At 38.0% G+C, this 144,179-nt stretch overlaps 3 protein-coding genes, 4 long non-coding RNA genes and 4 pseudogenes across 13 annotated transcripts; 3 read left to right on the top strand and 8 right to left on the bottom strand.

The window, feature by feature from the left end:
• Window positions 1-35,148: 35,148 nt before the first annotated feature.
• Window positions 35,149-36,333, bottom strand: LOC148695107 (uncharacterized). Its single transcript, XR_015965652.1, has 2 exons — window positions 35,765-36,333; window positions 35,149-35,659 (listed from the first exon to the last, which is right to left on the bottom strand). It is a non-coding gene; the product is annotated as an uncharacterized LOC148695107 (long non-coding RNA).
• A 570-nt stretch (window positions 36,334-36,903) lies between these two features.
• On the top strand, window positions 36,904-39,069 carry LOC148695106 (uncharacterized). Its single transcript, XR_015965651.1, has 4 exons — window positions 36,904-37,218; window positions 37,341-37,423; window positions 37,964-38,030; window positions 38,852-39,069. It is a non-coding gene; the product is annotated as an uncharacterized LOC148695106 (long non-coding RNA).
• Window positions 39,070-44,095: 5,026 nt separating this feature from the next.
• LOC148695105 (uncharacterized) lies at window positions 44,096-46,266 on the top strand. The gene is made up of 3 exons (XR_015965178.1): window positions 44,096-44,415; window positions 44,538-45,227; window positions 46,049-46,266. It is a non-coding gene; the product is annotated as an uncharacterized LOC148695105 (long non-coding RNA).
• Window positions 46,267-47,441: 1,175 nt separating this feature from the next.
• LOC148695104 (uncharacterized) lies at window positions 47,442-48,866 on the top strand. The gene is made up of 3 exons (XR_015965791.1): window positions 47,442-47,649; window positions 47,751-47,824; window positions 48,682-48,866. It is a non-coding gene; the product is annotated as an uncharacterized LOC148695104 (long non-coding RNA).
• A 2,858-nt stretch (window positions 48,867-51,724) lies between these two features.
• On the bottom strand, window positions 51,725-54,652 carry LOC137717796 (uncharacterized). Its single transcript, XM_068457283.2, has 3 exons — window positions 54,180-54,652; window positions 52,345-52,403; window positions 51,725-52,262 (listed from the first exon to the last, which is right to left on the bottom strand). Exons 1-3 carry the CDS (start codon window positions 54,300-54,302, stop codon window positions 51,887-51,889), a joined length of 558 nt encoding a protein of 185 aa, XP_068313384.2. The 5' UTR covers window positions 54,303-54,652; the 3' UTR covers window positions 51,725-51,886.
• Window positions 54,653-60,654: 6,002 nt separating this feature from the next.
• LOC137717334 (topless-related protein 1) lies at window positions 60,655-67,756 on the bottom strand. Of its 4 annotated transcripts, none has more exons than XM_068456654.2 (25): window positions 67,479-67,756; window positions 66,886-66,994; window positions 66,605-66,784; window positions 66,365-66,478; window positions 66,116-66,274; window positions 65,704-65,881; window positions 65,486-65,603; window positions 65,285-65,355; window positions 65,067-65,211; window positions 64,827-64,936; window positions 64,664-64,733; window positions 64,508-64,581; window positions 64,335-64,430; window positions 64,163-64,258; window positions 63,922-64,049; window positions 63,595-63,829; window positions 63,338-63,502; window positions 62,970-63,116; window positions 62,637-62,747; window positions 62,344-62,523; window positions 62,076-62,204; window positions 61,883-61,978; window positions 61,488-61,676; window positions 61,185-61,348; window positions 60,655-61,062 (listed from the first exon to the last, which is right to left on the bottom strand). In XM_068456654.2, the coding sequence occupies exons 2-25, from the start codon at window positions 66,966-66,968 to the stop codon at window positions 60,840-60,842; spliced, it is 3,261 nt and encodes a 1,086-aa protein (XP_068312755.2). In that variant the 5' UTR covers window positions 66,969-66,994; window positions 67,479-67,756; the 3' UTR covers window positions 60,655-60,839. The 4 variants fall into 4 exon arrangements, with proteins under 4 accessions (XP_068312755.2, XP_068312754.2, XP_088554730.1 ...); XM_068456653.2 differs by having other exon boundaries at window positions 60,655-61,065; window positions 67,479-67,738; XM_088698604.1 differs by having other exon boundaries at window positions 66,953-66,994; window positions 67,479-67,736.
• Window positions 67,757-93,447: 25,691 nt separating this feature from the next.
• LOC137717902 (major strawberry allergen Fra a 1-3 pseudogene) lies at window positions 93,448-94,238 on the bottom strand (annotated as a pseudogene). Its single transcript, XR_015965704.1, has one exon. The product of XR_015965704.1 is annotated as a major strawberry allergen Fra a 1-3 pseudogene (transcript).
• A 3,163-nt stretch (window positions 94,239-97,401) lies between these two features.
• On the bottom strand, window positions 97,402-98,188 carry LOC137717770 (major strawberry allergen Fra a 1-3 pseudogene; annotated as a pseudogene). Its single transcript, XR_015965706.1, has one exon. The product of XR_015965706.1 is annotated as a major strawberry allergen Fra a 1-3 pseudogene (transcript).
• Window positions 98,189-114,438: 16,250 nt separating this feature from the next.
• On the bottom strand, window positions 114,439-115,203 carry LOC137718255 (major strawberry allergen Fra a 1-3 pseudogene; annotated as a pseudogene).
• Window positions 115,204-118,381: 3,178 nt separating this feature from the next.
• On the bottom strand, window positions 118,382-119,142 carry LOC137718242 (major strawberry allergen Fra a 1-3 pseudogene; annotated as a pseudogene).
• Window positions 119,143-138,240: 19,098 nt separating this feature from the next.
• Window positions 138,241-141,319, bottom strand: LOC137718252 (uncharacterized). Of its 2 annotated transcripts, none has more exons than XR_011065862.2 (8): window positions 141,128-141,307; window positions 140,812-140,896; window positions 140,619-140,687; window positions 140,325-140,437; window positions 139,968-140,079; window positions 139,725-139,868; window positions 138,918-139,210; window positions 138,241-138,509 (listed from the first exon to the last, which is right to left on the bottom strand). XR_011065862.2 is itself a non-coding variant. In XM_088698114.1 (8 exons), exons 1-8 carry the CDS (start codon window positions 141,177-141,179, stop codon window positions 138,384-138,386), a joined length of 876 nt encoding a protein of 291 aa, XP_088554240.1. In that variant the 5' UTR covers window positions 141,180-141,319; the 3' UTR covers window positions 138,241-138,383. The 2 variants fall into 2 exon arrangements, 1 of the variants encoding a protein (XP_088554240.1); XM_088698114.1 differs by having other exon boundaries at window positions 139,036-139,210; window positions 141,128-141,319.
• Between the last annotated feature and the right edge of the window lie 2,860 nt (window positions 141,320-144,179).

Here is a 144,179-nt window from a genome sequence, read left to right as displayed (position 1 = left end):
CAAGAGCAAAACAAAATTCTGGTTTTTGTCTCCAATCCAATGGCATCTAGATTCGTGAACTTTCTCTGCTTGGTTTTCGTTTGCAGTCTCATTGTAAGAGGTAAAGTTTTACCCTCTTTTTTTTATCCAATGTTACTATTCCTTGTAGTCTTGCTTAACGAATGATCTAGTTAATTTTTAGTTTATGCATCTTGCTTATTATTTTTTACTTTTTATATGAAATACTTGGTGGTAGTAACAATTTATATAATTTTCCCTGACATTCTTTTTTAAGTTTTTCTCTTCAACTCACTATATGTTATGAGTTCAAATCCCTCCTCCCCAGTTTAGAAGAATTAGTGCATAGTATTTTACTGTCAATATAGTAGTTTACCAACTTTACATATTCGATTCTTGCAGGAAATTGCCAACCCTGCACGTTCGACAATCTTGAAATTGCACAAGGAAAGATTAGCGATGACAAGTGGAAAGTAACAATTACTAATGACTGTCCATGTTCTCAACTGGATGTGAAGCTTAGTTGCGATGGATTTGTTCAGTCTGCAGTTGATCCTTCAATTTTGTTAAAATCTGGTGGCGAGTGTTTGGTCAATAAGGGTCAACCAATCTATGGAAATAAAAATTTCAATTTTGCCTATGCTTCGAAAACTGAGTTTCCCTTCAAGCCACTCTCTTCCCAAGTTGCTTGTTCTTGAACGAAAGATGTTTGGAGAAAGATTAATTTGGATTTAAATAAAAGAGCTGATCAGTTTTGTGGAATGTGTTTCAGAATCTGTCCATTTTTATGAATTTTTAATCTTTTCTTATTTTGCGTTATGTTATCAGATTGTCTCCTTATATTATCTTGATCAACCATTAATTGGTAAATCATTTTAAAAATAGGAATGATTTTGTCTAACCTTTATCATCATCAAATTGTGTGACGGATTCGATAAGTAAAATAGATAATGGTTTTATTTGAATTCATTAACCAGGTAAAATCAAAAGATTAATTTCACTGGTATAATTTTTTTGAACAAACGATTTTATCACACTAAGTTGGTGGGAGAATAAACTAAGCCTCACAATGAACTAGCAATAATGTGATTCAAATTCGACTTTGAAAACTCTCTTACGACGGTGATGTAAAACATCTTGGCAGGAAACTGTAAATAAGATCTCAAATTTTCAACAATAAAAGTAAAAAGAAGACCAACTACAATAATCGCAGTTAGGGATTACAAATTCAGCTAACAGCGATTAGTAATGTGGAGTAAAAAATAATCAAGAGGCGACACGTGGATTTTTGGGTTAAAAGAAAAAAATTGCCCTCGAGGCACACCAGGTTTCCTACGCGCGAGCAGCGGGCAAGCATCCCTCAACCAAGCCAAAAGTGCCCAAAATAAGTAACAAATTCAAAATTCTTTTGTCCATCTTCATTTTATATTCCCTACAAGGTATTTACTCCATAACCTTCAAAACATTCCATATAAATTGAGTTAATTGGCCAATTAATGGATTTATTACCTAATTAATCCATTAATTGCCAAATAACTCACCCATTACACCCCAAAAAACACCCAAAGGCCAGCCACTCTCTCTCCCAAAGAGGGCCGGCCATGCTCTATAAATTGGACCCCTCATTTATCGTGGGCACGTGAGGCTCTTGGTCTTGATCAAATGTGTTGATTGTTTTGTAGGTGCAATTTTATCAAAGAACAAAAAGGTGAAAATTTGCATCCACAAGTAACAATGTTTCAGATCATCTTAATCTCATCGAACCAACCTTTTAACAATACTTGCATACAATTTCATAAGCAATGTTGTTACGCTATGAAACAACAGAGGCACCTCCTCAATCCCACACCACGGGAAAATATTTATAAGACATCGCCATATCGAAAAATATTAATTTATATATGAGATTTGAGTATAATAAATTAGAAAACAGTATGAGAAAATATTTTATCTCTTATGTTACTCAACTATGTTGAGGTTTTAAGTTGCCTAAGCAACAAGAGGGAGAAGGGAATCTAACCCAGCTAGACCTTTTCCCCAATAATCTGATGAAAAAAATCATTAGTAACATCTTTCTCACCCCTATTAGCTTTAGTTGATTAGAGCAGCCTTTTCGGGTTCAAAAGCGAAAGACAACTCATATTTACTCTTCGTATATTTCTGACTTTACTTTCATGTTGCTTATATGTATGTTCCATGGCATTGCAGTTAACAGCCAACGTGGCGCTGAGCACAAGTACCTTTCAATTACAGTCTCCAGCTGGAAAATTTGTCCAAACTAAGAAACTGGACTGTAAAGATCCCTAATGACTGATTGTTCTTGTCTCGAAGAAACAGGGAATAGAACCTAGGAATCACTCAATTAAGGGCAACGGAGGTTGCTCGACATCGTTGATAGTGGATTCGCTCACACGATCAAGCCAAACGCTTGATTGGAGAAGGAGAAATCACTCACTTTAAATGCACAAGGCAAATAAACTATTTTTTCATTAATCAAGTCTACCAAATGCTTGTATTGCAACATAATTTTTTATGTTTTTAAATAAACGATATTATTTCACTAAGGGAGAGGGGGTGAGCTTAACTTCACAATGAGCTAGTAATAATGTGGTTTAAATTTACTTTTTAGCGAGAATCAAACCTATGGCATCATAATTTAAAGAAATTAAAGATAAGCAAAGCATAAATGTTAAAACTTCCAAAACGACTCTCATCATAATCTAAATTGACTTAACAAATTGCTATGTAATTCAATGTAAACAGCCATTATTATTCCAAATCCAATGCAGGTGAGCAATTTCCAAGTTGTATGTTGCTCCTGCATCATATTGTGCTCGGCTGGATACTAAAGCTAACTTGCGATAGATTTCAAAGTGCTGAAAACATTGATCCTCCAATCTTAAGCAAATCTGGTAGCGAGTGTTGATAACAGCAGCAGCAAATATGAAATGAACCAGTGAGAAACGAACACTTAGTAAAGGAATATGAACTCAATCTTTGATTACTCAATCAGTGCTTACAAATGAAGTACAACCAGACCTGTAATAGGAATCATGAGGTTAAGAGTTAACAGACTCAACTAACTCTACCAAACTCGAACAGACTTTTTAACAGCTTAACAAACTCTGCTGAGGTGTCACAGAGGTGGCATTCCTAACTGAGCATATGTGGCACTGCTGATGTGTACAATTGCACAAGGCCCCAGATTTGAAGGGACCCCAATTTTGCTATCTAATATTATGTAATAATATTCTATATTTAAAAAATTACATTCGTTAGCACTTAAAAATCTCAATGCACACTCCTTATAAGAGTTTTTTTTTTCTTTTTTTTCTTTTTTTTTCTTTTCTAAATATAAAAAGGTAATTTTAGGAAGACTAAATTTGTAAACTAAATAACATATCATTAATAGGAAATGAGCACGTTTATCAACGCTTAAATAATAATCCAACCATCAACTTACATGTCATTTAGTTTACAAAATCTTGTCTACAAATTTAGTTTCTCTAGCCTTACTCAATATAAAAATTTAGAGTACATTGATATATTTTGAGTGTCAATAATAACACCCAAAAAAAGGATAATTTTTTTTTTCAATTTTTATCATATAATAATGCTATATACATTCAAGTGAAACTTTAAAATTAGAGTTTTGAAGTTATTTTTTTTCATGTTTGATTGTTTAAGATTGAACTGTTTTTTATTATTTAGTGAAATTTATGTTTGTAGCTCTTTTTACTTATAATTAATGACATTTATAAACTTACAATTAGTAAGTACTAAAGTTTGTTTTGATTTAAGTGATTATTTTCTAACATCATTACATTGTCCTACCTTTTTTTTTTTTTTTTTTTTTTCTTTAAATTATGTACCTTAAGGAGGGCCCTTTTATAAATTTTGGACAGGGCCCCTAAAATCTCAAAGATGGCCCTGTTATATCCCATGTCCCCTCAATCTCAACTAGGATTCCCAAGTTTGGGGTTGTAACAATGCCTGATAAATGTTGGACTAATAAGTCATTTGGTTAAGACATGAAAGTTCTAAGATGGGTACTAGTTTAACCTAGAGGGGGTGAATAGGTTCCAACTTAAAAAATCCTATTCAATCTTCAATTTAATTTTCACATCCACAATACATATCAAGTTATCATACTCATATGCAGTTAAAACGATAAATAAAATGTGCACACAAGAAAATCTTCGGGCTCCCAAGACAGGACAAACACTAAGAGAAATGACACTAGTACAAAAAACACTTTGGGTGACGTAGGTCCTTTGTCGCGCAAAGTCAAAAAACGTCGCGTGACAAGCATCGCGCCAAGCCTATGAAAGAAGGGTTTGCGCGACGAAGAAGTTCCATGCGTCACGCAAAGTGTCTTTGCGTGACGTAGTGACGTGGGTCACGGAAAGTGGGTTTGTGTGACGTAGGTGTGCGTCACACAAAGAGTCTTTGCGTGACGTAGGTGTGCGTCATGCAAAGTGGGTTGGCGTGACGTATGTGTGTGTCACGCAAAGTGTCTTTGCGTGACGTAGTGACATGCGTCACGCAAAGTGGATTTGCGTGACCTATGAAACTTTTTCGTCGCGCAAACTTTTTATTTATTTATTTATTTTTAATTTTTTTGACAAAAATATTTTGGATTTAATTTTTAATAAATATTGTAATTCAATTCTAAACAATAAATAATAAACCAAGAAAAAATTTAATTATAAACCATATGAAAATGTGCATACAAGATGTCCAAACAAAAAAAGAAAAAACTACAACAAGTAGTCTTCTAGGTTTGATACATCAAACTACTGAGTATCGGGTAGGTGAGGTGGCTGGGAGGTTAAAGGTGGAGTAAGATCAGGTGATGGCAGCTGGATTTGGAGACCAGACACCGCTAAAGCCTGTACAATCATACTTATCTGGGCCTTCATCTGCTCGCCATGGGCCTTTATCTGCTTGTTCTCAGCCCTCATCTGCTCGTGCTCAGCCTTTATATGCTTGCTTTGGGCCCTCATCTGCTCACTATAGGCCTTTATTTGCTCGTCCTGGGCTGCAAGCTGACCTTTTAGGGTTGTCACTTCCTCCTTCAGGGCATTGACCTCTTTTGTGGTCGATTTGGAAGAGGAGGCACCCGTCTCACGAACCCGCGCCTTCCCCATACCCCGAACAACCTTGCCATGACGACGACCGTACTTTTGATCCAGGACCTCAGTCATTGTCAGGTCGAACGTAAACGTCCTTGAACACGTCGATCTCTGGGAACTTAGAACCCTCCTAAAAAAAAAAAAAACATTAGGAAAATTTTATTAATCAATAATAAAAAATAAATTGTATAAAATTTCAAAATTAATATACTTTTACCTGACGTCGTGTCTCAAGCTTATACGAAAAGGGCTTCGAACCAGAATGGTGGAGAAGTGTCTTAGACTCCCGACCTATCTTGCCAGCAACAGATTTCTTCTGTTAAACACACAATATACATGTTAGTGCGACTATTTGAAAGAAATTATTTTAAAAAGCTTAAAAAAATAACTAAAACATTAATGAATTATTATTAAAATATTATGTACATACCACAAATTTTGGGTCCGTAAAATGGTTGCAGAGCCATTCCCAATCCTCTGGCCAGTCCTCCAACTCAGATGGGTAACCCTCTAGGCAAGCAATCTTTGGATCATTAAATTTCTTAAAATGCGCATGAAGATCGCTATTCCAATTTTTGTACCGATTTGCGAAGGTCTCGTCTAAGTAGGTGATGACCTCAGGGGATATGTCCTTAAATTCAAATTGACCTACAAATAAAACAACAAAATAATAGTAGGAAATTTAATAATATTAAGATAATATACTTTGGTTTATAATATTTGTAAACATAATTAAAAAAATGATAAAAGGCTAAAAATTAATATACTAACCGACAACTTGTCTCGCACCAGTATCTTCGTCTCCTGAGGAATTTCTGCCCAAGTCTCCCACTGCATAGGACAACAATTCTGAATAACACAACCACAGCTAGTAGCGACGATGCTATGTTGCTGTGAGGTAGCCGCTCCACGATGTCGCGAGTCATACGCAATCTTGATCAAGGAGGTGGACAAACGTACATTCTGTGCCGTCTTCAACATTCGATTAGGCCCCCTGGTTTTTTTTTTTAGCTATCCAAAAAAACTTAAATGGTGAAAATCCTAAGCTTAAATTTCTATAGAAAATTTTGCAAAAACTCCCCTAATAGTATATCATTTCTCAAAACCTTAAAAAAGTAAAATAACAGTAATTCACAACCCGCAACAAATTTTCACAATCATAAAAATAATAGTTTTAAAATGAAAAAAAAAAATACAACGTAGTGAGAATTAAAAAAAAAAAAAAAAAAACTACCTGCTGCTCTCATGGTGAACATTTGCCCAGTATACTTATCATATGTACGAACACCGTTTTCCCATAAATCTTTTAGCTTATCTACCAACGGCTGCAAATAAACATCAATGGACTTTCCTGGATCTTCGGTAATTAATAGAGTCAACATCATGTATTCTTTTTTCATGCACTTCCAAGGCGGCAAATTATAAGGAAACACGACGACCGGCCAAGTGTTGTGGATTTGGTTTAGAACCCCAAACGGATTAAATCCGTCGGTGGCAAGTCCCAATCTGACGTTTTGCGGGTCAGCTGCAAAATCAGGGTACATTCGATCGAATTCTTTCCATGCTTCTCCATCTACAGGATGCCTCATAACATCGTCATTTACTCATCCTTCTTTATGCCATCTCATATCGGTTGCGATGTGCATCGACATGTACAATCGCTGCAACCTAGGCTTCAATGGAAGATAACGCATTACTTTTTGTGGAATCTTGGTCTTTCTATTTTGTGATGTCATTTTAAACCTTGTCTCATTGCATACAGGGCATTTATCCAACTGTATGTTCTCCTTATAGAACAATATACAATTATTTACACATGCATGAATTTTTTCATACCCCAATCCAAGACCCTTTAACACTTTTTAGGCACTTTTATGATCTTCAGGTAAACAATTGTCCTTTGGAAGCATCCTCTTGATAACTCCTAAAAAGTAATCAAAACACTTGTTTGACAAAAGAAACTTGATCTTGCCATGCATCAACTCCACAATTGTTGTGAGCATCGAAAAGTTTTCACACCCCGGATATAATTCTTGCTTGGCATTTTTCAATAGTTTTTCATAGTTTTTGAATGCCTCACTATCCATGGTTGGACGACCGTCATCTCCCCCTTCCTGATTGGTGTTGGTTGTAGCATATGGATAAACATCATTTAGAATATCCATAACTTGTTCATTAGGATCCACATTACATTCAACAGTCTCCACTCATGTCACGTATGAAGACGAAGCTTGGTCTAATCGTTCTCCATGATGATACCAAGTAGTATAGGTCTCCATCATCCTATTTCTTACTAAATGAAATCGAACATTTTCGAATGTTTCCCTCATTGAGTTGTTACACTTCCTACAGGGACATCGAATATGAGTTGAACCTCGGTTGTGTCTAGTTGCGAATTTAATGAAATCATCTATTCCATCCAAGTAATCGATAACACATCTATTATGATTTTGTATCCACTGTTTGTCCATTTTGCCTGCAATCCCAATAAAAGTACAACAACTTCAACTATTGTCTTGTCACCTTATTCCTCCGGTAAGGGCCTATCCCATTCAAAAATGCACAATTATGTACCGTAATTTACGATTCCAATGGATTAAATTTCGACGTGGGCAAATTTCGACAGCATCTCCTTACAATTTTTCAAGTGCACGCAGTAGATACATAATATCCACTGTGTACTCGAAGAACATCAGGAAATGTTACCAAAATTTCCACTATCGAAACCTAATCGTGAACCGCAAACTACAACACATAACTATGCATTCCCAAACTGTCCAAAAAATGGGACAATTCAAGAATTAATTGGACCACAGGCATGCTTTTGCATCCATGCACAAAATCCAACTAACTCTCAAACGGGAAACTAAGCTTTTCTTGAAAAAAAGTGTACGAAGTTAAGTAGTATTAACTTTGTACAACACAACACAATTTTGTAATTGATGTACAAAAATATGTGCATACAAATAAATTAAATCATAATAATTAGTGAAACTAAATGAAATAGATACAAAATATTAATACTTGTAAACTATAATGTTGATGGCCTTAGTTTTTATTTGTTTATACTAATTATATCATAGAATATACATATTCTAGTTAGTTACACTCGAGTAATTTTGGTGGTGAGATAAATGTACTGTTAGAATATGAACACAAGTGTAAGCTTATTTTGGCTAGATATTGGTTTTAAAAAATCTTATTGAAAGATGTTTTGGTTGTCTTCAAGTTTACAAAGGATTAAGACTAAAAATGAATCCTAAATTACTTACTTGTATTAAAATTGAAAGATGATATTGAGTTTCTACAAGGATTTAATAAGAGAATCATAGCCATTGTTTATCTACATAAGTATGGCATATGCTCACAAAAATCAACCCGCTCATTATTGAACTAAAACCTATTGTCTTAGCATTGAGAATTTAATAGTGATGATAAGATTAGCTTTGAAGATCATGGCTTTTGTAGGTTTTCTATATATTTCTTAGTTACCTGCAGCGCATGGGATTTACCCTCAATTCAACCGTATAGCACAAATTAGGGAAATTTCAAGGGGAAACCAACATTTCTTACAATTTCTTCTATGTAAATATATAAGTTAACCTCGATAAAGTATTCAAATGAAGCCCAAACAAGTCTTCAACAATATATCTACAGTCTCACTCCTTTTAATAGGTAAAATTAATAAATATTACTTCAAAATTCAATCTCACAAAACTCCACCATTACCAAAAAAGGGCATAGCAAGTAAGCAAAGGTACATATACAAAAATCCCATATGCAATATGAAAAAAATACCTTCAAATTCGTTCTTCAATGATAATTGTATACCAAAATCTTGTACAAAACAAATTTAGTAGTTTTAGTTTGAATTCTCAATTCAAAGTTACATATACAAAATCAAATCGCTTACCGGATACAAATAGATTAAGGAACGGAGAGAATTGGAGAACGTTTTGAAGAGAGATGGGGGAGGGAGGTAGCTGCTGCAACTAGTTTGCAGTTTCTACCACCCAAACTGATTAAGTGAAGTAAAAAAAAGTCATTGACTTTGCGTGACGCATGTGGCATCGCGCAAAACATCTTTGTGCGACGCAAGTGCACGTACGTCGTGCAAAGCTATTTTGCGCGACGCCACATGCGTCACGCAAAGCTGTTTTGCGCGACGTAAGTGCACATGCGTCGCGCAAAGCTGTTTTGCGCGACTCATGTAGCCCTGCGTCACGCAAAGTCAACAAAAAAAGCAATAAAACATTCTTGGATTAGTGCCAAAATCTTGCGAGACGCAAAAAATGTCGCACAAACGGCCTTTGCGCGACGCCAATCTTCGTCGCGCAAAGTGCAGTCGCGCAAAGGCCGTTTGTGCGACATTTTTTGTTTAGCGTCGCGCAAACATACTTTGCGCGACTAATTTAGCTGCGTCGCGCAAGTTTCCGTCGCGTAAACATGTTTTTGTACTAGTGTGAATACAAAAAGGACTTACAAAACTCATCTTGCTAGACACTCAACTAGAAGGTAGGTTTGTCTCCGTGCCTTTGCTACTCGATCTCTCTTTAGCCTTCGAGTGGAAGTAGCACGATACTAACGCGGCCACCAATCACCTTCTCCTTGAACTTTGTAGGATACTAATGCGATCATGCATAATGAATGTATGATGAAATGATTTTTGAAAAACAATCAATTACAAAAATCATAAGGCACATTTTCATAATCGATCTCTGTGCACTTGGGGCTGCCAACATATTTTTGATCTCCAATGATATTTCATGCAGCGATACAGAGTATAACAAATATCAATCCTTATAGCAGCAAAAACCAAAACCCAAAAGCATGTTCTAATACATGCAGCAGCAAAAATTATGATATGATGATGACTTGTAAAAAACCTAACGCATGCAGCAATACTCTATAAAAACATTGAAGAAAATATGATTTTCTTTTCTTCCTAATGCATGGCTGCCGACTAACATAATAAGGAGGCTGCAAATATCTCTTTTACCAGTGCATGTATATGACCGCAATTGAAAAGCAGAATTTGTATATTAAACGCATGCGGCAGCAGCAGCCAAAACCCTAATCTAATGCAACTATAAATAGGCTGCAGTAGGAGAAGTCAACATGACTAGTAAGCATAACTGCTTTGGCAACAAAGGGAAAACCATCGCGCAAAGGTAAATATGGTCGTCGGAAACATTGGGCGGCAAACACATTGTCACGCAAAGCTCGTGATGTCAGACATTGCATAACAGAGGAAAATGCTTCGTCGCGTAGAATGAATGTTGCACAACGGAATTGGTGGTCATTGTGTGAAACAAAGAGTGACGAAGCAGTGTTCGTTGCGCATGATACTTCGCGCGACAAAATCGCAGTAAGATTATAAAATTAATTAATTAATTATTTAGTTTTTCCTTTTAAATGTTGATAACATTGTTTTATGTATAAATTAATTTAATGAAATTAAAAACATAAAATGTAAAAAAGAATATATATGGAATTAAAAAATTATTAAAAATGTACATATAAGGGAAAAAATATTTTTAAATTTGAAAACAATTTAAAACAAAACTAAAATAGGTAGTCTTCCGCGTCACAATCGCCTGTTGGTGGTGTTGCTACTACGTTGGGGGGTTGGGAGGTCGTAGCTGTTGCCGCGGGGGGCTGGGAGGTTGTTCTTAAAGGTGGTTCAACGTTGGGCAACCAAATTCCAGAGATTTGAAGGGTGAGACGAATTTGGTTCATCAAACTACTTTCGACCACAAGCTGAAACTGTTGGACGGCTATCCGCTCCTTTAGGTCCACCACTTTAGATGTCAGTGATTGAACCTCTTCTGTTCTCTGCCTGGAGGATGAGGCAGAAGGGTCCTGAAGGCGTGCTTTCCCAAGCCCTCGGTGAACATTCCCATTCTTATGACCGAGGGTCTGATCGAGTATGTCTATCATGATCTGAAAATCGGCATCCCTAGGGGGAAACACCTCCTTGATCGGGGTCTCTAGGAGAAGCTGGTAAGCCACCTCCTCTATAACAGTCTGGCCCTTCTCCACCATGGTGGACTAGCAAAAAGAAACAAACAAATTAATTTTAATATAAATGTAATTAATATTAATACTAATTGAATATTAAAAAATTGAAATAACTTACATGAAGCTGCTCCGTCAGCTCGTCCCGAATGTACACCTCCTTGAACATGTCAATCTCATGAAACTTTGACCCCCCTGAAGAAAAAAAAATGTTAACATAGATTACCATTTGTGTAATAGTGAGTAAAAAGAATGAAAACTTAAAATAAATATACGGTTACCTTACGTCGCTCCTCCAACCTATAAGAGAAGCATCGTGAGCTGGAGCAGTGAAGAAGTTTCTTCTTCAATTGGTTGATCGAGTTTGCCTTCACTTTTTTCTGTTGAATTAAAAAACATATTAGTTTAGATATTTATAAAAAATTAATGAAAAAATGAAAATTTTATTTAAAAATAAAAAAAATGTTTGATTAATATATTATATTGAAATATATATTATACTTACGAGGTATTTCTCGTCTTGAAAATGGCCGCAGAGACTCCTATTCATCCCGGTGGTCCACCAACTCTATAAGGCACCCAACTGCTAGAGCGACCTCCGGACCGTCATATTTCTCATAATGCTTGTGGAGGTCACTCTTCCATTGAGTGAACCTACCGATGCAAAGGTTGTTGATGTACTGGTTTTGATTGCCATCGAGGCTCGTGAGCTCATAGTGATGCTGCAAAACTCAACAAAAAAATAGCAGTTACAATTTATAATATTTGTGTACTTTAATAAAAATTTAGTATTTGAAGTTGAAAATACTTACCGATAATTCATGAAAAACGGCTTCCTTGACTTCATGTGGGACAACTTTCCATGACTCCCACAGGAAGGGGGAATGATTCCTAATAACTGAGCTAATGTTGCTGGCCAACGCATTGTGCTGCTCCTTTGTTGCAGGCGCACGATGTCGAGGATCCCACGTAATGGTGACGTCTTCAGAAGTCTGCATGAGCCCTTGGTTTTTTTTTTTTTTTTGAACTACCAAATAAACAAAGTAAACATTATACGAATTCTATTTTCTATCGAAAATTCGGCAGAACCTCCCCTAATGCTATAACATTTCCTAAAACCTGCAGACAATATAACAACAAAACCAACACATCCACCCAACAATTCAAACAGTTTATACCAATTGGGGACGTTAAAACAAAATTTACAACTTGTTAATATCTTCACACTGCGAGTGTACAACAAGTTTTGGCTTCCAAGGCCAGGTGTGCCAGTAGTGGTTCTCCTAATATAGAGAGCATCTGTTTGTGGGATTACACGAACTCACAACAATATGCGCAAATCACTCAAAGCGAAGTTCTCAGTAAGTTTGTTCTAATTAATGGGAATGTGATAGTTTTGAAGCTTCAAGCATTCCTAAAGACTAATGTCAATGTTGCTTTGACCGTCATGAAACCAAAAGCAAGCTTATCAATCATGCCATTTACATAACGAAATGTCCAGCACAACACACCTTAACAATTGGGTCGAGTAATGCAGATATGACTGGACCAAAAGAAGGACCTAAGAGGTTATAGTAAGTTTCTCAAAAATTTACTCCTACCTCCCTATCAATCCAATGTCCCAACCAAAACCCTCTTCCCCAATTGTCCTGTACCCAAAACCCTTCTAGGGTTTTATAGAATTATGCATTTTCAACTTAGTCCTCCAAGTTTCCAGAGTATGACATGCCCTTCGATTTTCACAAGAACCAAAAAAACTTTCAAAATTTCGATTATACTATGAGAAAGATGCATTACCTGTTTAGGACCCTTCTCCCTGGACAGAGGAAGCCTTACTAGACTGCTCAGCCTCCTTAAAACTCCAAGGTTGTCGTTGAGTCCGCCGGGCACTTAGTACAAGATGCGTCACCGAAGAAGTCGATGACGCAGGAGCTGTAGACACCATTGGGCCAATAGGCATGACCGGAGGTACACCCATCGTGCCCATATTAAGTGGGGAGGTGGCAGCAACAGTACCTACTGGAGAAGGTATCTGACTAACCTTGAAGCAAAATGCTACACACACACACACAGAGATAACAAGCGCAAAACATATATTATATCCAATATCGTTTTCAATCATGTTTATCACTTTCTCAGGGAAAATGGACCTTACATGTTTTTCTCTTGTAGGTACCATTTCAAAGAAATCTTAAGACTTGCGACTTGCGACTTGCACCAAGGGTAGATGGGCAACTATGGGAATTACCAAAATGCATTAGAACATGTTATTACAAGGAAAAAGTAACACCCTGAGATAGAAGAACAAAAAAGTCTAAACATGCTATGAGGTTATATTAGCTTCTATGGCCTTCATAAAATTCTAACAAGACTATATTTTTGCAATGCTACTCACAGTGTACCAAATTTCCTTTGAAATAAAAAGGTGGAAGTCATTTTGGTGAAATTCTTAATGCAGTGCCACAAAACATGAAAAATATAAAAAACATAAAGATGATCAAGTTTTAGCAACTCCAACTAATTCCTAGCAAAACCCATCTCATACAAACAAGAAACAAGAACAATAACATCCTAAAAAATCACATTCAAATCCAAATGACAACAAAAATTTTAAATTTTTCCAAGAAACCACCAGAAAACTATATTTGAACCCAAATGTGCTCTCGCTCTGAAGCCAAGTCGAATCCCCCTCCCCCGAAGTTTAGATGGATATCCTATTGTTTGTCAAAAGAAGAAAAGAAGAATAAGCCATTGTTTTATACCAATTCCTTGCCAAGTTCAATGGCAGCATCCTGATAGCTGCTTTTTTTCCCTGGCTGCTCCCACAAAACACACAATTCCTCCTAAACCTGGATTGCTGCTTCATTTCACTCTAAATCTCCATTCTTTCTCTCTCAAACCACTCATCTTTTTCAAATGAAAAGATGGAAGTCATTTTGCTAGGAAATAATAGATTTGTTGATTGTTAAAGTGTTAAATAGATCAGTCCATTATTTGTTGTATACTTCCATGAAACTAGCTCCAGATTAATTTACCATTTCCTATTTTGTTAGGGAATTGTTATTAGCACTCCAAAATCTCATTTTACACTCCAAACTTTCTATATTAGGAAAGAAAAATACACTTGTGAGGAGTGTAGAATGAGATTTTTGGAGTATCAATAACACTTCCCTTTTGTTATTTAATTTGTAAATAGTGACTTCAGCAGTTTCCAATGAACTGCGTTTCGGCCTTAACTTTTGAACTTGCATCTCTAATCTCTATCAAAGTAGTAGAACAAGTGTTGCTTTAAGAGCTTTTGTGATAAGTTTTAGTTGTGATGTAAATTTCAGTGCCTAAACTTGCAACTTCTAAAGGAAGAATTCCAGCCCCAAAATTTGAATTTTATTAGGAACGTTGTTAACAAATGGATTAAATAAATTCAAATTTTGGAAAGATGAATAAACAATTTTATATTAAAAAAAAAAAAAAAAAAAGATGATATAAGGATGCGAAAGAACCTATACTAATTGAACAAATTGCATTTGTGATAAATTCATACCAATCGACATGGGGGGGTGTAAAAAAGGGGATCCTATCAACTTGTAATAACTCATGATCTTAGTCTTACTTAATTGTCAACAAAATTAGGTCCTCAACATAAGTAGTATGCATGTAGAAAATCTAGAAAGTAACAAAACAATACCAATCTATTGTTGGAAGTATACCCACAAAGCCACTCATTTGATGTAATAGTTTTAGGAATACTTATTGTGTTAAACTAATATATGTTTAATGAAGGCAAAGCTTATTGTGAATCACTATTTATTGTATTATGTGTTTAAGCAATGAGGGAATCCAATGAATGTATTTACTCTAAGAGACAAGTGATCTAAGTAAGTTAGCTTAACGAGACCTTTCTCTTATGTTCATTCCTAAAACGTTCCTAGCCATAGGATTGCCAATTGGGCATTGACAATCCACTAAGGTTAGTATGTGTTATGTTAACTAAAGCATGAGTATGACTAGTCTCAAGTAATTTAGTGTTGGACACTGAGACAAACACGTAGGTGCTAAAAAGGTAATCAAGTACATTGAAATACGATCAAAAGAGAGTTCGACCATATATGTCATGTAAGAATTTGTAAGTTGCAACATGCAAAGTAGTCCTTTGACCTGAGGCATCATAGATGTCTAATGTTTAGGTCATTGATCTTTGATCATGTCAAAGGCATTCCATCGAGAGTGTCCACGACATTGTTGGGGTCAAGCTATCTAGTCATATAGGCATATGAATGCACAACAAGGGATCTCTAACCTTCCATGGTGGAGGGAGAATACTCTTAGATATGATTTAGGTGTCTTTGGCCAAAGCATACGAATATGACTTAGGAAGTTTGTTCCAAATCATATTCAATTGAATCATATAGAGAAGTATCACATTGGATAGTAGACATGAATCAAACTATCACTCAAACAATGTGATTAAGAGTATTGTATTTGAGAAGGACCGTATTGCATTGTAATTGTAACTGGATAGCCAAGACATACTGCTAGGTGTCACTCATGGTTTGTGGAAGCTCTAAAGACTAGCAAACACTAATCTTCATCAAAGGGAGAATTGAAATGAAGTTTCAATTGATAATTGATCGTTAAGAGTAACAATCACCCACTGCCTCGCTAATTGGAACCTAATGGATCGTACATTGAGTAAGGATGAAAATGAAGAAATATAAATGGGATAGATAAGCAATTAAATGGTTTAATTGAGAACAGTCAAGATTAATTAATTAGTTAATTAATTATACAAAAGGTTCGTATTAGGCTTTCAAGTTAGTTTCGGGTCTCGGGGCCCAAAAGGGTTTTGGTCCACAAAGCCCATTATGTTTAAGTGGTATAACAACTAAAATAAAATGGGCAATTAGCCCAATAACTAAAGGAAACTGGCCATAGTGCAAGTTTGCCACTCTCATGTGAGGTGGTATAAAGGCATCTTTATAGCCATTCTCTCACTAGGATTTTCTTTTGAAGCAAAACAAAAAAACTCTTTCTCTCTTTGTCTTCCAAAAAGGCCGGACACACATAGAGGAAAATAGCTAGCAATCTTCCTTCCATTAAGTTAACCATTTCATCTTCACACCTCATCCTTGGTGTGGAGACTTAGAGACACCAAACTTTTGGTGTTCTTGGAGTTCATCTCCTCAAATCCTCAAGAAGCAAAGGAGAAGCAAAGAAGCAACCATCCAAGGAGCAAGGGAGGTGACTTGAAGGCCTTCCATGTCACATCCCGGCCTGGGAGGGACCAATTCTCGAGCCCGACTCCACCGTAGCACGATATTGTCCGCTTTAGGCCCCGACCACGCCCTCACGATTTTGTTTCTTAGAACTCACACGAGAACTTCCCAATGGATCACCTATCCTGGGAGTGCTCTCGTGCGTTACTCGCTTAACTTCGGAGTTCCCATGGAACCCGAAGCCAGTGAGCTCTCAAAAGGCCTCGTGCTAGGTAAGGATGGGAATATACATTTAAGGATCACTCCCCTGGGCGATGTGGGATGTCATAATCCACCTCCCTTAAGGGCCTGACGTCCTCGTCGGCACACATGCAACCAAGGTTAGGCTCTGATACCAAATTATCACATCCCGATCCGGAGTGGATCACTTCCCGGGCCCGTTCCACCACCATAGCACGATATTGTCCGCTTTGGGCTTACCATTCCCTCACGGTTTTGTTTTTGGGAACTCACGAGCAACTTCCTAGTGGGTTACCCATCATGGGATTGCTCTAGCCCCCTTCTCGCTTAACTTTGGAGTTCCTACGGAACCCGAAGCCAGTGACCTCCCAAAAGGCTTGGTGCTAGGTAGGGATGGGAATATATATATATATATATAAGGATCACTCCCCTAGGTGATGTGGGATGTCACAATCCACCCCCCTTAGGGGCCCGACATCCTCGTCTGCACACACGCGGCCAGGGTTAGGCTCTGATACCAAATTATCACATCCCGGCTTGGGACGGATCACTTCCCTGGCCCGTTCCACCACCGTAGCATGATATTGTCCGCTTTGGGCTTACCATTCCCACACGGTTTTGTTTTTGGGAACTCACGAGCAACTTCCCAGTGGGTCACCCATCATGGGATTGCTCTAGCCCCCTTCTCGCTTAACTTCGGAGTTCCTATGGAACCCGAAGCCAGTGAGCTCCCAAAAGGCCTCGTGCTAGGTAGGGATGGGAATATACATATAAGGATCACTCCCCTCGGCGATGTGGGATGTCACACTCCACTTGGGTGAATCCCTTGTGTAAACAAGGATGAGCTTCAAGGGTAATGAAACTCAAACTCTCTCTTCTCTTTAATTTGTTAAAGAGTCTTTTGGTTCACCATTCACTAGGCTTTGAAAGTCATGAGTTTTAGAATTGCTTTTGAATGCATGCCTACTTTAATGTGTTATTAGTTTGCTTATGTGTTCAAATGTTCTCACATGTTCTTAGCTAGGACAAAATTTATCCTTCATCTATCTGAACTGGAAATCAACCAGAGAGCAAAAGTAAACCAAAATATATCCAAGCAGAGAGCTACCATACTAGAACTAATAGAAATATATCCAAAGTAAACCAAAGTAAAAAAAAATATATCCATCTAGAAAACCAAAGTAAACATGGGTGCGCTAGATAGATACTGCTTCCATTTATTTAGACAATTAGAAGATGGTCTAAGATATGCAAATGGAAACAACAATATGAAATATAAAGAAAATGTCTTTAAGCAGTAAAAATACTTTGCAGTATAAGCAATTGAAAAAAAAAGAATGTGTTTGTGTATGTGTGTGTGAAGGTGGCTAGATATTAGAAGAAACTATAAGCAATCGAAAACCACCACCCAATATTCTCAATTCGAAAACCATAACCCAATATTCTCAATTCGAAAACCCTAACCCCAGATTCTCAATTCGAACCCTAAGGCACTAACCCAGGATTCCCAATTCGAACCCTAAATCCCTAAATGTTATAATTAAAACAATTCAACAGAAAAAATGAAAAATTGGACTAATAAATAATTGAATTAAGGGATACTGGGTACTAACCTAGTCTTGTTGCAGCAGCGGTGCAATGGTGTGGAGTCGGACTGCTTCAGCTAAGAGATGGAGAATAACAAAGAGGCAGAGAAACAAAGAGAGGGCGAGAGAGGGAGAGAAAAAGAGATTGAGATAGTGAGTGATGAGAGCTGGAGAGAATCAAGTGTCACATCCCGGCCCGGGGCGGATCACTTCCCAGGCCCGCTCCACCACCATAGCACGATATTGTCCGCTTTGGGCCCCGACCATGCCCTCACAGTTTTGGTTTTGGGAACTCACGAGCAACTTCCCAGTGGGTCACCCATCATGGGATTGCTCAAGCCCCCTTCTCACTTAACTTCGGAGTTCCTACGGAACCTGAAGTCAGTGAGCTCCCAAAAGGCCTCGTGCTAGGTAGGGATGGCAATATACATTTAAGGATCACTCCCCTGGGCGATGTGGGATGTTACAATCCACCCTCCTTAGGGGCCCGACGTCCTCGTCGGCACACACGCGACTAGGTTTAGGCTCTGATACCAAATTGTCACATCCCGGCCCGGGGCGGATCACTTCCTAGGCGTGCTCCACCACCATAGCACGATATTGTTCGCTTTGGGCCCCGACCACGACCTCACGGTTTTGTTTTTGGGAACTCACGAGCAACTTCCCAGTGGGTCACCCATCATGGGATTGCTCAAGCTCCCTTCTCGCTTAACTTCGGAGTTCCTACGGAACCCGAAGCCAGTGAGCTCCCAAAAGACCTCGTGCTAGATAGGGATGGGAATATACATTTAAGGATCACTCCCCTGGGTGATGTGGGATGTTACATCAAGAGAGAAAAGAGAGTGTGACAAAATCGAGAGACAGAATTAAGTTTGAACTTCGCATGCAGAGAATGAGAGAGAGATAGAGATAAGTTAAGTTGTCGAACTCCAAACGCGCCCAATTTTAGCAAAAAAAATCAAATTTTTACATGTTTGCGCACGACATTGTTCTAATTTTTGTCGTGCGACCAATGTTTAAATTTAAAAAGAAAAAAAAGAATTTTTAAATATTTGTGCAACAAACATTTCCAAAACGTCGTCGCGCATATTTTTACATTTAATTTATATTTTTATTAAATAAATAAATATTTCTTTTTCGTTAAAGGAAACTTTTGTTTGTATACAAAATAAATACCATTAAATAAATATCATTACATTTACATCACCAATTTTCATTAATCCTTGTCTTAACTAGAATAAATATCATAACTATCATTAGATTCAGACTTCTATTCCACCTCGTCTAAAGGCACGTCAACATCGTCGTTGGCTCGCTTGGGTGCATTGTATCGCGGTAGATCCCGGAGGTCAATCATAATGAAGTCAATTGGTATTTCGATTTCCAGACCTCCGACTACCTGATATTGTTCTTGTACAATAGTCATATCCTACAACATTTCTACACCAAGTTCCGTTGAATTCTCCAATTGTTAGTAAGCAATGTTACCATAATTGTCATCGTCAGCAAGATCTCGGTCTGGAATATCATATAGCCCTATGTGCTCAATCTTCTGAACTATTTTCCATCCCCTCTCGCTCTCAGGGTCATTTATATAGAAAATTTGTTTGGCCTTCATTGCCAAAATGTAGGGGCCATCAGTATACCAACATCTGTTAGTGTTGACTAATAACAAACCATCATCTCACTTAACACCTCCAACCCTACGTGGGTTTATATCAAACCAGCGACACTTAAACAGGATAACTTGGCAGTGGTCTTTGTAAAGCAATTGCACAACACTTGTCAGTTTTTATAGAAATCAATGTCTGCAATGTCGCCCACACCTGGGACATGTACCCCACTATTTTGTGAACACAAATTGTCATTGTGATCAGCTGCCAAAAACTTGATGCCATTTACATGAAAATCGGAGTACAATTCTGCGCTTAAGGGCCCAATAGCCAAGTTGTACAATTCTTCAGTGTAAGTGGGAGAATTCATGTCCTTCAATTTCTTTACCTAAATTAATGATAAAAAGTTGACATGTTATTTTACCATTTAAAATTATGCAAACAACCCAAAACATGAACAACTTACATTTTCACGAAACCAATGAGGAAACAATTTATGGTGCTTCTTGGCATATAAATGTGCAGGATATTCCCGCTTCATCAACTCTTCATGCTCATCTAGGTAGGTAATTGTCTCTTCACAATTGTTAAGTACAAACCAAGTGCTTCCTCAATGTCCATTTTACTAAACGGCTTCCCTGTAATTGGTTCGCCAAAGAGTCGTGCAATTTGGGCACGATTGATCCTTCTGGCTTTGCCCTGTTCCATACACTATTTTTTAATTCACCCAGTAGTCTGCATCAATAAACAAAACAACGTGTAAAATTAGTCAAAGCATACATACATCACGAACAAAAGGAATTATGGTGATTAAATACCTTTCTATCATATACATCCATCAATAGTTGACGGGTCCGGCTAGAAGTGCTTCATCTGGCAAGTGAACCATGCTTGTGAAGAAAGTTGGAAGAAATATTTGTTCAAATTTGCATAGCACTTCAATAATATCATCGTACAACTGTTTAACATCAGACTTACGCAAAGATCTTGCAGTTAATTGAGAAAAATATCTCGCCAACAATATAAATCAGTTTCACCACATCTTCGGGTCAGAGGTGTCGAATTCCCACTGGGAGAAGGCGTTGAAGTATCACATGACAATGATGACTCTTGAGGCTTAAAAATTTTCCTTCATCCACGTTGACACAACGGTCGATGTTTGAAGAATACCCATCTGGAAACTGTACAGAATCTGGTTTCACCGAAAACGACGCAATCTTTTTTCTGACTATGTCACTGTCCCTCGTCATCCATAAACCAGGCCTAATGCCCATTTTTTCCAGATCAATCCGAGCTTTTATTGTGTCTTTTGTTTTCCCCTCAATGTCTAGTATAGTTCTAACCAGTGTATCAAACACATTTTTCTCAACATGCATTACATCGATGTTGTGTCTTAATTTTAAGTTGGATTAGTATGGGAGCTCGAACAACCTCGTCTTTTGTATCCAGTTCGGATGTGTGTCTGGTTTTGTCCTATTTACAGATTTGCCCAATTAAGCAAAATCCAAACGATTCACCTAAGCCAAAATTTCATATCCGGACCATTCTCTGGGTCTTGGCCGAAGCTCTGTGTGGTTGAAAAAGGTTGTCTCGTTCTGACGCCACTCGTTGTTCCATGGCAACCATCTACGATGCCCTAGGTAACAAACTTTTCCTGTGTGCCAACCAGACGTTGTGTTCTCTTTGCAAACTCGACATGTGTAATAATCTTTAGTGCTCCATCCAGACATCATAGTGTACACATGAAAATCGTTTATAGTCCACATCTTTGCTGCTCTCAAAGTGAACACCTTCCCGGTAGATTTATTATACATGGGAATACCGTTTTCTCATAATTCTTTTAGTTCATCGACCAACAATTGTAAATAAACATCAATAGACGTGCCCAGATCTTCTGTTATCAACAATGTCATCATCATATATTCTTTTTTCATGCACTTCCAAGGCAGAAAATTATACGAAATTACAAAGATTGACCAAGTGCTGTGATTTTGGTTTAGAACCCCGAACGGATTAAACCTATCTGTTGCAAGTCCCAATCTAACGTTCCAGGGTTCACTTGCAAAATTGGGGTACATCTGATCAAACTTTTTCCAGGCCTCTCCATCTACAGGATGTCTTTTAACATCGTCAACCATTCATCTGTCCTTATGTCACCTCATGTCGCTTGCAGTGTGAGTTAACATATAACGTTCCGAGGCTCACTTGCAAAATTGGGGTACATCTGATCAAACTTTTTCCAGGCCTCTCCATCTGTAGGATGTCTTCTAGCATCGTCAACCATTCGTTTGTCCTTATGTCACCTCATGTCGCTTGCAGTGTGAGTTAACATATACATTCGCTGCAACTTGGGCTTTAATGGGAGATAGCGCATTATTATTTGTGGAATCTTCGTTGTTCTATTCTGAGAGATCATTTTAAACCGTAACTCATTACAAACAAGGCATTATACAACACTTTATTCTCTTTGTAGAATAAAATGCAATTATTTTTACATGCATGAATTTTTTCATATCCCAATCCAAGACCACTCAGCACATTCTTTGCACTTTTATCATATGTAGGTAGGTAATTTTCCTTTGGAAGCACCCTCTTGAAAACCCCCAAAAAGTAATCAAAACACTGGTTCAAAATTCAAAACTTTATTTTTCCATGAATCAACTCAACAATGACTGTAAGCACCGAAAATCCTTCACAACCGAGGTTTAATTCTTGCTTGGCACTTTTTAATAGTTTTTGATATTTTTCAAATCCTTCACTATCCATGGTGGGAGGGACGTCATCTTCTACTTCCTCATTTGTACGCAAACTAGCGTTTGGAACAGCATCATTGATAATGTCTATAATTTGTTCATTTGGGTCCACAATAGATTCAACTGTCTCTGTTGCTCAGGTACTATGTGAGGATGAAGCATGTTGTATTTGTTCTCCATGATGATTCCATTAGTATAAGTCTCCATCATATCATTTCTGACTAAATGGTATCGAACAGTTTCAAAATATTCAATCATTGAGTTGTTACACTTTCTAAAACGACACCGAATTTGAGTTGAACCCCGATTGTTTGCAATTGCAAAATCAATGAACTGATTTATTCCATCCAAATAATTATCAGCACATCTGTTAGGATTATGTATCCATTGTTTGTCCATATCACCTGCAAACATAAAAAATTTAAAAGGTTTATAACAACTTCAATTATGACATGCCACCTTATGCCTCCGGTATGAGTCCTATCTCATTCGAGAATGCATAGTTACGTGTTGTAATTTACAGTTCCAACACATTAGAGTTCGATCGTGGGAAAACTTTGGCAACATCTCCCTAGAGTTCTTCAAGTGCACGACGTAGATACAAAAAACTACGATGCACCCGAAGAATGAAAAGAGATGCTACCAAATTTTCCACGTTCAAACTCTAATGCGTGAACCACAAACTACAACATGTAACTGTGCATTATCAAACTGTCCAAAATTTTGGGACAATTCAAGAATTAATTGGACCACAGTCATGCTTTCACATCCATTCGCGAAATCCAACTAATTCTCAAATAAGAAACTAAGCTCATATGAACATTGAAAACCATTTTTTTGTGCATCCATACAAAAATGTTTGCATACAAATACATAAACTCACAACAAGTATACACTACATACAACACAATTTAAATGACCGGAAATTAAATAAGCTAGTTAAGAAAATATACCTCTGAGATTAACAGCAACTCAATATTCAATGCCACTAGAAATTCTAGCAGGAAGGTAGCTGCTGCAATTGTTTTGCAGCTTCTGCCTTCCTGCATTCTGGTTAAATTCAATAAAGTGAAAAGACTTTGTGTGATGAAAGCACCGTCATGCAAAACATGCAGTCTTTAATTTTTTTCAAACCACATAAATACTTAATAAATCAAAAACTTATTTCATTAAACCATTTGTGCATAATTAAGTAATATAAATATTTATTAAAATTCATTAATTTTAAGGAAAACTAATGAAAATGGCTTGAAAACTTTGAGTTTTAACGAAAATGACAAAATTAAGGGTAAAGTGAATAGTATCATGATTGACTTTTTAGTGTAAAAATGTGGTTTTCTGTTAAAGTGAACAGTACCCGAAGCTTTTCGTTAAATTTCCCTTAATTTGATTCAAATAAACATCAAGTACATGTCTAAGTAAAATGTTCAAAATAAAATACTTCTAATTCATATCTCATTATTAAATAAGCATTAAATTTAAAATAAAAAAAAACACTATTCTACTTATCTGCTGATAATTATGGTTCTCACTGTAGTTCTGCCACATATTGATTATCAAACTTCCACTCCTGAAAAAGAGACTTGAACATGTTGTCGATTGCCTTCATCAAATTTGGGTTACTTTTGTCAATGTCCCAATTAGGCTGTCATGCGAAAATTAATAAATTAAAATCTCACTATTATATTAAATTTAACAAACATAATTATTATTTAACTAATAACTTAACACGTACAGCTAACTCATCATTCATGTGCATCTTCAGCTCATCGGGGATGGCTCTCCAAGACTCCCAATCCGTATCACATTTGACACACACCAATGCTCCAATATCGAACCAAAAGCTAGCTCACTTTTCTGACTTCACCACCCCCATTAATTCGTCAGCAGTGATTCGGTAACAGCTCCCACCATAAGTGTGTCGGACACGTACCTCAACTATTTTCTTCTTATCTATCAACAAAATATATATTCATAATACTGAAGCTAAATAAAAACTTTATACAAAATGCAAAATTTACAACATACACCTTTTCCGAAACCTTCGCCATCCATTGTCTTTGACGAATGCGCACCACCGTAGGGCATCCCACCAACAATCAAAAAACAAATTGATTATAATCTGCAAAATTGTAAAGCATTTCCAAAATGCATTCTGAACAAGAAGGAGAGCAGAAGTGCATATTTATAGGAAGGTTAAGGACTTTACGCGACGAAGCCTTTGTCGTGCAAACATCTGCAATAAATACGATTTTGATTCCTTTGATTCACATGCACTGAATGCTTTGACCTAAAAACTGAACGACCTTTGTGTGACGAAGTCTTTGTCGCACAAGGTTTTATCACCTAGCGCAAAATGTATAGATTCGAAATATGACGGTAAGGTTATCTGCGTTTTTTGCACCCTTTGCGCGATGAAACTGTCATCGCCAAAAATTTTGCACGACGAACACAATGGATTGTAATTATGAAGTTTACGTAAACATAGATGTTTAGTATCTATATTTATGTAAACTTCATAATTACAAATAAATATTCAGTTATAATATTTATTCTAAAAATAATTAAAAAATTAAGTAAATTGAATTAATATTCCATGCAATTATTTAAACAACAAAACATGAATTAAACCCTGATTAAGTCCAAATACATAACTGATAAAAAGAAACCTTAAAATTAAATATTGTCCTCAAAAAAATATATTTAAAACTATTGTTTCGATGGTCCTCCATTCTGCTTCACGGCATAACACCACCGCTTATAACCCCCTTTCAACGCCTCCTTCATCAACTTTATCAACTCTTCGTTCATTTTATCAAGAGTATCGTTACACTGTTACACATATATGCAAATAATTCATTCCAATATATAACAAAAAATTTAACAAACTGCATATTTTCAACTTTTTTCACACTTACTAATAATTGATCCATCACTGCCTTCTTTGCATTTTCGGGCACATATTTCCAAGAACGCCACTCAGCATTAGGACAATTAGTCCGCATTGTTGCATCAACCGAATAAGCAAACTCCACATATTGGCTCATATCATAGGGCCCGGAGGGCATGCTCTAGTCTCAGTTTTTATCCTCCATTCAAGCACAAAGATAATTGCGAAGAATAAGGAGAGCATAAGCGCATATTTATAGGAAGGTTAGGCACTTTGCGCATGACAAAGGCTCTGTCGCGCAAACCTCAGCACTAAATACAGTATTGATTCCTCTTATTCACATGCATTGATTGCTCTGACTCAAAAACTGATTGGACGTGTTCCGTGGATTACCATGCACTGAATGCTCTGACCCAAAAACTTAACGGATTTATGACGCCTTTGTCGCGTAAAACCTTGCACAACATTTGGAATTATTTATTTTATTCTGTCCTGAAACCAGTTTCTCAAAATACTAATGTCAATATTATAGTATTTTCAAAATCTATTCTTAAGACGAAACAAAATAAATACAGTCCATATAAATTTATTCTTCCAAATTATTAATATTAATTCATTGTAATTATTTAATTAACCATAAATAGGCTAATAAAAAAAACTATTCTAATATTCCACTGGTCCAGTCACTTTGTGCCACTCCGGGTCATGTTGAACATCAAACTTCAACTCCCGGAAACGATACTTGAACACAACCTCAATGCACATCATCAAATTTGCATCACTTTTGTCAATGTTCCAATCAGGCTGATATGCAAAAATAAATAAATTATACATATCACTAGTATATTTTATCTAAATAACTAAATTATTATTTAACTAATTAATAATTTACTTGTATTGCTAACGCATCGATCATGACCGTCTTTATCTCCTCGGGGACTTCTCTCCAAGACTCCCCAATTCACTCCATATCTGTCACACACCAATACCCCCGATATCATCCCTAAACTTGTTCACCATATCCGACTTCTTATATCCTACTCATTTTGCATAAGTGATTCAGTTGTGGCTCTTAGTAGAAAAAGTGTATCCAATGCATGTTGCAACTCTCTTCCTTTTCTTGTCTACCAACAAAATAAACACTTATATTAGTCTACTTAAATATTTAATTAATTTACAAAACCAACAAAAATTAGTATGTATTACCTTTCTCAGAACCTTCACCTTGAACTCTCTTTGACAAAGGACCACCAGTGTCTGCCATCGCATATGAAAAAAAAAAAAAAAAAAATTGAAATAATAATTCGGTGAAAGGAATTATGGCTTCTTTGCATTTCCCAAACGAATTGTGATAAATAAGGAAAGCAGAAGCACATATTTATAGAAAGATTAGGGGCTTTGCGCGACGAAGCCTTTGTTGCGCAAACATCTGCACTAAATACAGTATTGATTCCTTTGATTCACATTCACTGAATGCTTTAACGCAAAAGCTTAATGGGCTTTGTGTGACAAAGGCTGTGTCGCACAAGGTTTCCTTGGGAAAAACTTCGTCGCGCAATTTTTTCGGGCCAAAAAAATATTACATGTGGTTTTCTTACTGACTTTGCGCGACGAGTATCTTTTTTTCGTCATGCAAACAATATTGCATGATGAAGTTTTCCATCGCACAAAGTTGCTCCAACATTGCGCAATGAAGATATTTTTATATTGCACAAAAACATCTTGCGCGATGAATTTTGTTTTGTCGCCCAAACATCTGTCGCACAAATAGTTTTCCCTACTAATGCCTGACTTAAAAACTCTACGAAATTAACATGAAAAAGGTAGAAATATGACTAGCAAACTAATTCCAGATTATCACCAAGTTTTTCTCAGCATGTGATAAACATCAAATAAGCTCCAAGTTTTAATCAGATAAAACCTATTTATCTAACAATATCTCCCAATTAGCCACAACAACTAAATGGGCTGTTAGTTAAGTCTAAACTAAAGTAACCAAATTAATCAGTTCGTATGCAGCCAAAGACTAAATGAATTTGAACCAAAACAAATCTACCTATATGTAATGTATATGCATGACAAATTTACCTGAGTGGATATCTCTGAAATGCTTATTATTTTTGTGATCGAAAGCACGAGAGACATACTTAGACTATAGCAATTACAACTGAGACATGCACTAGTCCAAGACATTACAGACTCGGGCGTTTTGTTTAGGAATAGCCAATTTTATCCTAACAATCTCCCCCTTTGGCATTTCCTAGACAAAACCCTCAATCACAATATTATAGATGGATAATAATATTAAATACCATGCATAATGTCAAAGTTTGTAACCTGCACACACTCAAACAAGAAAACCATGCACAAAAGATATAAGTTGCTGAACATAAAAGCATTTATATATGTAATAACAAGCAACCAAAAACAACCAGGTTTTCTAAATTCTACTTCTCCCCCTAAATATAAGCTTCCTACTTCTCCCCCTTTTTGTCTAGAAAGGTCAAAGGCCTTAGAGGTAACCATCAGGTGCAGTAGGCGGAAGATAAGCGGAACATAACAAAATGTGACGGTCAAAGATTTCCTTTCTGTGAACTAGAACCTCTTCGGAAGAATAAAAGTGGAGACGAATTCGGGAGGGGAAAGAATAACAAGTAATGGTTGAAAGAATAAACCTAGAAAGAAACGTACATCTTTCATATTATTAAGCTCCCCCTAAAACAAATGCTTAAAATAATAATAATAATAATAATGAAATGCAGAACGCAAATGATATGATTTTAAAAAATAAAAAAAATAAAAAAAAATAAACCTGTATGAGACGCATATGATTGTACCAACAAGAATGAAAGAGTGCAAAAACACATGTAGTTCTGAATCCTTATTCACAAACTAACATTTTCCCTAAAACATAACATGTATGAATGTAGTTGCAAGTATAGCCGAATGTCGATACTACAAAAATGTAATTAAGTCTTACATGACTAACTTAACATTAACCTTTAAGCTCACAAGACATACGCCTGATTTGTCATTCAAAGTGTTTGGGGTTGAAGTGTAAACGCTCAAAAGATCATTATATGAATGCTCTACCGTAGGCTTGCAAATTGATCCCATCTCTACACATCAAATTTACCTTCTTCGGATCAAGTAGGCCGTTGTGAAGGGTTGTAATGGGGCTTTGGGACTTGGTTAAACAAATGAAGGATATGGGAATCACAAAGTCTAGGAAACATATAGAGTGGTTGGAAATGAAACCGAGATAGACATGCAACAATTAACCAAGGCAATAAATTAAGCAGTTTGATGAATGACATATAACTACACAATGAATATCTGATGATTCTTGTCTTCATTTACAACAATACCCTTGATTTCTTATGATGTTGGCAGCTCACTTGTAACTCAATGATTTCTTTTCCTCTTTTCTTCTTTTGCGCTTCATTTGTAGTTGGGCTTTCTTCACAAAATTTGCATCTCCAACTTTTAAATAACCTTGAACTCTCTCCTTTGAAAAACGTACTCTATCTAGCTTCTTAATAGGGTAGGGAATAAAAAAAATGTATGAAAAATGCATACACTATATTTTGGCACAAAAGCTCACATGGGTGCGGGTTTTACTCGAGTTAAACATGTTCAACTCATTAACATTCATATATTATAAACAAGAGGCTATTGTCTACAACGGATCAAACATATCATGTTAGGGTCATGCTATCAAGTGAACAAAACTGGAACTCATATGAAATCATACTTTTTCATTTCACCTCACACATATTTTTTTTAACAAGGAAAAAATGTAATATCTATACTATATGAACATGCAAGCATACATGTATGAAAGCATATTCAAAGACAGAGCTTGGTCAATATAAACGACTTGGAGGTGGAGAGGAATTGACAACTACACTACTTTGGTTCTCTTTTCTTCTCCAAACTTGTCTCACTTTTGGAACAATCGAAGTCGAAACAGACATAATCCTTGAGATCCTATTAATCTCTCTCAAATAAGTTACAAATTGTTCCTTAAGATTTTCCTTTTTAGAATTCCAAGAAACTTTTTCTTGAAAAGAATTTTTTTCATCCTAAGCTTGTTGCACTTAGGCCGGATGTGACAAGAAATCCCACAAAAATGACATATAGGAATGAACTTCATAGATTGTTTGGATTCTTTAGGATTAATTGAAGCCTTGACGGGATTTGACACTGGTGTAAAGATTGTAGATGTTTCAGAAGTAAGACCTAAACACTGATTGTCACCTACTTTCAAGCTAGGAGTTTCAGAGGCTTTGACAAGTGTGACAAAAGAAAAACTTGTGGTCCTTTTAGACTCAAATCCCACACCTTCTTTGTCTCCGTAACTCTTTCCATAACTAAGCATCTTATCCATTTTCTCTGAACATATGCTGAACTCTTCAACTTTCTTCTTCATTTCAATTAGTTCATCTTCAAGAGATTTTTTGTCTGATGTGAGCATATGTAGCTTCTCCAACATTGACTCTTGTAGCTTTTCTTCAATATCAATTTGAGATTGATGTTTAGCCTCAACTTCCTTCTTTTTACTTTCAACTAATGCAAGTTTCTTTCTCAAGTTAGAGTTGTCCTTCTTGACTTGCATAACGATGTCATAAAGATCTGAATACTTTCACAAGACTCATTCCAAGTCAGGTTCTTCAACAAATGAACCTTCTATGTCATATCTATCAACAATTCCTACCAAAGCAATCATTTCCTTCTCATTTTCAAATGCAGATGCACCTGCTGAATCATTATTGCTTCAAGTAACATTCATTGCCTTATTCTTTTTCTCTTTTCTCTTGACAATGTTTGCACACTCAAAAGCAATGTGTCTATACCCATGACTCTCATGTCATTGAACTTTATTGTTAGAACTCCTATGTTCACTAGTTCTAGAGGATCTAGAAGCTTTGTCATGTGAAACATCTAGAGAACAAAAGTTTCTTGAGTTCGAATCTGAGTTGGTTCGTTGTTCATGACCTTTAGAATTCTGAGACTTGAGAAACCTTCTAATTTGCATGGTTAATCCAACCAATTCATCTTCAAACAAGTCTTCAATAAAGTCGTCACTTTCTTCTTCTTTGACAACTTCAAGAGTAATGTTTTTCATCTTCTTGGAATCAGGAAGCTCTAACTTATACGTTTGTAGAGACCTAATCAATTGCTCAAGCTTGTAGGTGTTTAGATCTGTTGATTCCTTAATCGTTGTCCTCTTAGCATGAAACCTCATAGGAAGAGAACTTAAGATCTTTTTCACAATCCTATGCTATGGAATACTATCACCAAGATTATGGCAGCCATTGACAATTATGCTAAGCTTAGCATAAAAGTCAGAGAAACTCTCATCATTAGACATTGTGATATTTTTTTAATTTTGTGATGAGATGTTGAAGAATGAGATGTTGAAGCTTGGATTCTTTAACAGTTGAGTTACCCTCATGAGTAATTTCAAGAACGTCCCAAGCTTCTTGGTAATTGAATTGTTCAAGCGAAACGGCTGTGAATAAAGCATTCAAAGCCCTTTGGTTAAAAGTGCTAGAGCTACGCTCATCATTGCCCCATTCTTTCTTACATTCTTCTATGAATTAGGCCTAACAATTTCTGACACGACCCATTAATCCGTCACTACATGACACAAAATTAACAGGTTCTTGGGTCGGCATGATGACAAATCAGGTCATTATTAGATAACCCGATAAGCACCTATTAAGATAACGGGTTGGTCCGGGCGTGGGTACCCCGTTACAAGATAAGAAAAATATTAATTTTATAAACTTATACCACTAAAAAGAAATACTATAATTAACAACAGTATGATTTAACCCCAAGTTGAATTGAAAGTTAAAAAAAAAAAAAAAAAAAAAATATATATATATATTAAACTGAATTTAGAAAATTAATGGTTGTTGGATCGACTGAGATTTAATCTCGGTCGTCCAATATTTTTCTCCACCCTAAATCAGACTCTCTCTCATTCTCGAAGGCTCGAATCGAAGTAGCCGCTCTCTCTCTCAATTAGAACTCTCGAATCTCAATCTTGAACCTCAACTCTAACCAGCCACGAGTTCATAACCACCCTTTCCAGCCTCCCTTTACCACACCACTGTCACCATATATGACCTAGTAACCCATCACCATTCAATCTGCTACTTTTATCTCTGATTGTCTCTTTGGATCGAGCGAATCTCGAGCCCTAATCGATGTAATTGTTGATTCTTTTGAATTACTTTCAAAATATAGGGTTTTGCTTCAAATTAGTTTTTGAATTAAGATTGGTTTTATTTCTTCAATTTAACGTTTTTCGTTTCTAGGGTTGTGAAAATTGGGGTTTTTCGTTTAGAATTAGTTTTGAAGTAATATTTATGTGGCAATATGGTATGTGCAAATTTAGAAGAAAAAAAAAATTCTTAACAGGTTGGATCATTTTACCTGTTAGGTAAAAAGACCCAACCTATTAAGAACCTATTAAGATAAAAGGTGTTACAAGAAAACGACACGGACATGGCAAACACAACCCGTTTGCCAGGCCTACTATGAATGCACACATACTCTTCTAAATCACTATTTTAACTACTTGAATATTTAAGTCTAAATCTATCATATTAATACTCTCTATACTATAGATACTTTCATTATCACTTAAATCATCTAAACTATATATTGACTAAATATCTTCATCTTCTTCTAATTTGAATAACTCTATTAAATGTCTCTTATCTCTCGGTTGTTTACCTAACTTATGACATGTTGACCTAATGTGTCCTACTTCTCCACATAGGTAATATTTACAACTACTTCTTCTATCTTTTGGTGCTTTATATTTTCTAATCCATGGGTTATTACTTCTTTTCCTAAATTGTTTTGGAATATATTTTCGCTTTCTATATTTTTCTGAAGGTCTTATGTTGAAATTCTTATGTTGTTTATAGGGTTAGTATGACTTATATTTCATTTTGTACATTTTCTTATGCTTATATTTCGTATGACATTCATATTGTTGTGGTAAATCTTTATTTTTACAACTCATATAAAATTGCTTCCTAATTTGTCTTTTCCTTTTAATTGGCTACACTCTTGTCTAAGTATATCATATACATGTTGAATTCTAGGTCCTATTGCAATATCATTTTTCTTTGGATGCTTTTGCCATTCATTCCAAATCTTTTCTCCTGTTGATCCTTTTATTTTTGTCATATAAGTATCTAATAAATAAATACCACTCACTCCATCTATTCTTCCTAAATATTTAAAGAAATCTAAGGTATATTCAACTATGTACTGTAAATCAAAATTTGTATTTGTTCTAAATTTTTATTAGCTCTTATTTGTTCTTGTTCACTTCTGTCATCTAATCTATTATGATCTAAATATTCTTTTTTTATTAAAGTAATAAAACCATCAATATTAAAATGTGTTTTAACTACCTAATGATGTTCTGGATTTTCAATTTTCCATGATTGAAAATAATAAAAAACTAAACCATCTAAAGTATGCTCAAAATAATCTAACATATTTTGTGAATTACTAAAATCTAACATTAATGTTGCATGTACACAACCTTTTTTCCATCTTTCAATTGTTTTCTCTCAATTTTGTGGATATACATTATCTAAGTTTAACATATTACCTGTTATATTAATTTGTTATAACCCTCTCAAGTTTGGTATCCTATTTTTTCTAGGTGATCACATAATTTTTTTTCATCTATATAATCTACTCATGCTTACTCATTATATTGTTCATTTGTTTGTCGTAACAGTTGTTGATATGTTCTAGTTGTGTAGCTTGAATTTTTTTCTACTCCTGACATACTACTTTCTTCTGGTGGATTACATTCTATTTTTATTTCTAGTAAATTATTGTATTCTTTTGATCCTAAAATATGTTCCACTCCTATTTTTAATATTTTTATATTTTACTTCTGTAATCACAACAATAAAATCAGGTTAAAGAAGAATGTGAGATGTATGTAGAAAATTGGATGGATGCCTTCTTGAATCATTGGTAGAAAATCCATATACTCGAAATGAGTTTTTTTTCTTCTTTTTTTTGGGTTATATAAGGTGCACAGCTTAACCGGTTATTATATTCTTAGCAATGGAGGTGTCCATTTCTAACTACAGTCTTCTTGTGATTATATTCTTAGCAGCAGAGGTGTCCGGGTTTTCTTTGCTTGAGTCTAGAACAAGAGACTTCGAAATTTGAATACTAGTGGCAGTTGAATGACTGAATTCGGCATGCAGCTCTTAAACCAAGTGTATTACTTCTTCAGCTTGACAAGCATTCGGAAAGCTACATACTGTGTACAAATAAAACCAGTTTTCAGTGTGGTGATGAAAGCTAGACCTGCCAATTTCTTACACGACTTGTTAACACGACACAAAAATAACGGGTTTCAGGTCAACACAATAACTAATCATGTCATTATTGGGTCATACGTTAATAACCTGTTAATAACGGGTTCTTAACAGATTTACACGAAAATGACACAGGAGTAACCTGTTTCAACACGGTAAGAAAAAAGTTATTTTGATGATTTTAATTTTTTTAAACTACTAAAAACAACTTACTATAAAATACAATAAATATAATGAATATGTATATATTGTTTATTAATTATTATTCTATATAAATTTTAAAATTTAATTTTTATTTATTTATTTTTATAGTATATTATAGGCAAAGAATGAGATTAAAAATCATAAAACACAATAAAAATAAAAATATCAAGTAATTTAAAAATACCAAACACATTAAAAAAATTATAATAATTAATTTACATGTGCGAAAAATATGAAAAAAATATGCAAACGCTCGTAGTCGCATCTTCTACGCTTTGAGGATGGGTATATGATTGTTTGAATTTTTAAAACCATACAAACTCTCATGAATAGTATTTTTAAGGGAGTTCAAAAGAAACAAAATTCATAATCATTAATTTATAAGTTTGAAAGATGTGAAAGCATAATAAACGTTCATAATTGCATCCTCAACGCTTAGATGATGGTTACATAGTCGTTTAGATTTTTAAAACCCTCCAAATCTCATGAACGTGTTTTTTATTTGAGTGCAAAATTAATAAAATTAATAATAATTATTGTAGAAGTGTGAAAAATGTAATCACTCGTAATGAAAAGTTTTACAACTTTCGTGAAGGGGTCAACTCCGAAATTTAGTATGTATATACTAATTTAGTATTATGTTTTACATTTTTTAGGATCAAATTATGTTTTTCATTTTAATTTTTATTGATTTAAAATATATTTTTCTTAACTGGGTAACGGGTCGGGTCATATTACCTGATAATATTAACGGGTTGATTTCGGTTCGGGTCATATTACCCGTTTACTTTAACGGATATTACACGACATGACCCGTTAAGTTATCGGGTATGACACGAAAACGACACAAACATGAGAAACATGACACGAATGCCAGGTCTAATGAAAGCTTTGGAGATTCGAGATAGTGAAAAAGTCATCAAATGAAAAATGCAGCGAACAACATAGTTGTCCAACTGACATGGTATAGCCTTTGCTCATCTAAAGATACAAGCATGAGGTCGAAATTGTTTGATCCAACTAAAAAAAAAAAAAATTAATAAATGTTTGATCCAACCATCTCTTGGATGTTTATGTTAAAAGTGATTTGAGGTGTATCTAGAATGCTTTTTTTAAAAAAAAAAAAATCTCATGAAGTCGAAATTGTCATTGCATATTAGGGTATACATCATGCCTAGCCAAAATTGAAGGAATCGGACCAGACCTAACCCAGACCGTTGAAACGGGCCGGTTCCTATGGGTCCAAATCTTCACTCACACCTATCTGGTCTTCGTCATCCTCTTCGTTCCCCTCCCTAGTGTCTTTGCTGATGCCTTGAGCAAATCCTCCAGACTGTAACCCATATGTTGATCCCCTGCTTCACAGAACACCAAACTCCCTAACCCTTCACCTTCCCACGAAAACCCACCGTGTTTCCCACCATTATTACCTCCCTTGCTACTGGGCCTCTCCCCAGATCCTCCTCATCTCTATGTTGCCAACTTAGTACCCCCAACAACCCCGCCTTTGCTCTTCCTCCCCTCCCCGCCACCGTCGCAACTCCTCCGACACACTGTCCACAGCAGAACCAAGTAGATTACGATCAGATGTGCATCCCTCTTCCCACCATGTCCATCATACACCCCCAAAAATGCCTACAAATTTGCACCAAAAACAAAATCAATTAAAACATAAAAATAAAGTAATACAAAAAAAAAATTACAGCAAATCCTATAAATGATTAGAGCAAATTTTTTTACTTCTCTTTGATTTCTGGCCTTATAAGCAAGAAACAATCTTGTGGGTATCTTCCATAAACTTCTACTTGCCTTTGGAGGCGAAGACCCCAACTCCAATCCCGCCAAAGCAGACGGCTCCGTTTTGCTGGGTGAAATCCCGGAGCTTCTCAGTTTTAATTTCTTGCAGGACGTTCGGGATCTCAATCATCTGGGATGTCTTCAAGGACTCGAGGAGGACAACCTCGGTGGTGGAGGAGGTGACTGACGGAGAGTGGCGGAGTGTTGGTCGAAGAACTGTGGAGGGGACAACGCACGCGAAAAAGAATCGATCGAGGACTCAAGTGACAGATAGAGAGGAAACCAAGGGTGAAACTAAAGGTTAATAGCATCTGCGACGGTGATGGTCGGGACAGCAATGATGGGTGACAATGGTGGTGAATCGGTGGTGGTCTGGGAGGAGAGATAGGAGTGGGAATAGAAAAAGGACGGCTAGGTCACTTGGAGAAGAGAAACAAATCCCATCCATATTACAAATTCCATTCATTCCCTTTTAGAAACGGGCCGGGCTAGGGGCTCATGCTTCTATAGATTTGGACTTGCCCTGCCCCACCCCGTTTCTTCTTTAAAAAAATTAGACTCGCCCCGTACCTGCCCCGAACCGCGATTACCCACCCCGAACTGCGGTTCCTAGACCCGTTTGTCCACCCCTAATACAAGTTATTTGGTATTAAATTTTAATGTGAGGTGTATGCAACATTATGTGGGATGTAATAATAAAAACCTTAATTTTTTCATCTCTTCATCTGAAATTCTATTTAGTTCTAAATCATATCATATGTCTTATATTTTTCTAAGTATTGTTCTTCATTAAATTATCAGTCTATGAGCTTATCTATATAATATGATCAAAATTTTACTCAACAAAATTAATATCTAAATTATCAAAAGTCGTATGAATACTGTCATTTTCAATTTCACTCTCATCATTTTCTATATTTTCTAATTGCTTATAATTACTAATTTAATTATTGATTCACCTGTACTAGTTTCATATATTTGTAAACTATATGATTGTCTATTTCTTGCTACTTGTAAATTAGGTAATGTCGACTGAATTCCTTCTAAAAAACTATTATCTACAGGTTTTGCTTCTATCATATTTGTGACATCCCGTCCCGGAAATATCGAAACGCACGTGTGAAATTACGACCTTGCCCCTAGTTTGTTTTTGTCACGTTATGGGTTGCTTTGTGTGGTGTGGCATGTGTTGGACCACACACACACTCCCACACACAGACACTGTCTCTCTCTCTCTCCTTCTGTCTTCTCTTTGTCTCTCCCGTGCTCCCTTCCTCCCTTCTCCATTGAAACTGTACGGACAAACCCCAAAACCCCTCAAACCTTAGCAGATCGAGGGAACCAAGTACACCATCGAGCTCGTGAGGCTGAGAGGAGTCCAGTGGTGCCATTTTCAGGTAAGAACTTCGACGTTTTCACGTCGATATCGCCATGTCCGTTTTAGTTACTGTTCATGCAAGATTAATTTAGTGAGTTTTTGGACATTTGAAGCTTATAGTTGTGTTTGTGAGGTTCCCAGGAGCTTGGGAGTAGCTCGTTGGGTGAATTTGGACGTCAGGATCGTTGGATGTGGAGTTGGCCGAGTTTTGAAGATTTGGACAGGTATAATCTCGTAATTTTAGGCCTTAAAACTTGTTGGGACATGTTCTACTAGCTCTAGGGTTGATTTTGGTGCAAGAAACGTGGAAAAAGGTGGAAAAACGAGCGAGAAATCATGATTTGCAGGTTTTCCGGCGACGGTGCCGGCGACGGCGACGGCGCCGGCGTCGGGGACTGATCGGAGAAGAAAGGAGAATATTCCGTTAAGTTTAACGGAATATTCCTAACGGCAGTGATGGCGTCAGTTAAGTTTAACGGAATATTCCGTCAGTTTAACGGAATATTCCTGACGGCGTCTGTTGACACCGTCAATGTGCATGGCACGTGGCCGCGCGTGGGGGGCGCATAGGTCCGTGCCTTGGCCGGCGCGTGGGGGCGCGTGCGGCGGAGGAAAATTATTCTAAAATTATGGTTGTGATCCTGAGGTTGTGTAGAGCACGTTGGTATATTCATTTGTCCATTTTGAGCAATGTATGAGAAGTTATTACGAGAAGTTGGTTATGTGCTTTAAAGTTAACGTTTTTATAGTTGTTTCGCATCTAGGTGACACGTACCCCGAGGACGAGCGTGCACACGCGAGGCAGGGGGGCTACGACCCTTCTACATACCAGTGAGTGGGCTTTTGTTTTCCGTATATACCTATATACATTTATATTCCCAGAAATTGATTTAAAAAGGGTTATTTGCCTTATGACATGCATGTTATTATTATCGTTTATGCATCATTGCACACATTAGTAGTGGCATACATATATATGCATATTGGGTGCTGTGGACGCACAGGTAAGTGCCAGGTAAGTGTTATACATGTTTACATTCAGTTGCGAATCGAGATACTTAGAGAGCTCATAACCTGCACCCCCGGTGTTAGTGCTCCCGCCCAGAGTAGGGCACAGTCCTTCACGTGATGTTCACCTCCCGCACCACACGCTCAGCTTGGATCCAAGTTAGGTGCATAGGCCTGTCGTACAGACCACATTAGGTGGTTCCGACTCGTAGGTGACTCGCGATTATTCGCACAGCCTTCACGTGATCGTAGCACTAGAGCGTATATATATGTTACACCCAGGCCTGTCGTACAGACCACCTTGAGTGGTTCCGACTCGTGGGCAGGTTCAGTTATAGAGTTGAGATTTGAGCTCTATATGCATCCGTACAGGTCACGTTAGGTGACTCCGGCTGCCAGATTACACGATGTTGATACGATTATACGTGAGCGCTTGCATATTATTATTGAGATTTTGGCATGGCATATCTTGAGCATGATTGGCATACCCTGGAGCATGTTTGGCATGTTTATACATACGTTTATATATTTATTTTCTGGGAAGTATACAGGTTTTACGGCGAGGGGTTAGAATGTATTTTGTTAAATGGTTTTCAAAGAGCTTTGTTTTTGCCCACTCACGCTTTTGTTTTGCGCCCCTCCAGGTTCTAGTTGCTTAGCCGTTGCAGTGGTTTCCCTTGAGGGCTTTCCGGCGTTCTGACAGACTTTCCCCATTGTAGGGTCGCCTTTGGGCGTACTACTGTTGTCGTTTTTGTTTGGGCTGCCATAGACCTGCTCTGAAATTGTATCTCACTTACTAGCACTTATTTTAGTACTTTGTATGCTAGTTTCTAATTATTCGTACTTTTATATTGCTACCTTATTAGCTTCCGCACGTGCACATGGCTACGTCACCTTCGTGTGACGGCCAGCACGCTCCGATCTCGGTCGGGGTGTGTCAGTTTGGTATCAGAGCCTAGGTTTGGCAGTCCTGTGTCCTTGTGAGTATCCTAATGATTTTGGTGTCTTCTGTCAGAACTATGCCGCCTCGTCGGGAACCCCGTCGCTCTTCTGAGCCTAGTTTCCCCGATATTACTCAGTTGGGGGAAGGTTTTGCTACAGCCCTTCAGTCAGTGATGCGCCCTCCCCAGAGGACTCCTCTGGATACTATGTACAATCTGAAGTTGGATAAGTTTAAGGGCAGTGAGGGGCACGAGGGCGCAGAGCGCTGGCTAGAACACATAGAGAAGACTTTCCGTGTGCTGCATAATCAGGGGAACTTGCCTATGGAGAGGTGGGTCGAGACGACCGCATGGTTGCTGGATACGGAGTCGGCAGCTTGGTGGGAGCAGGAGCTCCGTAGGTTGACTCCAGATCAGAGAACGGATTGGAATGTTTTTACGGATTTGTTCAGGAGGAGATATGTGCCCCCTGAGTACATCGATAAAAAGAAGCAGGAGTTTACCGAATTGAAACAGCGGAAGATGTCAGCGAATGAGTACTACCGTAAGTTTACGGACTTGTCTCGTTACCATCCTGATGTCGCTGGTAATCCGGCGGAGATGCTCCGTCTTTTCCGTTTGGGCACCAGGAAGAAGTGGCGTTCTATGGCGTCTACTGTCCACAGCGAGACTTACCGGGACTTCTATGAGATACTGTTGAGGATCGAGGACTCTGAGAATATGTCGAGCGACACTGATGAAGAGAAGGACGGCAACCAGAAGAAAGATGACAAAGGCAAAGGTCAGGCATCGCTCGGGCCCCGTCAGACTCAGAACTTCAAGAGGGGTGGTGCTAGCTCGAGTTCTTCGAGTGGCGGCTTCAGTGCCACTGGACTGGGCCGTGGAGGTAGATTTTCTGGTGGCGCTAGAGGCCAGAGGCAGGGCGATGGTGGTCGAGGCAGAGCCCCTATTTGCCGCAGGTGTAACAACCGGCATTTCGGTGAGTGTAGACGTGGTAGCAACGGTTGCTTCACATGTGGACAGGTGGGACATAGAGCGGCGAATTGTCCCCAGGGTCAGCAGCAGCAGAAACCACAGCAGACCTTTATGCCACCACCTGCACCACTCCAGCAGATCCAGGGTCCTAGTAGTTACGGCCAGACGGGTCGAGGTGGTGCTTACCACTATCAGGGTGATGCTGTCCCTTATGCTCCGGGGCAGTATCAGCACCCTCAGGATCCCTATTCCCTGGGTGGCTATCCCCAGTATTCAGGCGGCTATATGCCGTATCCTCCAGCTCCAGCGGGTGGTTCTCAGTGGTATCAGGGAGGACAGTATCAGCAGGGGGAGATTGCCACTAGCAGTGCAGGGTCTTCGAGACAGTCGGGTCAGCCCAGCCAGGGGCGTGGTGCTCAGGGACGCGGCGTTCAGGCGAGCAGAGGCCGCGGCGGGCGTCAGCAGGGACAGGGGCGTCTTCACAATATTTCTCTGCAGGACGCTCAGAACAACCCAGACTTGATTATGGGTACGTTGAACATTCTTGGTTGTTTTGCTAGAGTCTTAATTGATTGTGGAGCTACACATTCCGTAATTTCTCATACATTTGCTCAAGTGACGCAACCTCGCCCCACACCTCTAGGGTATGATTTAGAGGTTGCCATGCCTAGAGGAGAGAGATGTGTTGTAGATTGTGTGTACCCAGGATGTCCAGTGATCGTAGAGGGTGTTGCTCTGTCAGCCGATCTTATCCCGTTAGATATCGTGGACTTTGACGTGATTCTGGGCACGGATTGGTTACATTTCTATCGTGCCAACATTGACTGTTACGGGAAAGTAGTTACGTTTCACCGACCTGGACTACCTGTGGTTACTTTCGTGGGTGAGCAGAGTGGGGTGAGACATGGCGTTATTTCGGCGCTGCGAGCGAAAAAGTTGTTATCTAAAGGTTGTCAGGGGTACCTAGCTCACGTGGTGCTGGATGAAGCTGTTCCTAACAGAGTTGAGGATGTGAGAGTAGTCAGACATTTCCCTGATGTATTCCCCGAGGATTTACCTGGTTTACCCCCAGATCGAGACGTGGAGTTCACTGTTGAGTTGCTTCCAGGTACTAATCCTATTTCTTTAACTCCTTATCGTATGGCTCCTGCGGAGTTGAGGGAATTGAAGGTTCAATTGCAGAAGTTAGTGGATAAGGGATTTATTCAGCCTAGTACTTCGCCTTGGGGCGCTCCAGTTCTGTTTGTAAGGAAGAAGGATGGAACTTTGAGGCTGTGCATCGACTACAGGCAATTGAATCGGGTGACGATTAAAAACCGTTATCCATTGCCTCGTATCGATGATTTGTTCGATCAGCTGAGAGGTGCTTGTGTGTTTTCTAAGATAGACTTGAGGTCTGGGTACTATCAGCTGAAGATCAGTAGGGATGATGTCCCTAAGACGGCATTCAGGACTCGTTACGGTCATTACGAGTTTCTGGTTATGCCCTTTGGGTTGACGAATGCACCAGCTGCCTTCATGGATTTGATGAATCGGGTGTTCCAGCCCTACTTGGATAGATTTGTTATTGTCTTCATCGACGATATTCTGGTGTATTCTAAGTCAAAAGCGGAGCATGTTCGACATCTTACTTTGGTGTTGAAGAGGTTGAGGGAACACCAATTGTATGTTAAGTTTAGCAAGTGCCAGTTCTGGTTAGACCAAGTTGCGTTCTTGGGGCACGTCATTTCTGCTCAGGGTATTTTGGTTGATCCTCAGAAGGTTGCAGCGGTAGAGAGTTGGGAGCAACCGCGAACCGTCACCGAGGTGAGAAGTTTCCTTGGTTTGGCGGGGTATTATCGGAGATTCGTTAAGGATTTTTCGGTGATTGCCTTGCCGTTGACGAGGTTAACGAGGAAGGATGTTAAATTTGAGTGGGATGATAGGTGTGAGCAGAGTTTCCAGCAGTTGAAGCATTGTCTCACTCATGCACCTGTTTTGGCACTCCCAGACGAGAGTGGTGATTTCGAGGTTTATAGCGATGCTTCCTTGAATGGTCTGGGATGTGTATTGATGCAGCATGGTAGGGTGATTGCTTATGCTTCGCGGCAGTTGAAACCTCATGAGATGAATTACCCTACACATGATTTGGAGTTGGCTGCTATCATCTTTGCGTTGAAGTTGTGGAGACACTATCTTTACGGAGAGAAGTGCAGGATCTTTACAGATCACAAGAGTCTCCAATATCTTTTTACTCAGAAGGAGCTTAATCTTCGCCAGCGGAGGTGGTTGGAGTTGCTCAGCGATTACGATTGCACGATTGATTATCATCCTGGTCGTGCGAACGTAGTGGCTGATGCACTTAGCAGGAAGTCTCAGGGTCGCATTAATGCGTTGTACGCTAGCCGTATTCCTCTTTTGGCGGACTTGCGTGCTACGGGAGTAAGGTTAGAAGCGGAAGACCGAGATGTGGCCTTACTTGCTAATTTCCAAGTTAGGCCGATACTTGTTGATCGGGTGCTTGAAGTTCAGGTAGTTGATCAGGAGACTCAAGAACTTATTCAAGCCAGAGAGCAAGGAAGGAGGCGAGACCTCAGAGTTCGTGATTCAGATGGCATGTTGATGCTAGAGGGTAGAATGTTCGTGCCTAATAGTGTGGAGTTGAAGAAAGAAATTCTCGATGAAGCACATATCTCGGCTTATGCCATGCATCCAGGAGCTACTAAAATGTATCATACCATTCGACCGTTTTATTATTGGCCGGGTATGAAGAGGGAGATAGCCGAGTATGTGAGCAGATGTGTTGTGTGTCAGCAGGTTAAAGCAGAGAGGAAGAAGCCGTTTGGGTTGTTGCAGCCGCTTCCCGTTCCAGAGTGGAAATGGGAAAATATCACCATGGATTTTGTGTACAAGTTGCCCATACACAAAATGGCTTTGACGGCATTTGGGTGATCGTTGATCGGCTCACTAAGTCGGCTCATTTTATTCCAGTGAGAGAGAAGTATTCTTTGAGCCGTTTAGCGGAGTTGTTCATCTCGAAGGTGGTGAAGTATCATGGTATCCCAGTGAGTATTGTGTCGGATCGAGATCCACGATTTACATCGAAGTTTTGGGTAGCTTTCCAGGAAGCTTTGGGCACGAGATTACTTTACAGTACGGCGTATCATCCACAGACAGACGGACAGTCAGAGAGAACTATTCAGACCTTGGAGGATATGTTGCGAGCTTCGGTGTTGCAGTTTGGTGATGCTTGGCACCAGCGGTTAGATTTGATGGAATTTGCTTACAACAACAGTTTTCATTCGAGCATTGGCATGGCACCATTTGAGGCCTTGTATGGCAGAGCTTGTCGCACACCGTTGTGTTGGTCAGAGGTTGGCGAGAGAGTCTTAGTAGGTCCAGAGATTGTTGAGGAGACTACTCAGAATGTTCAGGTGATCAAGTCTAACCTGAAAGCAGCTCAGGACAGGCAGAAGAATCTAGCGGATCGGCATGCTACGGACAGAACATATGAGGTCGGAGATTGGGTATTTCTGAAGCTTTCACCGTGGAGAGGTGTTGTGCGGTTCGGAAAGAAGGGGAAGTTGAGTCCCAGGTACATCGGACCATACGTGGTCACAGAACGAGTTGGTGAGGTAGCTTACAGGTTGGAGTTGCCTCCGGAGTTGGCTAGAGTGCATAATGTTTTTCACGTGTCTATGCTCCGACACTATGTTGCTGATCCATCTCATGTGATACCTCCTCAACCGCTAGAGATTAACCCAGATTTGACGTATGACGAGGAACCGGTGACGATCATTGATTGGAAAGAGAAGGTTCTGAGGAACAAGACGGTGAATTTAGTGAAGGTTTTGTGGAGGAATCATTCAGTTGAGGAAGCTACGTGGGAGACAGAAGACCGGATGAGGGATTTGTATCCTCGTTTGTTCTTTGGCCACTAGGGGTTGCTGCTTGTTGTTTTGAATTTCGGGACGAAATTCTTTTAAGGTGGGAAGGTTGTGACATCCCGTCCCGGAAATATCGAAACGCACGTGTGAAATTATGACCTTGCCCCTAGTTTGTTTTTGTCACGTTATGGGTTGCTTTGTGTGGTGTGGCATGTGTTGGACCACATACACACTCCCACACACAGACACTGTCTCTCTTTCTCTCTCCTTCTGTCTTCTCTCTGTCTCTCCCGTGCTCCCTTCCTCCCTTCTCCATTGAAACTGTACGGACAAACCCCAAAACCCCTCAAACCTTAGCAGATCGAGGGAACCAAGTACACCATCGAGCTCGTGAGGCTGAGAGGAGTCCAGTGGTGCCATTTTCAGGTAAGAACTTCGACGTTTTCACGTCGATATCGCCATGTCCGTTTTAGTTACTGTTCATGCAAGATTAATTTAGTGAGTTTTTGGACATTTGAAGCTTATAGTTGTGTTTGTGAGGTTCCCAGGAGCTTGGGAGTAGCTCGTTGGGTGAATTTGGACGTCAGGATCGTTGGATGTGGAGTTGGCCGAGTTTTGAAGATTTGGACAGGTATAATCTCGTAATTTTAGGCCTTAAAACTTGTTGGGACATGTTCTACTAGCTCTAGGGTTGATTTTGGTGCAAGAAACGTGGAAAAAGGTGGAAAAACGAGCGAGAAATCGTGATTTGCAGGTTTTCCGGCGACGGTGCCGGCGACGGCGACGGCGCCGGCGTCGGGGACTGATCGGAGAAGAAAGGAGAATATTCCGTTAAGTTTAACGGAATATTCCTAACGGCAGTGACGGCGTCAGTTAAGTTTAACGGAATATTTCGTCAGTTTAACGGAATATTCCTGACGGCGTCTGTTGACACCGTCAGTGTGCATGGCACGTGGCCGCGCGTGGGGGGGGCGTAGGTCCGTGCCTTGGTCGGCGCGTGGGGGCGCGTGCGGCGGAGGAAAATTATTCTAAAATTATGGTTGTGATCCTGAGGTTGTGTAGAGCACGTTGGTATATTCATTTGTCCATTTTGAGCAATGTATGAGAAGTTATTACGAGAAGTTGGTTATGTGCTTTAAAGTTAACGTTTTTATAGTTGTTTCGCATCTAGCTGACACGTACCCCGAGGACGAGCATGCACACGCGAGGCAGGGGGGCTACGACCCTTCTACATACCAGTGAGTGGGCTTTTGTTTTCCGTATATACCTATATACATTTATATTCCCAGAAATTGATTTAAAAAGGGTTATTTGCCTTATGCCATGCATGTTATTATTATCGTTTATGCATCATTGCACACATTAGTAGTGGCATACATATATATGCATATTGGGTGTTGTGGACGCACAGGTAAGTGCCAGGTAAGTGTTATACATGTTTACATTCAGTTGCGAATCGAGATACTTAGAGAGCTCATAACCTGCACCCCCGGTGTTAGTGCTCCCGCCCAGAGTAGGGCACAGTCCTTCACGTGATGTTCACCTCCCGCACCACACGCTCAGCTTGGATCCAAGTTAGGTGCATAGGCCTGTCGTACAGACCACATTAGGTGGTTCCGACTCGTAGGTGACTCGCGATTATTCGCACAGCCTTCACGTGATCGTAGCACTAGAGCGTATATATATGTTACACCCAGGCCTGTCGTACAGACCACCTTGAGTGGTTCCGACTCGTGGGCAGGTTCAGTTATAGAGTTGAGATTTGAGCTCTATATGCAGCCGTACAGGTCACGTTAGGTGACTCCGACTGCCAGATTACACGATGTTGATACGATTATACGTGAGCGCTTGCATATTATTATTGAGATTTTGGCATGGCATATCTTGAGCATGATTGGCATACCCTGGAGCATGTTTGGCATGTTTATACATACGTTTATATATTTATTTTCTGGGAAGTATACAGGTTTTACGGCGAGGGGTTAGAATGTATTTTGTTAAATGGTTTTCAAAGAGCTTTGTTTTTGCCCACTCACGCTTTTGTTTTGCGCCCCTCCAGGTTCTAGTTGCTTAGCCGTTGCAGTGGTTTCCCTTGAGGGCTTTCCGGCGTTCTGACAGACCCTCCCCATTGTAGGGTCGCCTTTGGGCGTACTACTGTTGTCGTTTTTGTTTGGGCTGCCATAGACCTGCTCTGAAATTGTATCTCACTTACTAGCACTTATTTTAGTACTTTGTATGCTAGTTTCTAATTATTCGTACTTTTATATTGCTACCTTATTAGCTTCCGCACGTGCACATGGCTACGTCACCTTCGTGTGATGGCCAGCACGCTCCGATCTCGGTCGGGGTGTGTCAATATTTACATGCTTACTACCAAATGTTTAAACTAAATTTTGAAATTCTAAATTAAACTTATGAGTATATTTAGTAGACATTTTTCCTATATACATTAAACTAATACATAAATACTTATATTCTCCTTTCATATTATAAATTTTTGTTCTTATGCTTACTTTAATAAATTTACTAAATTCATTGATTGTCATAACATAATTAGGAATACAATCTGTTACTGCTAAATTTGAACTTAAGTCTACTTCAACTGTTGTTATTGCAACTTATTGGTGATTATCTCATCTATCATCATATATGTATACTAAAATTTTTGTGCCTACTTGTTGTCACAACCCGTCCCGGAATTTTAATTCCGAGGACGTGAAGTTATGAAAATGCCCTTAAACGGGACTAAGGGGCGTAAAATATGTTGTAACTTGATGATTTGGGGATCGGGTAGGATCCCACCTCCCTCAAATCTCTCCCCCATTTCTGCATCTTGTCTCTCTCTCTCTCCTCCCTCACAAATCTCTCATTCTCTGTCAGTTCTCTCTCTCTCCTTCGAACTCACACGGACCACACACAAAACCACCCTAAAACTATACCAACGAAGGATCTAAGACCACCATCGTACTCCTGAGGACCACACGAACACGATGGTACCAATTTCAGGTGAGTTTCACTTCGGAAAACATGGATTTCAATTTCACTGTGCGTGTGCACTGTTCATGCACACGTAAAGATTGATGTTTTTTGGGATTTTGAAGCTTGTAGGAAGCTTGGTGAGGTCCTAAGGAAGCTCGGAGTGCTTCGTTTGAAGGATTTGGACGTCGGGATCACGAACTGTAAGTTTGGCCGAATTTTCGTATTTTTGGAAAAGTTTGATTCCGTTGTTTTTAGGCCCTAAAACTAGTCCAACGTGGTAGATTATGATTAGGGCTTCATTTTGGTATAGATTACGTGAAAAATGGACGAAAGAACAAGGAGAATGACAAGTTCAAAGTTTGGCCGGAGCTTTCGGGGCGTTTTCCGGCGAAACCACGGCGAGTTATGGGTCAAGGCAGGTATGGATCTGTTCGTCTCGTCAATACCTTCATTTTGATATATAGTACGTCGAAAATGGTTAAGAAATGAAGAAGTTATGACACTTTGAAATTTACCCAGAAATTCCGGCAAAACACTATTTCCGGCGAAACCAGTCCGGCGACGCGAGGAAGAAGACGCGCGCGTGGGCAGCGCGTGAACAGGGCGCGTGGGGGCGCGTGAGAGCTCCAAATTGAGTTCTGAAAATTGTCACGCGTTCGTGACGTCGTGTAGATCACCGTGGTATATTCATACACCCAAATTGAGCAACATATGAGAAAGTTATGGACGAATGTTTGGTGTATGTGCGTTAAATAATGTCAATTTGGTTACTGTTTGTATAGGTGAAAATTATACAAAAGAAGAATGTAACCAATCTAGGGGAGGCTCAGGGACCTACGAGACGTCGATGTGATATGTGAGTGGGCAGTTATTTTTCAGTATATATATATATACGTATGCTTGACGTATTTCCCAGAAAACGTATTTTAAAAGAAATACGAATTATATATCCTGTCATATATGCATCATATTTTAATATGTGCATTACCATAATTATGCATACTGTTGCATGGTGCTGAGGAGGCCCAGGTAAGTGCCAGGTAAGTGGTATTTATGTTTGTATGCAATAGTAGTAGTTGAGATGTTTAGAGAGCTCATAATCTGCACCCCGGTGTTAGTGCTCCCGCCCAGGGCCAGGGCACAGTCCTTCACGTGATGTTCACCCGCACCACACGCTCGCCTTGGATCCAAGTTAGGTGCAAGCCTTGTCGGACAGACTACATTAGGTGGTTCTGACTCGTAGGTGACCCGCGATTATTCGCACAGTCTTCACGTGATCGTAGCACTAGAGCGTATATATTACACCCAGTCCTGTCGGACAGACTACATTAGGTGGTTCCGACTCGTGTGCAGATTCAGATGTTGAGTTGAGATTGGAGCTCTATATGCAGCGGTACATGTCACGTTAGGTGACTCCCGGCTGCCAGATTATATGTTATTGATGTGAATTACGCTTGAGCATTTATATTTGATTATGAGATTCTGTTGTGGCATATTCTCAAGCATGAATGGCATATTGTGAGCATGAATGACATATTGTGAGCATGAATGGCATATCATGGAGCATGATTGACATATCTATACATACGTATATATGTTCATTTTCTGGGAAGTATACAGGTTTTACGGCGAGGGGTTAGAATGTATTTTGTTAAAGAGTTTTCAAAGAGCTTTGTTTTTGCCCACTCACGCTTTTGTTTTGCGCCCCTCCAGGTTCAAGAATTGAAAAGGTGTGGTGACTACGAGGAAATTCAACGGTGTTCTGACAGAATGGACAAAAATTAGGACTCACCTTTGGGTGTTTCATCTTAGAATTTGTATCTTTAAAGCTTCCGTACTGTGTAAATGGTTACGTCACTCTCATGTGACGGCCAGCATGCCCTCCTTCGGGACGGGGTGTGTCACTTGTGCTCTAGTTAATCTTACTATTCCTATTAAAATTGTTCATATATGAATTTGGCTAAAGTCTAATTTTCTGAAATGATGAATTGCTTCTTTACTAAGTAAATTTAGTGTAACTTCTTTATCAATATAACTAACTTCATGTTGACTGATGCTACTTACAATACTACTTTTATTTTCAAATAAACCTAGTTGATACAAATTATATTTATTTTATTGTGTTCTCTCAAATCCTCTTCTAATAAACTCATGTGCTTCTTCTACATTTAGATAAATATCTTTAGTTCTAACTATTTCTTTTTTTTTCTTCTAAAGAGTTTTATTTTCTATCATCAAAAGGGTTTATCTTAGATCTTCTAATGTGATTATTTGTACTTAAAATTAAATTTTCTAGCGTTTGTAACAAAGATGGTGGAAGTGATAAAGATGCGTTATGATTAACTTCTATTATTTGTTCTTCAATTTGATTTAATTTTTCAACTAAATTTAAAACTAATTGGATAATTAAATTATTTTGTCTAATAGGGATATTACTACTGGCTACTTGCATTGAAACGTCTATTCAACATACTAGTTCTTTATCTAACTAACTAATTTCTTTCAAAGCTTGAATATATTTCCGATTAGTTCTAGAATCGGTCATTAAACCAATAATCTATCTATTTTATTATGTAACTTATTTACTTGTTCACTCAAATCTTTTTACGCTAATTGAATTTTTTTGTACTTCTAATTTTAATTGTTCAACAATTTTTAGTGATCTAAGTTCTACTTGATTAGGCTTACTATCTATAATATCAATAAGTTCTTTTATTTCTCTTTTGTTAAGAAACCTTTGAAATATTTTTATTATTATCTTCTAAACTGAGATGTACTATAATCTAAATTTTGCTTAATAGTTTTTATGGAATTTTTCTAAAATATTCTAACAGCTAGTCTAATAAATAATTATGCTTATTATTTTCTAGTTTTATATTTTCTGCTTGACTAATAATAAGATCTACAATACTATTTGTTTGTGGATTTTCTTCACTATATAAAACATGATTATGCTTTCTTAATGAAAAATAACAAACTAAGCTATTTTGGTCTAGGGTGATTTTCTTTTTTTTTTTTGTTGTTCACTAATTTCTAAATTAAGATAATCTATCATAAACTACAGTCTATGTTTTTCTAAGGTTATGGTTAATTGATTTCTTAAAAACTCTCTTTCTTCTCTCTAGGTCTCTAAAGTATGATCTGTTGCACTTTTTGCTTCTAATACATTATGTTGTACTTCAATGTTTTTATATTTACCAATAAATGAAGGGCTTTTAAGATAATCAAGATAAAACTTCTGCTTTTTCAAAGTCTTGCTAATTCTTTTGGAAATATATGCTAATCTTATCTTTATGCTAGTTACAGTAGGGTGTCTAGGACAATATACACTTGGTGTTTGTGGTTGATAGGATCTACAAGGGCAACAATATCTAGTGTTCATATAAAATGAACAAGTGTGTGATATCAGTTGTGTTAATGACTTTCGTCCTCAAGGTACTTTACTATTACTATTAAAATGCTAAACTTGGATTTGTTACCAAATTCCAAGCAAAGGCCTAGTTAAATAGTCGGGTGGCCATTATAACAACTAGACATAAAACCTTGCACATAGAATTTGACATGTTTCCGCACAACGACCACTCACAATACAGGTATAAGGCCTTGAAGGTTGAACTCAAAGGTATGAAGAACTCAAAGGTACCTTGGTTAATGTCCAATTATTTGTATGGCAAGCATTCAACTAGAACAGAGTGCTCGAACAAAGTATGACCATTAGGTTAGCAGGTTAATAATATAACTATAATAGTGTTTTCCTGTTTTAGACTGAAAGTCTAATTAAACAAACACACAAAAGAAAAAAAGAAAACTTACTTAAGACTTGAAGATTGCTTGAATATGTACACTTGAACTTTTATTGATCTATAAAATGTTTACAAAGAAGTAAGCAAAGGGAGCAAGAAGGCTAAGAGAGCTATAGGCCTCATCTGTAGGTGTGGCAGTCGTGTGTAGGTGTGGTGTGCTAATTACAATGAATGAAACTCCCTCTTTATACATGTATGGGAGTGCTAGATTACAAAAGAAAAACTTTACAAATGGATGGTGTAAATATCTTCAACTTTTTGTCACTGTTTCTGAATCTGTCGTTTTTTTTCTTTTGTAGCTGCCATTGTTTTGTCTTATTCTCTTCTTTTACATTTGCTTTAATGAAGACCACATGAAATGTTCTACAAGTTGGTCTCCTTGCTGCAATCACTTATGTATTTATTTATGCCAGATATCTTTATAAGGGACCAAACTGTATGAATACTTTGAAGGACAGTATATGTATTTTTGAAAACTTTTGTCCTAATGGTTAAATGGAAGTTTTTAAGGACTTTTCATTAGTTTTTCCTTTTTTTTTTTTTTTTTTTTCAATTATTTGGTTGATTCAATTTGTACGGTTATGTGATTGCTCTTTGGACAACCCCAACATCGGCACTTACCGAAGCGGGAGAGAGGCAGGTGGCAAGCCGGAATGGAACATTGTTGTAACGAACAACTGCAAATGTGCTCGAAGCCGCATAATCTTGGGATCCCGTGCTTCTGCTGCCTAATCTTTTACCGTTTGTCGTGGTTGTTGAGCACTAATTGAGGGACGTCGGAAAATGGTTCCTGCCCATCTCTCTACTATTGTCCTCTAATTCGCCCTTCGATTGGTTCAATCCAAAAGTCATAAACAAACAAGCATAAGAGATAAGAGCGCACAAATCACTTCACAAAACACCGTCGTAATTCTTATCCATAGAGAGAGAGAGAGAGAGAGGTAGAAAGAGAATTATTAAAGGTGTAGAACTAAGAAATCTGATAGCTTAACAAGTACTGTGAACATTTCTACCATATGTGGACATGCCACCTAAATTTTACTCAACTCCTACAACCCCAAATATTCCCGATAACCAGAAAAAGGCGGCAAGTTTAAAGAAAAATGAGAAAAAATTCATTTCCTCCTCTTAGCAGGTGGCTGAGGAAAGTCTTCCTCCTCGTCTTCCTCGTCCTCTTCTTCTTCGTCTTCAGTTTCTTCCTCCCCATCACCACCATCATCGTTGTCGTCGTCGTCATCATCGTCCTCCTCATCTTCTTTATCATCATCATCATCCTCTTCGCTTACACCATCACCATTGGCCTCAGGCTCGTCTTCTGGATTTTCTTTACCCTCCTTCTCTTCCCCAGAGGCATCATCCTCATCGCCACCATCTTCATCCTGGTCATCACCAGCATCATCATCATCATCACCATCCTCGTCCTCAGTTTCACTTGCATCTGTGTTCTCAGGACCAGGTTTTCCCACTACATAAAGCTCAGTAATAGGAAACCTGCATAGAAATTTTGGCCTCAGAAATCCCCTTCAAATGAATAAAAGATAAAATGGTGGACATTTTAATTCAGAAAACTAACTCTGTGACAGCCTCAGGTTTTTTGGGAAAAACATCGATTGTGTTTGGCATAGATCCCATCTGAAAAAACCAGAGTGTGAATGGAGATACAAGTTAAAATAAGTAGTTTTTCCTTACCAAGTTGAACAGGTTCAACTCAGCGGCAAAAAGAGCAATAAGCCAATAAGTCAAAACTATATTACGACAGTGCAGCTTCATGATAAGTCATGCTACACAGACACACAGGGTCAGAATCAACTTAGCTTAAATGGTCACTAAGATAGCTTATTTTACCCGGCCTGAAGAGTTGGACTTTTATACATTAATGGAAATATCATCGATACTTTCATTTTCAGATAAGAGAAGAAATAAAGGATGCCTCAAGCCAATAACACAGGCTTTCATATTTCAATTTACACCAGCGTGAAAAGTGAAGGAAACTAAAACCTACCCCAACAACTCTATCTGTTCAAGACCGTGACCTACGGCCTAGAAAGGTAAATTTGAGTGTTCCCCTCTGCTAGAACAATCTGGTTAAAATTTGAAAAAAAAAAAAAAAAAAAAAAAAAACTAGTCCTATAATTGTAAGCCAACATGTCACATCCCGGCCCAGGGTGGACCACTTCCCGGGCCCGACTCCACCACCGTAGCACGATATTGTCCGCTTTGGGCTTACCATTCCCTCACGGTTTTGTTTTTGAGAACTCACGAGCAACTTCCCAGTGGGTCACCCATCATGGGATTGCTCTAGCCCCCTTCTCGCTTAACTTCGGAGTTCCTACAGAACCCGAAACCAGTGAGCTCCCAAAAGGCCTCGTGCTAGGTAGGGATGGGAATATACATATAAGGATCACTCCCCTGGGCAATGTGGGATGTCACACAACATACAGGCAAAAATGACAATCCTTTTCCTCCCCTCCAGTGAGGACAGATTGAGTTGTAGACTACATTTTTCTATGTCCCTGTGACATATTCCACCTTATAAGAACAATATTAAAGCAAAAATATACTCTAGTTCAAGAAGAACCATGCGCCAACCAAAAAACCATGAAACGCAAGGCAATTTTCCATATAATTTCGGACAAAAGGCTAGCATCGCACATCATCATTATGGCACAGGAAGTATCTCATCTGGAGGACGTCGTAAAGTAAAAGTGACAAACGAAACATGGGTCAGGCCATCAAATAATTGAACCCAAAGTTAATTATATTCAGACTACTTCCAGGTAATAACAATTTAAACCCTGACCAAGTCAGGATCTAGGGAAACGCATTCAAATTCTATACATCAGACATAACTAAACAAAAAATCCTCTCTTCCAATCTCTTTGTTTTCATCTTTCAAGTATATACTTCATAGCCGCACACATCAAGTTTGAATCCGTACGAAAATACTCAACAAACGACAAAAACACTAGTTAAAACAACAGCACGTCAGAAATCTTACAATTGTAAAAATGTATGAGAAAAAAGTATAGTACAAGATTCCGAACAATAATAAATAAAAAATAATAATAAAAAAATAAAAAAGGGGAAACCGATAAGCATCTCAACAAATTCACATAGTCCTAAGTAGAGTAAAAACTAAGAAAACCACAGGGGGCAAAAAAAAAAAATCATCACAAACATATTAGCAAAAAAATAATAATAATAATAATAATTCTAAAATATGGAAGAACATCATAGTTCTTGAAGCTAAAACACAACAAAAAATAAAACCCCCAAATTACTTAGAGAAACCCTAATGCACTAAACCAAACACAACTAAACTAAGCCAAAAACATAAAATTGTTAATTAAAAACAATTCAGACCATAAAATTGAGGCAAAATTAGTTGTGAAGTAAGAGAAAATATACCATCAAGCAGGACAAAGCAAGAGACTTGGCAGCGGCAGCAATGGTTGCCTCAGCCACCACAGCCTGCACCACAGAGCAGAGAAAACCGTCCAAAACGAAGCCGTTTGAGCAGAGGTTGTCCATCTCCACGCCCACCAACGAGTTTCTAGAGAGAGAAAAACCCTAATTGAGAAAGAATTTGAGGAGAGGGAAATTTAGGGTTTTGGGAAATTGGGGACTTAAGCCAGGGTTTTGAGGATATTGTAAACTGGGGAGAGAATTTTGATGCTACCGTAGCCACTAGGACCTGGTTCCGGAAAGAGAAGCACAAAAGATAGGTTGACAGCAATAAAAACGACGAAGAGTTATTGGCCGTAGGATATGTAGCAAAGATAAGATCTAGGATGTTAGATGTGATCTGAAGGCTGTGGTTTAGCAGTGTTTCGTTGATATGAAGGTGCTGTCAGTTTAAGTATTACCTTCATGAACTTGCTGGTTTTAACTTGGGCATTGTATTTGGGATTAAGTACTGTTTTAGTTCCTTAATTTTAGGATAAACTGCAATTTGACCCCTTACAGTATTACTCCAGTTGAATTGACATCCTAAACTATTTGAAATAAGTCAGTTGACCCCTTGTCGGTAGATTCCATCCACTATTTCGTCAAATTCCAAAAAAAATTAGCCTTTCCTTCATCAATTCTTATTGTCAACTATAACCAATAATGTAATTATGACATGAGAAAACAAAATAATGTGTAACGACAATGTGAAATGGTTCATTATGTAAACGTTTGGTTGTTTATGTTTTCTCATTATGCTTTATATTTTTAAATTATTTTGTGTTCATATGTTAAAATTTTATTGGTGGTTATGACTAACGAGTAACAATTAATGATGAAATGATTAATTTGCTATTGAATTTGATGGAATTGATTCCACAATCTAATGGCAATGAGTTAATTGACTGATTTTATATGTCAGGGGGTTAATTTACCAAACAAATAGTTTAAGGAGTCAATTTCAACTAGGGTAATACTTCTAAGAATTAAACCGCAATTTACCTTTAATTTTAGGAAGATTCTGATGTCGTTTCTGCCGTTTTATTTTTCGTCGATTTATGCCATCCAATTGATAGTTCAAAACTGAAGAGTGTAAGGATATAGTTGCATTTTGGCACTTAGGCCCTCAATGTTCGAAAAAGAAAACAATGCACGTTAGTCCACGCAGGTAGAAGTCTACTAGAAACCTGGTACATGAAGTGTTATACTATTATGTAGTTAAGAAATTTTTATTTTCAAATATTCAACCTCTTGTATTATATAATTCTTGGTGTATCGGGTCGTGTTCTTGAGAAACTAAAAGAAGTCATATATTAATAAGGGAATTTTATTTGAACTCACGTAACTGCTTTCTACATTAGTTTACCTTTTATACTCATATCTATATTAATTAATGAAACCTTCTTTGGCAATCAAAAGATGGTGAAAAGACAACTTAGTCTTCTATCACACACAAAAAATGATGGGCAATAATGTAATTTCACAGGTCTAAATGTTACTATTTTTTATTGAAATCTCACATACAGATGATGTTAAAATATCTTTAATATTTAAAATTGAAAAAAAAAAAAACAAAAAAAAAACCCCTCACTCCCCCCTACGTTCTCTCTCTCTCTCCCCTCCTCATTTTCTAAAAAAAATGTGTTCATACACACAAAATGTGTAGGCAAATGCTAGTTATTTTTAATTAAACTATCAATATCTCTTTAAATCCAAATGTACTACCTAAACTATCCTCACAAAGTTTGTCCTTTGTTTGTCCAAAAAAAAAAACCTATCCTCACAAACATAATTCAATGTGTAAATTTATTCTTACACCCATTTAAAAAAGGGAATTGTTATTAGCACTCCAAAAATCTCATTCTACACACCAAACTTTCTATATTAGGAAAGAAAAATACACTTATGAAGAGTGTAGAATAAGATTTTTGGAGTGCAAATAACACTTCCCTTAAAAAATGGAGCTTTATATATCAAGACAAAAACTTTCATTCTATGTCAAGAAACTCTACTAGTTTTTAAACATATCAAGAAAAGACAAAAACATAAAAACAACTCAAACGCAACCCAAAAACATGAAAACGTTTTAAAATACCACTCATACCCCTAAGGCTATAAGGCTGTTAATCGAACCTAGGCCTCACAACTCCAACAAAATTAATATGTGTCATAAGCTCAACCCATCTTCGATTATTTTTGCAAAATTAGTTTAACCTGTCCTCGACCATTTTTGCAGAATTAGTTCAACTCGTCTTCAACCATTTTTGCAGAATCAATCCAACTTGTCTTCGACCATTTTTTGCAGAATCAGTTCAAACCATCTTCGACCATTTTTATAGAATCAGTTCAACCCGTCTTCGACCATTTTTGCAAAATCAGTCCAACCCGTCTTTGACTATATTTGCAGACTCAGTTCAACCCGTCTTTGACCATTTTTGAAGAATTAGTTCAACTAGTCCTCAACCATATTTGCAAAATGAGTTCAATTTGTCCTCGACCATTTTTTCATTGTCAGTTCAACTAGTCCTCGATCATTTTTGCATAATCAGTTCAACTCATCTTTGACCATTTTTGCACAATCAGTCAAAGTCGTCTTCGACCAATTTTGCAAAATCAGTTCAATCAGTCATCGACCATTTTTGCAGAATCAGTTCAATCGTCCTCGACCATTTTTCAGAATCAGTTCAACCCATCTTCAACCATTTTTGCAGAATCAGTTCAACCCGTTTTTTATAGCAATAAGTAGCAAATAACGACAAGGCTACTAGAGCGATGATTAAATTGCACATAAGAATGGTAGTGGTATTGATTTGAGTCGGGCACTTCTTCCTCTTGCTCTGAATTAACAGCGCCTGGGGCTTTATCCGCACCATGAGCTTCTTATTTTAACTCCAATCACAAAGTCTAAAAGAAAATTTAAAAATTGGATGGGGAATCTTGATCCTCAAATTAATTGGAATCAAAACCCTATAAATGAATTGGAATTTGAGAAGGTACCTTCGAGAATTAGGCTGTGAATTTGTGATTGAAGATTGATGGCGTGGATTGAGTTGCAGTGAGGTTGAAATGTTGGAATCGTAGAAAGAGAGATAGTACAATTTGGTGGCTGATTCGATTTTAACCAATTTTAGCCACCAACGCAAAGAAATTGCAGTCGACAATGTGAACGTGGCTTCCTATTCACTTTGTGTTTATATTTGCTTCATAAAGTCAGCCACCAAGTGACAAGTTTGGACTATATTTAAGAATATCCATCTCTTGATTTGATTGCCAACTATATACCTTCGTTAGCCTCTCGAGGTTCTTGAATCTTGGTCTGCCATTTTCGATCTGGTTTGAGGAGAGTGGTGGAAGCCGAGTTAAAAACTCACATTTTCAACTTTTATCTAAAGGATATTTTCATAACTTACACTTTAGAGAAAAAAAAAGTTAATGATGTCATCTTTCTCATGAATTAATGTTTGTCTCTCGATGAAATGTTTAAAAAGTTTTATCTTGATATATGATTTAGTATTAAAAGCATACTCTATGTATAATTTTTTCTTTAAAAATAAAAAAAACCACGGAAATTTATTAAACTTTCAAACTTACTAGGCAGACTATGTGTAATTGTCGGCAAATAGGTTTCTGTGTGGGACTTTAAACTGCGCTTTACTGGCCATCCGGGCTCTAATGATACCATAATTTCAAGTTTCACTGACATAATTGAACCATGTATCACTGCTGATCAGAACTGCTACCTGGCCCGTCCAGTTAGTGATGATGAGTTTTGGAATGCTAGTAATGGCATTGGTGCTATGAAGGGCCCATGGCCTGATGGTATTCATGTTTTTTTTTTCCGAAAGTGTTGGGATGTTGTTGGTCCTTCTGTCAAAAGCTTGGTTAAAGATATCTCTATGAATTGCTCGAGTTTAAGATTAATTAATCATACTAATATAGCTCTTATTCCTAAGGTGGAAAATCCGGAAACGGCCAGTGTCTGACTTTAGACTTACTAGTTTGTGCAATGTTGTTTACAAAATCATTACAAAAGTGTTGGCTAATAGACATAAGCGATCTTGAATACTTGTACATCCACTAATCAAGGGGCATTTGCCCTAATAGATCTATATGTGACAACATAGTTATTGCCCATGAAATTCTCTCTACTTTTAAACGTAAAAAAGGCAGAACCGGTGCAATGGCTATAAAGTTAGACCTGGAAAATGTCTATGATATGCTTAGCTGGAATTACATTAAGATTGTGCTTACTCAGTTCGAGTTTAACAATCATTGGATCAACCTCATCATGGAGTGTATTACGTCCACCTCCTTATCCGTTCTTATTAATGGTAAAGCCCATGGGTATTTCTACCAATCTAGAGGAATTAGGCAAGGCGGCCCATTATCCCCGTATATTTTCATTTTGTGCATGGAACGTTTAATTAGACACTTTAACGTCCACTCCCTTTCTTCAAGAACTAACATTGGTCTTCTGACTTCTCCTAGAGGCCTTAAAGTCTCGAACTTAATGTTTGCGGATGACTGTCTCATCTTTGCTAAAGTGACGAAAGTTGCAGCTGGAAATATTTTGAATGTTCTAAATTGCTTTGCTTTGGCTTCTGGGCAGAAGATAAACTTTAATAAATCGTCCCTTTATTTTCTGGAGACTACTACTAATCAGATTTGAAATGATATTGTTAATATTATTCAAATCCAACTCAAACTACAATTGGGAAATACTTAGGAATGAATAACATTACAAGTTGGAGAGATCCTATGAATACAAAGGATATCATGTTAAGAATAAAAAATAAACTAGTGGGCTGGAAAGCCAATACTGACACATCCCGGCCCGGGGCGGATCACTTCCCGGGCCCGCTCCACCACCGTAGCACGATATTGTCCACTTTGGGTCCCGACCACGTCCTCAAGGTTTTGTTTTTGGAAACTCACACGAGAACTTCTCGATGGGTCACCCATCCTAGGAGTGCTCTCGCGCGCTACTCGCTTAACTTCGGAGTTCCCATGGAACCCAAAGCCAGTGAGCTCCCAAAAGGCCTCGTGCTAGGTAGGGATGGGAATATACATTTAAGGATCACTCCCCTGGGCGATGTGGGATGTCACAATCCACCCCCCTTAGGGGCCCGACGTCCTCGTCGGCACACTCGCGACCAGGGTTAGGCTCTGATACCAAACTGACACATCCTGGCCCGGGGCGGATCACTTCCTGGGCCCGCTCCACCACCGTAGCACGATATTGTCCGCTTTGGGCCCCGACCATGCCCTCACGGTTTTGTTTTTGGGAACTCACACGAGAACTTCCCAATGGGTCACCCATCCTGGGAGTGCTCTCGCGCGCTACTCGCTTAACTTCGGAGTTCCCATGGAACCCGAAGCCAGTGAGCTACCAAAAGACCTCGTGCTAGGTAGGGATGGGAATATACATTTAAGGATCACTCCACTGGACGATGTGGGATGTCACAAATACCCTCTCTAGAGCTAGTAGCGTAACTCTTCTTAAAGCAACCTTAGTGGTATGCCGAATCACATGATGACTTGCTTTAAGTACCCAAACAAGTTTACAAAGATGCTCGATAAAGAAAATAGGAAGTTCCTCTGGGGTAGGGATAGCAGAATGAATCCTATTGCCTGAGATAAGGTTTGTCAGCCTAAGAGTAATGAGGGGCTGGGTATTAGAAAGAGTGAACTGTTCAATAATGCCTGTCTTGCTAAGTTAGGTTGGAAGGTGCTTTCACATCATCAAAATTGGTGGGTACAATTAGTAAAGCAGAAATATTTGAGGTGGGAGTGCTTTATGGAGGCAAAGGTTAGACAAAATCACCATCCATCAATTAAAAAGAATTTGTTTTTCTCTATGAGAGCATTTTCGGGTTCTAACCATAATGACTGTAGGATAAAAATTACGTGACAGTAGTCTGATTATAGACTTTGAATTCATTGATAAATTTCAGTTTTATTGCTAATTTTATCTTGTACTTGATAAATTTCAATTTACATTTAAAGTTTAAGCTCGGCATAGAGATAAGCTATATGAGTTCAAATAATTTTTTCCTAGTAATAATTTGAAGTAATCTAAACCAGGAGTTGATAGAAAAGAAGTGAACGTACAGTAATTTTTTTTTGTTGTGTGTACTGATGTTGTTTCCTTTGGATCATATTCCAACTCCCATGAAGCTCCATTTCACCAAGTTCGAAACTTGCGAATTAAAACTTCTAAGGGTAGTGCTATTCCCACACCCTTTTAAACTTCTACTCATCCTTGTTAATTCTTGTTTATTGATCTTCTTCATTTAATCCTACGATCGAAAATTAAGAGGGTGCGTAATTAGTAAAAATATGTGTATAGATAACACCACCCTATTAATCACAACGCGTGACATACTAATATTGCCGGTATTGTGTTGTGAATTTTGTTTTTCCAGAATCAAGAAGATTTGTTCCGAGGGAAGGGACTGAAAAACTCCTTTCGAAGAAATGCTGAAAGAAAAAAGTTATAAAATATCATTCATTGCAGCATACCAAAGAAATTCATAAAAGGAAAAACAAATACAAACATAGGAAAAAAAAAAACCAAGGCCTTGTTGAATTGTAGAGTTCCCAAGTCCTAACTACGCCTTTTTAGAAGGAGACGTTTGCTTCCTGTACCCAACGTTTGCTTCCAATACCCAAGCTTCCTTCATTTGTAGTATGGAGGCCATTGTCAACAGGTGGTGGCACACCCCATTTGTCTTCTGATTTGAGCGGTTCAAAGATAATAACTGCTCCATCTGTTAGTCCTATGGCAAACTGGTTTGGCTCTTGGGGATGTGCAGCTACAACCAGCGGGTGTGAGGCAGAACAGCTGCTGGAAAAATGTAGAAAGAAGTTATACTCAATCGTGGGGGTAATAGTTTGTTTAAATAGATATGGGAATGGAAAAATGCAGCATTTATCATCTGAGATATAGCAAGGAGATTTAATCACCTGACATCAGCTGGAAAATAAGCATTGGGGTTAATCTGGCATTGCAGTTGAAGATTTGATGTAAATATGCGCACGGTTCCATCCATAAAGCTCGCATACACTAACTGGCTGTCACAAGAAAATGTCGCATGCGAGATTGGTGCTGCAGATTCTTCTACAATCCACTGAAACATAAACAGAAAACATGTAATAATCGAGGTATAAAAAATGTAATCTGGTGTACATCATAACTGTTTCTACATTGTTGCGATTAGTTAGAGCTAAGTGGTCCGCTGGATAATATGCGTGCCAAAATAGAAGTACCTGCTTTTCACATTCAAGTTTCGATGTTTCATATATGGCAAGTTGACTCTCGTGTATTACAAGGATGTGCATCAGATCCTTGTGATACTGAAGCTGAGTTTCAACCATTGCTGTAGGCATCCTCCCAGCAGGAATTCGCAAGAAACAGCTATTCTCCCTTTCCCACTTTTCAGAGTTCCACACAATAAGCTGGGAAAGAAAATACAAAAAGTATACTTACCCAAAACACGAAACAAATTTTTTTTTTCTTTTTGTGTAGAATTATTCATAAGGACCATATTTATTTTGACACTTTCAATATCTAAGCCTCGGTAGGTCAGTGTACAGTTTCCAATTTTCTCTTTTCCACATTGAGAAACAACTACTCCAATTCTCTCTTTTCATGAAATACTAACCTGAGCATCTGCTCCAAGAGAAACAAGTGTGTGAAGAAGATAGGAGAAGGCAAGACCCGTGACTCTTTTTGAGTGACCCTTAAGCTTGATCTTAACCTAACACCAGGAAAAAGGTGAGCACAGAAAATATTTACATATATATAGTAAACACAAATGCAATTATCTGTGCACTGTGCTTTACGAAACCACATACCTCATTTATGCGGACATTGTAGATTTGAATGGTGGAATCATCCATGCCAACAGCAATAACATTATTGTCTTCAGGGTGGAAAGCAAGACTTGTTGCTACAGGGGGTGGAGACATGAAAGTTGTCATCGTCTGTAGTTAACCAAATAACTTGTCACCGATCAAGAGCCCCAACCAATTTTGGAAATAAAAATTTCCTTTTCATGAGATAACATGTATAAAAGCAGCTGAACCAACCACGACCAAGTTATGTTGGGATATGAAAACTTGCCTTGAATGTCATCATGTTGAACAAAGATATCTTCCCTCCGGAGGTTGACATGACATATGAATCATTCTTAGACAAAGCAAAGCAGGGTAGTGTATAATCAGGTTTAGCACCAGTAAGATCATTCGTCATAAGAATGCCTGAAGTTTGTTGCATTAACTGCGGGGTAACGTTGGTTGTTGCCTAGACAAGATAAAATTGCATATAGCCACAATCCTCACTTTAGAATTCAGAATGGTACAATCATCAAATTTGAACTATATGTAACAAAATCAGAGAAAATATAGAGTTAATACCTTTGCCCTCGAACTACGGTCATCCTGCGACCACCTCCACAGTTGATGGATGGCACTGGATCCCAATGCTAGAATGGCATTGCCTGAATATGTGTATGTTAACCTTGAGATCTGTTGGTAACAAAGAAGCCAATGAGGAACTTTCTTTTTCTTTACTCCAAAATCAGTGGTTAAATAAGAAAACAAAAACAAAATATAGTTGCCAAATCGCAAGTGCATAGTGAATGAGATACCGGAATGTCATAGTGAACTACTGCCTACTTATCTTCAAAATGGATGAGTAATAATTGAGTGTCCCTAATGCCAAAAGATATATACAGAAAGACATCCAACCTTGTCTGTTTTCATTAAAGCCGTGAGCCTCAATGTCCGAAGCTGAGAAGTTTCACTGATCTGAGTGAGATTCCAGATCCTTGTTGTGTTCACTTCTTCCGGTAATCTGGTTGGTTTCACCTCCTCGAGGTTTCTGGTGCTACCACTCTGTCAAAACATGCTCAATTTATTGTAGACTATAACTAAATATTAAGATTACTGTAATTGAAAATTTAGAATTGAGAAGGATGAAGCCAAAACATTGTTCATGATCGCGTGGTACGAAATTGCACAAGGAAAACATGATGCAACCAGAATCATATTAAATACAGTTGCAATCCTTGAAAGTTTGCACCTTATACACAGCTTAGAAATTTTGATAAGCTGACCTTTTTTTCAGTCTTAGGTCCATTTCTTGAAGCAATAATCGAGTGACTTTCAATAGTGAGCATCAGCCGAAGACCATCCATCGTAGCTAAAATTTTGACTCTGCAGTCGTTTGCAGAAACAGCCAATAAAGAGCCCTCCTTGTTGAAGCGAATGCAAGGACTAGCCTTCAAAAGGAAAACATTAATGTTTTAGTACTGCCACAAGTCCGTTAGAAGATAAGTACGCATTATTGATGAAAATTTTAAAGGAAACTTACTGGTAGACCGCCTTCAGCATCAATAGTAGTCAAAATATTGGCCTTATCCATATCCCAAACTTTGATTGCATAGTCATCTCCAACAGCCAAATACTTATTCTTGCTTGTATCAAACTGAACAACACCCGAAGATTGTTTCTGAAATCCTATGTAATTCCTCTTTATTACACCATCATTTTCATTCCATTCAACAACATTAGACTCTCCATCTTTGCTTGTCCCACACGAAAATAGCCTGCATTGAGTTCAAAGTAAAGATTGAATTTTCCTGTTGCCCAAAATATAGGTGAAGGCTGCAATACTATTAGAATGGACTGGTATACCAACCTTTTACCATCTGCACTATAGGCCATTGTTGTGCATGAGTGACCAGGAGCATCATAATCCACCCGGCATCCCAGATTGTCGTATAACCACGCTTTTATTTTTCCATTTACTGATGTTGAAAAGATAAACTAAAACACAAAAGCAAAAGCTGAATTTCAAAACAAACGGGTAAATCATTCATAGAATTCAAATGAAGTGGGACAAATCAAGGAAAAGAAAATACGATAAAGCGAAGCCTTACATGGACATTTTGCTTGTTATGAGGACACACAGAATGCACGGGAGCATCATGACCTTCGAAAGTGTACAACTTTGACCCAGTAATTGCATTCCACACCTATAAAACACAAATCGGTGTATAAGTTTATCGTGTTTTCTACGACCTATTACATCACCACTTCTTCAAAGCCAACCTTAATGGCCTTATCATCACCACAAGTTATGACACAAAGTTGCTTAGCTGGGTTGCTGAACGCCAAATCATTAACACTGCCAGCATGAGCATCAATCTAGAAATCGATAGAAGTATTAGAAAAGAGAACCGCAAAATGAAATATACTGAAAAGCTAGAAGATGAATAACCTACCTCCAAATGCTGGTGAATCTCATTCCTGCCAAAATAATCGTATAATTGGATAATGTGTTTAGAATATGCAACTCCTGTTTGAAAGAACAATTGCATATAAATTTTCTAGAAAAAGCTACCATCTTTCGTATTCAAACTAACCAATCGAGAACTTACCAAACACAGCACCCTCAGGACTCCATATTATACGCTTAACTGAGACACATGGATCCTTGATCAGAGTTGCCTGAGTTTCATTAGAAACAAATAGGTTAAGATGATTCCAGTGACAAAATGCAAATGTCGTCTGTATTATGACTCGGTTGATAAGGGAACATACCTTTAGCATCATTGAACTCGCTCCGATATCCCATACCTGAAAACTTCTTGACAGCAATTTCTCCCTAGAACTAACTTCCCACAAACTTATATCCCCCACGTTAGTTCCGACTGGTACAAAAACACACTTGTCAACTTACTGCTTAAATCTAAAAAGTAATATTTTTTTCTCTTTGGATTGAAAAAATGATCGTCTTGTGTTCCAACAACATCAATTAAAGGAAAGCTCAAAGAAACCAACCTAGTAATAGTGTATGCTGAACAGGATGGAAGTCCATGCTTGTGGGAACTGACCCCAGATTCAAGGTCCGAGCAACAGTCTTTGGGAAATCTGCTGCGCTGAATGCGGTGCTACTTTGTCCTAGATTGATCCCTTGCAACATACCCTACAGAGTGTATAAACAAGTATGGCCCAAATTCAAATTCTGTGCTCATCATGTAGACGGACTTTAAGCTTACCGTTTCCGGAACCTCGGTTAATCGCGTTTTGAACAAATCATCAGAATCCCCAGGACCCCTCACCGATGAAGCTAGACCAGAAAATAGAATATCATCAGAAATGACAATACAAGCTTATTCCTTCTCCAAAAAGCATAATATAATAGTGGCCATTACTCCGAGCCTTAGAGAAAAAACTTATAAATAAAAAAGAAAAACTACCTGGATTTGTTAGACCACCAAAACCATTACCTCCTCCCGAAGCAGCTGGATAGTTTGGGGGAATAGATATCCATGTGGATAAAGGTGGGTGAACCAGTGCTGGTTGTTGTTGGAAGGGCTGATAGGAGAAATTCAAATGATAAATAAAAACAATTTTTCAGTTCAAAAATTCAGCACTCTGAAGCAAAATCATGAATGAAGTAGTCTAAGGGCAGTACCCCATTTGCATCCACAGGAAGAATACCAACAACTTTCGGTACAGAACCCATCAGCTGACTGTTTGCGGTTAATTGAGCGAGTAAATCATTGGAATTCTTACAAGAGTGATTCACAAATAGGGTGCTTATATCAGGATTCTGTCTAGGATTTGGACAAAGGGAATGCTGCCAATTGAAGCTGCCATATTCATTCAGAATTCAGTTCAATTACAATATAAAAATATAAAAATAAAAATAAAGAACTGGTAAATGATCGAAAACATCAAACTGGAAGCTGGATATATGAGAACCTTTTTCTTTTTCTGGCCGTACACAAACCAAATTCCATAAAACAAATCACAGGAAAAAAAATCCGCCCACTTGAAGGAAACACAAATTCTCTCATTTTTCTTATGGCGTACTACTATTGTACCTTTGGTTAATGAGAATCCGCAACCTTGAATGTCTTAAGTGAGGAAACTGTGTTTTATCACGGAAAAGAGGATTGGCCTCAATGAGCTTCTTAAGTTCCATGACCATAATTGTTCTCGCAGTTTTTGCATCTGTGTAACTAGCGAGTTGAGCGTTTTCCCTGCATAACCCCAATCAATTCCATAATGCCAGTTGAGAGAATCACACTACAAGCAACTCGAGGCTCACAAAATTTGTGCAGAACACATACCTAAAATTATTTAATGTGAGGAGTTGAGTGATTTCCTTGAACAATTCTTCATTAAAACCCGCAAACATCTTCAGATCCTTAACTAGGATATCCACTGCTGTGGCTCTATCTTGCCTGATGAATTCCAAATGATTAAACCAGATACAATGTCATAACAAATTCAAGAAAAAGAAGGAAAAAAAACAACGCAGTGCAGCTGTTTGTAAACAAAGCGTAAATCTTAACGATTCAAATGCTTACTTATCCAATGCCTCAAGGTACTTCTGCTTACGAATTTCAAAGAAGACCTTCATTGAGTATCGGTTGTCATCTATTTTCGTGAACCCCAAGAGATAACGCTCGACCTCATCCCACTTCCCATCGAGCACCAATTCCTCAAAATACTTCATATTGAAGTACAGTCCAGATTCTTGCTCAAGCCTATAATTAAAATTAAAAAAATTAATTAATTTTAGAGAAAAGCATGAGCTGCAGAAACATTTACAAATATGAAGACACGGTAATTCAGATCAGTAAATTACTTGTGACGAGCTTCTTGGAAATTTTCCTCATCAAGTAACTGCATGATCAATAAGATAAGGTCCTTACTGAGAGAAAACGTCATCGCAACGGCTTCTTCTTCTCTTCAACCTTCGAATAGGCCAAGGAAACAAAAATTATACATATAACAAGGAAAATGTTTAGAAAAACAGTCATGGTCCATGCTAGATTATAAAAAAAAAAAAGGTTCAATCCTTGCAAAAATTTGATATTTCTCTGAAAAATACAAGGCTCTACATCAACAAAAATATACTCTAGGTGCAGCAAAATCACATAAAAGCATCAATATTTCGGGTAAAAAAAATAAAAAACTCGTTTCTGTAGTAAAATCGGGTTAAAAGATATGGGTTTTTTTTATGACAGCTCGGAAATCATTTTTCATCCAGATTTAAGAACATGCAAAATATGGCAAAATTAGGGTTCTCACAGAACAAAAACAGTAAAGTAGCCATAACCCAGTAAAATTCAAGAGGGTAGAAAGAAGAAGGTGAAGGGGATGAAAAGCAGGCATAAATGAAGCAAAAGATTAACCCTTTTCAGAGGTAAAGGTAACAAAAAACACACAAAGATTTACCTGCAAAACAGAGAAGAAACAGAGCCAGTGATGGAAACAGAGGACTGAAAACTCTCTCTCTCTCTCTCTCTCTCTGTGAGAGAGCTCGTTCCTCACGCTGCTGATAAATGGTAATGGGAATAAGCGGAGGGGCAGAGAGATATTATATATAATTGGGCGGACCGAGGTATACGCTACTGTACTTATCATAAATCCCCTCTGCGCCAGTTTTGACAGAGTGTTTGTCACTCTCTCAATGACTCACTCTCTCTCTCTCTCTCTCTCTCTCTCTCTTACTTAAAAGCTAAGATTTCCAGATAAAATTCTATATAAGATACTACCTTTTTTTATTTTAGAAACCTATTTTAGATGAGGAATGGTACACGGTTTACATTCTTCATACCATATTTATATTATTTTTTAATGAATTATGTGTGTCTCATATATTTTTAAAAAGTTGTATGAGTATAAAATGTGGTAAAAGTAGTATTTCTGGTATTTAAAATAAAAATTGTTGCCTTTACCGTATTTTTCATACCGTATTTGTATCATTCCTAATAAAAAGGGACTCACGGATGTTGGTGACCCCTACATCTGTTAGAAAGATGATACAAATGTAGTATGAAAAATGTGGTACTCTTTGAATACATAATTAAGTAAAACATTCACCACAAATATGTATATTAACTAAATACAAAAAAGGGGTAATTCTCTTTTATAGAATTTTATTGGGAAAAGGGTGAGTAGGCATAACAAGTAAAAAAAAAAAAAAAAATCACCACTTGGTGTTATGACATTCAAAAATATATAAAATGTTAATGCATCGTCATTTTTTACTCCTCAAATAGTATATGCTAAGAAAGGCACAATAAAGGCTAAAAAACAATCCAAAGAAGGAAAGAAAGACCAAGGCCCAAAGAATGAAAGGAAAATCAAGGCAAGAAGGGAAAGAAAACCAAGGCCTACAGAAGGAAGGGAAGACCAAAGCCCCCAATAGAACTAGAAAAGGCAACTCCGAGCACCAATAAAGAAGTCGATCACTTTCCAGTAAAGTACATTCCGACCGCTAGTGGCAAGTTAACATACTAACAACTTTATAACACGAAGTCCCAGGGGCAGGCCTACACCAACACCAACCTAAGCCACGTGTTCGCCATTAGAGAACATAATCCTATAAAGGGACATAAAGGCTGTCAAATCACGTGCTCGGGCGTGGTTTTCCTCAATCCCAGACCGAGTAAGGCACTCGATACTTGTTGGCCCAGAAAAACATGCAATTAGACCTAAATGAATGTTAATTTGTTACCATGTGTAGACTATAGAATGTAGGAGTAGCTAGCTAGTCATGTCTACATAGTTGGTTCTTTAAATGTGAATACGGTGGGGTATTAAAGGCCAGGAATTTTGGGGTTCACTGAGGGCCTATATAGTATGTAAAGGGTGAGTATCTCTTATGTAGGGGTGGGCACGGGCCGGGCCGGGCCCAAAATTGAAAGAACCGGACCGAACCCATTTGTAAATAAAACGGGGCGGGACGGGGCGGGTTTTGAATTTTTCAAAATGGGATCCGGACCTAACCCGAACCGTTGAAATGGGCCGGTTTCTACGGGTCCCCACGGGTTCAAATCTTCACCTACGCCTAAGGCTGGTCTTCGTCATCCTGTTCGTTCGTTCCTCCCCAGCGTCTTCACTGACGCCATGAGCAAATCCTCCAAACTGTAACCCATGTGCTGATCCCAAAAAAAACCCATCTTTTTTCCTTTTCTTTTTTTGCAGTGGCAAATTAAAAGATATTGAACTACTATGATACAACAGCAACATTTTCCTTCTCACTAGATCCATAAAACTCGACGAGTCTCTGCAAAATCACAATCTGGGTCCGCAGCAGAAGGATGTAATCCGCCGTTTCCTGGAACAATTCGTCGGCTTTTAGTGATTTTCCAACGTGGGTCGGATTAACGAGGGTTTTCAGCGTCTCCAGCTTAGCCGAGACCACCTTCGAACAACGCCGTTTGCGGTCGCCGCTGTTGAAGCTTCTAACCGGAGCTTGAAGCGCGCCATAAGTCTTCTTCTTGAGGTGTTTCTTCTTCTTTTTCTGCTCCGCAGATCCGGATTGACAGGGAATGTGCAGGAAAAAACAAGCAAAATGAAAAACAGAAAAGAAAAAGCAAAGAAGCAGGGGCAAGAATAAAAGATGGGAATAGAGAGCCAAAAAAGAAAGAAAAGAAGCTTGTGGAAGCAATTGATGAGACAGAGGAAGGAGATAGAGAAAAGGAACTCTTTTTGAGGTGGGTGTGTCACAGAAACGGGTCCAACTTGAGTTGCTTTTGTGCCTTCAAATTGTTTTTTCTTTATTTGATTTGATTTGATCCCAAATGGGCTGTGATCCCAAATGCCCAGAAGTTAGGAGAAACGGGTCCAACCGGGGCCCCGTTTCCTAAGACTTTTGCACCCGGCCCGTCCCGATACTTTTGTGAACCCACCCCGGCCCGCCCCGTTTTGTCTTTACAAATTTTAGACCCGCCCAATACCCGTCCCGAACTGTATAGAACCGGCCCGCCCCGCGGGCCTAGGGCCCGTTTGCCCACCCCTACTCTTATGTAAGGTTGGACGCAAGGAAAAAAAAGAGATTAAACTACACCAAGCCTTCATTCTAACCTTCATTCAGTATATCTAAGCACCTCATTGGATGTAGCTCAATTTTTAAGAGTGAACCACTTAATCCTTATTGTTAAGTCATTAAAGTTTTGTCCCCAGCTCACCAATGGTTGATCATTTTGGTCTTTGTGAACCTCCCATTTTTTAGGTTAACAATTTTGCACCGTATATGGGAACTGCATACAATTTAGTTGTTTTTTCTACCAAGCAAGCATAAAAACGACCTGTGCCAGGCAATCATACACACTCCCCCTAAGTATCACGATGAGCAGGAGAACGAGAGAGAGGTCTTCCTCCTGTAGCCTTGAGGGGGGAGGAGAAGATAAGAGAAAGCCAGGTTAGCCAATCTGGAGGAAAAGATGGAAGCCATTTTGGCAGAGTTGGAGAAACGAATGAGGTGGGAAACTTCCTCCATGCCCATAACACTCTCCTCTAGGAGAAGCACACTGACCTCTTGGAGTAGATCAGACAGACCAACGAAAGGATAGAGAGCACCTTTTGATAAGAGGCAGACCACCCGAATGACCAAACACTTGCGAATCCTCCCTACCTCCCATTGAGCAGAGGTGCGCCCTCAAAGTCATAAACTAATGAAAGATCCTAGTAGCGGATAACACTCAAGAGAAGGAAACACAAACTGTCGAGCCAGCAATCCAAGGTCCAAACGAGAACCCTCACAACCGACCTGACCTACGGGTCATTCTGAAGGAAGTAATGGGTAAGGATATGAAGAGCGTTTGAGATAGATTAGGGGATATAGAGAATGCCTCTAAGCCCAAGAATCTCGATTACTTAGAGTTGCAAGTTCCTCTCACTTTCTCTAAAGCCCTACTCGACGAACCAACGAGTAGTGACACCCAGGTCTCAAAATGTAGATCTATGAAAGACTTACCGACCTGTACGACCACCTCGACAACTTCATCTATGTTGTGGAGGGCAGGGGGATCAACGACACCACCAAGTGTCATCTCTTCCTAACCACCTTGAGAGAAGCAGTTCGAGACTAGTTCAAACAAATCACTTCGAGATCGATCATCTCCTTCTTCGGACTCAGGCAAATCTTTCTTGACACTTATATGATTATTTCTAAAAGGCAATACACATCGACCAATCTTCCAGTGTTACGCTCATCTAATCCTTATCTCTTTCAATTACATCTTGTTATATCTTTGTACTAAATTTCTCAATTTGATCAATAATACATTATCAATCTTTTCTTAAAAAAATTAAATAAAAGTTGTATTACATCGTTATCATCACTACTTAGATCACCACTATTTATCACTACCCATCATCACACTAAACTCATTGTTACCCATTTAAACCTAATGGGTTTAATTTGACAAGTCTTTGACGTTTCACTTAAAACTAATTAGTAACTAGGAAGCGGCCTAACTTTTTTTTTTGGTATCGCAACATTTTTTAGTTTCCTATTATGGTATACACACATAACCAACAATAGATAAACTCTTCAATTCAACAACCAATATGACAAGGGCCATCAATAAGATCGGCCACAAGTCAACATAACCTGACAAATCACTTGGTAAATTAAACTCGCCTATAACAAGAACACAAAATTCGCCTGAAGTGAGACTAAACAACACAAACAACTCAACATGTACTTCTAAACTTATGAATAGAGAACATGATTGAAAAGGCTCTCGAAATGTTCATCAGGGATGCATTTAATTAAGCTAGATATTGTAATTAAAAATCGTATCCAAATAGATAAGTGGCATTAAACACAAAGATCCAAAAGAAAAGTGTATAATCGAAAAGTATTTACCTTTTTTTTTTCTTTTTCTTTTCTTTTCTGTGTTTGTTAAAAAGAAATAATTACCTTTCTTTTCTTTTTGTTTTTTCAGAAAGAGTATTTACCTTTCCATTTAAGGTTTTTGTTTCCATTCCTCCTTTTCTACAAGTCAAATGCAGCCAGGATGTAGAAGATTGGTCCTATTTTCCCACACAACTTTTCACATAAATGAGAGTAATGCATGTAACACAATTGGCCGTGCGTTTTATGAATACGATCTGGAGTTCTTAATTAGTGGCACAATTTGCAATTTGCAATTTGCAACTAATTTGAACCTAATTAGTGACATGGAAACCCTTGTGGTAGGTGAAACACAAAGCCACATTAAGGGCCTTCACGCGCCAAGCCAGTTTAATTTTTCCTTCCGTTACAGTGTCCACGTGGGCCGCAACTGTGTTGCGTTCACACTAATATGAACTTTTTTTAGATTGACATATTCTTAACATGCAGGCCAAGTATTAGCAGCTTTTTAGCCTTTTATTGGCAAAACAAGTAGAGGGTATTAGCAGTTACACGTTGAAAGAGTCAAATTTTTACCTCAAAAGAAGATAAAATATTAGTGAATGTTACACTGTGGTTGGACTCACAAAAATCCAATTTTGAACTCCATTAGTTTCTTTTTCCTTATTTTTTTGTTTCATCATTTATTTTTCTTATTAAAGCAACATCAAGTGTATATTACGGATACAAGAATAAAAGATTTTTTTTTTACACATACAAGTAGCTTAGTTGGTTAATTATTTGTTAATTTGTAACTTATGTAATATGTGTCAAATTACTTAAACTAATGTTGAATTTGATTCCAATAAAGAAGTTCATGTGTTATTTTTTTAGTATGTACATATATAGGTGGTTTTAGCCCTGAAAAATACAAATGGTTTGAAATTGAGCTACTATGAGAGCAATTCCAGTGTGTACGGGCTTCTCATGGCAATTGGCAATTGAATCCCCTCCAGTAAATAGTAACTACCCTTAATGAACTGTAATTGTCTTTTGCATCTTCACCCCTAAACTGAATAGTCATGGCAATAAGTAATAAAATAATAAAAAATAATTTAAATTTAAATTTCAAATAAGATTTTTAACCAATTCTATCGCACGACATGTCCTTGTCTATTTAGAATCGTTGAAAATATTGAAATGTGGTATGAGGTGGGAGAAAATGGCAAGGTATTTATATTAAATAATAATAATAATAATAATAATAATAATAATTTATTTTTTAACTTTTTAGGATTTTTAATTAGTTTAAAAAAAAAACTTTAACTAATTAATCTGGACTGTCATATTACAAAAAAAATTGAAATCCAACAGTCCAAAATGAGACATGTGGCCCACCCAAACTGTCATATCCCCGCTCGAGCCCCCACCACATCCCGGGCTCAATTCTGCCATAGCACGATATTATCCACTTTGGGCCCCGACCACGCCCTCACAGTTTTGTTGCTGGGAACTCACGCGAGCAGAACTTCCCAAAGGGTCACCCATCTTGGGAATACTTTGGCCCAATCTCGCTTAACTTCGGAGTTCCTACGGAACCCGAAACTAGTGAGCTCCCAAAAGGCATCGTGCTAGGTGGAGATGAGAATATACATATAAGGTTTACAGGATTCTCACCCTTAGGCGTACAATCCACCCCCCTTAGGGGCCCGACGTCCTCATCGGCACACTTCCGGCCAGGGATTGGCTTTGATACCAAATTATCACATCCCGGCCTAGGCCTCCACCACATCCCGGGCTCGACTCCGCCGTAGCACGATATTGTCAGCTTTGGGCCCTAACCACGCCTTCACGGTTTTGTTTCTGGGAACTCACGCGAGCAGAACTTCCCAATAGGTCACCCATCCTGGGGTTACTCTGGCCCATTCTCGCTTAACTTTGGAGTTCCTACAAAACTCGAAACCAGTGAGCTCCCAAAATGCCTCGTGCTAGGTAAAGATAGGAATATACATATAAGGCTTACATGATCCTCACCCCTGGGCGATGTGGGATCTTACAACAACCGGCACACCCCGACCCGAAATATCCACTAGGACTCCGAATCGAGATATGTTGGGCGACACCTGGAAGGTAACGAAGCCATAAAGTGTAGTGATGTGGAAAATGTGAGTGAATTTAAACCTAGAGGCCACGGTCGGGGCCCAAAGCGGACAATATCGTGCTACGGCGAAATCAAGCCCGGGATGTGGTGGGGGCTCGGGCTAGGATGCAACACAAACATTTATGATTTTTTTTTCTTTTTCTAAAATTTTTTTAAAGTCGAAAAAACTGGACCGTTGATATGGAAATCAAACGGTCCATATTCAAAGTGACTGGGTGGGGGTGACACAAGGACCCCATCGTCTGAAAATATGCCCGAGACGCGCCCCTACGTGTTGCCCACGCACCTGACACAATTTTTTTTTTAGAACGTGGCTGACGTCGTGATGATGTCAGCCTAATGTCACTTCCCCTCAGGCACTCGGGCCTTGGACTCCCGCCTACCCTCTCCCACAGGCTCCCTCCTTAGCCCAATAGCCCGAATGGGCTTGAGGTAGCTAGTTTGGGGGACAATTGGATTGGATTTGTTACCAATCCCCATGGCTAAATACCATAGTGAAGCTGCTCTAATAGCATCATTTAGTAAAAAATTCAATTGTCAAGGGAAAGTAAATATAGAATAGATTACAAATTTGCCAAGTTTTAGCAATGCAATTATGTTAAGTTTAGCTAAAATAAAAGAATAGTCATCATATGTAAGTGGTGGACTGCCCTGGTGGTTAGGATCTTTCTCTTCAATCCACTACATTTTAAGTTCAACTTCTCTCCTCTCCTAATGTAGAATATTGCTTGCAATAAAAAAAAATACTTGTCAAAAGAGATGGAAAAACTAACCAGCCGTGTCAAGAACATAGCCAATTTTTAATCGTTACAGGCCTAACAGTAGACTAACTTAAGGTATAGTGCGCCCACATAACTAATTACAAATCTTGCCCAGTTGAAACGCTACATCTTGTACCAGACCAATGGAAAGCTACGTCCTGTACTGGCCCAATGAATTTTACATACAGTACCAATGATTTAACTGATGTTTATTTTTTAAAATATAAATTTACAGTAGCCCAATAACTAACTACTGACTTGAATTGGCATGCCTACTTGTTCACGATTTGAAGTGTGTTTCCATAACTTTATCAACGAACTTAATATTTGTTTCTTTAAAAGCAGTGGCGGATCCAGAAAATATTATTGGGGGGTGAATAAGAATAGCGCGCAAAATTTTTTGGACAGAAAACATCTAAATTAGTATTTCATCGAGCCTTGGTAGACATAAGGTCATTTGCTAAGTCATACTGCACATCTGTCGACATGTGTTAATAGCTTACAAGTGAGCATGTTGACTAATGTCAATAAATTTCGAACGAGCATGCCGACAATTGCCAACATATGTCGAGTAAGCCTATCAAAAGATGCACATAACAGCATATACGGAGGCATGAGGCTAGCAGCTACTCTACTCAATACCTATAGAGGAAATTCATCGAGCAGTTGGAGGTCAAAGGGCATCACCCAATTTTCCTTGAAGGGGGCAGAGGTGTCAGCTAACCCACATTGCCCCAAGGTGGATCCACCCCGACTTAAAAGAAAATTTCTTATTACTACACAAAGATGTATGAAATACTAGTAATCTTGAAAATGATTAGTCACTAATTTAGCAGATTATGAATATTTAAAATAAACTATTTTTGGCAAAATTATTTAATAATTTAATGAAGTATTACTAATAACCGATTGACACGCTACTTAATCGTGAACTTCACGTGAGGCCTAATACTAATATTCAAATGTAATATTTATATATTTATTAACGAATAAATGTAAATATTTGTATGATTAAATAGGAGGAAGATCTTAAATTTATCACTCTAGTAATATTCATCTAATTGATAATTCATTTTTAAATTTATTAAACAAAAATCTATGCAGCGATTTCACTTATTATAATATTTTTCACTGTATTATATAAGTTCACATTCAACTGATTTTTTTTTTTTTTTGTGTTATGTCAACAAAAATGAAGAGAGAGAGAATTACATTTTGTACTGATTTAATATTTAACCAATTGGTTCTAATAGAAGAGTGCATGAGATGAGTGTAAGAACGCTTTCACCTTAGTCTTTTACCATTTTTGCCTTTTGTAAAGCGTGTTTCACAGACCCCCTTCTTGAGTCTGGTGGTGGATAGCCAACAAAGTATGCTCAAGTAAAATGACCAAATAATCCCTGCTACCCTTAAACCTGACAAACGTGGCCATGATATCCCATTTATATAACGACATGTGATATACCACGTGTTTTTATGTAAATGGTGGAAAATTTTATTTTTTAAGTTATTAACTTTTTAACACACATATCTCATTATTTATATAACGACATATGATATACCATCCCGTATAACGATTACATTGAAAAATCTCTCGATACCCCCTAGCCATTCGGCCTCTACTATAAATTCAGGCCTCTCCTAAGCCATTTCATGCAGTCAGTGATAATTCGAGCTTCAGAGTAAATCAAGGCAGACATCAAGTTCAGAGAGTTTAAGAAGTGAGAAACATTTTACTCTCTTCTTCTAATTAAGAAAGTTTGCTCCTTTTATGTAGAAAATTATGAGTTTCTTTTTAATTACCTTTCCTAATACAATACATGTCTAGATCTACACCGTATTCATCTATCCATCTACACTAGTTATTAAATTCATACTCTTTCCTTAAAGTTCAATTTTTATTTTTTTTTAAATAATTTTTTGGATTCACCAAATCCTACTGATTTTAATTCAAGGGGTGGTTGGTAAGGTGAATTGTTGTTGTAAACGCAGTATAAAGCGCTTCGGTAGTAGAGCATAAACTCACACAAATCTTATTTATTTTGGTTTAATTCCAGGCTCCTTGCCAGCTTGCATGTAGATGTCATGGTATATTTTATGGTGGATGTCATCATTTTACATGCATGTGTTTGGTTGTTGATAAATTGATTTTGAATGTTTTTTGCTGTGTATAACATTATTTACTAACCTCTCTAACTTATTTTGACATTTAGGAACCAAAGAAGAGGTGCTGTATTGACGATATGGCTGCTATTTCACAAAGAGATGCGATTTACTCCATTTTGCACTACCTTGACCTCAACAATCTTGGAGAAACAGCTCGAACGTGAGTTTTCTTTCTCAGATTAATTTCCCCTCAAGCCAAATGCCAAGAACGACAATCTCTATGCATAAGAGATGACTGTTAGCCATGCGTCTGTGGATGACTGTCATTGTCTTTGTTTTTGGGGTTGATATTTTTTTACTGGTCTTTCCTTTTTATTTATCAACTTTTATGATCGTAATAACTACTTTATTCTTTATACATGTAGACTTGAAAGGGAATCCGGCTTGTTCTTCAGCTTGCCATACTTTGAAGAATGTTTCATTCACGGAGAGTTTGACGAGGCAGAAGAGTACTTCAACGGCTTCACCACAGTGCATGACAACATCTACTCTACGAAGGTCATTTTTGAGCTTCGTTGGCACAAATTCTTGGAGGCATTGGAGGAGTAATTAACAAAAACTTTACATTTAATGAAATTAACGAATTATTAGTTCTTTTTAGCAATGTTAATTACGTTTACTTATGCTTCTGTGACCATGCAGTAATAACTATGAGGAGGCAAATAAACTTCTCCATGAAGAACTCACAACCTTCCAGCCGTACAATCAAAATTTGATTGCACAGGCGACCGAGATTATGAACCTACATGACGTTAGGTAAAGAAAACGACCACTTCTGCTATTTGTACCATCTTAATTGATTATCTAATGAGGGATATATTCCCAATGTAATTTTTGTTTTATTAGAGAGTGATAGCCAGTTGAGATGGTTTGTACGAATAATTTTTTTTTTTAAATGAACAATTTTGATCGTTGTGATTGCACATACACTACTTTAGTTACTGCTTTATAAGGTGATGTACTGACTGATTTTTTATTTTTCATATGTCGCGCTTTGGTTGCTGCATGCAGTATCTACCTACGACTTCAGGGCTATGGAGACCTTATTGAAGCAAGAACTGCGGCAATGATTAATATAAGGAGATGTTTAGGGGCCAATCCACGTCTGGTTGGGAAAATCCGATATCGAATTCCAAACCACTACAGTAGTGGTGGCCTTGCCAATCTAGCACTCCCTCCTCCACCCGTAGTTCTGCAAATTCCACGAGCATCTCCAGCAGCATTGCAACCTCCAACAACTCCGTTGCTTGTACAAGTCCATTTCAGGCTTGTTCCAGGCTTCGGATATTGGGTTGTTATTAATGTAATTAGGAGGCAGGACATTGTTTGATGTGATCATGTTTTGCTAATTAGTGTACATGGAACATAAATGTATTTTCTGTCAATTAATTCAATATAGTCATTTGCCAATTGCCATATGAAAGCATGAGTTATCTCCTTCTCCTTCCGTTTCCTCACCATTCTCTTCCTTACCCTCTCCTATTTTCTCGTTTACAGTTTTCCTTTTTCATATCTCATCTGGCAAACAAAAGTGCCGATCCTTTTTTTATCCCCTGAAATAAATCTGCCCAAACGGAATTTAGGAAAAAATTCTGGAGTCAGAAAGCGTTTTCAAGTTTATTGGATTCTGTAATTTCAGAAAAAGAGATAAAGCAAACCGAATTAAGTTTCATCTCCATACATAATTATTGTTGCAAAGAGAGGGTGAGAAAGATGAACTAAAAAAAAAAAGGAGGAAGACGACCTGATGCAATGAATTATTAAGTTATAAATTAATGGTATTATCCATGACAAAATAGTGGAGGCTGTAGAAAAAGGTATGTAGGCTAAAAAATATATTTGTTATTGATACGTGAATGTGGAAAAATGGAAGATAATGTTTTTTTCTCATTATTTTTCTCTACAAGATTACAAGGATATATATACATGATACAAATGTGTAGGTAGGACAAGGTAGTTGTCCTAGTGTGTAGGTAGGACAAGGTAGGACGGCTGTAGAACGGCTTGACGGCTGTAGGACGGTTAGTGTGTAGGTAGGACAAGGTAGGATGGCTGTAGGACGGCTTGACGGCTGTAGGATGGCTTATTCTTCCAATAATAATATTATATACAATTACACAAGGACTCCAACCATATTCCTTATTTGTCTAACATTCCCCCTCGAGTTGGAGAGTGGATGTCAAGAACTCCCAACTTGCGTAACATACCCGAAAACTTTTCTTTCCCAAGAGGTTTGGTAAACAAGTATGCCAACTGTTGTGCCGTACCCACATGCTTGGTCTCTATTGCGCCATCTACAATCTTATCACGTATAAAGTGACAATCCATCTCAATGTGACGAGTTCGTTCATGAAAAACAGAATTGGCAGCTATATGTAACGCTGCTTGATTATCACAAAATAAAATGGAAGGACCATCCAAAGGAATGTTCAAATCCTTCAACAAAAAACGAAGCCAAACTATCTCGCAACAAGCACCTGCCATGGCCCTATATTCCGCCTCTGCTGAAGAGAGCGAAACGGTTTTCTGTCGTTTCGTCCGCCAAGAAATCAAAGAACCGCCCAAGAATACACAATACCCAGTAGTCGAACGGCGAGTGATAGGGCAACCTGCCCAATCAGAATCACAAAACGCAGTTAACTTGGTCTGGTTGTCAGAACGAAATAATAAACCTTGACCTGGAGTAGCCTTCAAATAATGAACAATACGAAGCGCAGCATCCATATGAGATATCCTTGGCTCGTGCATAAAACGGCTTAGAACATGCACAGAATAGGTGATATCCGGCCGAGTGATAGTGAGATATATTAACCGACCTACTAATCGTCGATACTTTTCAGGATCCTTGAGAAGTTCTCCTTTATCAGATAATTTTGTGTCATCCATAGGAAAAGCAATGGGTCGTGCTCCCAAAAAACCATAGTCCTTGAGAATCTCTAATGCATACTTGCGTTGAGAAATATAAATCCCTTGTTTGGAACGAGAAACCTCAATACCCAAAAAATATTTTAAATCACCAAGGTCTTTTATCCGAAAATGGTCACGGAGAAAAGACTTCAGAGAATTAATGGCACTAGCATCATTGCCTGTAATCACAATATCATCCACATAAATGAGCAAAGCTGTGAAAGAAATACCAGACTTTTTAGTGAACAATGAATAGTCAGCTTTGGATTGTTGAAAACCGGCAGAAATGATGGCACTAGTGAATTTGGCAAACCATTGGCGAGAAGCCTGCTTAAGACCATAAAGTGACTTGTGAAGGTGACACACAAGATTCTCCCCCTGTCGCCGAAGACCAGGAGGAGGAGACATATAGATTTCTTCATGTAAGTCACCATGTAAGAAAGCATTATTAACATCAAGCTGATGAAGAGACCAAGACTGACTAGCAGCAAGAGCAAGAAGACAATGCACCGTAATCATCTTAGCAGTAGGAGAAAAAGTGTCATGATAATCAATACCTTCAGCCTGAGTGAAGCCTTTAGCAACCAAATGAGCTTTGTAGCGGTCAATAGAGCCGTCGGAATTGTGCTTGAGTTTGTACACCCACTTACAACCAATGGGAATTTTGCCAGGGGGCAATGAAGTTAAAGTCCAACCATTAGCATGTAAAGCTTGAAGCTCCTCAGTCATAGCACGTTGCCAATTGGGGTCAGTGGCAGCCTCGGCAAAGGAGGAAGGCTCCACAGTCCGATTGACAGAGTTAATGTAAGAAAAATACCTGGGAGAGTAACGGTGATAAGAGAGAAAATTACAAAGTGGATATCGCGTACCTTGTGTAGAACCGGGTTGCGAAGTCGAAGATGGGTGGGATGGCAGAATCACCTGCGAGCAAACGTAGTCTTTTAAATAGGATGGAGGTTTATGGGCACGGGAAGAGGTGCGGGGAAGGGGAGGATTGGTAGGTAATGGGGGGGTAGGGATGTCCGTGGGTAAAAGGGTGAAAGGTAAGGAAGTAGCGGGGGGGGGGGGGGGGGAAGGAGGGGATGCCGATAGGGCAGGGGCATGGGGAGGAACGGGTAATGGGGCAGCAAGGGAATCTGTGGGAGGCGTGGAAGGGGAGGAAGGTGGAGGAGGGTGAGGCGTCGGGGCAGGAAGGGGTGGGTTATATGTAAAGTCTAGAGAGGGTGGGATGGGTAGGGTAGGCGAAGAGGATGGGATAGGAGGGTGAGAAACGGCATAAGGGAAAGTAGTTTCGTGAAAGATGACGTCTCGACTAGTGAAAATGCGGTGATTGTCGAGATCGTAAAGGGTATAGGCCTTTTGTCCATGAGGATAACCGAGAAAAATGCAACGATGAGCCCGAGAGGAAAATTTGGTGGTGGGAGTGATAGAGGTGGCATATGCCAGACAACCAAAGACGCGGAAGTGGTCATAAGATGGGGTTTTCGAAAAGAGAACCTCAAATGGGGATTTATGATGGAGAAGACGGGTAGGGAGACGATTGATGAGATAAGTAGCGGTAAAAACACATTCCCCCCAAAACTTGATAGGAAGATGGGATTGAAAACGAAGGGCGCGAGCGGTTTCAAGAAGATGACGATGTTTTCTTTCAACAACGCCATTTTGTTGGGGGGTATAAACACAAGAAGTTTGTAAAAGCACCCCATGATCAGAGAAAAAACTACGAAGAGATAAAAATTCACCACCATTGTCAGTACGAATGCATTGGATGGTAGTGCGGAATTGGGTAGTGACATAAGCAAAAAAATCCTTAATTAATTGTTGAGTGTCGGATTTATGTTTCATGAGGAAGACCCACGTAAATCGAGAAAAATCATCCACAATGGTTAAGAAATAATGAGCACCAGAAAGAGAAGATTGACGATTCGGGCCCCAAATATCACAATGAATTAAAGCAAAAGGGAAAGTTGAGGAAATTGAACTCAAAAGAAAAGGTTGACGAGTTTGTTTTGCCAACGGACAAACATCACAAATATGACTAGAATCAAAAGTACAATTAAGAGAGCTAGATGCTAAAGCTTGCAAACGAGTGGAGGAGGGGTGACCAAGACGCCTATGCCAGAGGGAGGAGGGGATGGTAATGATGTTGCAGAGAGGTTGACGGGTGGGGAGAGAAGAGGTAAGGGCCACAAGGTAATACAGATCGCCACGTCGCTTACCCACACCAATCGTCGCCTTCGAAACCAAGTCCTGCAAAACACACCAAGAAGGAAAGAAGGTTATGGAACACGATAATCCATCTGTAAGTTTACCAACCGATAAAAGGTCCACTCGGAAATTAGGGACACATAAAACATCCTTCAAAGTAACTGATGAATTTAAAGGAAGAGTGCCGGTAAAAGTAATGGGAGCGGAAGCACCACTAGGCAAAGAAACAGGCGGCAAATGTGAAGGAGAACGATTAACCAAACATGAAGCGGAAGAAGTAATATGATCCGTAGCACCACTGTCAAGAATCCATTGACCATGACGAGAGGTGACAGGTAACAAACCTTGGGCAAAATCAGTAGTGAGCACGGCATTGGCCTGAGGAGGGGTGGTGGTGTCACGTAGAGCAGCTAGAACACGGGAGTGCTGCTCGGCAGAGAGGTCAGGCATGGCAAGCTGCAACTTCTTGGATACAAGGACAAGATTCGGGTGGTCAGAATGATGAAGGGAAAAAACACCATCGGAAGAAGAAGAGTCAGCCATGGGAACGACAGAGAAAGCTGCTGAAAAAAAAAAATTAGGGCTAGGGTTATAAACCTGCTCTGTATACCATGTAGAAAAAGGTATGTAGGCTAAAAAATATATTTGTTATTGATACGTGAATGTGGAAAAATGGAAGAGAATGTTTTTTTCTCATTATTTTTCTCTACAAGATTACAAGGATATATATACATGATACAAATGTGTAGGTAGGACAAGGTAGCCGTCCTAGTGTGTAGGTAGGACAAGGTAGGACGGCTGTAGAGGACAAGGTAGCCGTCCTAGTGTGTAGGTAGGACAAGGTAGGACGGTTGTAGGACGGCTTGACGGCTGTAGGACGGCTAGTGTGTAGGTAGGACAAGGTAGGATGGCTGTAGGACGGCTTATTCTTCCAATAATAATATTATATACAATTACACAAGGACTCCAACCATATTCCTTATTTGTCTAACAGAGGCCCTGATTTATTCATAGGTTTATTGGATTTTAGGTTTGATTGTTATGAATGTTGTTATGAATATGATATAATCATAGAACATAAGGGAAAAATCGCAGGAGATTGGGAAGGATTAGCAAAGGGAGAGAGGGCAAGATGGGTGAGTGATATTGTGTAAATGGTTTAATACAATTATGCTGACGTGGACCGATTGAAATTCGGTAGATAAATCTAACGGGTAAGATTTTACTAAATGCGAATAAATACACTGATGTTAAATGCAGAGACTCAGGATCCAATACTTTTCATTACAGTGTTACCTATAAGCAAGGTTGAAACTGAACCTATATATAGAAATGAGAGTTATTATTAACCTGAACAGAGGATGGTGATTCATAGTGACTCTCCCATTGAAATTGACAATGACAAAATAATTCTAAATAACCGTAAAATTGTTTGTCGAGGCAGAGTGACATCATAAACCGGTTAATAATAACTTCAACTTTTATGTTACTTCTCTATTTAACCTTTAATGTGACGATGGTAATATTTGAAAATTCTGAAGACAACACTTTCATTTTTTAACTTATTTATGTATCTATACCCAAGATTTAAACAATCGAGAGAAAATTGAAATATATATGTTCAATTAAATAAAAAGTTAAAGATTTTTTAATTAAAAAATGAAAAGAAATTGGTTTGCAGCCATGAGAAAAGAAATTTTAGAAAATAGAAAGCAAATCTTGCTTGTAGCGATGAGAAGAAGTTGTAGTACAAAGCAATTCTTACTGAACTTCGGCATGACAAACAAGCGTGTAAATTTCTTTCAGCCACATCTCCAACCGCGCCAAGTGGGGACCCACCACTTTGGACAGTAGCCTGGAGAAAGCTGAGCCTCTGTAACGTACTTATATAAGTCCTCGGTATAATCAATGTCACTGTCATGTTCTCTGTTGTATAAGTCGAACAACTTATCCCCTTGTTAAATTCTCCACTCTTTATCAGTTAATTTAACGTAATTTAGATAAAAGTCAATAAAAACTTTACCATTAAGCCATACGATATATTTTTGTTTGCACTTAATCTAGAGAACTTTAACGAAAAGCTCATAGTACTGTTCATTTTAGCAAAAATCACATTTTTACACTAAAAAATCAATTATGGTATTATTCACTTTACCCTTTATTTTGTCCTTATCATTAAAACTCAAAGTTTTCAAGCACTTTTCATTAGTTTTCCTCTTAATCAATGATATATTTTTATTAATTAGACATAGGTCAATGATGAATGCCACATAGGTTTTAAGTCATTTATAACTAGTTAGAATTTGATTATTCTATCATTCTCTATTTCTCTCTCTATAAATGTCATATGGGCTTAAGCTATTATAAATACGGATTTAGATCACGAGTCTCATCCATTGATACAAATCCAATGGCCAAAATCTCTTATCTTTCCTTTTTTTCTTCCCCTCAGCTCTTCTCTTTCTCCTTCACTTTGAAGCTCTCAACCTCAAACCACCAACTCCCCAAATTCCAAATTAAATTTAATCCCACCTCAAAATCAAGAGCAACACCGCCACAACCCACCCAATTCACAACCACTAATTGCAGGTCCCTCACCTTAACCTCTCAAAAATTAGCCCCCAACACTGCCATATCCCTTAATTGCAAATCCCTTAACCTTAAAATCTCAGCTGATGTTAAGAAACAACAAAGAGAGGGGTTGTGCAAACCAATGTCTTTTCATTGCAGAGATCTTTTTCATAACTATGGAAGAATTATAGAAAGAGAAATCCCAAAAATGAAGAAGAAGAAAGAGATATGACAAATAAAAAGCTAAAAAACAATAAGGGTGTAAACACAAAAATCCTACGACAAATGAGACAAGAACACGCATACAAAGTATATGTTTGTATTAATGAATTTGTAGGGTTACAATCTCTTTACTACTTGATCCTCTGATTCGATCTCCGAAATGTGTAGATGTGTAGTGTTATTGATCCAAGGGTCGCGATGACTTGATCTTGGATGAACAAATGTCATAAGGTTTTGGCTCTTACCAATGGAGGAACCGGCATGTGTAGGGGTGCTTGGTAGTTCTTCACAGGATTTGACGAAGTACACGAATGATTTTTCAAGTCTTCTTGAGTGTTTGAGTGTTTGCGGGGTATGAGTGCTTGAGAGCTTCAGAATTTCAAAGCTTCAGTGTCTGGGTGTGAAATGATTTCTAGACCCATTTCTTTGTCTTGGAGCCTCCTATTTATAGACCTTCCAAGCCTTGACTACGAATGGATTTTGCTTTGATTGTGGGCTTGATTAATTGACGAAAGAACCAAGACTCGATTTGTGGCCGGTTCGTGCTTTGTCTCCATCAATTAATATTTGATGTAATTAAATTAAAATCAATTAATTCATTTCCGCCAAATGTTGACACTTGTCTTTCTTGATGACTTGTCCGATTATGATGAGTCACATCCACGTGTACAATTTATGAAACACATGGCGCATGCCACATATACCCTGGCCTGTCAAAACTTTAATTCGTTGGTGAACATTTAATTCACCGAAATTTCAATGTCTACAAAGGGATAGTGAAAAAATAAATTAGACATAGAGTACAGATGACTTGCAATTGAATTTGGGGTTTGTTAACAACGGTGGGGTGTGGGGGTGCGAGGGAGAAAGAGGAGTTGAGGAGGAAGAGGCTTTGGCCATTGGATTTCTATTCTTATGGAACTGATTTTAAGGGGAACTTAATCGTATAAATAGTTAGAACATGTATATTCTATTACTCTCTCTCATTTCATTTACATGGATGAGTCTACTCAACTCAAAAAAAAAAAAAAAAAAAAAAAAAAAAAATAGAAAAAAAAAAAAAAGGAACCAGGAAATGGACACAACATTGCTGTGTCCGAGTCCAAGTGTTAAAAAAAAAAAAACAGAACTAGGAAACAGACACTCTGAATCTAAATGTAAAAAATAGAGTCAGGAAACAGACACTACATTATGGTGTCTGAATCTACATGTAAAAATCAGGAGTCACGTGAGGTATGAAGTGTAGGAGACGTGTGAGTGAGGGAAAAAAATAGAACCAGGAAACGGACATTGCAACGTAGCGTCTGAATCCAAAAGTGAAAAAACAGAACATGAAACGAACACTGTATTACAGTGTTTGAATCCAAATGTACAAAGGAACATGTAGGAGGTGTGTGAGTGATGGAAAAAATGAAACCAGTAAATGGACTAAGGCAATCTATTTAGACTATTTCTTAATGTAGCACTAGGGCAATCTATTTAGACTATCTTCAACCTTTAGGTTAAAACCTAAAATTTAAGTTTTAAAATAACCCAATCATTCTTCAATGGTTGGGCCTAAAATAAGTTTTGGGTTAAAACTTAAAATTTGGGCAAATTCAACCCATAATTTAGGTCAAGGCCAAAAGGCTGGCCCAACAAAATTTAGGTTTTAAACTAACCTAATCCTTTTCTAATGGTTGGGTCTAAAATAAGTTTTGGGTTAAAACCTAAAATTTGGATAATTTTAAAAATTTAAATATATTAAATCCAACGGCTGAGATTGTGTGACAGCCCGTCCTAGACTTTTCGTACCGTAGGGGTGAAATGATGGTTTTGCCCTTAGTATGTTTGTTTTGTTGTGTGGTCGTTTTTGGAATTTGGTTGGTTGATTTTGGACCACACACACACATCCACACTCATTCCTTTATCTCTGCCCTGTCCCGTATCTGTCTCTCTCTCTCTCTTTCTCTTTTTTCTTCACCATACGTACGGACAACACCAAAACCATTAGAAACGCTGCGAATCGAGGAAACAAACTATATATTTGTGCTCGTGAGGTTCTTAGGAGTTCAACCATACCCATTTTAGGTAAGGGAACCCTTGTTTTCATGTCGAACCCGAGAGGTGTAAATCGGTGTACTATTCATGCACACGTTAATTCTTGTGTTTTTGGGAATTTCAAGCTTGTAGGAAGCTTGGTAAGGTCCTTAGGAGGCTCAGGGTGGTTCGTTTGAAGGTTTCGGACGTCGGGATCATGAGTTACAGGTTTGGCCGGAGTTGGTGGTGTTTTCCCAGCGAGATTCTGTTGGTTTTAGTGCTTGAAAGTGGTAAGGATTTGTTCCTCTAGTTGTAAGCTTCATTTTGGTACTAATTTCGTGAAATTTGGGTGAAAAACGAGTGAGATATGAAGTTTGGAAGTTTTCCCGATTTTCCAGCGACGGTGACGGCGCCTGAGTTTGGCCGGAGAAGATGACGGAATATTTCGTCAGTTTGGATGGAATATTCCTAACGGCGTTAATGGAATCTGTTAGACTTGACGAAATATTCCTGACGGTGTTAACTGACGTCGTCAGTGTGCCAGGCACGTGTTTGAGCATGGGCGGCACGTGTGGCCGTGCCTTGGTCGGCGCGTGCGGTGTCAGAAAATTATTTTAAAAATATGGGGATGTTCGTGAGGTTGAGTAGATCACGTTGGTGTATTCATGCACCCCATTTGAGCATTGTATGAGAAGTTATTTCGTAATGTTGGTTATGTGCTTTAAAATTAACGTTTTTATAGTTGTTTCGCATATAGGTGAGACCTATCCCGAGGACGAGCGTAGTCACTCGAGGCAAAGGGGTTACGACCCTTCTACATACCAGTGAGTGGGCTTTTGGTTTTCCGTATATACCTATATACTTGTGATTTTCTCAGAAAATGAAATTAAACGTTTATTTGTTTTATTCGCCCAGTCTTCACGTGATTGTAGCACTTGAGCGTATCTATTTACACTCAGTCATGTCGTACAGACCACTTTAGGTGGTTCCGACTCGTGTGCAGGTGTAGCTAGTAAGTTGGAGATTTGAGCTCTAAATTCAGCCGTACAGGTCACGTTACGTGACTCCGGCTTACAGATTATATGGCATTGATTTAAGATTACCTGAGTACTTCATTCTATTTAGAGGCATACGACATGACATATTTTCTGAGCATGTTTTCTATATTATATGTATATTCTATTTTTTTCTGGGAAGTATACAGGTTTTACGATGAGGGGTTAGAACTTTGTTATTGAAATGATTTTGAAAAGCTTTGTTTTTGCCCACTCACACTTTCTGTTTTGCGCCCCTCCAGGTTCTAGTTTGGATAACACTTTTGGTGGCTCCCCAGAGGATTTCTCAGCATATCTGATAGATTATCACCAGTGTAGGACTACCTTTGGGTGTGTTTATTTAGTGTTGTTTCTCCCGGACTGCACTAGGTCTTCCGTGCTCTGAACATTGTTTTTCACACTTACGCTTGCACATGTATGTTATTTACTTTGTGTATAGCTAGGTTTGTATTTATTCGTACTTTTATTATTATTCTTAGCTTCAGCATTGTGCACATGGTTACGTCACTTCCACGTGACGGCCAGCATGCCCTGATCTCAGTCGGGGTGTGTTAGTTTGGTATCAGAGCCTAGGTTTGGCAGTCCTGTACTTTTGTGAGTATTCTAATTGTTTTGGTGTCTTCTATCAGAATTATGCCGCCTCGTAGGGAACCACGTCGCTCTCCTGAGCCTAACTTTCCTGATGTAGCTCAACTGGGGGAAGCTATCGCCACCGCTATTCAGTCGGCGCTTCGCTCTCCCCTGAGGACTCCTCTAAAGACTATGTACAATCTGAAGCTGGATAAGTTCGACGGCAACGAGGGTTTTGAGGGAGCGGAGCGGTGGTTAGAACATATTGAGAAGACCTTTCATGTTCTACATGATTAGGGGAATCTCCCTGTTGAGAAGTGGGTTTAGACGACATCTTGGTTTTTAGGTAAGGATTCTACATCTTTGTGGGAACAGGAGGTTCGTCGTTTATCCCCAGAGGAGATGACTGATTGGGAGATATTTAGAGAGCTGTTCAGGAAAAGGTTTGTGGTTCCTGAGTATATTGACCGCAAAAAGCAGGAATTCACTGACTTGAGGCAGGGGAAGTTGACGACAAACGAGTATTACCGGAGGTTTACTGACTTGTCCCGTTATCATCCGGATGTTGCTGGCAATCCGGCATAGATACTTTGTCATTTTCGTTTGGGCACTAAGAAGAAGTGGCGTTCGATGGCAACCACTACCCCTTGTGACACCTACCAGGAGTTCTATGAGATTCTGTTGAGGATTGAGGATTCCAAGAACATGCCCAGCGAGAGTGAGGAGGAAGAAAAAGATGGTAACCAGAGGAAAGATGACAAGGGCAAAGGTCAGGCATCGCTCGGACCTCGCAAGACCCAGAGCTTTAAGCAGGGTGGAACCAGTTCTAGTTCTTCTAGCGGTGGTTTTAGTGCTACTGGTCAGGGTCGTGGTGGTAGATTTGCTGGTGGTGCTAGAGGCCAGATGCAGGGTGATGCTGGTAGATGAAGTGCTCCAATTTGCCACAGGTGTAATAATCGACATTTTGGTGAGTGCAGGTGAGGCAACGGTGGTTGCTTTACTTGTGGGCATATGGGACATCGGGCTGCAAATTGTCCCCAAAGTCAGCAGAGGCCCCATTAGACTTTCTTGCCACCACCTGCACCGATCCAGTAGGTTCTTGTTTCTGGTAGTTATGGGCAGACGGGTCGTATTGGTGCCTATTACTATCAGGACGATGTTGTTCCTTATGCCCCAGGACAATATCCATATCCCCAGGATCCATATTCTCAAGGTGGTTATCCCCAGTATTCTGGGGGCTATATGCCGTATCCTTCAGTTCGAGCAGGTGGGTCTCAATGGTACCAGGGAGGACAACTTCAGCAGGGGGAAATTGCTGCGAGAAGTGCAGGATCTTCGAGGCAGTCTGGTCAGCCTAGTCAGGGGCGTAGTGCATAGAGTCGTGGTGGTCAGAAGAGTAGAGGTCATAGTGGACGGCAGTAGACCCAGGGGTGTATTCACAATATCTCTCTGCAGGACGCTCAAAATAATCCAGACTTGATCATGGGTATGTTAAATATCCTTGGTTATTTTGCTAGAGTATTAATTGACTGTGGTGCTACACATTCTGTGATTTCTCATACATTTGCTCAAGTGACGCAACCTCGCCCTACACCTCTAGGGTATGATTTAGAGTTTGCTATGCCTAGAGGGGAGTGATGTATTGTTGATTGTGTGTACCCAGGATGTCCAGAGATGGTGGAGGATGTTATTATGCCAGCTGATCTTATCCCGTTGGATATTGCTGACTTTGATGTGATTTTGGGCACGGATTGGTTGCATTTCAATCGTGCCAATATTGATTGTTACGGGAAAATAGTTACCCTCCATCGTCCTGGATTACCTATGGTTACTTTTGTGGGCGAGCAGAGTGGGGTGAGACATGGCATTATTTTAGCTATGCGAGTGAAAAGGTTGTTATCTAAAGGTTGCCAGGGGTACTTGGCTCATGTGGTGTTGGACGATGCTGCTCCTAGTAGTGTAGAGGATGTAAGGAGTCAGACATTTTCCTGATGTTTTCCCTGAGGATTTATCTGGTTTGCCGCCAGACCGAGACGTGGAGTTCACCATTGATTTGCATCCAGGTACTAATCCTATATCTTTGACTCCTTATCGTATGGTTCCTGCTGAGTTGAGGGAATTGAAAGTTCAGTTACAGGAATTAGTGGATAAGGGTTTTATTCAGCCTAGTACTTCACCTTGGGGAGCTCTAGTGTTGTTTGTGAGAAAGAAAGACGAAACTTTGAGGCTATGTATTGATTACCGGCAATTGAATCGGGTAATGATTAAAAACCATTTCTCTCCCCCTCCTGTTGGATGTGATCTAGAATGGGTGTCGGCATTGATTAACATTGACTCAGCATCATGGAATGTCGACTTGATCAATTCTTTGTTTTCTCCTGGTGAGGCGGCCATGATACACTCTATTCCTCTAAGCGGCATGCTTCCCCCAGATCAATTAATGTGATACTATGATGCTAAAGGCGCTTTCTCGGTCAAAAGTGCCTACAAAGTTGCTTATGACATGCGGGATCAACCGTCCACTTCGAATCAAAGTATCCCTGCGGCTTTGATGTGGAATTCTATCCGGAAAGCCAATGTTCCAGGTAAGATTAAAATGTGTGTTTGGAGAGCTTGTAATATTCTCCATACCCATTCTGAGGTGATGTCAAAAGGAGTGGAGGTGGACAACACTTGCGTTTTTTGTAGTTCCTCTTCAGAGTCAGCGCTACATGTGTTTTAGTTTTTGTCCATTCGCCTATGCAGTCTATCTCTCTGCCAACATGAATTTTGATTCCCAACATGAATTTTGATTCCCAACATGGAGTTCTCACCTCTTTCTGCGATTGGTTTTCTCAGTGTGCAACCTCTATTTCTCGAGGTCAGCTCAATTACTTTTTGGTGCTTCTTCATTCAATATGGCATGTTAAAAACTCTCTATTGTGGGATGGCAAACTTGAGAACCCTGCCTTAGTGAGCTATATGGCTAGTCTCCATTTGAACGAGTTCCTTAAAGCTTCGGAATTCCGTTTGGTTCGAAAATTTGGTTTAACGTGCTTATTTTCTCTTAGTGACACATTGTTTGATTTGCAAATTGATTTAAAACACTGTTGTTTGGGGCCTTAATCCCAATGGAAATTTCTCGATGAAGTCCGCGACTTGGCTCCAATTAGAGGAATTAACACATCTCCAACGCAAATGCTTATTAATAGGATCTGGAAGCAAATTATGCCTCCTAAGATTAAGTTATTTGCCTAGACTCTGGTCAAGGGTAGATTACAAATTAGTAAACGTCTTAGCAAGTTTTTACCCAATGTAAATAACCAGTGCCCGATGTGTCATAACCAAGAGGAAGATCACGACCATCTTTTTCTTCATTGCCAGCATGCTAAGCAGGTATGGACCTGTTCAAATGAAATTCATTTAGCTACTATTGCCGACAACCTCAAAGTAAATGATTGGTTGAGTACCTTGGCACACGAAGGAAAAAATGAAACTAGCTGTTTAAGTAAAGCTCTGGCTATTTGCTGGCAAATCTGGAACGATAGGAATGCATGAGAAACCTATACAATACCGATCTGTTCTTAGAGCCCTGTCAACGGCTAAAGATTATTTCAAAGAGAATAGTAATCTCGCTAAGCAATCTGAGGCAGGCATCAAAGAGATATTGATTATATGGCAGTGCCCTCCTCCTCCGTATGTTAGAATAATTTTGATGGGTATGTTTCAAACTCTATGGCTGCTGGAGGATTCGTATTAGAAATTGAAGGCTGATATCATTTTCTTTGTTGTCAACAGATTTGGGTGTATTAAAACTTTGTTTTTGTCACAAAAATGCATTCTTTTTTTCTTAGAATTCTAATTTTGACGAGACCTAAAGATATGAAGAACTTCATTGACATTATTGTGAGCGTAGTCATATCTATTAATGTGGATGTGCTCACTTGTATGCATTTGAGGTCAACTAATTTAGGTCTACTTACTTCATCGTCAACCGAAATGTTTAAATATAGCTCCGTCTAGAAGTATAGCCCCGCAAAAAAAAAATATATATATATATATATTTAAATGAATAGTGTCAGGCCATATTCATAAACCATCTCCAACCGAATAGGCTAAACATAGGCCCTCAATACTTTATTAGTTTTAAGTTTGTACTTTAAATTTATTAATTAATTTAGTTAAACTACCGTTGAATGTTTTCAAATTTAATCATTGAATTTAAATCAATTATTGCAAATAAGGAGCTGGACCCCAAAAAATGGGTTAAGAGCCACACTAAATTTGGCCAGCCTAATGCCTCTTTGGCCAAATACTAGTGGACTCTATAAAATTATAACCTAGTCATCGGTTGGAGATAAGTCTTTGGACAAATTATATCATTTTTTTGACTTTTGAACTTTTAACACTCTCCGGTGGAAATGTCCTTACAATTTTTTTAAGGGAAGGACATATTTCATTCATGAAGGAGCAAATACATACAAGATTTACATAGATCAAGAACTTGACCCAAAAGGGGGTACTAACGAAGATCTGAAAATATACATACAAAAGAATAATCTTATGTTGCAAGACAACGTTGAAAGAGACAAAGAATTCACAGAAACCAATGCATGCAAGGTCCTGCCAACTCAAGTAGTTAGAACTAAAATCGTTAACGTTATTCATTAGTAGTTTGGGTCAACACATGGAGAAAGATCGTATGACATATATACATGTATTCATTTGTCACACCAATGATAATTGTAAAATGTTGTATGCGTTATGTCAACTTGTGTAGTTAGAAAATATTATGCTTTAACCTGAACGCGCATTAGGTGGTAAATAAGATTCATTTGTTTTCTTAAATTAGTTATTGTGGGATCTTTTGGTGTGATTAACTTGACATGTCATATAGAATAATAGAGGTCAAGTCAGAAATATGAAAATTGAACATTATTCATAACCACGGTGAAACTTGCAAATATATCAACAATGTGATTTTCTTCTTATTTATTTGTAAATGAAAAGAAATACAATATTCACTCTTTATTTAGAAGCTCCAATTATATGTCAAAACACTGTTTCAAAACTTAAAGAAAAAGGGAATGAAAACCACACCAATGCATTGTATGATGCCAAAAGATCACACAACTACTTATTAATGTTTTTTGCTGCAACAAGCAATATTAATTTAGTTGTAGGAGTCTTGGTTCTCCAAGAGGTAGTTCTCAATCAACTTGAAGAGGTGGGAAGCCTTCTCTTTGCCAGCCTTAACATGCTCTTCCTTGATCTCAACGTCACCTTTTGTGTGGTAGTGGCTTATGCTCTTGATAACAGAACCGTTGCCGGAAGCCACCAACTTGGTCTCATAAGAGATCTTCTCAATTGTCTCAGTGATAGCATCTCCTTCGATCACACTGTACTTGTAAACAAAGTTGTCCTTGTCAACCCCATCAATTCTGTGCTTCACATAGCTATATGTGCTACCTTCACCGAAGTTGATCTTCTTAATGGTTCCAACTCCGCCATCTCCTTCAAGGATCTCAGTGCTCTTCACTGCCTGTGGTGCAATCTTGGGGATGAGGTTGTCAGCATCAAGAACAAAAGCATTGTACAACCTAGCAGGGGGGATGACGGAGGTGAACTCGAATTCGTATGTGAAAACACCCATGATTCTGAGAAGTGTTTGGAAAGTAAGAAAATAGAAATTGATGAAGAGGAAGATGATGTAATGGGAGGTTTTGAGTTGTGAAGAAGTGAGGGAGGAGGTATGTATTTATAGGGTGAGGCCGAAGGTTGATCATAAGGTTTTATTATGCAAGTTCCTGCTTGGTTCTATTCATTTACGTGGGAACCATTACTTTTTCTACGTGGAATTTTGTATTTTAGTAAAGAGGAAGGGAAGGACCATCTGGATATTGAAAAAGAAAATACCCAATTACTCACGAGGTCGACTATAACCTCAATTATTTTCCATATATAACATGGGTTTGTACTATGAGATTCCATTTGATGATAAACAATAGTATGCGAACATGCATGAACCATGCATGTGGGACTTCTCATAATTCAATTTTCGTTGTCTACTACTGTGTAGTTGACAATTTTGAGTCATTTTTCATTTGGCTGTGTGCTTAAATAGGTTAACAGGGACGAGGACTGTGCATTGGGATAACAGCATAAATCATACTTGTTACAGTTGAAATTATTTTGAGCCATTTCCATTTGGAGAGGTGAAAGCCTAAAGGAAAACGGTGGCCAATCAATGTTGACAAATTGCAACTAGCTAATGCTGAAATGAAAGTCAAGTCGCCCTAATTTGAACGTCTGGAGTTTGACCAAAAAAAAAATTTGAACTTCTAGAAGTAAGATACGTACTAATATTAACTAATTAACCTCCGTAAAATTTATTGGAAAATCTAAACAACTTGGTTCGTTTTTATGTTAGGGTGTTTTTGATATGGTGTGTATTATGGTTTTCTAGTCGGATAAGAATTATGATTACTTTCCCATCTTTAATAAAGGTTTAAGATTGCTTTATTATTTTTTAGTATATTAAGTCTTTATAAGTACATCTGTTGTCACCTTGGAGGTATCAAGTCTTAGCAAGACTAATGTTTTCGTTACGTAGCATGCTTGTCAATTTGGAGTGTTTTTCTGTCTTGTAGGTCTATGGAATAATCTTTATTTTTCAATAATTTTTTTTTTTCGTCCTTTGATTTGTAAACTAAATTTCCTATTCTATTGACATTCCCTTATGCAAGGCATGTGCCTATTGTTGAAGAGTAAATCTCGCCTAATCATTTTCCACTATAAAAAAAAAAAAAAAAATAGATATATATATATATATATATCAACAGCTAATTACGTGTGTGAAGCTTTTACAATGTTGTGATTACTAATATTTATGTTGAAGGTGAAAGAATTATCACTTAAGTCTTGTGCAGTATAAGGGATTGGGTTGCAATGGATAAACCACTATTGTCAAGGTATGTTGAAGGAATAAATGAAAATTTTGTAGGAGTAGAAGATGAATTACTTAGAAGAAAACTCATCTATTTTAATCCTCCTCAAAATGGTATAGAAAGTAGAAGTTTTTTTCCATTTCTAACCTCCTTATCCCCTTAAAAAAAAAAGTAATAATAAATAAATAAATAAAATCATTATTCTCTACCTTCATTGAACCTTAATTTGTTAGTTATCATTCGAATGAGGCCTTAAAATAATTGCCTTGTTGGAACTCCATTGTAGTGAGTATGTTTGGCAGAACTTTACCAAGGACAATTCAAACAGAGTCTATTAAATTAATAGAGTATATAGGTAGCTGAGAGCAAGGATTCTTATTCAAATATATATGATAATATATTATTTTTGAAACTCAATGAGACCAGACCGATACATTTATTAGTCTACAAATATAAAGGTAGCCGAGAACAAGGATTCTTATTCAAATATAAAGGGTTGGGTCAACTCATGCAAAAAGACTATGGCATATGTATATTCATTTGTCATACCATGATAACTGTAAATGTTAAATATGTGTGGTCAACTCGTGTAGTTAGAAAATATGATGCTTTAAATTGAGTGAACTTTAACGAAAAGTTTTCGATACTGTTCATTTTAACAAAAAATCATATTTTTACATTAAAAAGTCAATCCTAATACTATTCACTTTACCATTTATTTTGTCCTTATCGTTAAAACTCAAAATTTTCAAGTCATTTTCATTGGTTTTTCTTTAAATTGATCGCAAATTAGGTGGTAGATAAGATTCATTTGTTTTCTTAAATTAGTTAGGCTTTTTATCCAAAATGGTCCCTAAGATTTGCATAACACATCACTTTGGTCCCTAAGATTGAAAATCAATAGAAATGGTCTCTAAGATTGTGCACTATCCATTATTTTAGTCATTCCGTTAAAAACTTTTATAAGTGTCCTGAATCTCTTGGCCGGAAGTTTGGGTAATTTTCAAAGTTTCGTAACTCAATCGTTTCATAACCAAATTCAACCCATAATATATCACAATGAAGATAGGAAAGTGTAGAACGAGATTCCACCTATTTGGAAGCCCAATGGTTGCCGAAGATGGCCGAAAAATAGCCTGAAATGTAACTGGTCCGCGGAAAAACTGGAAAACTCGCCTGAAACTAGGTAAACTTTAAACGTTCATAACTTCTTCAATACTCAACGAAATTGATTGATTAACAATGAAAATCATACTCCTCAAAGAGAGGAAGATAATGGTACCTTTTTCAAAGGCTAACTTGCCGTGTTTTGGCCGGCAAACTAGTCGAAAATGGCTAACTCGACAACCAAGATAGCCACTTTCAAACTTTTTTTGGGCCAAAACACAGCTAGTTAACCTTTAAAAAAGGTACCAGGCTCTTCGTCTCATCGAGAAGTATGATTTTTGTTTTCGAATCACTTGATTTCGTTGAGTATTGAAGAAGTTATGAACATTTAAATTTTACTCAGTTTCCGGTGAGTTTTCCAGTTTTCCCGCGGACCAGTCACTCTTCAGGCTATTTTCCGGCCATCTCCAAAAGCCGTTAGGCTTCCAAATGGTATAATCTTGTTCTACACTTTCCTATCTTCATTTTGATATATTATGGGTTGAATTTGGTTAAGAAACGATTGAGTTATGAAGCTTTGAAAATTGTTCAAACTTTCGGCCAAGATCTCCAGGACACTTAACGGAGTTTTTAACGGAATGACCAAAATAATGGATGGTGGACAATCTCAAGGACCATTTCTATTGATTTTCAATCTCATGGACCAAAGTGACGTGTTATGCAAATTTCAGAGACCATTTTGGCTAAAAAGCCAATTAGTTATTATGTGATCTTTTGGTGTGATTGACATGACATGTCACATGAAATAATAGAAGTCAAGTTAGAAAAATGAAAATTGAAAAAGAAATTTGAAAATATATCATCAAATATGATTTCTTCTTATTTATTTGTAAATGAAGGGAAACACAATATTCACTCCAATCAAAAGCTCCAATTACAAGCCAAAACACTGTTTCAAAACTTAAAGAAAAAGGGAATGAAAACCACACCGATACATTGTTTGATGCCAAAAGAGGACACAACTACTTAATAATACTTCTTCCGGCAGCAGACAACATTAATTTAGTTGTAGGCATCCTGGTGCTCCAAGAGGTAGTTCTCAATCAACCTGAAGAGGTGGGAGGCCTTCTCTTTACCAGCCTTAACATGCTCTTCCTTGATCTCAATGTCACCTTTGGTGTGGTAGTGGCTAGTGCTCTTGATGACAGAACCGCTGCTAGAAGCAACCAACTTAGTCTCATAAGAGATCTTCTCAATCGTCTCAGAGATAGCATCTCCTTCAATCACACTATACTTGTAGACAAAGTTGTCCTTGTCAACCCCATCAATTCTGTGCTTCACATAGCTGTATGTGCTACCTTCACCAAAGTTGATCTTCTTAATGGTTCCAACTCCGCCATCTCCTTCAAGGATCTCAGTGCTCTTCACTGCTTGTGGTGCAATCTTGGGGATGAGGTTGTCAGCATCAAGAACAAAGGCATTGAACAACCTAGCAGGAGGAATGGCGGAGGTGAACTCAGATTCGTATGTGAATACACCCATGATTCTGAGATGCGTTTGGGAAGTGTGAAATAACTAATTGATAAAGAGAAAGACTGAGGAAGAAAGATGATGTATTGGGAGGTTTTGAGGTGTGAATAGCTGAAGAGGAGGTATGGTATTTATAGGCGAGGCTGCCTGAAGGTGGATGGATGGGATTTATGCCATTTCCTTTTTTTTTTTTTTTTTTTAATTGGTTCTATTCATTGTGACGTGGGAACCATTACTTTTCTACATGGAATGTTTGTATTTTAGTCAAGAGAAGAACCATCTGCTAATTGAATAAAATAAAATAAAAATAGCCATTTAATCCACGAGCTCAATTATTTCTATCCCACTGGAGCTAATTTTACACTTTCTGTGAAACCAGAGCATGGAAATTGGAATTCCGTTCAGTAATTGATTAAGCTTATTCCTTTCTATCTTTTTCAGTCCAAAACTGATACTTGGGTCTCAACCAACAATGACTGCCATGGCCTTTGAATTCAATAATCCTGATAAAGTGAACACTTCACATTCTCTTCCATTCCAGTTAGCCATTCTGATGGTAAAAATTTCAATTAATCTGCTGACCATCTCACCTTAATTGTGGCAGGGCTAGCTTACCCTCTAATCATTTCATATCGTATAACCAAAAATATTTATCTAATTTTGTAGATTCACAATCAACATGGTCATTGGCTGTGTACATAAAATAGTTAATAGATACGAGGACTGTGTATTTGGACTTTGTTATAATTGAACATTTTGATCTTTGCCTTTTCCGTTTGAATATGTAAAAACTCCATAGAAAATTATGGGCAATCAATGTTGACTCAATGCAGCCATATGCTTGGAATGCAAGTCAAGTACCCTAATTTGAACTTCTGGAAGTGCATACTAGTTGTGATGTAGTAGGGACAACAGTATATGAAGCAAATAACAATTTTGTCAAACAAGGTTTCATCAATTGGGCATTAGACACCAATTCATTTCGGATAATACTTGGGTACTCACCTTTTAATTTTGTCTAATGATATTTTGAATTATTTTATTGTTTTGAAAAATAATGGACATGTTATTTAATTTTTCTTGGCCTTTTAAAAAAAGAAACATGTGACATTTTTTTTATTGAATCAAGTCAGAAAGTGAGTACATCAATACTCACTAGTGAGTATCTCGGTATTATCCATTCATTCCATCGCCATCAGTGTACTAATTAACCTCAATAAATTACATTCATACTGTTTCATAAAAGCTTTAGTTGTGAGGACTCTCAACTGAACAGTCTATACATGAAATCACTATAACAAAATGGTCTTTTAGTGAGGAAATCTCTAGCGAGGAATGTGACAGCCTGTCCCGGGAATTTTAAAACGTACACGTGAAAAGACGATTTTGCCCCTAGTGCGTTTCCTTTACGTGTTGTGGCTGTTTTGGGTTTTTGTTGACATGTTTTGGGCCACACACACACTAACCTACACCTACACACTTTCCCTGCCCTGTACCCCCTATCCCGTGCCCAGTTCCCTTCCCCATTCCTCCTCCATCGTATGGACACACACACAAACACACTAAACCTCCACAGATCGAAGAAACCAAGGCCATATTCGTGCTCGTGAGGCTTGTAGGAGTCCAACTATACCTTTTTCAGGTGAGAATACCCTCGTTTTCACGTCGAACTCACGATGCCCGATTTTGATACTGTTCATGCTCACGTGATTTCTCACGTTTTAGGGAATTTCAAGCTTGCAGAAAGCTTGGTGAGGTCCCTAGGAGGCTCGGGGTGGTTCGTTTGAAGGTTTTGGACGTCGGGATCACTAGTTTCGAAGTTGGCCGGAGTTGGGTTGATTTTTCAGGTGAGATTTCGTGGATTTTAGCCCTTGAAAGTAGTATGATTGTGTTCCTCTAGTTCTAAGCTTCATTTTGGTACCAATTTTGTGAAATTTGGGTGAAAAACGAAGAAGATATCAAAGTTTGAAAATTTTCCAGTTTTCCGGCGCCGGAGGCTCACCGGAGAAGACGACGGAATATTCCGTCAAGTCTGACGGAATATTCCTGACGCCGTTGACGGAATCTGTTAAAACTGACGGAATATTCCTGACGGCGTCAACTGACGCCGTCAGCGTGCCAGGCACGTGCCTGCGCCTGTGAAAAATTATTTTAAAATTATGGGGATGTTCCTGAGGTTGAGTAGATCACGTTGGTGTATTCATACACCCCATTTGAGGATTGTATGAGAAGTTATTTCTAAAGGTTGGTTATGTGCTTTAAAATTAACGTTTTTGTAGTTATTTCGCATATAGGTGATACCTATCCCGAGGACGAGCGTGGTCACTCGAGGAAGGGGGGCTATGACCCTTCCACATACCAGTGAGTGGGCTTTTGGTTTTCCGTATATACCTATATACTTATTTTTTTTCCCAGAAAATGAATTGTATTGTTTATTCGTTATATGTCATATATTATATTGCCGTTTGTTATGCATGGTTACTTGCATTTGTATATATATGTGTATTGGTGCTGCGGACGCACAGGTAAGTGACAGGTGAGTGGTGATTTATATTTATGTTCAGTAGTGATTTTAGATGCATAGAGAGCTCATAACCTGCACCCTCGGTGTTAGTGCTCTCGCCCAGAGTTGGGCACAATCCTTCACGTGATGTTCACCTCCCGCACCACACGCTCAGCTTGGATCCAAGTTAGGTGCACAGTCCTGTCGTACAGACCACTTTAGGTGGTTCCGACTCGTAGGTGACCCGCGATTTACTCGCCTAGCCTTCACGTGACCGTAGCACTTGAGCGTATATACATATATTACACCCAGGCCTGTCGTACAGACCACTTTAGGTGGTTCCGACTCGTGTGCAGGTCTAATTAGTGAGATTGAGATTTGAGCTCTAGATTCAGCCGTACAGGTCACGTTAGGTGACTCCGGCTGCCAGATTATATGGTACTGATATGATTATACCTGAGCACTTGCATTTTATTCTGAGGTTTTGGCACGGCATATTCTTGAGCATGATTGGTATATATATATATATATATATATATATATATATATATATGTCTATTTTATGGGAAGTATACAGGTTTTACGGCGAGGGGTTAGAACTTATTTGTTAAATGGTTTTCGAAAAGCTTTGTTTTTGCCCACTCACGCTTTTGTTTTGCGCCCCTCCAGGTTCTAGTTGACTAGCAGGTTTGGTGGTTTTCCCCAGAGGACTTTTCCGGCATATCTGACAGACGATCACCAGCGTAGGGCCACCTTCGGGTGTACTGTTGTCGCATCTTTTTCATTTGGACTGCTTTAGGATTATGCTCTGAACTTGTGTCTCACTTACGCTAGCACTTGTTTCTATTACATTTTGTATGCTAGTTTTTATTATTCGTACTATTTACATTACTATTTTATTAGCTTCCGCATGGTGCACATGGCTACGTCACTTCCACGTGACGGCCAGCATGCCCTGATCTCGATCGGGGTGTGTCAAGGAAACTTAGTTTTCTCCCTATACAATACTTTTTACAAGGATATTATTTGTTCTTTGCAAAAACAGACCCAATTTTGATTACAAAACTTGTCCTTGCTCTAGCGAGAAATTCAAATATTTTGCAAAAAAAACATTTCCTCACTGTAGATGGACTCTTAGCGTGGTAATCTATCTTTACTCACTATACCGAGTAAAAGTTTTAAAGTTTAACAAAATGGAAACTTTGAGCGAGAAATTTTTTTTTCTTTCTAAAACATCTTTTTTGTTGTAGTGAATGCACAATTGGATTCACATACATCAACAATAAATAATTCATCATGTGCGTGCAGGTAGAACACTATGCATAATTAACACCTTTCCAAAAGTGTTAATTACACTCAATATTCTTGTGGTATATGTGTGGGAGTTTAGGTTAATTGTTGGTCGTGCAAATTTTCCTCAAGATCAAGAAATTTGTCACATAAGATGAAATGAAGCCAGATTTAATTATATTGGTATCATTGTCTTTGTTAATAGACTTGGGGTGTTATGAGGTATTTGTCACATAAATGCATTTGTTTTCTCCTTTAGATTTTCAAATTTGGCGTGACCTATAGATATGAAGAAATTCATTGCACTACAAAAAACATCAGGATTTGTCGGGCCATATACTGTTTCGTCACCTATAATTTTGCTCGTCAAAATTTTGTGGGTCAAAGTTTGTCACGCAAAACCCGTTGCTCAAATGTCTACCTGACAAAATATCAGCATTCGTCTGGCGAACACTATTGACCAAACTAAATAAAGTCATCGGGTAAAAGAGCATTGACTGACCTGACCCGACAAATATAGCTTGTTTGACGACAAAAATTTTGTTGAGTTTCTGGAAACAAAGTAATAATAAAAATTTAGCTTGACGAATATTAGTCAAGCAATTATTTAAAAGGAAAAAAATACAATAAAATTCTACTCGACGAATATATTCGTTGGGCAAAGCTTTTCAATATATTTTTTTTAATTCAAAATTTAAAAAAAATATTTGATTTAAATAATGTATTAATTCTAATTATATTAGTCTAAAAGGCTAAAATAAATCACAACATTAAAGAAATTAATTTAATTACATAAAAAAATTATTCGTACAATTGTATGTAACAAAAAAACTAAGTACAACTACTGGAGTTACTGCTGAGGTGGCTAGTGGAATGGCTCCTAAAGGTCGCTTGGAGGATTGGAAATGCGAATGCTAGAAGCTGACATTGCTTGCACTATCCTAACAATGTACCAAAGGCCCTCCACTCGTCAACGCACGGTTTCTTGCTTGTGTGGAGCTTCTTCTTGATGGCTCACTAGCTCCGTCTCCAACTATTTGCAGTTTGGAAGATGTCTTGCTTGGAGGATGAGAGCTAGATTAATAATAAGTTTCCCCAAGGTCCTAAACCTGACCCACTCCTAGGATGCCGAATTCTTTGCCTTTCTGTCCGCCAACCACGTCCATCAGCAACTGTAAAGACACCTCTAGATTAGATGTCATCTCCTCCATTACCATGTCCAGTTTCTGCTGGGAAAGGTTGGCTACGTACTCGTCCTTATTCAGCAACATAGAAGCCTACAAATAAAATAAAAAAATAAAAAAAAGCATGTTACCTAATCCTTGAAAGTTTATTTTGGTGATTTTTGGCGTATACAGTCTCAGAATATATATATATATATATATATATATATATATATATATATATATATATATATAAGTTTGAAGGTTGAATCGTTGAAACTAGTTTCGTAGAATGTGTATCCCGTCAAAACAATTGATTCAACAAACACTTAGAATTTATTTTATACTTCCGTTGAATAGAATGGAAGATTTTGTGATGTCCACTAGTGTAAATATTTTTAATTGATGATCAGGTTCGTTCATTGTCTTCTTCTAGGGTAAAAAATTATCAAAAGTATTGCTAAAATAACCGTTAAATCGTGATTTTTCATTTGTAACCGTCGAAGGATTCCATCCCGTTACCTAATCCTTAAAGGTTTATTTTTGGTGTTTTTTGGTTTATCCGATCTTGAAGTATATGCAAATAATTTTGACAGGAGGATCATTGAAATTAGTTTTATAGAATGTTCATCCAATCAGAACAATAGATTCAACAAACAATTAAGAGTTTATTCTATATTTTCATTAAGTAGAATGGAAGCTTTTGTGGTGTCCACTATAGTTTAAATTGATGATCGGGTTCGTTTATTGTATTTTTCTAAGGTCAAGGAGTGCATTTGTAAAAAAAAAAAAAAAATCAAAACCAAAGCTAAAATAACCATTAAGTCATGATTTTTGTTTTGTAACTGTCGGAAGATTTTGTCTCGTTACCTAATCTCTTTGAACGTCTGCTTTTTGAATTTTTGGTTATGCGATATCGGAGTATATACAAACAAGTTTGACATTTGGATTGTTAAAACTAGTTTTGTAGAGTGTTTATCCTATCAACAATAGATTCAACAAACAATTAGAGTTTGTTCTATTTACTTCCACTAAGTAGAGCATAAGTTTTTGTGGTATCCACTATTGTAAGTATTTTAAATTGATGATCAGGTTCGTTCATTGTATTCTTCTAGGGTCGAGGAGTGTAGTTGTAAAAGATCATCAAAATCAGAGCTAAAAGAACCATTAAATCATGATTTTTTTTGTTTGTAACCGTTGAAGGATTTTGTCCCGTTACCTAATCTCTGAAAGTTTGTTTTTGGTGATTTTTGGTGTTGCGATCTTGGAGTATATACAAACAAGTTTGATAGTTGGAGTGTTGAAATTAATTTTGCAGACTATGAAAATTAGCGAAGGAATTAAATATGCCAATCATGTCTCTCACCTTCCTATGTATATATTTGGCACGAAAAGTATACCCGATGCCTAAAGCTTTGCCTGTTGAACTCTATTCGTCGGGTAAAAATCCTCTTCAAAAAACCTAAAATGTTGACCCTTTTTGCCCAACTAATGTTTGTATTCTATCAGGGGCTAGGCTTATGTGCAATCACGTTTATCTAATCAGACTGCTTTTTTGTATGCACCCAAAATTGAATTTCATTCTATCTATTTTAACGGGAGCACCATATTTCATCAGGATTCATAATGTTTGTTTTCTGTCAGGGGCATAGGCTTATGTTTAATCACATTTATTTAATCAGATTGCTTTTTTGTATGCACCCGAAGTTGAATATCATTCTATCTATTTTAAGGGGAACACCATATTTCATTAATGATAGGAGCAAATATATGATTCATAATATATAGATGAAGAACATGAACACATGAACAACTTGCAAACAAACATCTGAAAATGCAAAAGAATAATTAAAGATGTTGCAAGACAATGCTAAAAGAGACGGAGGATCCATATGAACGATTCATCTAGTACTGAGATCATGAAATAGATGAACAGTCTCAATGCTCCCTTTGTAATTGATATATGTCCTGATAAATGAATATATATCATCTATTATCCAAATAATAGATGATACATACACAGAGAGAGAGATATATGTATATATATATATATATATGTATGTATGTATATGTATGTTATAAACATCTTATTTAAGTGTGATTGTATATATCTTAGATTAGATTTGTTTCTAGTTATTCTTTCCTTTTAAGACTTGTATTCCTTGGAGGAGAAGGATTTCTTCTCTTCCCTATTACTATAAATAAAGGCATGCGTAGGGGAAATAACACATCCTCTACACAACCCTACAAACACATCTCTCTCTTTCTATTTTCTTTGTGCCGCCGGCCCCCCTTTCCTTGTCAGTTAAATATAGGCCACAACACATTATCAGCACGCTCCTACCACTACGCTTAGGAATCTAACGTGTAAGTTTTCTGCATCATACCAGTTCACCAATATCATCAGCAATGAAGTTCTTTCAAAACAACAGTTTTTATCTCGATATTTTTGCAGCCTTGATAGCATGAACATTCACCACAATGCATGACCCAACTTTACGTTTTTTCAAATTTTAGATTCTACATAAATTGTGTATGCATTCTATTTATAATTATTGAATTATGTGAATTTGATATTGCCATTAATTGCATCAAATATATGTCCATGCATTAAATTATTAATATGAATATGCATTGAGTTAATCTGGAATTGAAAAAAATTATAAAGAATTTTTTAGGGTTTTGTTGAAAACCCATCTATGTTGATGGGCTCCTTTTTTTCCCCTGAGCTGAGAACCCAAACCTGGAGTCACGACTGTAGGCCTAAACCCTAAACTTGATGCCCAGATAGCGTCGCCTCCCTTGAACCGTCGAGTAGCATGGCCTGCAACCATGCCCAACCACTTTCGCTTACTTCCTCGACGACCTGAAGTCGTCACTGATGAGTCCTTACTTGAAATTCAATATTTTTTTTTTCTTTGAAATTAAAATAAAATTTTTTTAGGGTTTTACAACATTGAGAGTTTTTCACTATCAATTCAAATTAATGGGTTGCCGTTGAACCCACGACCTCTGCCGTGATTTTTTGCACCACGACTTCACTGCTTTGGAAGTCTCTCAAAGAAACTACCCTTATGTGGGTCCAAGATGTGAAGCTCCACCTCACTGCAAAGAATTTGTGTCCCGCAATTGAAGATGAGACGGACAACCTGGTTAGCGAATTTGAGAAAGTCACTACCATGATCTTCATCCGAAGACACATTTATGATGCACTATAAACCGAGTACCTTGCTGAGGAGGATCCACAAGCACTCTGGGTCGCTTTGGTTGATCGTTTTGATCACCAAAAGGACATCTTCTTGCCTGAGGCAAGACATGACTGGCAACATTTGCGCTTCCAAGACTTTAAGTCTGTGAATGAATATAATTTTGAAGTTTGTCGAATCTGATCACTTTTCAAGTTTTGTAGCGATACCTTGATCGAAAAAGATCTCCTGGAGAAGGCCTATTCGACCTTCTTTGCTGCTAATATTGTCCTGCAGCAACAATATATGGCTCAGAAGTTCACTAAGTTTACGGATTTGATCTCTGTTTTACTTCTCGTTGAAAAAAGTAGAATCAGCTGTTGATGAAAAATCATTAACCTTGACTTACTAGGGCAACTGTTGTGCCTGAAGCAAATTATAGCACGAACTAACGCCCATAACGCCAACATAAGCATGGTAGGGGTGGCCAAAAGCCACCCCATCAAGGTTAATAGAGCCAAGGCCCACCTAAGGGAGGAAACCGAGCCTAGAAACACCCTAACCTCGCTCCTAAGGCCTCGAACTTCAAGAATGAAGGCAAAGCACCTAAAACTATGGATGCAGAAAAGTGTTATTCAAAAGGTTGTAGCTGAATATCATTGTCGTTGTAAGAAGTTTGAATCAACCTTTGTGCAAGTGGATGAACCGAAAAATACCAAGATGGAGATTTCTAACTTTTAGGAGGATACCACCCCTATGGAAGATTAGAATCTTAGACATGAACTATTTCTAGTTAAACTTTAGAATAATAGTGCCGAATTCCACATAGTGGCGAACCCTCCCCACCCAGTTTTGCGTGAATGCATCTATTTCACTAACTTCATACCTAAGAATGCACCTCTGACAACCCTTTCAGGCCCATCCAACCTGATCGAAGGATACGATAAGGCACGTATAATGTTGTCAATGGTACAATTTTGACCATTGATAAGGCACTCTATTCTCCACATTCCAGAAGAACATTATTGAGTTTCAAGGACATTAGAGATAATAATCGCCAAGCTAAAACCTATGTAGAAAATGAAGTTGAATTTATGTGCATCACTTCCTACGAATATGGCAAGAAGCGTATTTTAGAGAAGATGGAGCGTATCCCGAGTGGTCTGTATACTACGACCATATGCCCTATAGAAAGCTACTATTTGGCCGGGCCTACCTCTAGGACCGTGCACGAAATTACACTTTCGCATGATCATTTGGGACACCCTGGATGAATAGCGATGTGCCATATCCTCAAATCATCACATAGGCATCCACTAACCCAAAATTTAGGTTCAATTCAAGGAATCGCATGTTAAACCTACTACATGAAAAAGCTTATTATTAAGCCTTATTATGATAAGATTCATTTGAATCCTCCTATTTTTCAAGGGGGGGACATTTGTGGATCAATTCACCCCTCCCTGCGGACCATTTAGATATTTTACGATTTTGGTTGACGCTTCCACACGTTGGTCACACATGTGCTTATTGTCCATAAGGAACGATGCATTCTCCAAACTATTGGCCTCAGGTTATCAAGCTCAAGGCGCACCATCCTGATTATCCGATCAAATTTATTTGATTAAATATTGCAAGAGAATTCACATCTAAAACTTTTGATGACTATTGCATGTTGGTTGTGGTTGAAGTTGAACATCCAGTACCTCATGTTCACACTCATAACGGCCTGGCAGAGGCATTCATTAAGCGCTTACAAATAATTGCTCAATTGTTAGTCAAACGTACCAGGCTCCGAATCGCTGCTTGGGGTCATGCAATACTACACACAGCCATGTTGGTCTGTCTAAGGCCTGTTGCGACCCAACCATATAGCACCCTTCTGTTGGTTACCAGATACAAACCCAACATATCGCATCTGCACGTTTTTGGTTGTGCAGTCTATGTGCCGATTTTGTTGCCCTTACTTACAAAAATGGGGCCTCATCGAAGGATGGGAATCTATGTCGGATATAATTCTCTTTTAATCATTCATTACTTAGAACCTTTGATAGGCGATCTATTTACCGCGCATTTCACAAATTTTCACTTCTATGAGACAATCTTCCTATCATTAGGGAAGGTAAAAACATCAACATTCCTAAAGAACGATGCAATTTATCGTGAACGACTCCCACTTTGTCTTATTTAGATCCCTGCACTGCCCAGTCTAAAACTGAAGTGCAGGGCATATTAGATCTTCAGACCATGCTAGATGTTTTCACCGGTCTAGAGCGAGTGACAAGATCACGTATTTCAGCTACGAATATGCCTTCAAAGATGTATGTACCAAATGTACGACGGACTATCTCCTAGAAGCCCGAGACGCCATTTTGGCCGATCCACGCCAGAAAGCTTCTTGCATACGAAGAGCATCGAGGACAGTTATCTTAGCCACAACTTCCTTATTAAACCTCTCTTCAGAATTCCCATCAGAACAAATAATATTTTGGATATTATGAAGTTTTTCCTTAGCAATAGTGACATTTTTGTGGACATCACCAAAAGTATTAGAGTTCCAATCACGAAGGCAATGCTTAAGGGCTTTAAGCTTTTCCAACATAACAAACATAGGACACCCATATGCAATAGTTGACTACCAACACTTAGCAACCAAATCAGAGAATCCTGAATGTAATGTCCACATGGACTAAAATTGAAAAGGGCACGGTCCTCCAAGACAAATAGTAGAAGCCGAGAAAACTAGACAATTATGATTAGAAACAACCTTGGGCAAAGCTGAACAACTAGTATGAGACCAAGATTGTAACCAGCATGTGTCACAAAGAGAGCGGTCAAGACGCCTTTCCATGTAACCACGAACACTCCAACCATTAGTCCAAGTGTAAAAAGCACCAATAGTATCCATATGAGTAAAGTCACAAAGCTTAGTAGTACTGCGAAAGTCCTCGCACGAAGTTCGAGCAGGTAAGTGACCACCCATTTGCTCATGTGCTCCAAGAATAGCATTAAAGTCACCAATTGCCATCCACGGTACTATAGTATTAGAACGAATATTTAAGAGATCGCACCATAAAGCATGACGAAGAGTCGAAGTAGTAACCGCAAAGACAATAGTAAACTGAGAAAGAACACCATCATAAGAAGCCTGAAAAGTAACTTGTTGCCCTGAAGAAGAAATCACAGTAGGAGAACAATAACTCGTAGAATGCAAAACCCAAATATTAGGCATTAAATCACCCCTATTATTAACAGCAAGCAAAGATAGACCTAATGAATTCCAATAAGCAAAGGGAATAGAATCAAAAGTAACCATAGGTTCAGATATGCAAACCAAGTCGGGATGATGGGAATGACAAACATTAGAAAGCTCTGTACGCGTATCAAAATTCCTAATACCGCGAATATTCCAATAAACTAACTTCATTTAGAAGTAGAGACAATTTGTCTTCCTGCCCTCGTAACATAGGGTTCTTCTTGCCTACATACGTCAACTTTTTGGTTTTTTTTTTCTGTTTCTTCTGCTGAGATTTACTAAGAACTAGGGTAAAGTCATTGGAGACCTTCCCTGAATCCACAACATTGATTTCATTCCTCAGACCAAAACTAGGTGGAACATCTCCATCAACATTAGAATCAATATGGGCAATATTATTTTCTTTAATAGGCTCATCATCGGTCTCCCTTGAAAGAGTGTCATTCAAGTTACAAGAAGGGGTATCATCAATATTATCGGTTGGTTGTAACTCTAGAAGCTGTCTATTAGAATTTGTCTCTAACTGACCATGAAGATCTGCCGACAAATCAATAACCTTGTCAGCCAACACACTTAACTCGGTATTCACAACACTGATTAATATTTGATGTGCATAATCGTTAACTTGTTCAACATGTCGTTGCTCAAGAGAGCTACAAGGTGGGACCTCCATATCATTATTAAGTCCAGGAGAACGCTCATTATGAATAATTTCAACTAAAGGAGAACGTTCCTTGTGTATAAACCTGAGGAGTTGGTGAGCGTCTGCGACGGTGAGCCTCAATATCTAGTTGCATCCCATCTGAATGATTGCCCTTTAAATGCCTACATTTGTTTGTATAATGGCCAATTACACCACAATTTCCACAAGTTGAAGGCAAATTCTCATAAATAATATCAACAGAGAAACCATGTTGTTCTCGCTCAACCATAATAGATGAAGGCAAATCAGCAGAAAGATCCACATCCACCAGAATTCTAGCATAATAACCATATAACTTTTCACGTGTAGCATGATCCAACTGAAGTGGGGTACCCACCCCACAAGCAATTTCCATAAGAATGCGAGGGTGCCAATACTCTTGACTTAACCCATATATTTTGATCCATACCTGTGCATGAGTTTGGGGGAGGACGTCACCAGGCTTGAAGTCCGGTTGCCATTGGGACAACCTAAAAAGACCAAATTGAAGTGTGCAGGTTCCACCACCCCACACTCTTCTCATGTCTTCTTCGGTGGAAAAATGAAGATCAAAATATCCTTTGCCTAAAGGCACTAGTTTCCAAGAATTCTGAAGCTTCCATAAAGAAGCCAAGGCACTCTTGAGAGACTCAGTCTTCATCGGCATCGTTCCGTTTTTTAACAAAAGTCTACCAATGAGGTTTGTTCTGCATGACGGTAATTGTTCTTGATAAAGGTTCTCACTAATCTTGACATAAGTCGCATCGCCTCGAACTGTAGGAATAGGAAATTGACTTAAATTAACTGAAGTTTATGCACCATTTGTGACAATGGAAGCAAAGGTCCTTGCTTTTGGGGATTGTCCGGATAATGAACCAGTGGCAATATTCAATTTGGAGGAAGTGGCAAAGTCAAGGAAGCCCCATGGGCATAGGACAGTGGGTGACTTGTCCATGAAAACCAATCAACCTAAAACAAAATGCATTCCAAAAGAATATTAAAAAAATTAGAAATTAACCTGTTGAAAAGTGTGTAGATGTGGGCAACAATGGAAGTCTTCTCTAAAGGAGAGCCCAAGTCTGCAGGTGCAGACGACCCCCTCAAATTGCAGAGCTTAAAACCCCAATTTCAGCAATAAGTTACTGCTACGACAGCAGAACGCAAAGAGCCAATACCCACTTCGGTGCGGAACGCAAGGACCCAATACCCAAATCGGCGCTGGGACGCTGGGATGACACCGGCAGTGACACCGACAAAGCCTAGAAACACGAACCCGTCGGCGCGTTCATTTCCTTTTTTCGCAGGCGCGTTCTTTTTTTAAAAGCGCGTGCCTATGTCCTATGCCTCGCTAATCTAGCACACCCTCCTACTCTTCGACGAGCACCTCTAGCAGCAACATTAAAGCGTCCAACACCTACGTTGCGCGGAGAAGTGCATTTGAGGCTTATTCTAAGCTTTGAATATTGGTTCATAATCATGTGTAATTAGTAGGCAGGATGTTGTTTAATGTCGTGCTAATTACTAATTAGTATACATTTGACATAAGCTTATGTTTACCATGGTCAGAACGAACCTACGCGTGGTTAAACCATGCTTGTTTGAGAGGCATTCCGTCCTTTCTCTCCCCCTCCTGTTGGATGTGATCTAGAATGGGTGTCGGCATTGATTAACATTGACTCAGCATCATGGAATGTCAACTTGATTAATTCTTTGTTTTCTCCTGGTGAGGCGGCCATGATACACTCTATTCCTCTAAGCGGCATGCTTCCCCCAGATCAATTAACGTGACACTATGATGCTAAATGCGCTTTCTCGGTCAAAAGTGCCTACAAAGTTGCTTATGACATGCGGGATCAACCGTCCACTTCGAATCAAAGTATCCCTGCGGCTTTGATGTGGAATTCTATCCGGAAAGTCAATGTTCCAGGTAAGATTAAAATTTGTGTTTGGAGAGCTTGTAATATTCTCCATACCCATTCTGAGGTGATGTCAAAAGGAGTGGAGGTGGACAACACTTGCGTTTTTTGTAGTTCCTCTTCAGAGTCAGTGCTACATGTGTTTAGTTTTTGTCCATTCGCCTATGCAGTCTATCTCTCTGCCAACATGAACTTTGATTCCCAACATGGAGTTCTCACCTCTTTCTGCGACTGGTTTTCTCAGTGTACAACCTCTATTTCTCCAGGTCAGCTCAATTACTTTTTGGTGCTTCTTCATTCAATATGGCGTGCTAAAAACTCTCTATTGTGGGATGGCAAACTTGAGAACCCTGCCTTAGTGAGCTATATGGCTAGTCTCCATTTGAACGAGCTCCTTAAAGCCTTTGAATTCGGTTTGGTTCGAAAATTTGGTTTAACGTGCTTATTTTCTCTTAGTGACACATTGTTGGATTTGCAAATTTGATTTAAAACACTGTTGTTTGGGGCCCTAATCCCAATGGAAATTTCTCGGTGAAGTCCGCGACTTGGCTCCAATTAGAGGAATTAAACATCTCCAACGCAAATGCTTATTAATAGGATCTGGAAGCAAATTATGCCTCCTAAGATTAAGTTATTTGCCTAGACTCTGGTCAAGGGTAGATTCCAAACTAGTAAACGTCTTAGCAAGTTTTTACCAATGTAAATAACCAGTGCCCGATGTGTCATAACCAAGAGGAAGATCAGGACCATCTTTTTCTTGATTGCCAGCATGCTAAGCAGGTATGGACCTGTTCAAATGAAATTCATTTAGCTACTATTGCCGACAACCTCAAAGTAAATGATTGGTTGAGTACCTTGCCACACGAAGGAAAAATTGAAATTAGCTGTTTAAGTAAAGCTCTGGCTATTTGCTGGCAAATCTGGAACGATAGGAATGCACTTATATTCAGGAATGAGAAACCTATACAATACCAATCTGTTCTTAGAGCCCTCTCAACGGCTAAAGATTATTTCAAAGAGAATACTAATCTCGCTAAGCAATCTGAGGCAGGCATCAAAGGGATATTGATTATATGGCAGTGCCCTCCTCCTCCGTATGTTAGAATAATTTTGATGGGTATGTTTCAAACTCTATGGCTGCTGGAGGATTCGTAGTTAGAAATTGAAGGCTGATATCATTTTCTTTGTTGTCAACAGATTTGGGTGTATTACAACTTTGTTTTTGTCACAAAAATGCATTCTTTTTTTCTTAGAATTCTAATTTTGACGAGACCTAAAGATATGAAGAACTTCATTGACATTATTGTGAGCGTAGTCATATCTATTAATGTGGATGTGCTCACTTCTATGCATTTGAGGTCAACTAATTTAGGTCTACTTACGTCATCGTCAACCGAAATGTTTAAATATAGCTCCGTCTAGAAGTATAGCCCCGCAAAAAAAAAAAATATATATATATATATATATATATATATTTCAATGAATAGTGTCAGACCATATTTATAAATCATCTCTAACCGAATAGGCTAAACATAGGCCCTCAATACTTTATTAGTTTTAAGTTTGTACTTTAAATTTATTAATTAAACTACCGTTGAATGTTTTCAAATTTAATCATTGAATTTAAATCAATTATTGCAAATAAGGAGCTGGATCCCAAAAAATGGGTTAAGAGCCACACTAAATTTGGCCAGCCTAATGCCTCTTTGGCCAAATAGTAGTGAACTCTATAAAATTATAACCTAGTTATCGGTTGGAGATAAATCTTTGGACAAATTATATTATTTTTTTGGCTTTTGAACTTTTAACACTCTCCGGTGGAAATGTCCTTACAATTTTTTTAAGGGAAGGACATATTTCATTCATGAAGGAGCAAATACATACAAGATTTACATAGATCAAGAACTTGACCCAAAAGGGGGTACTAACGAAGATCTGAAAATATATATACAAAAGAATAATAATCTTATGTTGCAAGACAACGTTGGAAGAGACAAAGAATTCACAGAAACCAATGCATGCAAGGTCCTGCCAACTCAAGTAGTTAGAACTAAAATCGTTAACATTATTCATTAGTAGTTTGGGTCAACACATGCAGAAAGATCGTATGACATATATACATGTATTCATTTGTCACACCAATGATAATTGTAAAATGTTGTATGCGTTATGTCAACTTATGTAGTTAGAAAATATTATGCTTTAACCTGAACGCGCATTAGGTGGTAAATAAGATTCATTTGTTTTCTTAAATTAGTTATTGTGGGATCTTTTGGTGTGATTGACTTGACATGTCATATAGAATAATAGAGGTCAAGTCAGAAATATGAAAATTGAACATTATTCATAACCACGGTGAAACTTGCAAATATATCAACAATGTGATTTTCGTCTTATTTATTTGTAAATGAAAAGAAATACAATATTCGCTCTTTATTCAGAAGCTCCAATTATAAGTCAAAACACTGTTTCAAAACTTAAAGAAAAAGGGAATGAAAACCACACCAACGCATTGTATGATGCCAAAATATTACACAACTACTTATTAATGCTTTTTGCTGCAACAGGCAATATTAATTTAGTTGTAGGAGTCTTGGTTCTCCAAGAGGTAGTTCTCAATCAACTTGAAGAGGTGGGAAGCCTTCTCTTTGCCAGCCTTAACATGCTCTTCCTTGATCTCAACGTCACCTTTTGTGTGGTAGTGGCTTATGCTCTTGATGACAGAACCGCTGCCGGAAGCCACCAACTTGGTCTCATAAGAGATCTTCTCAATTGTCTCAGTGATAGCATCTCCTTCGATCACACTGTACTTGTAAACAAAGTTGTCCTTGTCAACCCCATCAATTCTGTGCTTCACATAGCTGTATGTGCTACCTTCACCGAAGTTGATCTTCTTAATGGTTCCAACTCCACCATCTCCTTCAAGGATCTCAGTGCTCTTCACTGCCTGTGGTGCAATCTTGGGGATGAGGTTGTCAGCATCAAGAACAAAAGCATTGTACAACCTAGCAGGGGGGATGATGGAGGTGAACTCGAATTCGTATGTGAAAACACCCATGATTCTGAGAAGTGTTTGGAAAGTAAGAAAATAGAAATTGATGAAGAGTAAGATGATGTAACGGGAGGTTTTGAGTTGTGAAGAAGTGAGGGAGGAGGTATGTATTTATAGGGTGAGGCCGAAGGTTGATCACAAGGTTTTATTATGCAAGTTCCTGCTTGGTTCTATTCATTTACGTGGGAACCATTACTTTTTCTACGTGGAATTTTGTATTTTAGTAAAGAGGAAGGGAAGGACCATCTGGATATTGAAAAAGAAAATACCCAATTAATCACGAGGTCGACTATAACCTCAATTATTTTCCATATATAACATGGGTTTGTACTATGAGATTCCATTTGATGATAAACAATAGTATGAGAACATGCATGAACCATGCATGTGGGACTTCTCATAATTCAATTTTCGTTGTCTACTACTGTATAGTTGACAATTTTGAGTCATTTTTCATTTGGCTGTGTGCTTAAATAGATTAACAGGGACGAGGACTGTGCATTGGGATAACAGCATAAATCATACTTGTTACGGTTGAAATTATTTTGAGCCATTTCCATTTGGAGAGGTGAAAGCCTAGAGGAAAACGGTGGCCAATCAATGTTGACAAATTGCAACTAGCTAATGCTGAAATGCAAGTCAAGTCCCCCTAATTTGAACGTCTGGAGTTTGACCAAAAAAAAAAAATTGAACTTCTAGAAGTGCATACTATTTGTAAGATACGTACTAATATTAACTAATTAACCTCCGTAAAATTTATTGGAAAATCTAAACATCTTGGTTCGTTTTTATGTTAGGGTGTTTTTGATATGGTGTGTATTATGGTTTTCTAGTCGGATAAGAATTATGATTACTTTCCCATCTTTATTAAAGGTTTAAGATTGCTTTATTATTTTTTAGTATATTAAGTCTTTATAAGTACATCTGTTGTCACCTTGGAGGTATCAAGTCTTAGCAAGACTAATGTTTTCGTTACGTAGCATGCTTGTCAATTTGGAGTGTTTTTCTTTCTTGTAGGTCTATGGAATAATCTTTATTTTTCAATAATTTTTTTTTTTCGTCCTTTGATTTGTAAATTAAATTTCCTATTCTATTGTCATTCCTTTATGCAATGCATGTGCCTATTGTTGAAGAGTAAATCTCGCCTAATCATTTTCCACTATAAAATATATATATCAACAGCTAATTACGTGTGTGAAGCTTTTACAATGTTGCGATTACTAATATATATGTTGAAGGTAAAAGAATTATCACTTAAGTCTTGTGCAGTATAAGGGATTGAGTTGCAATGGATAAACCACTATTGTCAAGGTATGTTGAAGGAATAAATGAAAAATTTGTAGCAAACTTGGAGTAGAAGGTGAATTACTTAGAAGAAAACTCATCTATTTTAATCCTCCTCAAAATGGTATAGAAAGGAGAAGTTTTTTTCCATTTCTAACCTCCTTATCCCCTTAAAAAAAAAAAGTAATAATAAATAAATAAATAAAATCATTATTCTCTACCTTCATTGTACCTTAATTTGTTAGTTATCATTCGAATGAGGCCTTAAAGTAATTGCCTTGTTGGAACTCCATTGTAGTGAGTATGTTTGGCAGAACTTTACCAATGACAATTCAAACAGAGTCTATTAAATTAATAGAGTATATAGGTAGCTGAGAGCAAGGATTCTTATTCAAATATATATGATAATATATTATTTTTGAAACTCAATGAGACCAGACCGATACATTTATTAGTCTACAAATATAAAGGTAGCCGAGAGCAAGGATTCTTATTCAAATATAAAGGGTTGGGTCAACTCATGCAAAAAGACTATGGCATATGTATATTCATTTGTCATACCATGATAACTGTAAATGTTAAATATGTGTGGTCAACTCGTGTAGTTAGAAAATATGATGCTTTAAATTGAGGGAACTTTAACGAAAAGTTTCTGGTGCTGTTCATTTTAACAAAAAATCATATTTTTACATTAAAAAGTCAATCTTAATATTATTCACTTTACCATTTATTTTGTCCTTATCGTTAAAATTCAAAGTTCTCAAGTCATTTTCATTGGTTTTTCTTTAAATTGATCGCATATTAGGTGGTAGATAAGATTCATTTGTTTTCTTAAATTAGTTAGGCTTTTTATCCAAAATGGTCCCTAAGATTTGCATAACACATCACTTTGGTCCCTAAGATTGAAAATCAATAGAAATGGTCCCTAAGATTGTGCACTATCCATTATTTTAGTCATTCCGTTAAAAACTTTTATAAGTGTCCTGAATCTCTTGGCCGGAAGTTTGGGCAATTTTCAAAGTTTCATAACTCAATCGTTTCATAACCAAATTCAACCCATAATATATCACAATGAAGATAGGAAAGTGTAGAACGAAATTCCACCTATTTGGAAGCCCAATGGTTGCCAAAGATGGCTGAAAAATAGCCTGAAATGTGACCGGTCCGCGGAAAAACTGGAAAACTCGCCTGAAACTGGGTAAACTTTAAACGTTCATAACTTCTTCAATACTCAACGAAATTGATTGATTAAAAATGAAAATCATACTCCTCAAAGAGAGGAAGATAATGGTACCTTTTTCGAAGGCTAACTTGCCGTGTTTTGGCCGGCAAACTAGTCGAAAATAGCTAACTCGACAACCAAGATGGCCACTTTCAAACTGTTTTTGGGCCAAACCACAGCTAGTTAACCTTTAAAAAAGGTACCAGGCTCTTCGTCTCATCGAGAAGTATGATTTTTGTTTTCGAATCACTTGATTTCGTTGAGTATTGAAGAAGTTATGAACGTTTAAATTTTACTCAGTTTCCGGTGAGTTTAACGGTTTTCCCGCGGACCAGTCACCCTTCAGGCTATTTTCCGGCCATCTCCAACAGCCATTAGGCTTCCAAATGGTATAATCTTGTTCTACACTTTCCTATCTTCATTTTGATATATTATGGGTTGAATTTGGTTAAGAAACGATTGAGTTATGAAGCTTTGAAAATTGTCCAAACTTTCGGCCAAGATCTCCAGGACACTTAACGGAGTTTTTAACGGAATGACCAAAATAATGGATGGTGGACAATCTCAAGGACCATTTCTATTGATTTTCAATCTCATGGACAAAAGTGACGTGTTATGCAAATCTCAGAAACCATTTTGGCTAAAAAGCCAATTAGTTATCATGTGATCTTTTGGTGTGATTGACATGACATGTCATATGAAATAATAGAAGTCAAGTTAGAAAAATGAAAATTGAAAAAGAAATTTGAAAATATATCATCAAATATGATTTCTTCTTATTTATTTGTAAATGAAGGGAAACACAATATTCACTCCAATCAAAAGCTCCAATTACAAGCCAAAATACTGTTTCAAAACTTAAAGAAAAAGGGAATGAAAACCACACCGATACATTGTTTGATGCCAAAAGAGGACACAACTACTTAATAATACTTCTTCCGACAGTAGACAACATTAATTTAGTTGTAGGCATCCTGGTGCTCCAAGAGGTAGTTCTCAATCAACTTGAAGAGGTGGGAGGCCTTCTCTTTACCAGCCTTAACATGCTCTTCCTTGATCTCAATGTCACCTTTGGTGTGGTAGTGGCTAGTGCTCTTGATGACAGAACCGCTGCTAGAAGCAACCAACTTAGTCTCATAAGAGATCTTCTCAATCATCTCAGAGATAGCATCTCCTTCAATCACACTATACTTGTAGACAAAGTTGTCCTTGTCAACCCCATCAATTCTGTGCTTCACATAGCTGTATGTGCTACCTTCACCGAAGTTGATCTTCTTAATGGTTCCAACTCCACCATCTCCTTCAAGGATCTCAGTGCTCTTCACTGCTTGTGGTGCAATCTTGGGGATGAGGTTGTCAGCATCAAGAACAAAGGCATTGAACAACCTAGCAGGAGGAATGGCGGAGGTGAACTCAGATTCGTATGTGAATACACCCATGATTCTGAGATGCCTTTGGGAAGTGTGAAATAACTAATTGATAAAGAGAAAGACTGAGGAAGAAAGATGATGTATTGGGAGGTTTTGAGGTGTGAATAGCTGAAGAGGAGGTATGGTATTTATAGGCGAGGCTGCCTGAAGGTGGATGGATGGGATTTACGCCATTTCGTTTTTTTTTTTTTTTTTTTTTTTGTTTTTTTTTTGTAATTGGTTCTATTCATTGTGACGTGGGAACCATTACTTTTCTACACGGAATGTTTGTATTTTAGTCAAGAGAAGAACCATCTGCTAATTGAATAAAATAAAATAAAAATAGCCATTTAATCCACGAGCTCAATTATTTCTATCCCACTGGAGCTAATTTTACACTTTCTGTGAAACCAGAGCATGGAAATTGGAATTCCGTTCAGTAATTGATTAAGCTTATTCCTTTCTATCTTTTTCAGTCCAAAACTGATACTTGGGTCTCAACCAACAATGACTGCCATGGCCTTTGAATTCAATAATCCTGATAAAATGAACACTTCACATTCTCTTCCATTCCAGTTAGCCATTCTGATGGTAAAAATTTCAATTAATCTGCTGACCATCTCACCTTAATTGTGGCAGGGCTAGCTTACCCTCTAATCATTTCATATCGTATAACTAAAAATATTTATCTAATTTTGTAGATTCACAATCAACATGGTCATTGGCTGTGTACATAAAATAGTTAATAGATACGAGGACTGTGTATTTGGACTTTGTTATAATTGAACATTTTGATCTTGCCTTTTCCGTGTGAATATGTAAAAACTCCATAGAAAATTATGGGCAATCAATGTTGACTCAATGCAGCCATATGTTTGGAATGCATGTCAAGTACCCTAATTTGAACTTCTGGAAGTGCATACTAGTTGTGATGTAGTAGGGACAACAATATATGAAGCAAACAACAATTTTGTCAAACAAGGTTTCATCAATTGGGCATTAGACACCAATTCATTTCGGATAATACTTGGGTACTCACCCTTTAATTTTGTCCAATGATATTTTGAATTATTTTATTGTTTTGAAAAATAAAGGACTTGTTATTTAATTTTTCTTGGCCTTTTAAAAAAAGAAACATGTGACATTTTTTTTATTGAATCAAGTCAGAAAGTGAGTACATCAATACTCACTAGTGAGTATCTCGGTATTATCCATTCATTTCATCGCCATCAGTGTACTAATTAACCTCAATAAATTACATTCATACTGTTTCATAAAAACTTTAGTTGTGAGGACTCTCAACTGAACAGTCTATACATGAAATCACTATAACAAAATGGTCTTTTAGTGAGGAAATCTCCAGCGAGGAAACATAGTTTTCTCGCTATACAATACTTTTTACAAGGATATTATTTGTTCTTTGCAAAAACAGACCCAATTTTGATTACAAAACTTGTCCTTGCTCTTGCGAGAAATTCAAATATTTTGCAAAAAAACATTTCCTCACTGTAGATGGACTCTTAGCGTGGTAATCTATCTTTACTCACTATACCGAGTAAAAGTTTTAAAGTTTAACAAAATGGAAACTTTGAGCGAGAAATTTTTTTTTCTTTCTAAAACATCTTTTTTGTTGTAGTGAATGCACAATTGGATTCACATACATCAACAATAAATAATTCATCATGTGCGTGCAGGTAGAAGACTATGCATAATTAACACCCTTCCAAAAGTGTTAATTACACTCAATATTCTTGTGGTATATGTGTGGGAGTTTAGGTTAATTGTTGGTCGTGCAAATTTTCCTCAAGATCAAGAAATTTGTCACATAAGATGAATGAAGCCAGATTTAATTATATTGGTATCATTGTCTTTGTTAATAGACTTGGGGTGTTATGAGGTCTTTGTCACATAAATGCATTTGTTTTCTCCTTTAGATTTTCAAATTTGGCGTGACCTATAGATATGACGAAATTCATTGCACTACAAAAAACACCAGGATTTGTCGGGCCATATACTGTTTCGTCACCTATAATTTTGCTTGTGAAAATTTTGTGGGTCAAAGTTTGTCACGCAAAACCCGTTGCTCAAATGTCTACCTGAAAAAATATCAGCATTCGTTTGGCGAACACTGTTGACCAAACTAAATAAAGTCATCGGGTAAAAGAGCATTGACCGACCTGACCCGACAAATATAGCTTGTTTGATGACAAAAATTTTGTTGAGTTTCTGGAAACAAAGTAATAATAAAAATTTAGCTCGACGCATATTAGTCAAGCAATTATTTAAAAGGAAAAAAATACAATAAAAGTCTACTCGACGAATATATTCGTTGGGCAAAGCTTTTAAATATATTTTTTTAATTCAAAATTAAAAAAAATATTTGATTTAAATAATGTATTAATTCTAATTATATTAGTCTAAAAGGCTAAAATAAATCACAATATTAAAGAAATTAATTTAATTACATAAAAAAAAAATATTCGTACAATTGTATGTAACAAAAAAACTAAGTACAACTACTGGAGTTACTGCTGTGGCTAGTGGAATGGCTCCTAAAGGTCACTTGGAGGATTGGAAATGCGAATGCTAGAAGCTGACATTGCTTGCGTTATCCTAACAATGTACCAAAGGTCCTCCTCTCGTCAACGCACAGTTTCTTGCTCGTGTGGAGCTTCTTCTTGATGGCTCACTAGCTCCGTCTCCAACTATTTGCAGTTTGGAAGACGTCTTACTTGGAGGATAAGAGCTAGATTAATAATAAGTTTCCCCAAGGTCCTAAACCTGACCCACTCCTAGGATGCCGAATTCTTTGCCTTTCTGTCCGCCAACCACGTCCATCAGCAACTGCAAAGACACATCTAGATTAGATGTCATCTCCTACATTACCATGTCCAGTGTCTGCTGGGAAAGGTTGGCTACGTACTTGTCCTTATTGAGCAACATAGAAGCCTACAAATAAAATAAAATAAATAAAATAAAAAGCATGTTACCTAATCCCTGAAAGTTTATTTTGGTGATTTTTGGTGTATACAGTCTCAGAATATATATATATATATATATATATATATATATATATATATATATATATATAAGTTTGACGGTTGAATCGTTGAAACTAGTTTCGTAGAATGTGTATCCCGTCAAAATAATTGATTCAACAAACACTTAGAATTTATTTTATACTTCCGTTGAATAGAATGAAAGATTTTGTGATCTCCACTAGTGTAAATATTTTAAATTGATGATCGGGTTCGTTCATTGTCTTCTTCTACGGTAAAAAATTATCAAAAGTATTGCTAAAATAACCGTTAAATCGTGATTTTCATTTGTAACCGTTGAAGGATTCCATCCCGTTACCTAATCCTTAAAAGTTTATTTTTGCTGTTTTTTGGTTTATCCGATCTTGAAGTATATACAAATAATTTTGATAGGAGGATCATTGAAATTAGTTTTATAGAATGTTCATCCAATCAGAACAATGGATTCAACAAACAATTAAGAGTTTATTCTATATTTTCATTAAGTAGAATGGAAGCTTTTGTGGTGTCCACTATAGTTTAAATTGATGATCGGGTTCATTTATTGTATTTATCTAAGGTCAAGGAGTGCATTTGTAAAAAAAAAAAAAAAAAAAAATATCAAAACCAAAGCTAAAATAACCATTAAGTCATGATTTTTGTTTTGTAACTGTCGGAAGATTTTGTCTCGTTACCTAATCTCTTTGAACGTTTGCTTTTTGAATTTTTGGTTATGCGATATCGGAGTATATACAAACAAGTTTGACATTTGGATTGTTAAAACTAGTTTCGTAGAGTGTTTATCCTATCAACAATAGATTCAACAAACAATTAGAGTTTGTTCTATTTACTTCCACTAAGTAGAGCATAAGTTTTTGTGGTATCCACTATTGTAAGTATTTTAAATTGATGATCGGGTTCGTTCATTGTATTCTTCTAGGGTCGAGGAGTGTAATTGTAAAAGATCATCAAAATCAGAGCTAAAAGAACCATTAAATCATGATTTTTTTTGTTTGTAACCGTTGAAGGATTTTGTCCTGTTACCTAAGCTCTGAAAGTTTGTTTTTGGTGATTTTTGGTGTTGCGATCTTGGAGTATATACAAACAAGTTTGATAGTTGGATTGTTGAAATTAATTTTGCAGACTATGAAAATTAGCGAAGGAATTAAATATGCCAATCATGTCTCTCACCTTTCTCCGTATATATTTGGCGCGAAAAGTATACCCGATGCCTAAAGCTTTGCCTGTTGAACTCTATTCGTCGGGTAAAAATCCTCTTCAAAAAACCTAAAATGTTGACCCTTTTTGCCCAACTAATGTTTGTATTCTATCAGGGGCTAGGCTTATGTGTAATCACGTTTATTTAATCAGACTGCTTTTTTGTATGCACCCGAAATTGAATTTCATTCTATCTATTTTAACGGGAGCACCATATTTCATCAGGATTCATAATGTTTGTTTTCTGTCAGGGGCATAGGCTTATGTTTAATCACATTTATTTAATCGGATTGCTTTTTTGTATGCACCCGAAGTTGAATATCATTCTATCTATTTTAAGGGGAACACCATATTTCATTAATGATAGGAGCAAATATATGATTCATAATATATAGATGAAGAACATGAACACATGAACAACTTGCAAACAAACATCTGAAAATGCAAAAGAATAATTAAAGATGTTGCAAGACAATGCTAAAAGAGACAGAGGATCCATATAAGCGATTCATCTAGTACTGAGATCATGAAAGAGATGAACAGTCTCAATGCTCCCTTTGTAATTGATATATGTCCTGATAAATGAATATATATCATCTATTATCTAAATAATAGATTATACATACACAGAGAGAGATATATATATATATGTATATATATGTATATATATGTATATGTATGTTATAAACATCTTATTTAAGTGTGATTGTATATATCTTAGATTAGATTTGTTTCTAATTATTCTTCCCTATTAAGACTTGTATTCCTTGAAGGAGAAGGATTTCTTCTCTTCCCTATTACTATAAATAAAGGCATGCGTAAGGGAAATAACACATCCTCTACACAACCCTACAAACACATCTCTCTCTCTCTATTTTCTCTGTGCCGCCGGCCCCCCTTTCCTTGTCAGTTAAATATAGACCACAACACATTATCAGCACTCTCCTACCACTACGCTTAGGAATCTAACGTGGAAGTTTTCTGCATCATACCAGTTCACCAATATCATCAGCAATGAAGTTCTTTCAAAACAACGGTTTTTATCTCGATATTTTTGCAGCCTTGATAGCATGAACATTCACCATAATGCATGACCCAACTTTACGTTTTTTCAAATTTTAGATTCTACATAAATTGTGTATGCATTCTATTTATAATTATTGAATTATGTGAATTTGATATTACCATTAATTGCATCAGATATATGTCCATGCATTAAATTATTTATATGAATATGCATTGAGTTAATCTGGAATTGAAAAAAATTATAAAGAATTTTTTAGGGTTTCGTTGAAAACCCATCTATGTTGATGGGCTCCTTTTTTTCCCCTGAGCTAAGAACCCAAACCTGGAGTCACGGCTATAGGCCTAAACCTTAAACTTGATGCCCAGATAGCATCGCCTCCCTTGAACCGTCGAGTAGCATGGCCTGCAACCATGCCCAACCACCTCCGCTTACTTCCCCGATGACCTGAAGTCGTCACTGATGAGTCATTACTTGAAATTCAATATTTTTTTTCTTTGAAATTAAAATAAAATTTTTTTAATGTTTTACAACATTGAGAGTTTTTCACTATCAGTTCAAATTAATGGGTTGTCGTTGAACCCACGGCTTCTGCCGTGATTTTTTGCACCACGACTTCACTACTTTGGAAGTCTCTCAAAGAAACTACCTCATGTGGGTCCAAGATGTGAAGCTCCACCTCACCGCAAAGAATTTATGTCCCGCAATTGAAGATGAGACGGACAACCTGGTTAGCGAAGTTGAGAAAGTCACTACCATGATCTTCATCCGAAGACACATTTATGATGCACTATAAACCGAGTACCTTGCTGAGGAGGATCCACAAGCACTCTGGGTCGCTTTGGTTGATCGTTTTGATCACCAAAAGGACATCTTCTTACCTAAGGCAAGACATGACTGGAAACATTTGCGCTTCCAAGACTTTAAGTCTGTGAATGAATATAATTTTGAAGTTTGTCGAATCTGATCACTTCTCAAGTTTTGTAACGATACCTTGATCGAAAAGGATCTCCTGGAGAAGACCTATTCGACCTTTTTTGCTACTAATATTGTCCTGCAACAACAATATATGGCTCAGAAGTTAACTAAGTTTACGGATTTGATCTCTATTTTACTTCTCGCTGAAAAGTAGAATCAGTTGTTGATGAAAAATCATTAACCTCGACCTACTAGGGCAACTGTTGTGCCTGAAGCAAATTATAGCACGAACTAATGCCCATAACGCCAACATAAGCATGGTAGGGGTGGCCAAAAGCCACCCCATCAAGGTTAATAGAGCCAAGGCCTACCTAAGGGAGGAAACCGAGCCTAGAAGCACCCTAACCTCGCTCCTAAGGCCCCGAACTTCAAGAATAAGGGCAAAGCACCTAAAACCATGGATGCAGACAAGTGTTATTCAAAAGGTTGTAGCTGAATATCATTCTCGTTGTAAGAAGTTTGAATCAAACTTTGTGCAAGTGGATGAACCGGAAAATACCAAGATGGAGGTTTCTAACTTTTAGGAGGATACCACCCCTATGGAAGATTAGAATCTTAGACATGAACTATTTCTAGTTAAATTTTAGAATAATAGTGCCGAATTCCACATAGTGGCGAACCCCCCAACCCAGTTTTGCGTGAACGCATCTATTTCACTAACTTCATACTTAACAATGCACCTCTGACAACCCTTTCAGGCCCATCCAACCTGATCGAAGGATATGGTAAGGCACGTATAATGTTGTCAATGGTACAATTTTGACCATTGATAAGGCACTCTATTCTCCACATTCCAGAAGAACATTATTGAGTTTCAAGGACATTAGAGATAATAATTGCCAAGCTAAAACCTATGTAGAAAATGAAGTTGAATTTATGTGCATCACTTCCTACGAATATGGCTAGAAGCGTATTTTAGAGAAGATGGAGCGTATCCCGAGTGGTCTGTATACTACGACCATATGCCCTATAGAAAGCCACTATTTGGCCGGCCCTACCTCTAGGACCGTGCACGAAATTACACTTTGGCATGATCATTTGAGACACCCTGGATGAACAGCGATGCGCCATATCCTCAAATCATCACATAGGCATCCACTAACCCAAAATTTAGGTTCAATTCAAGGAATCGCATGTCAAACCTACTACATGAGAAAGCTTATTATTAAGCCTTATTATGACAAGATTCATTTGAATCCTCCTATTTTTCTACAAAGGATTCAGGGGGGGAACATTTGTGGACCGATTCACCCCTTTCTGCGGACCATTTAGATATTTTATGATTTTGGTTGACGCTTCCACACGTTGGTCACACATGTGCTTATTGTCCATAAGGAATGATGCATTCTCCAAACTATTGGCCTCAGGTTATCAAGCTCAGGGCGCACCATCCTGATTATCCGATCCAATTTATTTGATTAAATAATGCAAGAGAATTCACATCTAAAACTTTTGATGACTATTGCATGTTGGTTGTGGTTGAAGTTGAACATCCAATACCTCATGTTCACACTCATAACGGCCTGGCAGAGGCATTCATTAAGCACTTACAAATAATTGCTCAATCGTTGGTCATACGTACCAGGCTCCGAATCGCTGCTTGAGGTCATGCAATACTGCACACAGCCATGTTGGTCTGTCTGAGGCCTGTTGCAACCCAACCATATAGCACCCTTCAGTTGGTTACCAGATACAAACCCAACATATCGCATCTGTACATTTTTGGTTGTGCAGTCTATGTGCCGATTTTGTTGCCCTTACTTACAAAAATGGGGCCGCATCGAAGGATGGGAATCTATGTTGGATATAATTCTCCTTTAATCATTCGTTACTTAGAACCTTTGACAGTCGATCTATTTACCGCGCATTTCGCGGATTTTCACTTCTATGAGACAATTTTCCTATCATTAGGGGAGGTAAAAACATCAACGTTCCTAAAGAACGATGCGATTTATCGTGGACGACTCCCACTTTGTCTTATTTAGATCCCTGCACTACTCAATCTAAGACTGAAGTGCAGCGCATATTAGATCTTCAGACCATGCTAGATGCTTTCACCAGTCTAGCGCGACTGACAAGATCACGTATTCCAGCTACGAATATGCCTTCAAAGATGGATGCACCAAATGTACGACGGACTATCTCCTAGAAGCCCGAGACGCCATTTTGGCCGATCCACATACATTAGCAGTTAGCTAATCATCTGCCCCTACACAAAAGTGCGGCATACCTCTTTTCAAATGATTCACACCCTCAGAAGAGGAAACTCATGGCACAGGCCCCTGAAGAGCCTACCGTGAATCCGACTGTCACCTGCTCATTCTATCCAACTCATGAAGAAATTCTAGATTACGGAAGCGTCCTTGAATAGACGAATCCATCTCCCGAGAATCGTGAGATTTCAGTCCATTATGCTAGCTTGGATGATGTTTGGTGTAGAAATAAGATGATCATCGACGATGCATTAGCGTATGCAGTAGCTATTGAGATCATGTTGAGCGATGACATTGAACCCCATTCTGTTGATGAATGTCGACGTAGAACTGATTGGTCAAACTAGAAACAAGCAATCCAAGTCGAACTCGATTTGCTTGCGAAACTTAAGGTGTTTGGACTTGTAACTCCTACTCCTCCACATATGAAACCCGTTGGCTACAAATGGGTTTTCGCTCGGAAGCGTAATGAGAAGAACAAAATTGTGAGTTACAAAGCTCTTCTTGTTGCGCAAGGCTTCTCATAACGCCTTGGGATTGACTATGACGAAACTTATTCACTCGTTATGGATGTGATTACTTTTCACTACCTTATCAGTTTCGTAGTTTCCGAAAAACTGAGTATGCAGCTGATGGACGTAGTAACTGCATATCTCTATGGGGATCTTAATACATAAATTTATATGAAAGCTCTTAAAGGACTTACATTAACTGGATCAAATATTTCCAAACCCCAGAACACGCTCTCGATTCGGCTGAGGCATTCACTCTACGATTTGAAGCAATCCAGAATAATGTGGTATAACCGTCTGAGTGAGTATTTGACTAGTCAGAGATATGTAAACAACGAACTATGTATGTTCATTATGAAGTCACATTCCAGTTTTGCAATAGTTGCAGTTTATGTCAATGACATAAATCTCATCGGAACTCCTGAAGAGTTAGAGAGAACTACCACACACCTGAATTCAAAATTTAAGATGAAAGATCTAGGAAAGACTCAATCTCGAGATAGAGCACCATTCAAATGGAATCTTAGTACATCAATCGAACTACACTCAAAAGATATTACACCGCTTTAATGAGGATAAAGTGAAGCCTTTGAGCACTCATGTGGTCATTCGATCGCTAGATGCAAAATGAGATCCCTTCCATCCGAAAGAGGATGATGAAGAGATTTTGGAGCCTGAAGTTCCTTATCTAAGTGCGATAGACGCTTTATTGTACTTAGCTCACTGCACTAGACCCAACATCTTCTTCGCTGTTAATTTTTTGGTAAGATACAGTAATGCACCAACACGTAGACACTGGACCCGTGTTAAAGATAGTTTTTGTTACCTTAAGGGTACTACGAATCTGGGCTTGTTTTATCCCTACGGATCCTCAAGTGATGACGTACCCTCTTATCTCGAGTCGATTCTCGCCTTGTTGGTTATGTCCACGCATGATACTTATATGATCCGCACAAGGTGCGCTCTCAAATAGGTTATGTCTTTATCATTGGAGGCACTGCAATCTCTTGGAGGTCAACTAAACAGGCCTTAGTTGTCACTTCGTCTAACTAAGCTGAAATTCTCGCAATGTTTTTGGTTGAGAGCAGTTGTGGGCCATATTCGAAGCTCTTACGATCTTTACGCCGTCGTTGACGTCCCGACAACGATCTATGAAAGCAACGCAGCATGCATCGAACAGCTCAATAAGGGTTACATCAAAGGAGATAACCCCCAGCACATTGCGCCGAAGTTCTTCTTCTCACATCAACAACAAGAGCATCAGAAGATTGAAGTCACGCAAATCCGTTCACAAGACAATCTGGCCAACCTCTTCACCAAATCACTACCGAAGGTGACATTTCAGAAACTTGTTCAAGGAATTGGTATGCGTAAACTTTCTAAGTTGTAACATTGCTAGTTCTCTTTGGAATTGTGTCAAACTCAAGGGGAGTATCACGAAGTATACTTGCTTGATCTTAATGTACTCTTTTTCCTTTCCTCTGGATTTTTGCTACCTAACGAGGTTTTGACAATGCACCCACCTTGGGTTGATCATATCCCTGACAACGTCCTGTAGATGTTTCATTTGACTTTGCATTTCTCATGCATTTTTCCGTAAACTATGGATTTTGTCCCTACTCGGGTTTTACCATAGCCTTAGGGTTTTTTGTGAGACTTACTTCCTTGTGCAAGTTCCTACCTTATTTGAATAGTGTGTTTCTAGAATCAGGGTCAACGAGTCGACGTCCTTAACTCTACATGATGCCGAATCTACTACTTATGTATTTACACACTCAAGAGGGAATGTTATAAACTTCTTATTTAAGTGTGATCGTCTAAATTCTAAATTATATTTGATTCTAGTTGTTTTTTCCTATTAGGACTTGTATTCCTTGGAGGAGAAAAATTTCTTCTCTCCCTTATTACTATAAATAAAGGCATTGTGTAGGGGGAATACCACATCCTCTACGCAACCCTACAAACAAATCCCTCTCTATATTTTCTCTATGTCGTTGGCCCCCCTCTCCTTGTCAGTTAAATATAGGCCACAACAATAAATATATATTAAGGATTTTTATTACAAATGCCCCCTGAAATTGACCTTATCAAAATGGTCCCTGAAATTAAAAATTGATTTATGTCGTCCCTGAAATTGGGTGTCGCAAATCAATGTAGTCCTTTCATCACAATTCTGTCAAAAATTCCGTTATGTGATAAAATATTGCCACGTGGATTAAAAGTATTTAAATATTAATTAAAAAATTATTTTATACAATTAAAAACAAAAACAAAGGAAAAAAAGAAGATGACGACTGTTCATCATCTTCTTTCCCTCCTACCCAGCGACCCACCATTCTCCTTCCTTTGAAACGGCACCGTCGCACCTGGTTCCCGCGGTCCTCACGTTCGCAGATGACGATAATTCAAAATTAAACCTCCCCGATGTTGATCGACCCGGATGTGCAAGCTGGGGGAGTGGGTTGAGAATTGGTGACACGAAACTAAGGTAGTTTACCAAGAGTTTTGGGTCCCCCAGATGTGTATATGTAAAGAGAAATCAAGACTGTCCCTATGCATTGTCACTCAGTGGATTGGTGGCCAGATCAGGATCTTCAAGATCTGGAAATCTTTCAAGAGCATCATTTCTGATAGCAGAAATTTCATCACAAGTTTCCTTGACCGATTTGCAAGAGGAACCAACCTGCTCTGTATCATTTTCTTGAGTATCTGAACATCTAATATAATCACTTTAGATGAGGAGTGCCGAAATATGACAACAAAATGAGTCGATTTGTAGTACTTGCTCGGTGCGAGGCGACGAAGAAGATGAACTGTTCATCTTCTTCTTGTTTTTTCTTTTTTAAAGTTTTTTATTATATAAAAAACAATTTTTTTATTATTTAAATATTTTTAATTTATATAGCAATATTCAATTAAATTTGTGCGATTCAATTATGTGACATGCCATTACATGACAGAAATTTTGACGGAATTGTGACGAAATGATCACATTAATTTACAACACTCATTTTTAGGGATTACATTGATCAATTTTCAATTTCATGGATCATCTTGATAGAGTGAATCCATTTTAGGGACCATTTATGATAAAACCCATTTATTAATCACATTATTTATAAAATTATTTGGTTCTTTTCAATTATATATTGCTTAGGCCAGCTCGTGTAGTTAGAAAATATGATACTTTACGTTAAGAGTAATAATGTTAAAGAAATTATATTTTTAGATCATAATGACAAACATTTTATGTGTCAGTTGATGTGTCATGTCATACCATGGTACATGATAAAGGGAAACTTGCATATATATATATATATATATATATATATATTATTCAAATCCATTATTTTCTTTTATTTATTTTTATATGAAAAGACATACAATATTCACTCTTCAATGAAAAGCTCCAATAACAAGCCAAAACACTGTTTCAGAAGTTTAAAAAACATAGAAGGAAATGAAAACCATTGTTTGTTAACAAAAGTTTTGATGCCATATAATTCAATTGTAGGTGTCTTGGTGCTACAAGAGGTAGTTCTCCATCAACTTGAAGAGGTGGGAGGCCTTCTCTTTGCCAGCCTTAACATGTTTTCCTTTAATCTCAACGTCACCCTTAGTGTGGTAGTGTTTGGTGCTCTTGATGATGGAACCGTTACGGGAAGCCACCAACTTAGTCTCACAAGAGATCTTCTCATCGGTCTCAAAGATAACATCTTCTTCAATCACACTGTACTTGTAGACAAAGTTGTACTTGTCAACCCCATTAAATTATGTGATTCATGTAGTTGTATGTGTTACCTTCACCGAAGTTGATCTTCTTAATGGTTCCAACTCCGCCATCTCCTTCAAGGATCTCAACACTAAAAAAGAAAAATGCTAAAGAAATCAATTTTTTGTGTTGCATTAGTGTACCATATGGTGTTGCGTTAGTGTACCATATGATGTTGCAAGTTATGCATATGTCACGTCAATTAATGAATTTATCTGATTAGATGTTGGTTTTTTTTTTTTTTTAACAAACGATATTATCTACAATAAGGGGGAGAAGGTGGGCTTAGCCTCACAATGGGCTAGCAATAATATAGTTCAAACTCACCTTTGGTGAAAATCAAACCTAAGACCTCTCACTTAGAAGTGAAAAGGAATACCACTAAACCGTAGTACTAAGTGGCTAATTAGATGTTGGTTGTGTGCATGATTTGATATATGAGATGGTATACCAATGTAATTAAAAAATATAATCTCCCTAGCATTACTCATTAAAAACACTAAAAATTAAAATCCTAATGTTTTCTTCTCTTTTTATCCTTTTTGTTTTTCAACTTCTCTAGCATTAACTCTGCAAGCACTTTTTTCCATACTCACCTATGTTTATTCATATACTTTGGATTGAAAAAATTATCAACGAGCATAAATAAACAAGGTGTAAGAAGAAAAGACGTGTGAGGAATTTGTTTCCATAAGAAAAATCCTTTGGCTCTTTATATAGGGATTATTGCTTCCTTATAGACCAATCATAGTGTTTTTGATACGTCACTTCAGTGTTTTTATCATTTTATGATTTGTTGGTAATAAAGAATTACTTTTTATTTGTAAGCAGTCAAGCAGTGTATGTATATACATATAAGAGTGAAAGTTGTGTAGAGCTATAAACTGGAGACTTGTCACATCGTTCTTGTGCTCTTGTCTCTTGAGTCTTGAACTTTCAGGTGAGCTTCTGAAAGCCTTTACTGTTTTTCTGATTTCATATATGTGTATATATTGTGGCTGTAGCATTTTCGATATGAACTTTATATTGCATTTGTATGGTTCCGACAGGGATCATGAGGCATTCTTCAACTGTGGAGATACAATGTCTATGAGGAAGTGTATGACAAAAGAAATCAAGAAACTAATCAAGGAAAATCCAGTTTTCTGTGGCAAACTGAAATGGCCGAGAATCAAAAGTCATTGATTAGTCCATCCCATTAACCAAAGGTGACAATTCCTCCCAATTTTGTTGCCTTCCTTTTTGTTTTGTGATTCCATACAAGCAGAATTACAGGGTGTTGCGAGTTATATATCAGTTAAAGTGTAAATAGTAGTACGTTGTCCCACATTGATAAAGTCCATATGTAATACAAATTGTAACTCCTATATATACTCCACTTTGGAGATATAATGAATATACAAGAAATTCCTAAATATTGTCATATATATTTTTGGTATTTACTATGTGTAGTTTAACTTGCCATCTGTGACATCCCACATCGCCCAGGGGAGTTTAAATGTATATTCTCATCCCTACCTAGCACGAGGCCTTTTGGGAGCTCACTGGCTTCGGGTTCCATAGGAACTCCGAAGTTAAGCGAGAAAGGGGGTTTGAGCAATTCCATGATGGGTGACCCATTGGGAAGTTGCTCGTGAGTTTCCAAAAACAAAACCGTGAGGGAATGGTAAGCCCAAAGCAGACAATATCGTGCTACGGTGGTGGAGCGGGCCCGGGAAGTGATCCGCCCCGGGCCGGGATGTGACAAATTGGTATCAGAGCCAATCCTGATCGCGAGTGTGCCGACGAGGACGTCGGGCCCCTAAGGGGGGTGGATTGTGACATCCCACATCGCCCAGGGGAGTTTAAATGTATATTCTCATCCCTACCTAGCACGAGGCCTTTTGGGAGCTCACTGGCTTCGGGTTCCGTAGGAACTCCGAAGTTAAGCGAGAAAGGGGGCTTGAGCAATCCCATGATGGGTGACCCACTGGGAAGTTGCTCGTGAGTTCCCAAAAACAAAACCGTGAGGGAATGGTAAGCCCAAAGCGGACAATATTGTGTTACGGTGGTGGAGCGGGCCCGGGAAGTGATCCGCCCCGGGGCGGGATGTGACACCATCAGAGCAGTTCGTTCTTGGTGACCTGTGTACTTTAATTTTGAGCCCATTTTTGTCGTGATTTTCTTCGTTAAAAATAAAAATAAATAAAATAAAATTTTTAAATAAAAGAAAATAAAATTAAAAAATGAATAGTGTCGTGAACAGTGATCTGCTACAAACCGTGAACAATGATCTGCTACAGTGTTCAAGTAAATTGTTTTAATTATGCTACGTATCTTTTGTGTCTTTATTGTTCATGATTTAGCTAAATGGCTCAATATAATAATAATGTTGTTATGTATCTTGGTGGAACAAATATATGGATAATTGATATTGGGGTCACTGATCATGTGACTGGCGACCCTAGAGTGTTTGATGAGTTATGTGACTATGTTCGTGATCTGTATATTACTAGTGCAAATAGAGCACCTTCCCCTGTGAAGGGTGAAGGCACTATCTCTCTTACTCTGACCTTATCATTGGTCAATGTTTTAGTTGTTCCTAATGCTAAATGCAATCTTTTGTCGGTAGGAAAACTACTTGATACCTTATATTGTTCTGCTCACTTCTACGCCCCATGTATTGTTATTTTCAAGACATTCAAACTCAGAAGATAATTGGTCGTGGTAAAAGAATTGAGGGTTTGTACATCTTGACTATGGAGAATACTGTTCAGGTTTAAATACTCATCAAGTTCTAAGTGCTAAAGTGGAGGACAGACATCAAATTTGGTTGTGGTATTGAGACATCCATCATTCAGTTATATGAAGCATCTATTTCCTTCTTTGTTTTGCACTTGTAGTGATTCAAAGTTCAAGTGCGAAACATGTGTCCTTGCTAAGAGTCATTATGCTTCATTTCCCATAAGTGATTATAAAGCTACTTTGCCATTTGGTTTAATACATTCTGATGTGTAGGGTATGGCGATGGTTACTTCTAATGGATTTCGTTGGTTTGTTACTTTTATTGATGATTGTACTCCATTAACTTAGGTGTTCTTGATGAAGAATAAGGGTGATGTCCCCTTGCTTCTTCAAGAATTTTGTTCAATGGTGTCTACTCGGTTTTAGACCAAAGTTAAGGTCTTCAGGTCTGATACAGAGGAGAATATGTGAATCACACTTTGGCATGCTTTTTTCTTGATTAAGGTATTATTCACCAGACGACTACTCTGTTTACACCCCAACAAAATGGTGTGTCCGAACGGAAGAATCGTTAAATAATGGAGGTTGGTCGCTCCTTGATGTTGGATAAATGTGTTCTTAATCATTTGTGGGGTCATGCTATTTTGGCTGCTGTGTATTTGATAAAGCGTGTTCCGAGTAAGGTACGTTTGTCCAAACCCTATGCATCTTACATATGTCAGCTATCTAGTGTATCAGTTCCAACAAAATTGAACGACGCTTTGTCTGACCCTTAGTGGGATAATGCCATGAATGTAGAGATGGAAGCTTTGGAAAAGAATTCCACTTGGGATTTGGTTCCTTTGCCAAACTGGAAGAAAGCTGTTTGATGTAGATGGGTGTTCACTATTAACCATAAAGCAAATGGTTCTATTGACCGGTACAAAGTCAGATTAGTTGCTAAGTGTCATACTCAAACCTATGGGGTGGATTATCAGGAGACTTTTGCTCCTGTTACCAAACTTAATATTGTGCATGTTCTTTTATCCTTAGCAGCAAACCAAGATTGGCCTCTATTGCAATTTGATGTTAAAAATGTTTTCCTTCATGGTGATCTTAAGGAGGAAGTTTATATGGATCTCCTACCTAGTATCGGAATATCTCCTGAAAAAGGTGTTGTGTGCAGATTGCGAAAGGCTTTGTATGGTTTGAAACAATCTCCTGGAGCGTGGTTTGGGAGGTTTACAAGTTCAATGAAGAAGTTTGGGTATGTTCAAAGTTATTCAAATCATACTTTGTTTCTAAAGTGACAAAATGGTAAGCTAACTGCATTGATTATTTATGTTGATGACATGATAGTGCCTGGTGATGATTAGAAGGAGATACAATGCCCTCAAAAGTACCTAGCTACTAAATTTGAGATGAAAGAATTGGGTGAATTAAAGTATTTTCTTGGAATCGAGGTTGCACGATCCAAGCATGGTATTTTTTTGTCTCAATGGAGGTATGTTCTTGATTTGTTAGCGCAAACATGTATGTTAGATTGCAAACTTGTTATACTCCGATTGAGCAGAATCACCATCTAGGCTTATTTCCGGATCAAGTTCCTACTCATAAGGAACGATATCAAAGGCTTGTGGGGAATCTAATTTACTTGTCTCACACTCGCCTTGACATTGCTTATGCAGTTAGTTTGGTAAGTTAGTTTATGCACTCACCTAGTGAAGCTCATATGGATGCAATACTCCATATTTTGAGGTACTTGAGGATGGCTCCTGGCAGAGGCTTGGTTTTCTTCAAGAATGGTCATTTTAATGTCGAATGGTATACAGATGCAGATTGGGCAAGTTCTATCACTGACAGGCGATCTACATGTGGATACTTTACATTTGTGGTTGGTAATTTAGTTACTTGGAGAAGCAAGAAACAAAAAGTGGTGGCTATGTCAAGTGCTAAAGCTAAGTTTCATGGTATGTCTCATGGTGTATGTGAATTGTTGTGGTTGAAAAAATTGTTGAGAGATCTTGGATTTAAACCCAAAGGTGCTATAAAACTTCATTTTGATAACAAGGCTACTATTGAGATTGCTCATAATCCAGTGCAACATGATCGAACAAAACATGAGGAGATTGATCGACATTTCATCAGGGTAAAATTGAATGCTGGAATTATTATGTTTCCATTTGTGATATCTAAAGATCAACTCGCAGATGTGCTTACTAAGGCTGTGTCTAATAGTGTGTTTTCCGTCTCACTTGACAAGTTAGGCATGTGTGACATCTTTGCTCCAACTTTAGGAGGAGTGTTGCTAGTTATATATTAGTTAAAGTATAAATAGTAATATGTTGTCCCACATTGGCGAAGTCTATATGTAATACCAATTATAACTCCTATATATACTCCACCTTGGAGATTAATGAATATACAAAAAAAAATTCAAATATTGTCATATATATTTTTTGTTTAACTAGTGTACTGCATGCTTTTACATGTCGTGTGCGTGAGAGAGAGAGAGAGAGAGAGAGAGTAATTGATAGACAGTGACTTATGTATTTAACTTGACAGCTTGAATTGGCATCATACATTGTTCAATGACCCTCCACGTCCGGTCATTCAAAAACAGAACAGCAAATTGTTGCATATTCCAGATGGGAAGGAGTTGAGTTCGAATCCGATACCTTCATCCAATTTCACCAGGATGAGCTGCACTTCCTTGCCATACACAAGACTCACCTTGCAGTATATGAAACCAAAGAACTAGCATGCGCTCAGAAGGTTTCTCTCTGTCTCTCTCTAGAAACGCTTCTTGAAAATATAACACTTCTTCTCATAAGCTCTTTTATTGGAAGTGCCTTCACGTCGAAAGTTTTTAGTGAAAAACCAAGTGCTTCCTGAAACAGCACTTGAATTGCTCCTAAAAGACAAGAAGCACTTTTAAATTTTTCTAACATTGTTAAAAACATTTTTTGGTTATCTGAAAGCGTCCCAAGACTTTCATTTGTGTTTGCAGTGGGTTCCAAGTTTTTCTGCAGATATTTCTCATGCAACATGCTCAGGTGATAGCCTGATGGTACAGCCAGCTTTTTTTATGGAACTATAGCCATACCTGATGCTTCAACTGTTGAACTACGTTGTCAAATCAATCCCTCCGATTACCTTCCTGCTGATACAAGGTAATACTGCTTGCATCATTTGATGAATAAAACTCGGTGAACTTTGACGACACTTGACCCAAAATTCGAGCGTTTTTGTAGAATGTCGCATAATCTCCCTTCCGATTTTAGTTAAAATTTGAGATTTCCGTTCAAAAGTTGCACATTAGCTCACACGTATGATCAGAGACGTCACTTGTAAAACTAACGAAATCATTTCATGGGTATTTTTGTTATGCGGGTGAGCCTCATGTGCAACTTTTTAATTATGTTTGAAAGGAAATCGTGAATTTGACTAGGATTTGCATGGGTATAACCAACACTTTTTCACCACACGAGTCATCTTCATACCTATCTATGCTGCTTCAACCCGTAACTGCCAATCCCAACCGCCACGCTCGGTTTCTGCTCAATCAACACCCTAAATGATCAGTTTGGCTTACCAGTTCTGTCCATTTTCATCTTGGAGCAACGACACAGATCTACAATGGTGGGTGCTGGGTCTGAGGCGGAGGTCGGAGGATGTCAATATATGAACTTGACTGCATTTCAGCCGTATCGCTGTCATTAGGAGAAATGATGACAACCTAAGACATAATCTGATGACACTAAATATAAGAAATCAGAGGGCAAGCCATTAATAGTATCAATCTACAAGCAGGGGCACGGTAACCCTATGATTCGTGAATGCATATTTACTTGAGTTGAACAGTACAATGAATTCGATGAAAATCAAATTGCTGAAGATAATACATCTTTCAAGCATCTACCTTTGCTGCCGCAGATGCATAACTTACGCTGCTGTCCCTCGTAGTTTTGCACTGGCTTGACTGCTCGTATCGGAGAAAATTGATCTTTATGTTTATTGGGCAATTCCTCAGCATCTGAATACATTGAGAAACATAGTACAAGAAATTATGAGCACTGATCAATGAAGAAACATTTTGTAGTCTAGGTAAATTAAGCTCAATTCTTCAAAACAAAGGCTTCTCCTAACATTTTCCCTCTCATCGTGATTTTGGTGACTTCAGTACAGTATGTTAATATCAAAAGGGTAAGTGCTACACATAACAGGGATATCTTTAGGTTGCTTTCGTTATAGTATTGTACTTTTTTATTACTGAGTCCCAAGAATATCTTTTATTTGCATCCAGACAAAATCGTATAAAGGTCAATAAGACAGGAATGACACTGGTACTCTTTAATGATAGGCATAGCCTTTCTAACTGAAAACACCAATGTAATCTAAAACAGGTCCAAAATCGCAGACATAATGTTTTTCAGAGTTTTACCCTGTTTTATTTAGGGTGCCACATTCTTGTATTGGTTAATGTCCTTTGACAAAGTTGCAAGAACACCATTTGAACTTGTTCCCCTTCAGACATTAGAGGGAATACTTGAGGCACTTACATGCAGAAAAACGCTAATTGGGTGGCGCCCACAAATGGTGTTATTAAACTCTGACAGATACTGCTTGAACGCATCTGGATTTCCAGTTTCTATTATATCCATCCCCATCCTGTCCAAAGCCTCAATTGATTTGTGTATGGCACCATGTTTCTTGTCATAGTGCATGTATTTGAACCTGAGAGAGAATAACAAGGTCAGCCACGGTCAACAAGTAACAGTCTGGCTTCAATTATATGAGCACAAAAGCATGGCAAGATAAGAGAATTAGCAAAACATTCAAATATCATGTAACATAACAATGAATACCATGACACAGCATCCATGAAGAAATATTTAAACCGAATCCGAGCACTTCTTTATTTTTCTTAGAACAAGGACCAAACAAAATATAAGCTTTAACTGTCCTTCTGTAAAAATAAAAAAATAATAAAAATATATAAAATATAAAAAAAGTTGTGTTTGTGTTTGTGAATGCATGTTTGCATGCTCTCGCGCGCACGCGCAGGGGGGGGGTGTGGATGAGAGAGACACAGAGAGAGAGAGAGAGAGATGCATAGCATAATGCATATTGCAGAAGATGCAAGTCCGCATGCACGAGTGTAGATACGCACTGATATCTTGGACAAAAATAGCAGTCACCTTAGATAACAATGCCAATACTCGTATATAGAACCATGAGTGGAACATACCGAGACCCCCAATGACAAAAATCTGATGACACAGAGAAGAAGTTTTGCGGATCATCCACATATTTCGCAAGGAACTGTCCATACATGGCTTCACTTTCAGCTTTAAGAGCACCAACCAAAATGGGTACAACTTTAACTTGGTGCCTGCATCAGTATTGTAAAAAAGTCAGCCACACCAAAGAGGATTACAGAATAGAAATGCCATATAAAAACAATAAATAAAAATATATAGAACAAACATACCCCTCAAACACTTTAGCAAGATATGGCAAGTGCATTTCCATGCTATGTTCAGCCTCATCAACGATAATATCCATCAGTTCAAGTTTTCCAGAAGCTTTAAGCTCCTCAATCACTGATAAGTGAAAACAAACAGAATTTGAGAAAACCGCCACAAAAACTCAGGAAAGTAGTTAACTCCTGTAAAATGAAACATGTGATATTTTCATTGTTACGTTGTTACTAGGTAGGTACTGGTTAAAATGGGAAAAACAGAAAGGATCACGGACAATAGACATGACTCTGTACATTTAGTGATCAGGTCATGCTGCGTTGATCACTAAAGGTGTATACTGTAATTTAACGACGAGATCACATTACCTTCCAAATCAATAGGTAGGTCCCCAATGGGGGTCTTGTACACCGTGGCTGTCGAAAGAGCACACTTTGGAGTGTAATGGTGGTGAGATGGACCGAGCAGGAACACCCGCGTACTGAAAAGGAAAGTTAGTCAGTTATCTCACAATTTGCAACAACTGGACAGCTAATTTTCCATACTAATCAAGCTTTACAGGTTCGATTAGGAGTCAACGCACAATTATCTGAACATAATCAGCTCATTTTTATACACAACATGATCAAAACAGTATTAGAGAAGTAACAAAGACAACTTACATGTTTGTTGGGTCAATGTTGCCAAATGCATAGGCAGCGGCACGACCCGAATACGAATACCCTGCGTGCCTTTAATCCCAGAGCCACCCAGCGAAAATAAATTCCACCAAAATAAACGTAAATAAATAAGTTTAGTTTTCAACTAATTAGTGGGTAAACAAGAAAGATGCAGATGCAGGAAATATGAACTTACGGAGCAATGACACCTCGAACATGAGGAGATTTAGTGAGCCCAGATGCTCTCAGCCATCCTTCAATCTCTTCTGATAACTTCTTAGCTGAAAAATCAAAACTTTAAGCTCAAAAATGCGTATTTAAGTATACATGTATATTACACAAACTGATCGGATGAATTAATTTTCTCAAAAGCAGGCCATATTTGATGAATTTTTAGTTTTGCTGCCGACCCACATCACTAACTCGGCTTGTTGTATTCAAAGAGGCCAAAAAATGAATCAGAGGGGTGTTATTTTCTCGGGTACCAAACAGAAACTGAGAGAGAGACTGACCATTGTCGGTGTACCAAGAACCGGCGTGCGATGCTCTTCTGACTTTCTCCATGGATGGAATTTGGGAGAATCAACGAAACCCTAATCAGGTGCAAAGAATGAAGTTAAAACTGAGAGTGAGAGACACAGACGAGACGAGATGCCTTTTGTAACGGGAGGAGACAGCTTCTGGGAGTTTGGACCGTGATCGGTATACGGATGGTACGTGTTATTAAATAAATAGTGGGATATGTGTGCTAAAAAGTTAATAACTTAAAAAATAAAATTTCTTTCAATTCTTATTAAAACACGTGATGTACCACTTGTATTCCCGTCACAACTAAAAATTTCTCCTTGTGGTGGGTGTGGTGACGTCTTGTTACTCAATTCGAGTACGCTTTCGCATAGCATGTTTAAATAATGCAAAATCATGACAGCCTAGTGATATTCCTTCACTTGTTAGTGAGAGACATTGGATTTAACTTTCGCCAAATGTGAGCCTAAACTATATTATTACTAACCTATTGTCAGGCTAAACTCACTTCTTCATTTAGTGTAAATAATATAATTTGATAAAAAAAATAATAATAATACAATATCATAAATAGTAAGTTATTAGTTTGTCTATTCATGACGTTATATTATTTATTAATCAAAATGTCACATAATAATAACTTGTTTTTTTTAAGTTGTTCTTGTATGTTCAATTCAAATCTTCTCAATAGTTTAAATTAATTTGTTTGAAGTCATACTTTAAATTAACTTAATATAAACTATTTTGCTTGAAACAAATTTCAAACTTAAAACACATTCCAAGCCATGTTTGTGACAGCCCGTTCCGAATTTTCAAACCGTAGGGGTGAAATGATGATTTTGCCCCTATTATTGTTGTTTCGTTGTGTGGTTGTTTTTGGGTGTTGCTTGGCTGGTTTTGGACCACACACACACCACACTCACTCACTCTCTCTCCCTACCCTGTCCCGAGCCCTCTCTCTCTCCCATTCCTATTCTCTTTGTATGGACGACAACCAAAACCATCCAAACCTTCACAGATCGAGGAAACAAATTACATATTCGTGCTCGTGAGGTCCTTGGGAGTTCAACCATACCCATTTCAGGTAAAGATACCTTTGTTTTCACGTCGAACTCGGGATACCCCGATTTGGTCATTGTTCATGCACACGTTAATTCTTGTGTTTTTGGGAATTTCAAGCTTGTATGAAGCTTGGTGAGGTCCTTAGGAGGCTTAGGGTGGTTCGTTTGAAGGTTTTGGACGTCGGGATCATGAGTTACAAGCTTGGCCGGAGTTGGTGGTGTTTTCCCGGTGAGATTCCGTGGATTTTAGTGCTTGAAAGTGGTATGGATTTGTTCCTCTTGTTGTAAGCTTCATTTTGGTACCAATTTTGTGAAATTTGGTTGAAAAACGAAGAAGTTACAAGGTTTTAAAGTTTTCCCGATTTTCCGGCGCCGACGACGGCGTTGGAGCTTCGCCGGAGAAGATGACGGAATATTCGTTCAGTTTGGATGGAATATTCCTAACAACGTTAATGGAATCCGTCAGAGTTAACGGAATATTCCTGACAGCGTTAACTGACTCCGTCAGTGTGCCAGGCACGTGCCTGCACGTGGGGGCGCGTGCGGCGTCAGAAATTTTTTCTAAAAATATGAGGATGTTCCTGAGGTTGAGTAGATCACGTTGGTGTATTCATGCACCCCATTTGAGCAATGTATGAGAAGTTATTTCGTGATGTTGGTTATGTGCTTTAAAATTAACGTTTTTATAGTTGTTTCGCATATATGTGAGACCTATCCCGAGGACGAGCGCGGTCACTCGAGGCAAGGGGGTTACGACCCTTTTACATACCAGTGAGTGGGCTTTTGGTTTTCCGTATATACCTATATACTTATACTTTTCCCAGAAAGTGAAATGAAACGTTTATTCATTTATATGCCATGCTTATTGTTTGCCATTTATTTACGCATTATTAGTTGCATATATATATATATATATATGTGTGTGTGTGTGTGTGTGTGTGTGTTGGTGCTGTGGACGCACAGGTAAGTGTCAGGTAAGTTATGGTTTATGTTTATGTTTAGTAGTGATTTGAGATGCATAGAGAGCTCATAACCTACACCCCCGATGTTAGTGCTCCCGCCCAGAGTTGGGCACAATCCTTCACGTGATGTTCACCTCCCGCACCACACGCTCATCTTGGATCCAAGTTAGGTGCACAGTCCTGTCGTACAGACCACTTTAGGTGGTTCCGACTCGTAGGTGACCCGCGATTATTCGCCCAGCCTTCACGTGATCGTAGCACTTGAGCGTACTTATATTACACCCAGTCCTGTCGTACAGACCACTTTAGGTGGTTCCTACTCGTGTGCAGGTATAGTTAGTGAGATGGAGATTTGAGCTCTAGATTCAGCCGTACAGGTCACGTTAGGTGACTCCGGCTGATAGATTACATGGCATTGCTTTGACATTACCTGAGCACTTGCATTTTATTTCGAGGCTTTTGGCATGGTATATTTCTGAGCATGACTTATATATATGTATATCCTATTTTTCTGGGAAGTATACAGGTTTTACGGCGAGGGGTTAGAATCTTGTTTATGAAATGGTTTTTGAAAAGCTTTGTTTTTGCCCACTCACACTTTTTGTTTTGCGCCCCTCTAAGTTCTAGTTGGCTAATACTTGTGGTGACTTCCTAGAGGATTTCCCCGACATATCTAACAAATTATCACCAGTGTAGGACCACCTTTGGGGTGTGTTTTTGTAGTGTTGTTTCTCTCGGACTGCATTAGGTCTTCGAGCTCTGAACTTTGTTTTTCACACTTACGCTTGCACATGTATGCTCTTACTTTGTGTAAAGCTGGATTTTATTTATTCATACTACTTTTATTATTTTATTAGCTTCCGCACTGTGCACATGGTTACGTCACTTCCACGTAACAGCCAACATGCCCTGATCTCGATCGGAGTGTGTCAATGTTAAATTACCATGTTTTTCTAATCGTACCAAGAATTTGGAGTAGAAATTTCCAAAGTGACTAAATTGTTCCAGGACATGGC

This window comes from Pyrus communis, chromosome 8, assembly GCF_041283825.1.
Source record: "Pyrus communis isolate YQ-2024b chromosome 8, ASM4128382v1, whole genome shotgun sequence".
Lineage (NCBI taxonomy): Eukaryota > Viridiplantae > Streptophyta > Magnoliopsida > Rosales > Rosaceae > Pyrus > Pyrus communis.
The sequence above is the reverse complement of the archived record's forward strand: the minus strand, read 5'-3'. Positions and strand labels throughout refer to the sequence as shown.

Excerpts from the sequence above, each read along its gene's own strand:
- LOC137717796 (XM_068457283.2), bottom strand. The coding sequence starts at position 54,302 with ATGGACAACCTCTGCTCAAACGGCTTCGTTTTGGACGGTTTTCTCTGC. Across the intron at positions 52,404-54,179 it reads TTGCTTTGTCCTGCTTGATG|ATGGGATCTATGCCAAACAC; the intron begins GTATATTTTCTC and ends TGGTTTTTTCAG. Across the intron at positions 52,263-52,344 it reads AAACCTGAGGCTGTCACAGA|GTTTCCTATTACTGAGCTTT; the intron begins GTTAGTTTTCTG and ends ATTTCTATGCAG.
- LOC137717334 (XM_068456653.2), bottom strand. The coding sequence starts at position 66,968 with ATGACGTTTTCTCTCAGTAAGGACCTTATCTTATTGATCATGCAGTTA. Across the intron at positions 62,748-62,969 it reads CTTTAATGAAAACAGACAAG|ATCTCAAGGTTAACATACAC; the intron begins GTTGGATGTCTT and ends TGTTACCAACAG. Across the intron at positions 62,524-62,636 it reads ACCGTAGTTCGAGGGCAAAG|GCAACAACCAACGTTACCCC; the intron begins GTATTAACTCTA and ends TATCTTGTCTAG.
- LOC137718252 (XM_088698114.1), bottom strand. The coding sequence starts at position 141,179 with ATGGAGAAAGTCAGAAGAGCATCGCACGCCGGTTCTTGGTACACCGAC. Across the intron at positions 139,869-139,967 it reads CTTGCTAAAGTGTTTGAGGG|GCACCAAGTTAAAGTTGTAC; the intron begins GTATGTTTGTTC and ends ATACTGATGCAG. Across the intron at positions 139,211-139,724 it reads TTTTGTCATTGGGGGTCTCG|GTTCAAATACATGCACTATG; the intron begins GTATGTTCCACT and ends ATTCTCTCTCAG.